Source organism: Girardinichthys multiradiatus, chromosome 13 (genome assembly GCF_021462225.1).
Source record: "Girardinichthys multiradiatus isolate DD_20200921_A chromosome 13, DD_fGirMul_XY1, whole genome shotgun sequence".
In the NCBI taxonomy this organism is placed as follows: domain Eukaryota; kingdom Metazoa; phylum Chordata; class Actinopteri; order Cyprinodontiformes; family Goodeidae; genus Girardinichthys; species Girardinichthys multiradiatus.
Window position 1 is genome coordinate 6556210 of NC_061806.1, and position 144179 is coordinate 6700388.

Below are 144179 nucleotides of genomic sequence, written 5' to 3' on the forward strand. Positions count from 1 at the left end.
TCAGGCTCTCCATGAAAACATGGACGCTCCTGGATGTTGTTTTCCAGATGAGCTTCAATTTATCCCGTGCTGATGGGCAGTACAAATCTAGAAGACAGCGTTCGACTTCCCTAAGATAATCATTAATGTTTGATTCTGCATTATTAGGGTCGAAACGCTCTATGTCTTTGGCCAGAGACTCAAGCTGGCGGGTGTGCAATCCACTCTCAGGGACTGGTGCCGGGAGAAATTTCCTGGAACGCCCAGTTGGTTGAGCTGGTCCGGTTTCCAGCGTGAAAAGCAAATGGTGCGCCGTCTCATACTCTGTTATATAGTTGGCGGTGGCCTCAGGGCTGCGACGCTCCCATCTTATCAGCCACGGTACCTGCTGGGATTTGTAGAAACAGGCTATCCTGCGGTACAAAATGGCTGATGACGTTGGAAAGGCATAGTGGCGTCCAGCAATGTGCAAATGGTCCAATATTCAGCAAACAAGTGGTCCAACAATATCATGATGGATATTTTTTATAATTGCAAGAGACTTAAGCCGAGGAAATCTAAAGACTGTCCTCCCAACATTTGGTCTAGAATGTTTTCACTGCACTATAATTTAATTAGAATTTTCTCACATTACATTTTTTAAATGCACTTAATCTTCTTTGAGTGAGTGTAATATGCTGAATGAGTTTGTTTGATTTATTATTGTTATTATTAATATTACCTAGGTTGGATGATTGAAGACTCATCTCAAGCTGCAAACGTTTTACCCACTAAGGGAGCATGGATCTGGGAAACCTCTGAACATGTAGATAGATGTAAGGGACTCTGAAGAGGACAGGCCACAGCCACTCCTCTCATTTTACAAACAGCAACAGGAATGGGCCCATGTCCACTACATTGTACCCCTGGAAGCTAAAATTATAAAACTGAATGTTGTGACAATTGCTTGTAAAATTACTGTCACAGAAGGGAAAATGTTTCAATATTTTGTTTTGTTATTTCTTTATTTCAGGTGGTGCTGTTGTTTGATTTATTATTGTTATTATTAATATTACCTAGGTTGGATGATTGAAGACCCATCTCAAGCTGCAAACGTTTTACCCACTAAGGGAGCATGGATCTGGGAAACCTCTGAACATGTAGATAGATGTAAGGGACTCTGAAGAGGACAGGCAACAGCCACTCCTCTCATTTTACAAACAGCAACAGGAATGGGCCCATGTCCACTACATTGTACCCCTGGAAGCTAAAATTATAAAACTGAATGTTGTGACAATTGCTTGTAAAATTACTGTCACAGAAGGGAAAATGTTTAAATGTTTTGTTTTGTTATTTCTTTATTTCAGGTGGTGCTGCTGTTGGTGATGGAGTCATGCGATATTTTATGACAACAATAATAGCCAAACTCCAGTTTGGGTTTAGTCTAGATCTAAATAAGCCTGTTGCCGCCTTAAATGTTATCTGACTAAACATGTGTATCTAAGAGTGTAATTAACTAACTTTAATCTCTGCTTTGTTGGTACTTTCAGGAGGAAAAGGGAAGTCTCTGCTTTTTGAGGATGAACCTGACCACCTTGTTCCAGCAGCATCAGAGGTATTTGTTTAGAGCAACCTCTTCTAGATCTCAGGGAGGATGTTAGTTCACTCCTTTTTACACGAAGGACCTCTAACCGCAGGATTAGTCATGAAATTATTTATGCACTGCTCAATGGGGACCCTGAAATGGCAACAGTGTCATCAAAATGTTTTGCAACAATTAATGTGAAAAGTTGTTGTGGGAAAACTAATAACTTGTACTATCCTGATTGTAGGTTGAACTTGAAGAACTCACTCGAGCACAGCAGGACACTGTCTCAGAACTTTCCCTGTCTTGGGATCTCCCAGCAGTCACAAAAATAAATAAGAAATGGCCCTGTTGCTTTGTCAGAAACTCCAGAAGACTCAGGTGGAGGCCTCAACAATCTCCTGGATCAAACACTACCTGACAAACAGACCACAGTTTGTGAGAATGAAGGGTTGTGAGTCTAACCAGGTAGTCAGCAGCACAGGAGCACCACAGGGGACTGTACTCTCACCATTCCTTTTCACTCTGTACACCTCAGACTTCCAGTACAAGACAGATTCTTGTCATCTGCAGAAATACTCGGATGATTCTGCAGTCGTGGGGTGGATCAGAGATGGACAAGAAGCTGAGTACAGGAAGGTGGTGGACCGCTTTGTGGCATGGTGTGGAAACAATCATCTCATTTTGAACGTGACTAAAACAATGAGATGATTGTAGATTTTAAGAGAAACAGGAATAAGTCAAAAACTATTTCTATCATGGGAGAAGAAGTGGAGGTGGTGGAGGAGTATAAATACCTCGGTGTTCATCTGGACAACAGACTAGAGTGGAGATGCAACTGTGAAGCCATCTACAAGAAGGGACAGAGCAGACTGTACTTCTTGAGGAAGCTTAGGCCCTTTGGTGTTTGCAGCAAGATGCTGCATATCTTCTATAAGTCTGTTGTGGAGAGTGTGATCTCTTCTATCATCATCTGCTAGGGAAGCAGCATCAGAGACAGGGACTTAAAAAATCTCAACAAGCTGATAAAAAAGGCTGGCTCTGTTCTGGGGACTCCTCTGGAACTTCTGGAAATCATTGTGGAAAGAAGGATTCTTCATAAAATGAAGAACATTATGGAGAACCCTGAGCATCCTCTTCATGAGAATGTCCTACAACAACAGAGTGTCTTCAGTCAGAGGCTTCTTCAGATCTGCTGTAAGACGGAGCGCTACAGGAGATCCTTCCTGCCCACAGCCATCAGCATCTACAACGGCTCTTTGAGGAAACCTTCATAATATGAGCTATAACAACATTTAATTTCCCTTTGGGATTAATAAAGTATTTTTGAATTGAATTGAATTGAATTGAATAAGAAGCTTCTAGTCCATGCGGTAAGTTCCTGCTGGTTACAAGTAACTGAAGAAAGACATGTACTTGTTGAGATTCCTAAATAGACAGTGTTGTGTACCCTGGTCTATCCAAAAACGTTTTCTCAATTTAACACTAGTGAATGAGAAGTTCCAAGCTTTTAAACTGTTTAGGGCATGCCATGCATGCACATCTAGTCACATTAAGATTAGACTACCCCAACAATTGGGAGTCATTATTGTTAGTCTGGATTTGTTGGATTTACCTGGATGACAGAATCTTCACCAGCATGTACCCTGATGGTTTGTTTTAAAACTGGCAGATAGAAACAGTCACATTTTAGTGGTTGACGGAATTGTTATAAAACTTGAAATGCAGGAAGAATGTATTTTGGACTTGTTAACCTAACTGATATCTTAATTTTCATTAAACACCCCTTGACCTCTTAATCCAAAATGACTTTCTATCACTAAAAATCTAAAAGAAAGTAATAATTATATTATTAGTGTACTCATCATCATCCTTAATTAGTTTTGGGTTAAAAAAAATATAAATTTTTTTCCATTTAAAAAAAAATTACTATTTAGTGAGGGTTATTTTTTTGGACAAATCTGTCCAAAAGTTTTGTTTTCTTTACTAAAGTAAAACTTTTTCATTCAAGATACTGCTAATGTGGTGAACTATTTTATATCAAGATAATTTACTTTTATTGCCAAGAAAGTATCACATATGTGCAGAACGTTACTCTGAATCCAGTTAACTAAGAATACATCTAACAATAAGGACATGTAAGCATCATAAACCAAGCAGGCAATATAAGAGTGAACAATAACTAATGCAGAATAATAATCAACACACTTTATTCCCAAACATGTCTGCATCCCAGATGCTAGATTCCCCCTCACCTCCTGACCTTTAAAGATCAGCACACATTGGGAAGCATGCAGGCCACTCTCATCTATATCTTTCCAGCTGTTTCTATAGCATTTGAAGCCCTATAAATGTATCATGTTCAGCTTGTTTTTTTTTATAGCTAGTGTGATTAAATGTCATCACACTACATGGCAGCAACATCCTTAACTGGAGATGTTGAGAATTTGTGCTTCAATTCTGCCTTTGTCTTATGGCGATGCACAAGAAAGTTGTAGTTTTATGAGCAGTACTTGTGTGCTGGTTTGTGTTCTTTTTAGTCTGTTCTGACTCTTTTTGTAATTTTGTTTGCTAGGTCTAAAGATGACCTGAAGGCAATAGGAGTAAATGTTTTTTCTTCAGCGCCTATGGAAAAAATTTATAAGAGCAACTCCTCTTAATATCACACACAGTGTTAAATAAAGTGTTTTAGGTGTACTGCAGTGTCAGTAGATGTACACCAGATTATATTTTAACATTTTCCTTTTGTGTAGTGTTCAAATTTGGTGGAATCTGGACTAAGGAGGTTTAGGCTTCAATATTTTTCAGATCTGTTTTTAAGGTCATTGCAAGAACCATGCGACAAATAACAGCTGAGCAAGGGACTGAAAGATGCAATGGTGTGGCCCCTCCTGACATCTAAGTCTGATGTTGCCCCTCTTCTTTTTCCCAAGTTGTCTGAAATTCTGTTTACACCACAGGTAAGTTATTTGCACATTACATAAAGTAATCATCTTAATTTTTTATCATGCCATAAATACATACAGTATACTGTATTTATGGCTCTGCATCTACAGTGCTGTGGAAAGTATTCAGTCTCTTGGTTTTGTTTTCATTGCTTTAAAAACAATCATGGTCCATGTAAATTGGTTTTGTTTACAATGAAATATGAAAAAAACATTGTGTCAATGTTATATTAAATTTGTACAGAGTAATACCATTTGAATAAAAATATTTAATGAAAAATAAGTGCTTGCATGCTCTGTAGACATTTGATTTGACCTTGACATTGAAGAGATTTATTTGTGGAGGAAAAAGGCCAATTTATAATGACCATCGATTTATGACACTAAAAGCATAATCCAACCAAAGGGGTAAATTATTTTAATAGAAAAAGATAGCTTTTTTCTTAATAACCAAGTTTGTAAGATCGTACAAAATGTAAACAGAATTTTGTTCTTTCAGATGCTTCTTGGCAAAGTCACATGTCCAGTTATGGACACTGATGCTGACGAGGACTATGATGCTAAGTCAATGTGCCGCGTCACAGGTTTTCCCAGAACATTCATTGGTACAGGTGTGTCGTGTTCAAATTGAATAATCCATCATTAATAAATTAATCTACACTATAAAGTTGATATTGAAATAAAAACTGGATATTTGTTTGCCTAACCTTTTGGCCTTTTCATTTTGTCACGGTTTAGCTTCATCAGATACTCAGGATCAACTGCTGAGATTCTGGGATGGCTGGGATGTGCTTCCTTCAGAACTCAAGGCGGAGATTTCTGGGGGGATTTTTCCTACATCAGCAACGTGCTTTGAGATACTGGCTCCCAGCTTGTATAAAAACAATGGTGACTTTAAGGAATCACTTACTTCTGCCACACAAAGTTCACACTTTGGTTTTGTTGACGTTTTCAGTGGCAGATGCATTTGATATGTCCAAGAGGGCATGCTAATTTGGAGATCAGTTGTGTAAACCTGTTTTAATTAAAAAAAAAAATTTAAACACATTTCAACCCTTGGAGGCATATATCAGTTGGACAAAGTTGTTTATTAAAAAGCTCTACTTAACAAAATTGCTTAGTTGTTCTTCAGGTGTCATTTAATGAACATTCTCTTATTTTCAATAAAAAAGCAAAGTATACTTTGCTTTAGGTGTACTTTTTCACCTTCAATCTAAACAAAAAGTCTATTTTGAATATTAATCCCCCCTCCTTCAACTGCCACGTTAACGTGGTGGAGGGGTTTAAGTGCTTCAATGATCCTAGAGACTATGTTGTCTGGTGCTTAAATGCCCCTGGTAGGGTCTCCCATGGCAAACAGCCGGGCTCCCACCCTGGAGCCAGGCCTGGGGTCGGGACTCGTTGGCGAGCGCCTGGTTGCCGGGTTGCTCCTTGTGGGACGAGAGACGCAAGGCCATCCCCCAGTGGGCCCACCACCTGCAGGGGGAAACATGAGGAACCGGTGCAAAGAGGATCGGGCACCGGTCGAAGGTAGGGACCTATACGGCTTACTGTCCGGGTGTTTAGGTTGGCTCTAGGTACGTGGAATGTCACCTCTCTGGGGGGAAGGAGCCTGAGCTTATGCAAGAGGTCAAGAGATAGCGACTAGAAATAGTCAGGCTCACTTCCATGCACAGTGTGGGCTATGGAACCCAGCTCCTCCAAGTCTGAGGCCATGGTTGTCGACTGGAAAAGGGTGGCTTGTCCTCTTCAGGTTGGAGGGGAGTTCCTGCCTCAAGTGGAGGAGTTCAAGTATCTTGGGGTCTTGTTCACGAGTGAGGGGAAAATGGAGTAGGAGATCAACAGACGGGTCGGTGCGGCTGCCGCAGTAATCGGGAAGCTGTGCTGGACCGTTGTGGTGAAGAGAGAGCTGAGCCAAAATGCGAAACTCTCGATTTACAGTTCAGTCTACGTTCCTACCCTCACCTATGGCCATGAACTTTGGGTCATGAACGAAAGAACGAGATCCCGGATACAAGCGGCTGAAATGAGCTTCCTCCGTAGGGTGGTCAGCCACTCCCTTAGAGATAGGGTGAGGAGATCGGCCATCCAGGAGGAGCTCGGAATAGAGGAGCCAGTTGAGGTGGCTCGAGGATCTATGCCGGATGCCTCCTGGACGCCTTCTTCGGGAGATGTTCCAGGCACATCCCACCTGAGGGAGGCCCAGGACACGGCCCAGGACATGCTGGAGGGACTATGTCTCTCGTCTGGCCTGGGAATGCCTTGGGCTCCCCCTGGAAAAGCTGGGGGAGGTGTCTGGGGAAAGGGATGTCTGAGTGTCTCTACTGAGTCTGCTGCTCCTGCGTCCCGGTCCCGGATGAAGTTCGAAAATCAAAAAAGGTATATTGACCATGTGATTGTAATCAATTTTAAACTTAAACTTTCTTTTTAAAAGTAGTGACGTGTCTGAAATCTAAAGGGTTTATTTGGTCTCATTTTTACTTTGTCTAGCAGTGATAAACAATCATCAATTTGTCATTACATTACATGATGCCTACACTGCGATAGTTGCTTATCTGCACTATCACAAGCACATAAGCACATCTGTTAGTTTTACTGACTTTGGATCTGAATACCTCGAGCATTTAAAATACATCTTCTTTCATCTTGTATCCTGTATTGGGATGATAACTTTAAATTTCCAGCGCAGTTGTGCTTGTCTAGCTCATCATCAACCATGTTGCTAAGCAACTTGGTTACTCTATAAGAAAAAAAAACAAAAATCATAATGTTTAGTCAGTAGAAAACATCAGACTATTTTTCTTCAGCAGACACATTAGCTTACCCTGCATTTAATCATACAGCTTTTGACCAAATATGCAACTAATTTACATGCAAAATACTCCAACAGCACAAAATTACAGGCCCCCAATTGGCCTAAAGTCAGGTTCACGACTGATATGCGAACATTTTACACACTGGATTTCTGACATATGTATTTCTCATTGTAAGAAAATTTGTACCGTAAGAGCAATCTGGAAAAGTGCCATGCAATGGTGGATATTAACAAACATTTGTCATCACTCTGTTGAAGTGATCTATACACGGCCACCAAATTAATATATTTTATTATGAAACATATAGCTCATAATTCCTGCACCTTTCTGCCTATTGACCAATAGTAGAGGAGCTGACCCAAGAAGGGAAGCCCACCTACTATGCACAATGAGGCAGAAATGCATACAGTAAAGTAAAAATACGAGAAAGAAAAATGTAAAAAGAACACATGGAAATAAAAAGACTTGTGGGAAAATACGAGGTAAAAAAAAATAAAGGAGAAAATTAAAGACATAAATGCATCAAGTACATGGTAAAACATGAAAAAAATAATGTTAAAAACAGTAAAATTAATATTATCGTCGTCGTCGTCTTCCGCTTTATCCGGGACCTGGTCGCGGGGGCAGCAGACTCAACAGAGACGCCCAGACGTCCCTCTCTCCAGACACCTCCTCCAGTTCCTCCGGGTGGAGCCCAAGGCGTTCCCAGGCCAGCCGAGAGACATAATCCCTCCAGCGTGTCCTGGGCCGTCCCCTGGGCCTCCTCCCGGTGGGACGTGCCTGGAACACCTCCCAAGGAAGGCGTCCAGGAGGCATCCGGTATAGATGCCCGAGCCACCTCAACTGGCTCCTCTCGATGTGGAGGAGCAGCGGCTCTACTCCGAGCCCCTCCCGGATGGCCGAGCTCCTCACCCTATCTCTAAGGGAGTGCCCGGCCACCCTACGGAGGAAGCTCATTTCAGCCGCTTGTATCCGGGATCTCGTTCTTTCGGTCATGACCCAAAGTTCATGGCTATAAGTGAGGGTAGGAACGTAGACTGACCAGTAAATTGAGAGCTTTGCTTTTCGGCTCAGCTCTTTCTTCACCACAACGGACCGGCACAGCGCCCCCATTACTGTGGCAGCCGCACCGATCCGTCTGTCGATCTCCCGCACCATTCTTCCCTCACTCGTGAACAGAATTAATATTATGTGCTTGAATAAATATTTTGTTGGAACTAACCTGAAAAAATAAACATGAATCTCAATTAAATTACAAAACACGAGGTAAAGCTCTCATTCTTTTTAAAATATATTTCAGCCTTTATTTTTTATTCTGTCAGTTTCGGTCTTCCAGAGTATGGAAGCAAATCGTTACCTTATTTCAAATGAAAAAGCATTTTCAGAAATGCTTTTTCATTTTAAGAATGTGGCTGCATTGTTTGACTCATAAATGAAATTAGTTATCAATAATCCTGTTTGCATTTTAATTTTCTTCTTCAAGACTGCTCATTCTTTAACTTAATTAAAATGAAAAAGACATTTGAGATTTATTTTTCAAAATGTTCCCCAGCAAATAGATACCAAAATTCAATTTGAAATGTAAAATTTGAAAATGAAAAAGCATTTCCAGAAATGCTTTTTCATTTTAAGAATGTGGCTGCGTTATTTGACCCATAAATAAAATTAGTAATCAACCATCCTATTTGCATTTGCATTTTCTTCTTCACGCCTGTACATTTTATGCCATAATCAAAAAGAAAACAAAGCAGACATTGCTTTTTCGTTTTCGTGGTCTGCCCGCAAAGTACTGCCCAGAACTCGAAAACGAAAAAGCATTCCGAGCTGCGGGCGCAGAAGAGTGACGTCAGCAGCCGCTCTTCCTCAGCTCCCTGCTGACTGAGCTACCCATCTTGTTTGGTGGGCACGTCTGCAGTGCATTACATTGCAAACGTGCCGAGAAATTTATTGAATTGCAGCAGGGCCGAGCTCAATTTGTGGCAGTGGCAGACAGAACTGGTAGTTCCGGTGGCAGGCTGTGGCGGAACTGCCACAGCCTGCCACCGAAGCTGCCACCGGAACTGCCACAGCTTGCCGCACGGTGGCACGGGATTCCGCGAGGATGCTAGAAGGTGCCAGACCGGCCGTAAAAGCTTGCCAATGCGGTTGCCGCTGTTTTTGTGGAAGCTGATGCTGATTATCGGCAAATGGGTTGTCATTATTGTCATAGCCTGTTACCTTTAAATAATGATTTCATTATTGATTATTATTTAATAAACAGCTTTAGTCCCATAACATAAGGTGATTGTATTTACTTGACATGGAAAATAAATAGCACTATGTGTGACGTGTTGAAAGGATGACGAAGATTTATTGCACAAACAGCCGGTTTATTATAGAGCACGAGCGGCTATTCTTAATCGTCACTCACAGAAAAATATAAATAAATGCTTAAAAACACGCTGGATGTCCCAGGCCATGAGTATGCCACCGGAACTACCAGTTCTGCCTGTCACTGCCACAAATTGAGCTCGACCCTGCTGCAATTCAATCAATTTCTCGGCACGTTTGCAATGTAATGCAATGCAGACGTGCACACCGCCCCCTACCGAACAAGATGGGTAGCTCGGTCAGCAGGGAGCTGAGGAAGAGCGGCTGCTGACGTCACTCTTCTGTGCCCGCAGCTCGGAATGCTTTTTTGTTTTCGAGTTCTGGGCAGTATTTTGCGGGCAGACCACGAAAACGAAAAAGCAATGTCTGCTTTGTTTTCTTTTTGATTATGACATAAAATGTGCAGTCGTGAAGAAGAAAATACAAATGCAAATAGGATGATTGATTACTAATTTTATTTAGGGGTCAAATAACGCAGCCACATTCTTAAAATGAAAAAGCATTTCTGGAAATGATTTTTCATTTTCAAATTTTACATTTCAAATTGAATTTTGGTATCTATTTGCTGGGGCATATTTTGAAAAATAAATCTCAAAAGTATTTTTCTTTTTCATTTTAATTAAGTGAAAGAATGAGCAGTCTTGAAAAAGAAAATTAAAATGCAAATAGGATTATTGATAACTAATTTCATTTATGAGTCAAACAATGCAGCCACATTCTTAAAATGAAAAAGCATTTCTGAAAATGCTTTTTCATTTGAAATATGGTAACGATTTGCTTCCATACCAGAGTGCCAGATGTCTTTTATGTTAAGCGCAGGATGCAGAAGGCACGTGAGTTTTCTGCAGAGCACTGGGCTTCACAAAGCACTGCATTTACCTAACTAATGACGTTTCTTAAAAATCCATCTGCTGTGCTGTGACAGGAACGTTTGGCCTGCCTTGGATCTTTTGTCTTAGACTTTGGTGCGCAGAAACAGAGTAAACCCTGGCGTATGAAAATTTTAGGTTTTCGGTTTCAAACTGCTATCAAATAAATTTTGCTTCATCTAATACAGGAAACCCTCCAGTTCGTCTTTTTTTTTTTACAAATATGTTGCAGAAAGCTGCCAAATATCCAGATAGCCCACTTATCATCAAGATCACATTGTTTTTAAGCTCCAGTAAGGTAACACTGCTCTCTATACAGATATAGACAACAACAGTCCCACTAACCAATCAGATTTCTCTCATCTCCGCCGCGGAAGTTAATGACCAATTAAATATCAGTCTGTGTTGTCTGTGGCAAAGAACAGCCACTCATTTGTTGTCTAAATTTCAGGGTAACTGTCGGACCAATCAGCTTTCCAACTGTTTGCAACGAAGGGATGAGAGTCTATCGAGGCCCAATCGGCGGGTCAGTGCTGCCTGCCGGTGCCGGGGACTGACTGGTATTGAGAATCCGCTGCAGCGCGTCAGGGGGACCGGACCGTGAACCCGGAGACGGTACACACTGAGGCGAAACGAGACACAGGTGAGTCCGAGGACTTACGCAAGGCCTGGCTTTGGGCAGAGATGTTTTAAGAATCTCCGCGGTGGAATTTGGGTTGCAGTAGGACGGCTAATTAGTTGCTGTGTCGGTTTCCTGCCGGTGGATATGCTATCAGACAATAGAGCGCTCTATTTATCGATGCAGGCTGACATGTTGGCAACCAGCTCCGCCGCCTCGAACTGTTCATTTACCCATTTACCTTTTAAAGGTATTGCGTCTCAGCAAAATGGATATTATTGTTTTGGTGGCCTATGTGTTGTGTGTTTGTTTTTCCTATATCCGTTTTGTCAACAGATATTTGATAACGTTGTGATGGAATTGTTTTTCGGAAAACCTCCAAATCCTTTTCATTGTTAAATCCAGAGTCTCAAGGGGTTAACCGAAGGCTGGAGAAAGAGCTGTTCTTATCCAAAAAGCCTACTTAACACTGCTGTTTTAAAGAGCACAGCAATGAAGCGAGATGTTTTACATGGTTCAGCAGCACTGCAGGGAGAGGCGGTTTTAAACGCGTCAGAAGGAGGCCCCGAGTGCTGATGGCCCTCGGCAATTAGGAAGAAAAAATTCGAAATGCATCAGCCATTTACGTGGAGACTCTACTAGCTCCATATGCACCTAAATGGCTGCCTGGCGCCTGACGGCATTACCAGCATTATACAGTTAGGACAAAGCACTACTGAGGCCGAGCGACCGAGAGCATCCTGATCGGCGGATTAAGAGAAGTAAGATGACTTTTGAAGTGGAATCCATTTTTGATGTTTGTGTTATTATTCAGCTATTCAAAGTGGCTTATTTAGTGTCTAATAGAACTGGTGTTTCCCTGCTGCTGCGCTGCTCTACAGCTTTTATGTGTGTCAAAAGCAATAGGACTCTTGGTTTGAATGACTGATTCTGTGATACAACCCATTGTTGATATACAGCCTATAAAGGTTATCATTTTGACCAAACTATAGACTTACACTTGTCTAGTAGATATATTGCATTTTGCATGTATACCGTATTTTAATGAAATACATCTGATATAGCCCAAACCTTCTGAATGTTACGTTTCACTATGAAACTTGCACATTACCATCGTTTTTAGCAGTGTGGACAATGATGCTGCTCTTTGATTTTAATTCTGTAACCTTTTTTGAACAGTATACTCATGTAACTAACACCTGTCATCAAATTGTACAAGTAATCACAAACCCTACTGCTGTGCTGACCCTGGTGTACAGGTAACCCCCCCCCCCCCTTCAGTAATGATGCCTCTGTATGGATGAACTAGTGCTTTCTGTGGAAGAACGTGAATAAAACATGCTAAAAATCTTATCAAACATTCAAACATCCTCAATTTTCTTCATGTTATAATTTTAACCCATTATATTTTCAGTAGTTTTCTCAACATCTTTATTCACCTTCATGAGGAGACATTTTTAAAATAAAGAGAAGTGATGTGTTTGCACACAAATTTTCACCATTTCATGCAGGTTTCTGAACAATTTTTACGTTTGTAAAAGACGCACAGAAACTGACCAACATCCTTAGTCATGGACAGATGTTAACTGTTAAATATTTTGACCAATCGTAAAAACACCTTCATATTATATTAGATTGAATTAAATTAACTGTTACTGCCACATACTCTGCTTTTGAGGTTGTCCAAATGTAAGGATTATGAAGTTCTTTTGATAAATTATTTTACAAAAATTACAAAACTTCTTAATTGTGCTCTGTTACTTGTGGTTATGTAAATCTTTAAAATACCTGCTTTAAACTTCTATCCTCAGGGTCTCTAAAAATCTGTTGAATGACCGACTTTAAAGGGAAAGTGTCAGTTCTCGAAACTACAACAACTGAAAATTGGGATTCTTTTTTTTTAACTAACTCCACAAAAGTGGTTTGATTGAAATGCTATGTCTTGCCAAAATCTGCAACCAACAAAGACGTGTTGCGGCAGTGGCGCAGGAGTAAAAACATGTGACTCGTGTATTGAGGCTTCAGTCGTCAACAAAGACATGAACCTTGAATTTGGATGTCTGCAGTTGGAGCAGAATAGGAACTTAAACGGGTTGATGTTGAAGGCTTAGCTATTGTTTTGCGAAGCTGATGAACTATTAGTGTTTAATATTGACATAAAATACAGACACAACTCAACTCACGCAAAGTTTCCGTGCCAAAAAGCATGTTAAACATTATTGTAAGATTATTGGAAGATGTTTTTATTCATTTGCTTGAGTGTTGTGTTAACATTTTTAACAAAGGTTTTACCAATGATTTTTTTTACCCTCAGAAGAATCAATTATTTTTAAAATGATGATGATGCCTGGTCTCAATGTGATGCTTACATTTCTTTATGGCACCGAGCTGCAGACTTTATACCACACTTAGGCTGAAGGTATCAAAATAAATGCCTTTCATATTGAACTCTTTCCTCATGTTATTTTTCATGATCAACAAAGTTATACTAAAATGTGACTTGGTTACCTTGTTATGTTCAATTGAATGTGTCAATTTTAAATGAATGATTGGTGGTATTGGATTTTACTCTGTCACATTCAATCTGGAAAATAAATCTTGAATTGCAAAAGCTGAAGGTGGATATGAGCTACTTTAATTTCTTTAAAAAAATATTTCCATTTTGGATACATGTAGTTTCGGTTAATGACAACCTCCAAGATAGCAAATTGAGTGTAATCTGATTAAGGTACAATGCCTGGTTCTTGAAAATGGATTGGGATATGTCTAATATAAACAGTCATTATGCACAAACAACTTGTGTAATTTTGTATGTATTTTACTGCCATCCTATCACATCGATAGATTATTTAAATATACACATGCTATCTGAATCCTTCCCAATTTATTTCTAGAAGCCCCCAGTTTATGCCTGCAATGAAGCCTGGGCCTTTCCAGTCAGGTTCTTGCACCCTGAAAGATAATCAGTTTTACTCATAAAACATTTTACTCCATACATTTGGGCGACAGTGGCTCAGCTGTAACCGGTGGGTTGCCGGTTCAAAACCCCGCTCCATCCATTTCAGACATTTCCTCGGGCAAGACACTTCACCCACCTTGCCTGCTGAAGGTGGTCAGAGGGCCGGGTGGCGTCGATTGTATGGCAGTTTTGTCACTCTGCCCCGGGGCAGCTGGGGCTACAATGCAGCTTACCACTGTCAGTATGTGATTGTGTGTATGAATGGGTGGGTGGATGACTGATTGTAGTGTAAAGCACTTTGGAGTCCTCGGATTTGATAAAGCACTGTATAAGTGAAGGCCATTTACCATTTGTCAATAGCCTATACAAAGCAAACCAAGAACTACTTGAATGACATCAGCGACTCAAACCTGACGGGGAAAAAAACACATTTGTCGGCTCGAACCCGTTTAGTTCTACAATATGTGTATAACGGCGCCGTCTAGCTGCTGCACTAATGATGTGAATATTCCACTCATAATTCTATTAGGAAGACCCGCCACACACACTGTGTGAAGTACATATATGCATGTGTATATATATGTATGTACAAGGGTTGGACAATGAAACTGAAACACCTGGTTTTAGACCACAATAATTTATTAGTATGGTGTAGGGCCTCCTTTTGCAGCCAGTACAGCTTCAATTTGTCTTGGGAATGACATATACAGGTCCTTCTCAAAATATTAGCATATTGTGATAAAGTTCATTATTTTCCATAATGCCATGATGAAAATTTAACATTCATATATTTTAGATTCATTGCACACTAACTGAAATATTTCAGGTCTTTTATTGTCTTAATACGGATGATTTTGGCATACAGCTCATGAAAACCCAAAATTCCTATCTCACAAAATTAGCATATCATTAAAAGGGTCTCTAAACGAGCTATGGACCTAATCATCTGAATCAACGAGTTAACTCTAAACACCTGCAAAAGATTCCTGAGGCCTTTAAAACTCCCAGCCTGGTTCATCACTCAAAACCCCAATCATGGGTAAGACTGCCGACCTGACTGCTGTCCAGAAGGCCAATATTGACACCCTCAAGCAAGAGGATAAGACACAGAAAGAAATTTCTGAACGAATAGGCTGTTCCCAGAATGCTGTATCAAGGCACCTCAGTGGGAAGTCTGTGAGAAGGAAAAAGTGTGGCAGAAAGATTCCAGACCTTGGGGGACCTGCGGAAGCAGTGGACTGAGTCTGGAGTAGAAACATCCAGAGCCACCGTGCACAGGCGTGTGCAGGAAATGGGCTACAGGTGCCGCATTCCCCAGGTCAAGCCACTTTTGAACCAGAAACAGCGGCAGAAGCGCCTGACCTGGGCTACAGAGAAGCAGCAATGGACTGTTGCTCAGTGGTCCAAAGTACTTTTTTCGGATGAAAGCAAATTCTGCATGTCATTCGGAAATCAAGGTGCCAGAGTCTGGAGGAAGACTGAGGAGAAGGAAATGCCAAAATGCCAGAAGTCCAGTGTCAAGTACCCACAGTCAGTGATGGTCTGGGGTGCTGTGTCAGCTGCTGGTGTTGGTCCACTGTGTTTTATCAAGGGCAGGGTCAATGCAGTTAGCTATCAGGAGATTTTGGAGCACTTCATGCTTCCATCTGCTGAAAAGCTTTATGGAGATGAAGATTTCATTTTTCAGCACGACCTGGCACCTGCTCACAGTGCCAAAACCACTGGTAAATGGTTTACTGACCATGGTATCACTGTGCTCAATTGGTCTGCCAACTCTCCTGACCTGAACCCCTTAGAGAATCTGTGGGATATTGTGAAGAGAACGTTGAGAGACTCAAGACCCAACACTGGATGAGCTAAAGGCCGCTATCGAAGCATCCAGGGCCTCTATAAGACCTCAGCAGTGCCACAGGCTGATTGCCTCCATGCCACGCCGCATTGAAGCAGTCATTTCTGCAAAAGGATTCCCAACCAAGTATTGAGTGCATAACTGTACATGATTATTTGAAGGTTGACGTTTTTTGTATTAAAAACACTTTTCTTTTATTGGTCGGATGAAATATGCTAATTTTGAGAGATAAGAATTTTGGGTTTTCATGAGCTGTATGCCAAAATCATCCGTATTAAGACAATAAAAGACCTGAAATATATCAGTTAGTGTGCAATGAATCTAAAATATATGAATGTTAAATTTTCATCATGACATTATGGAAAATAATTAACTTTATCACAATATGCTAATATTTTGAGAAGGACCTGTACAAGTCCTGCACATTGGTCATAGGGATTTTAAGCCATTCTTCTTGCAGGATAGTGGCCAGGTCACTACGTGATACTGGTAGAGGAAAACGTTTTCTGACTCGCTCCTCCAAAACACCCCAAAGTGGCTCAATAATATTTAGATCTGGTGACTGTGCAGGCCATGGGAGATGTTCAACTTCACTTTCATGTTCATCAAACCAATCTTTCACCAGTCTTGCTGTGTGTATTGGTGGATTGTCATCCTGATACACGGCACTGCTTTCAGGATACAATATTTGAATCATTGGATGCACATGGTCCTCAAGAATGGTTCGGTAGACCTTGGCAGTGACGCGCCCATCTAGCACAAGTATTGGGCCAAGGGAATGCCATATATGGCAGCCAAACCATCACTGATCCACCCCCATGCTTCACTCTGGGCATGCAACAGTCTGGATGGTACGCTTCTTTGAGGCTTCTCCACACCGGGATAACAGTAAAGGTGGACTCATCAGACACCAATACATGTTTCACCTTGTCCACAGCCCAAGATTTACACTCCTTGCACTATTGAAACCGAAGTTTGGCATTGGCATGAGTGACCAAAGGTTTGGCTATAGCAGCCCGGGCGTGTATATTGACCCTGTGGAGCTCCCAATGGACAGTTCTGGTGGAAACAGGAGAGTTGAGGTGCACCTTTAATTCTGCCGTGATTTGGGCAGCTGTGGTTTTATGTTTTTTGGATACAATCCGGGTTAGCACCCGAACATCCCTTTCAGACAGCTTCCTCTTGCGTCCACAGTTAATTCTGTTGGATGTGGTTCGTCCTTCTTGGTGGTATGCTGACATTATCCTGGATACCGTGGCTCTTGATACATCACAAAGACTTGCTGTCTTGGTCACGGATGCGCCAGCAAGACGTGCACCAACAATTTGTCCTCTATTGAACTCTGGTATGTCACCCATAATGTTGTGTGCATTTCAATATTTTGAGCAAAACTGTGCTCTTACCCTGCTAATTGAACCTTCACACTCTGCTCTTACTGGTGCAATGTGCAATCAATGAAGACGGGCTACCAGGCTGGTCCCATTTAGCCATGAAACCTCCCACACTAAAATGACAGGTGTTTCAGTTTCATTGTCCAACCCCTGTATATATGTATATTCTTTGAAATTTCCATTTATTTCTTTTGGGCTCTGTATTACACAGTTCAATTCAATTCAGTTTTATTTATATAGCGCCAATTCACAACACATGTTGTCTCAAGGCACTTCCCAACATTCAGGTACATACATTCCAATTAATCCTAACCATTGAACAGTGCAGTCGGAGTTACCTTTTTATTCAAATTGGATAAAAAGATTTTCTATCTAAGGAAACCCAGCAGATTGCATCCAGTCAGTGACTTGCAGCATTCCCTCCTCCCAGATGAGCATGTAGAGACAGTGGACAGTCACTGGCGTTTACTTTGCAGCAATCCCTCATACTGAGCATGCATGTAGCGACAACGGAGAGGAAAAACTCCCTTTTAACAGGAAGAAACCTCCAGCAGAACCAGGCTCAGTGTTAGCGGCCATCTGCCACGGCCGACTGGGGGTTTGAAAGAACAGAGCAGAGACACAAAAAGAACACAGAAGCGCTGATCCAGGAGTACTTTCTATGGGAAGGAAAAGTAAATGTTGATGGATGTAGCTCCTTTAGTCGTTTCACCTAGAAAAAAAGAACAGATAAACTGAGCCAGTTTTCAAGGTTAGAGTCTGAAAGAGAGCACATAGTTTGTTACAGTTAAGCTCGGTCAATCGCAATGTCTAGGAGAGAGAAATGGTTAAACACAGACATATTCATTTTTTATTTAGGTAAATACACTGCTCAAAAAATAAAGGGAACACTCAAATAACACATGCTAGATCTGAATGAATGAAATATTCTCATTGAATACTTGCGAACTGAACTCTTCTGTACAAAGTTGAATGTGCTGACAACAAAATCACACAAAAATCATCAATGGAAATCAAATTTATTAACCAATGGAGGCCTGGATTTGGAGTCACACTCACAATTAAATGGAAAAACACACTACAGGCTGATCCAACTTTGATGTAATGTCCTTAAAACAAGTCAAAATGAGGCTCAGTATTGTGTGTGGCCTCCACGTGCCTGTATGACCTCCCTACAACACCTGGGCATGCTCCTGATGAGACAGCATATGGTCTCCTGAGGGATCTCCTCCCAGACCTGGACTAAAGCATCTGCCAACTCCTGGACAGTCTGTGGTGCAACGTGACGTTGGTGGATGGAGCGAGACATGATGTCCCAGATGTGCTCAATCGTATTCAGGTCTTGGGAACAGGCGGGCCAGTCCATAACTAAAATGTCTTCATCTTGCAGGAACTGCTGACACACTCCAGCCACATGAGGTCTAGCATTGTCCTGCATTAGGAACTTGTGAACAAGACCCCGAGATACTTAAACTCCTACACTTGAGGCAGGAACTCCCCTCCAACCGGAAGAGGACAAGCCACCCTTTTCCAGTCGAGTACCATGGCCTCGGACTTGGAGGAGCTGATCTTCATCCCAGCCGCTTCACACTCTGCTGCGAACCGCCACAGCGCATGCTGTAGGTCTTGGCTAGAGGGGGCAAGCAGGACCACGTCATCTGCAAAAAGAAGAGACGAAATCCACTGGTCCCCAAACCAGACACCCTCCGGCCCATGGCTGCGTCTAGAACTCCTGTCCATAAAAGTTATGAACAGGACAACAACACGAGAAGGCTGAGCTGGGGGGCAACAAGCAAACCCACCCCAGCTCGCTGGGCCACTCCAGAGTAGAAAAGAATCCAACCCCTCTCGAGATGGGTTCCAGAGCCCACGCTGTGCGAGGAGGTGAGCCCGACTATTTCTAGTCTATATCTCTCGACCTCCCGCACAAGTTCAGGCTGCCCCCCTCAGCGATGTGACATTCCATGTCCTTGGAGCCAGCCTAAGCATCGGGAGATCTGGCTGTTGAGGTCTCCACCTTCGTCCGCTGCCCGATCCTCTTTGCACGGGTCCCTCATGTTTCCCCCTGCAGGTGGTTGAACCGCTGGGGGATGACATCGCGTCTCTTGTTCGGGCTTGGCCCGGCCAGGTCCCGCGAGGAGCAACCCGGCCACCAGGAGCTCTCCGACGAGTTCCGACCACAGGCCTGGCTCCAGGGTGGGACCTCGGCTCTGCCATACCTTGCGACGTCACATACCTTGATTGTGTGGTCCTCATGAAGGTGTCTTGAACCGCTTTTTGTCTTACCCGTCACCCAGAGCCTGTTTGCTATGGGAGTCCCTATCAGGGGCATTTAAGCCCCAGACAACATAGCCTCTAGGATCATTGGAGCACTCAAACCCCTCCACCACATTAAGGTGGCGGTTCAAGGAGGGGTAGTTTACTAATATTAGTTTACTAATATGAAGCGACCTAATGGATCAGTAATGACCTGGATTTTGAAGGGAATATCTTTGTTTACAAATATATAAATTCCTCGCGCTTTTGAGCTAAAGGGTGAAAAAAGCACTTGGCCTACCCACCCTCTCTTCAATCTCTTATGCTCCTGCATGGTGAGATGAATTTCCTGGATAAATGGAATATCTGTTTTAATCTTTTTTAAATATGTCAGTACACTCATTTAAAACGGGGTAACATTAAAGCTAACAAATTTCACCACCCTATTCATGTAGAAAACTGAACGTTAAGCATAGCCCTGCTCTGCGGTTTTTCATTATCAAATTTAAGAAAAATGCCTCTCTTGAAAACCAAAAGGTGACAAAAAGGAAAACAGAAACAAGATCGCCCCCTTCCCTCAAATGCCGATTCTCTGAATATTCGGCATTCATGAAATTGACCAGCAGGGGTCTCCGTCTAACACTCTCTGACAGTAACTTGTGCCCCTTTTCCACAGGCTCGTTTTAGCCGACACGGCTCTGCACCACTCAGTTTTGTTCTACTCGGTACAGTAACTGTTGTGTTTCCACTGACCAGCCAACGGCTGAAGCAATGGTGGCTAAAGCCCTGCCTCCAGCCATGAGTGTAGTGCGCTGTGCTGCTATTAATGTTAATGTGTTACATTGTCACATTAAAGTAATCTGCGTGAAATGATAAAAAATTACTAGAAAATAAAAACATAAATAAACTAAATACTAATGTTTGACTGTGTGTATTAATATATATGAAAGAATGTCTTATGTTTTTTATGTCTAAAATGATCCATTAAGATAATTATCTGGACCACAGCCCAGCCAGAACAAAATAAGGCTCAGGGGTTCTGATGTGATGGGGTGGGGGAGGAGAATCAGTCAGGAGAGATGGTGCTGTCACGGACTGGTAAAGCTCCAAAGTTTGCCTGAAGAAATTACAATTTTGGGCTTTATGAGGAAGTTTTTGTCATCAATGGCAATAACAAGGACAAGGACTTTAAAGAGCAAAACCGCATGAAGTTAGTTTTAGGTTGGATATTACATATTTTTGCTCTGCAGATTCACCCTGCTCGTCCTCCCGTTTGGTCCGATCCAGGCAGTCTGATTACGGGCAGTTGCTCTCTGCCTGCTCCCTCCTCCTGCAGACACTGGTTCGCTTTAGGACTGTCAATAAATGTCCGAACCAAACACATTGTTTCTTTTGTGTGTTTTGGAGGAAATGTGTGTGCCTCTACGCATCTGATTTTATGTGTAATCACGTGATTTAGGATGTTATTAAATACATTGCATTGCCTGCGTGTAATTCAGAAAGTTGATTTCTCCTTTTTCTTTTCTGTCAGCCTTTAGGCATGGTTTATGATCTGTAAATGATAAAATTACATGTATGACCTGCTCTGGCCACTGTGGTCCTTAATAATGTAGTTGCTCTTGAGTTTTATTAACTTTTCCCTGCACTATCTCAATGAAAACCTTATTATTTCTCCTCCTATTAATTCTTGATCAACACAATGTAAGAACAAAGTAACCCCCTTATTAGTAAGAACCAACTTGGTGGACATTTTTCCCCTATTTTTTTTTGTTCTTCCTTCCTACTTTTTTATAGTATAACTTCAGAGACTATGTTTTATATCTTCCCTAAGTGCAAGTAACAAAAAAATAAAACAAAGCATGGATGGTCTTTACAGTCACATATCACGCCCTTCACTTGTCTAGAAGGAATAGGGATCTTTACACAGCTTGCAGAGGACCTTCACATACACAGGAGAGAGTCAGGATTCACAAACTCCAAGATAATCCTTGCTTGTTGAGAAAAGAGGAGGGATCCTCCGGTGTTTTGAAGAGTTTCCTCTCTCCATTGGATAGGACAACTCTCAGGGTAGCTGGATAAAGAAGACTAAACTGTAGTTTTTTTGCATGCAGCTCCTTCTTGACGGGATGATATTCACTCCTGCGCTTCATTAGGCTGGCGCTCAGATATGGGAAGAACATCACGGATTTTCCATTGAGGGTAATAGGCTCACCCTTTTCCCTGGATATCATAGCGGCTGTACGAAGAATTTTATCCCGATCTTGGTACTTCAACGAGCAAATATGAATGGGTCTGGGGTGCTTCCCTGCTGTTGGGTTAAATGTGGGGGACAGATCCGCTCGCTCAATCACAGGGGGAATGGGAAAATGCTCCTGCCTTGTGCTGTCACATCCAGCGTTTCTATTTCTTTTGCAGAAAAGTGATCAACAATTGATCTTTGAGTCTTGTTGCAGAGGTCCACAATGCAGCTTTTGTGGGAGGTTAAAGTCTGAATAGAAGTGACTTATAAATTAAAACCAAGTTTTCATTTAGAGGTCCAGTGTAGCTGGCCTTCTGGCCTGGAGGGATCACGTGACCCCCGTTTTGATATTTTTGATCAGTGTTTGCATAACTGTAGCTCTCTACTTATGGCATTATTTCCAGTGTACCTGTAGTGTTTTAAGCATCATGGGAAATGTAAGATTGGCATGCATATATTTTTAGTATGAACATAAACACAGACACATTAAAATATAAAATGTATTTTTTATAGAATTAATGTCCACGAAGTCAAACTTTAAATGGCAAAAACTCTGAATATTGTAGTATTCTACCTTGCTTTCTCAGCAGCCTGATGGACATATCTCACAATGGGATATGCCCTCTCTATGTATTCCTCAGCATTTACCATTAAGCTTATTACGCCAGTCCTGGATGTTTGATTATGTCTGCATCACACACCCTTTAAGCATCATTCAAGATGAGCGTCTTTTCTCATTTAGCATGACAAGAAGCTTTATCTAGGATTCTTACAGTATTAAAGTATGCAAATTGATTTTGATCATTTTTGCTATTCTGGATAAGTGTTGGGGAGGATAAATCAAGTATGTAAAAGTGTTTGTTACAATTTTATTTACATTAACTTAAATATAAAAATATGATTTTCTGCAAAATAAATGTTTTTTCATGTTTTTAAATTGTCATTTATCTTTTGTCAAATCAATATTTGTTCTTTTCCTAATTTTCTTTTTTTTATACCACTATTCCACCTTGACCAAAAATGAACAATTGCCAAATTTTAGGTTTCGTAGTTGAATCGTAATAGGTTCCCGAATTGGTTCTTCCAGTTCTTGAGTCATCTGAAATTCGTGGCAAACGTTTTGAGCTATTCAAATATTCAGTGCCAAACTCCTGAATCCAAAAAATATCAGCCAATTCTTGACAAATTCCTAGTATGTTCTTAGGTATCGTAACTGATTCCTAATACAGGTCCTTCTCAAAATATTAGCATATTGTGATAAAGTTCATTATTTTCTATAATGTAATGATGAAAATTTAACATTCACATATTTTAGATTCATTGCACACTAACTGAAATATTTCAGGTCTTTTATTGTCTTAATACAGATGATTTTGGCATACAGCTCATGAAAACCCAAAATTCCTATCTCACAAAATTAGCATATCATTAAAAGGGTCTCTAAACGAGCTATGAACCTAATCATCTGAATCAACGAGTTAACTCTAAACACCTGCAAAAAATTCCTGAGGCCTTTAAAACTCCCAGCCTGGTTCATCACTCAAAACCCCAATTATGGGTAAGACTGCCGACCTGACTGCTGTCCAGAAGGCCACTATTGACACCCTCAAGCAAGAGGGTAAGACACAGAAAGAAATTTCTGAACAAATAGGCTGTTCCCAGAGTGCTGTATCAAGGCACCTCAGTGGGAAGTCTGTGGGAAGGAAAAAGTGTGGCAGAAAACGCTGCACAACGAGAAGAGGTGGCCGGACCCTGAGGAAGATTGTGGAAAAGGGCCGATTCCAGACCTTTGGGGACCTGCGGAAGCAGTGGACTGAGTCTGGAGTAGAAACATCCAGAGCCACCGTGCACAGGCGTGTGCAGGAAATGGGCTACAGGTGCCGCGTTCCCCAGACCTGGGCTACAGAGAAGCAGCACTGGACTGTTGCTCAGTGGTCCAAAGTACTTTTTTCGGATGAAAGCAAATTCTGCATGTCATTCGGAAATCAAGGTGCCAGAGTCTGGAGGAAGACTGAGGAGAAGGAAATGCCAAAATGCCAGAAGTCCAGTGTCAAGTACCCACAGTCAGTGATGGTCTGGGGTACCATGTCAGCTGCTGGTGTTGGTCCACTGTGTTTTATCAAGAGCAGGGTCAATGCAGCTAGCTATCAGGAGATTTTGGAGCACTTCATGCTTCCATATGCTGAAAAGCTTTATGGAGATGAAGATTTCATTTTTCAGCACGACCTGGCACCTGCTCACAGTGCCAAAACCACTGGTAAATGGTTTACTGACCATGGTATCACTGTGCTCAATTGGCCTGCCAACTCTCCTGACCTGAACCCCATAGAGAATCTGTGGGATATTGTGAAGAGAACGTTGAGAGACTCAAGACCCAACACTCTGGATGAGCTAAAGGCCGCTATTGAAGCATCCTGGGCCTTCATAAGACCTCAGCAGTGCCACAGGCTGATTGCCTCCATGCCACGCCGCATTGAAGCAGTCATTTCTTCCAAAGGATTCCCGACCAAGTATTGAGTGCATAACTGTACATGATTATTTGAAGGTTGACGTTTTTTGTATAAAAAACACTTTTCTTTTATTGGTCGGATGAAATATGCTAATTTTGTGAGATAGGAATTTTGGGTTTTCATGAGCTGTATGCCACAATCATCCGTATTAAGACAATAAAAGACCTGAAATATTTCAGTTAGTGTGCAATGAATCTAAAATATATGAATGTTAAATTTTCATCATTACATTATGGAAAATAATTAACTTTATCACAATATGCTAATATTTTGAGAAGGACCTGTAGAGTAGTAGGCATCCCTATGTGTTAACACAATCAGAGATGCATTTTCTTGAGCAGCCAGGACCATTGTACCCCCCAAACTGCCCAAATCTCTCTTTTGCCCTAGGAAAAGTATGAAAAAAAAAAGAAATAAGTAAAATCTTTAAGAAAAAATTTAAAAGTCCAAAAAGATGAAAAAAAAAAAAAAAAATATATATATATATATATAATAAGAAATATATGCAAATTAAAAGCTAGCTTACTTATTACATTTTATGTCCAAAAACAAGCACTTTAGGTTTGGCATTTTATTGGCTTAATCTAAAGCTTTTTAAGTTTTTAAATATCAACAGTCATCATTCAAATAACATTCGCTCCTGCTAGTCCCTCATCACTTTTTATTATAGCTTGATGGAAGTTCCCACGAATTGTCAAAAATAGTAACAAAAAATAGTAACAAATTCAAATTAAATTGTGCCTGATGCATTCAGCATATTGTTAACTGATTTCTAACGTTCATGCAGTAGATAATTATAAATCATACTGAATTCTTGACAATATTTGTGCAAATAAAGCCAAATCTCACAATTTATCTTTATCTATTTTACCTGTGATGTACCTGAATCGTAGGGCGTCACAAATTGGACCAGATAATTAGCAAAATTAGAAGAATACTTATGAATCCTAAATATTAGCAGTTCTTGGCGATTCGTATTATTTGTGGTCTGTGTGTAATAGTGGCCTTACTGCAATTGTTCTGAAGTTAGTGTTTTCAGCGAGCAGCTAGTGCTGCCATGAGCCCCTCCCACTTCCCAATCCCTGATGTGTGGTCAGTCTCACATTAGCCTTGTCATGCAACAAACCCCGCCTGCAGTTAGAGCAGAGAGGAGAACCACACCAATCACACATGCACAAAACTACAACTAATTCCTCCCTGCATTACAAAGCAGGATGTAAATACAATTACTATATAGTTTTATTTAGTTATATTGCAACAAAATGTATTTATGTAGTGTGAATTCAGGCAAAGCATTAGTTATTTCATAAAGTTCATTTATAGTAGTTCTGAACATAGTGTTTTGTACTAAATTTTGTCTTGCCAATGTTAATATTCCTTCTCTTCTACAGCCTGGATCGTAATTACTTGACCCAATATGCAAATTAGGTGATTACATCATTTAGCAACTTGTAGCGATTTAAAAAAAAAAAAAAAGACATTTTATGTTTTTTTTGTTTTTTTCAGGACCGCCAATAGCAAATTTTTCTTACTGAGTAGTTTGCAACAGTGCCTCCTATTCAAAGCACACACATAAAAACTACCAAGACGGTTCCAGGATGTTGATTTTCAGGGAATAAACTGCAGCAACATATAGTGCCTCTAGTTAATTAAAATTAAAATTCAGAAATACTTTATTAATCCCAAAGGGAAATTAAATATAAGTAAAATATATATTAATAAAAAAAAAATATATATATATTAATCAGTAAAAGGGATACAAATGTGCTCAATAAACAGAAAAGGCTTTTGAATGATTTTGCGTTGTAGTGCTGGCTCCTTAAAGGGTAGATTATGGCAACAAAGTAATGACTTAAATGCTTCTGAGGTGTACAGGGTGGTACATCTTATAGTTATCTATCTGAACAAATACAACTTAATGACATGTCCTGGTGTTATTTTCTTTACAAGCAAAACTAGTGTCATTACATTTTAGTGAGGGAAAAAAAAGTTGAGTTAAAATTGTTTATAATTTTATACTTGATGTTTGGTGATTGTTGATGTACCGGCTGCAGTCCTTAACTTCAGCCAGCAGATCACCTGGAGAGAAGTGATTACGAGGCGATGTGGGAGGAGATTACTTGAGTGCTTTTGTCTGCAAATAAATGTCAAAGACAACCTTTGGGTGACATCGGAGTTTATGAAGTCATCGACTGGTGTCAATGTAAATTTGCACAAATAAAATATAAAACTTTGGAGATCACAAAGCCTACAATTTATCATGCTGCCAGTTTATTGACTTTATTCTAACTTGTTAGTAATATTTTATGTCAGGACCTTAAAAAAATTGTCTATATCAGTCACATGGTCGAAGGGTGCGTCCACTGTCTAACCTGTGGATCCGAGTGGGATGTCCAGGGTAATTTAACCTGTTAAGCTCTGATGGGTTTTAGAGCCATTTCTGCCTGAAATTACATACCTTAAATAAATCAAGTATAGCTCCACAGTGATGAGATCTAAATGGAAAGGTTTGGTACCTGTGTAAAGCTAAAACATAAAAGAATATTTTCCAAGTGGAACCACTATTATAACTGTTACTATGTCTTATTTAGTTTCTGATTAAACACAAAAAATATTTTTTTGCCTCGCTAAAAACAATTCTAAATATACATTGCAAAACATCATGAAAATCCTTTTTGAAATCCTAGGGGATGGTTCAGGTTGTATTCATCAATATCTTAACTATAACAAAAACAAATTTGGAATAAATCATTTGAAGCATATTTGTTCCATATTTTGCTCCACAATGTGCCAGGTGGTGCTGGGATTTTGGCAAATGTGCCAAAACTGTGCTGAATGTGTTTATCATCTCATAAAATAGAATCTGGTCAAATAAAAGTGCTGATTTCCATTATAGGAGTCCTTCTGCTTTTGACATAGCCATTGGTCAAGACATTTACCCTGTATATCATCAAAATGTACAATTGTGCACAGCATAAAATCAATATAATGAAAGGAAATCGAACTAAATTGTATCCTGGTATCTTCAACTGGAGGAATTTTATTTAAAAAAAAGAATTGGCAGTAAATAACATTGTAAACAAATGTGCAAAAACAATTATCAATAAAAACATTGTAAACAAATGTGTAAGAACAATTAGCAATAAAAACTATATAAACAAACTTGATGACCACAGGAATTTCTTGTCAGCTCAAATTGTCCTTTGTGCATTCGAATTGGTATTATTGATTATGGTCCAGATGGTGTTGGCACTAAAAAACAGCCTCAAAAGGGTCAGTGGTGACCATGATTTTGTGGTGTAAAGTCTAGGTCCTGGAGGATGCCTCCGGGTAAATGTAGGAGCTTGTGCCTCAAGATCACCTGGAGAGTGCCACTTGTCCTCGTGGTCATTACCAGGTGTAGAGGTAGCCTGACTCGCCCGCCTGAAGAGTGGTTTACCTCTCTTTGTTGGCTTAGATAAGTTGCTCCTTTTTTGTGGGACAGATGCTACCTTGTGTTTCATGGGCCTTAAGGCACCAGATAGCTGACAAGCAGGTGGCTCATATTCTTCATCTTCTTTGTCTTCTGCACCATTGTCACTGCAGAAACAGAAAGATACACTGCCTTGCGAAAGTACTCGGCCCCCTTGAACTGGTCAACCTCTTGCCACATTTCAGGCTTCAAACATAAAGATATAAAATTCAAATTTTTTGTGAAGAATCAACAAATAGGACACAATCGTGAAGTGGAAAGAAATTTATTGGATGTGTCAAACTTTTTTAACAAATAAAAAACTGAAAAGTGGGGTGTGCAATATTATTCGGCCCCTTTACTTTCAGTGCAGCAGACTCACTCCAGAAGTTCAGTGAGAATCTCTGAAAGATCCAATGTTGTCCCAAATGACTGATGACGATAAATAGAATCCACCTGTGTGTAATCAAGTCTCCGTATAAATGCACCGGCTCTGTGATAGTCTCAGGGTTCTGTTCAAATCGCAGAGAGCATCATGAAGACCAAGGAACACACCAGGCAGGTCCGAGATACTGTTGTGGAGAAGTTTAAAGCCAGATTTGGATACAAAAAGATTTCCCAAGCTTTAAACATCCAAAGGAGCACTGTGCAAGCAATCATATTGAAATGGAAGGAGTATCAGACCACTGCAAATCTACCAAGACCCGGCCATCCCTCTAAACTTTCATCTTGAACAAGGAGAAGACTGATCAGAGATGCAGCCAAGAGGCCCATGATCACTCTGGATGAACTGCAGAGATCTACAGCTGAGGTGGGAGAGTCTGTCCATAGGACAACAATCAGTCGTACACTGCACAAATCTGGCCTTTATGGAAGAGTGGCAAGAAGAAAGCCATTTCTCAAAGATATCCATAAAAAGTCTCGTTTAAAGTTTGCCACAAGCTACCTAGGAGGCACACCAAACATGTGGAAGAAGGTGCTCTGGTCAGAAGAAACCAAAACCGAACTGTTTGGCCACAATGCAAAACAATATGTTTGGCGTAAAAGCAACACAGCTCATCACCCTGAACACACCATCCCCACTGTCAAACATGGTGGTGGCAGCATCATGGATTGGGCCTGCTAATCGTCAGCAGGGACAGGGAAGATGGTCAAAATTGATGGGAAGATGGATGGGGCCAAATACAGGACCATTCTGGAAGAAAACCTGTTGGAGTCTGCAAGAGACCTGAGACTGGGATGGAGCTTTATCCTCCAACAAGACAATGATCCAAAACATAAAGCCAAATCTACAATGGAATGGTTCACAAATGAACGTATCCAGGTGTTGGAATGGCCAAGTCAAAGTCCAGACCTGAATCCAATCGAGAATCTGTGGAAAGAGCTGAAGACTGCTGTTCACGAACGCTCTCCATCCAACCTCACTGAGCTCGAGCTGTTTTGCAAGGAAGAATGGGCAGGAATTTCAGTGTCTCGATGTGCAAAACTGATAGACATACCCCAAGCGACTCGCAGCTGTAATTGCAGCAAAGGGTGGCGCTACAAAGTATTAACGCAAGGGGGCTGAATAATATTGCAAGCCCCACTTTTCAGTTTTTTATTTGTTAAAAAAGTTTGACACATCCAATACATTTCATTCCACTTCACGATTGTGTCCTACTTGTTGATTCGTCACAAAAATTTTGAATTTTATATTTCTATGTTTGAAGCCTGAAATGTGGTAAGAGGTTGACCAGTTCAAGGGGGCCAAGTACTTTCGCAAGGCACTGTATATGCTGAAGACTAAATTTATTTAAATGACTTGCTAAAAAGGAAGTTGAAACTGACTTATAATAAGCTTAGAAATACAATGGTTTGCAGAATAGACTTCTCACCTTGAATAAGAAGATATAGCCTAAAACAAGGTAGTGGAAGACTGGGTCCTTTCTGTGCCAGATGGTCCTGCCTCTTCCTGGCTGTAAAAATACAGATAATAAATTATTTCCTAATGTACACTAAAAAGAATAAAATAACATGCAAAAGCAATGATGAATGGGGTCCCGAAGAAGCAGTTCATCCTCGTCCACTTCATAATCCACGCTGCTGTCCAAAGAACCTTCTAATTGCAGGTCACTGTCGTACAAACTTTTTTCCAAGACTTCGAAAGTGCTCATTTTACTCTTCTGCGCCATTACAATGCTCAAAATTCGCGGAAAAAACAAACAACAAGCAAGGTGTGTGCGTAGTAGTGCATAAAACGAGCTGTGCATAAAGTGAATGTTACTACCACTTTTATAACCTTGGATACGCCAGTCAAATTCCTTCTTTGTTTGTACAAATTTGGCAGTAAAGCTGATTCTGATTCAAACAACTATATTTCTATTTAAATAATCATTGAATGCAGTGGTTCTCAACTGGTCAGGGTTTGGAACCCGCCATCACTCCATTCTGACGAGCCGTCCTCCAAGTCAAGGAAATGTTTTCATGTATTATACATGAAATATAAAAAGTTGTTCTACAGCAACAGTGTTTCCTTTTTTACCTAAATTACGTAGTTTTAACTGATAATAGTTTCATTAAATCTATAACCAACTTTGCACTTCATAAAAAATGTTTCTTTAGTAGGCGTTTTTATCCACAAACTGAAAAAATATAGGGTTCAATTCAGACGTTTTTCTCTGATTATGTATTAGAAGGCAAAACAAAAAACACTCTAAAAAATGTTAGGGAGCTATAAGTTCAGCCATGGATTTATTACTAACATAAACCTTAATTTGCAGGAATTAATGGAAGACACATTTTTGCTCCTGGTTGAGTCCAGAGATATATTAGACTGACTCAATCAAGAGGTCACGTTCAATGTCAAATCTGTTTTTGTGTCTTCACCTGAACCAAAGCTGAGAAGCCACATTCAGAGGGTTAGTGCTGAATGGTCTGAGCTCAATTGGCAAGGGACGGGTACTAGCTCATCACAGTACAGCAACTGAACTGAGAAAGCTCCACCAGCTGACTTTGTTGCTTACCAACATGACAATTTTTAAAATTATAACTGTGTTTCATCATTCTCAATTACCATTTACAAAGAAACCTTTTATGTATTGTTCTGTGTTATGTAATATGTAGTATTCTTGGCACTTTTTTGCGCAAAGGCCGACATGTTTTGTTTTAAAGTTTCTAAAACTTGGAAGGTATTAGTTATTGATAGATGGGCCCAGTCCTAAATTTAAAAAATACAACTGCTGAAAAGGGAAGAGCTTTTAGGAGTCAGTTGAATTGTAGTTATTACACACTTATCAAACAATCTCAATAAAACCCTGTGGAGCAGGATAACAGATGTGAGTTTTTCAGGAGTTTGGATTGTGTGAAGGGCCCTATGCTTGTATGTTAGCATTAGGCCCTCAGGCAAGTATTTTGCTTTTTGTTTCCAGATGCACAATCGCTACTCTACCCTAAAACACTGTCCTCCTCTCCTATCAATGCCCTCCACCTTAACATGCACACCCCCAGCCCTCAGGCAACAACAAAACGGGAATTGATTAGTGCTATTGCTAAAAATAGATGACTGGTTGTCATAGCAACATTCACAATGATCAGTTGTCTAATGTAATAAAAAGCAACAAAGCATTTTGTGGAATGTATGTGCTGCCTTATTAACTGTCAGTCTGCAGACAGAAGGTAAATTTGTGTTTAACTATCCCAGCTGTCCTTCCGCAAAGTCAGCTTAGCAATTAGCCAACAACAAAACCTAATGTAACAACTCTTTGAGCTCCATTTTGATTGACTGCAAATTAAAGGGGCAATGAGCTGAGGGGTAGCTTTGAAATATCTTGCAAAACTCAGGGAATCTTCCAGTTTTTCTTATATGCACGAACTGCAATATTAATCTCCTTGAGAGCACCAATGCTGATGAAAAATGTAAATCTTAAAATAATATGCAAAGGAGGATTGATAGGTTAACCCATCATAAAGTTCTTCCATTCTATACTGGATTTAAGGTCGGAGAGTTTTGGGTTTTACCCCAAGGCTGTGTTTTTATTTTATTTTATTTTTTTTATTTGTTTAGGCTGTCTGATGTGTTTCTGAACTGTTTAAATGTAGATGTAGATCGATGGATGAATAAATGAATGGCCGGGCCCATATTTCCTCTGACTGCAGCCTGTTTAAGCTGTCTACATATTTGACAGAACATTCATAAGGAAAACAAGAATACCCTAAAATGTTCTTTATTCATCTTCTACCTGTTGTATTTCATTTCAATATAATTTTAATATCTGTCTTTTTTCTTTATTTAAATTTCTCTCCATCTTTCTTATTTATCCATCTTTCTCTCTCTCTCCATTACATGTTTATATTGGTTTGTCCCTTTCCATCTTGCAATCTTTATCTATTGTCTTTCTCTATCTTTCTCTGTCTTGTTGGATAATGGTGGGGGAAACGTTGCCATGGGAAATTCAATTCAAAAGCACCTTATTTAAACCCAAACAGACATTAAATGTTGTCATAACTCAATCTATCCAGCTTTCTTTTGAGAGATTATAGGAGATGGCTGAGGGCACAATGGCTCTTCTGCAGTGGTCTGTATAACAGCAGAAGAGGTTGAACGCTCCATAACAGATGTATAAAGCTTTCTCGAGAAGGACAGTCTACTCTTCTTCAAAAGTTTTACTGTTGGGTCTCCAGTCCAATCTTTTATTTTTTCCGCATTCGAAATGATTGTTCCCACCGCCATGTCACAAAGCAGTCCACCAGTTTTTCTGTACTCTGCTTCTTATCCATTTAGGCTACACCTGACAACTGCAGTGTCATTAGAGTATTTCTGCAGATGACAGGTCATTGACTTGTATTGAAGGTACGATGTGTACAGAGTGAAAAGGAATGGTGAGAGTACAGTCCCCTGTGGTGCTCCTGTGCTGTTCACTACCTGGTCAAACACACAACACTCTGGTTTGTGTGTCATGTAATCATTGATCAAGGGAATTGTTGAGGCATCCAATGGAGGATTAGTTCTCAAAAAATATACCAAGTTGCCTATTTGGGATTACTTTGGCTTTAAACCGGATGACAGAGGTAAACCACGGGATTTAACTAAAGCAGTTTGCTGCTTGTGCAAATGTATAATACCAGCAAAGACCTCGAATACAACGTACTTGCATGAGCATTTACCTGTTCACCATCCAGCTGAGTATGCTATGCTGTCACATGCGTACTCACGACTGGCTGCTCAGAGCAGTGTGTCACATATAAAACAGTTTGACTCTCCACCAAGCAGTTTATTGTTTGACACCACGTACATGGTCGTAGTCTGGCGGATGTCCGCTTTAAGTCCGCTTAGCCTCCACGGACTCAAGTAGGATACACAAATCTCGTGAAAAGGACGCATTTGTCAGCCGCATTTGGAGGAGCCTTCGAAGTTGGGTAGCCTTTGTTGCCTCACTGTGATGTAATCGGCCTACAAATCCGACCTTTATAGATTGGAGCCCCTGAATTTGGATACAGCAATAGTAAACTAGAAAAAATTGCATTTCCTGCATAAATGCAGAGTGAATGCTGAAAGCTGTATGCTTTAGGTGAAAGCTGGCAGAAAAGAGCTGAAGTTGAATGCAGAAAATTTGCTCAAATGTAATGAATTGGCAGAAAACAGAAATGCTTAACTCCTCTGCTGAAACGTGGCAGAAAGAAGCTAAAATTTACAGTAGAATGTTGACTAGAATTCAATGAAATGGCAGACAAGAGAAGAGTTAGCAGGAATAAACTTAGGTTGACATCAGAAAATCAGCTGAAATATGATAAATTAGCAGAAATAGCAGAAACATTAGCAAAGAAAAACGGAATTTGGAATGAGGGGAAAAAAGCAATTTTTCTAAACAGATTAAGTCATGTTTTAGACTGCCTATTGGTAGCGGATCTGTTCTTCTTTGTGTGCTCGTGAACTTTTGCAGCCATAACTGGTTCTGGATGACGGCTTCATAGCAGACAGCTGTTCTTCCCTCTTCCTGGTACTGCGTACTGGCGCAGAATCTGTTGGTGGTATGCAGTACCGGACTGTATCGGCTCACTTTCACCCCTACCCGTCACCCAGAGCCTGTTTGCCATGGGAAACCCTACTAGGGGCATTTAAGCCCCAGACAACATAGCCTCTAGGATCATTCGAGCACTCAAACCCCTGAACCACGTTAAAGGTGGCGGTTCAAGGAGGGGAACAGTGTGTCTGAATGATCCAGGAGTCCTGGAGTTTTTAATTGTTTGCTAATTGAATTTGGTTTTAGTGGTATGTGGTTTTTAAGATGTCAATAGTAACTTTATCAAGTTTTACCACAGTCATCAAGAAAACTGGTTTATGTCTCATACATACGGTATATTAGAACTAATTCCTTGCAAATATTATTTAAAAAACTTTTATTTTAAAAAGGTAAACTGCAATTACATCTTGCATTTGGATGTCAACCAAAGTCAATAAATGTTATATAAATAATTTTGTCTCTAACGGAGAACATAATGGCATCTCTTTCACCGTGCATTTTATTTGCACATAAATCTTTGCACGTGAAGTTACCTGAAGCTTTCCGGTGAAATATGGTGAAGAATGTGTAACCTTGTGCTGTTTTGAAGAAAATGTAAGATTTTTTTTTAAAGCAGAAGAGAAGTGAAATAAAACTCGGTCCTCTTTGTAAAATCACTGAGTAGGAGGGAAAGTTGGAAAAGCCGGAGACCTGGTGGAAAAGAGGAAATTGAGTTGCATCAGCCATGACATTCCTACACAATTTGTTTTTGTTTTTAACTACATATTTCCAAATTTATTTATGTCAGCTGTATGTTTGTCTATGTGTTGGACCTTATCACCAAAGCAAATTCCTTGTACATGTAAAACAATACTTGGCAATAAAGTTTTTTCTGATACTGATCATAGATGAAAAGAGCAGCACACTTTCGTGCGCCATTGCAAATTGCCACATTATCAATCTGTGTTGCAAATCACACTAACATGACTGTGGATTTACATCATCATTGTGGGTTTAAGAAGGCCAATACTTCCAGGAGGACATTTTAGCAGCCGCCATTTGATGACAGCTCATTGCATTAAGAACATGGAGTTTGCGTGTGTGGGTATGTTGGGGGTTGGGAGGAAGGAATTAAGAGCTGGTATTATATCAGGAGATCACTGCCTGCTTTGCCTCTTTTCTAGCCTGTGAATGTCACTGATATTTATCTTCATACATCTTACTTTAACAATCACAGCTAAAGGACCAACCTTTACTCACCAACTGTTAAACTTGAAAAAGTTGACATTATCCATAAGGACGTCAGTTATTCTCCACACACTGGCACAACTCCCTATCAATTAGTATGGAGCTAAGTAAAAGCCCCATCTGGCATGATAAACGGCACCTCACTCACTTAAAAATGCATGCATGTGCGTGTGCACGCACACACACGCACATGAAACATGAAAGCACAGACATTTGGAAAGGTGGCTGTAGATGTTAAAAAATCCTTAACCCTGTATGTATAGGGTATGTCTCGTTTTTTTTCTGTCCTCGACATCCTATTATCTCCTATTACCATCTAGACATCTCTACACCTGATTGGCTGGTAAAATATAAATAAATGACACACTAAGCTTTGACTGCATTTAAGGACCCCTGAGAATAAGCATGTGTTTATTTTTACAGTAAGAAAGGAGTAGGAGAAAAAATGAAGGTTTGAAGAATTGGGGGAGGGTAGAGAAGCAGAGCAGGTTTCTTTGTGGAAGTGTACAGCTGGAGCAGAAAGGATGGTTAAAAACATCCTTTCCTCTTTTGGAATGCTGTGCCAAATGAGACCTGTAAAACTATAGCAGTCTTTATATAATGTAAAGACTGGTGGCAATCTGGATGGCCGGGAGGAGGGGAAGCCAAACAGGGCGCAGGCTTTTTGGGGTGCATGGGTAATGACTCACTGTACAAGGCTAACCAGGATTGGCTCATTATCACCACCCAGAGAAGAGCTCTCTGGCTCAATAAAGGTAAAGAGGTATAGAATTGGCAAGAGCTGTGTTTTTTCATTTCAGACCAAGCTTTCTCTACAGTGTCTGATGTTTCTTTAGAAGAAGGGACATTGGGAAAAATGTGAAAAAATCACAAATATAAAGCCCAGTTGTCTCTAATTTGGGACAAAACAAATTGGCAAAATTGTATTAATGCCTTTTGTTTGATAAAATAAAAGTAAAAAAGTAAAAGGAAAGAATTAAGGATTAAAAACTGAAAAACATAGCAGAGGACATATTTGCAGAAACATTTTTTTTTTTTGCCAATTACAAGCATGTTCCAAAAAATATATACAAATTTTCAGAGACTGTACATTATATTTTGTTTTATTTGATTTATTTGAGGTATATATATTTTTTTACATATTTGTAATATTGGCTTGGTCATACCTGTGGTGTCTGCATCGCTTTTAAGGCTGGTGGTAAATAGTGTGCTGCTAACAACACCCTCTCTGATGAAGCAATGGTGAACGTACGCACACATTTTTATTTGCATGTTCTGTTATTCTATTTATTTAATTTTCACTTTACACTGTCAACTAAGCTGGTCCTGATTAAAATTTTTGTATCACAGTTTATTTATGGCAGTTTTTTGTGTTGTCTCAAAATGAGTAACTGCCAGAAAAAAGCATCTAGGTGTTTAAAAATTCCATGCATTGCCTTGTGGTAGTGTTGTTAGGAACACAATATCACCAGATTGTGTGGGAGAAAAAGAATACTGATGCATATCAAAGTTTAGTAGTATTTACTGTTTGACTTCGCTTTTCAATGACTATTTGGACATTTAAAACTTTATGCACATCCTTAGTTCCTATTGTTTAGAGCAGATTGTTTTTATATACAGGTACATTTCAAAGAAATTTGAATATTGTGTAAAAGAGCATTATTTTCTGCCAGCCATTTCAGATATTGATACGGTTATTTAATGGAGATTAATTCCACATAGAGTAAATTATTTCAAGCTTTTCTTTGTAATTTTGGTGATTATTGCTACCCCAAAATTTCATTAGGTAAAAGAAAACCCAAATTCAGTGTCTCCAGAAAATTAGAATATTACATTAGACCAATCAAAAAATTGTTTTAAGCACAAATGTCAGGCTTCTGAAAAGTATGTCAAATTCTATGCGCTCAATACTTGGTAGGCCTCTTCTTGCATGAATTAGTGTATCAATGCACCATGGCACAGAGGCAAACTGTGGCACGGCGTAGGTGTAATGGAAGCCCAGATTGCTTTGGTAGTTGGCTTCAGGTAATCTGCCTTGTTGGATCTGGTGTCTCTCATTTTCCTCTTGACAACAGCCCATAGATTTTCTATTGGGTTCAGGTCAGGGAGTTTGCTGCTCAATCAAGAACAGGAACACTATGGCCATTGAACCAGTGTTTGGTACCTTTGGCAGTGTGGACAGGTGCCAAGTCCTGCTGGTAAATACAATCAGCTTTTCCATACAGCTTATCAGGAGAGGAAAGCATGGAGGGCTCTAGAATTTTCTAGTTAGATGGCTGCATTGACTGTGGCCTTCGAAAACATTGTGGATCAACACCAGCAGATGACATAACCACAAACCAGCACTGACTGTGGAAAGTTCACACTAGACTTCAAGCAACGTGGATTCCGTGCCTCTCCACTCATCCTCCGGACTCTGGGACCTTAATTTCTAAACGAAATGCAGAATTTACTTTCATTTGAAAACAGGACTTTGGACATCTGAGCTACTGTCTAGTTTCTTTTCTCCTTAGCCCAGCTAAGAGGCTTTTGATGTTGTCTGTGGTTCAGGAGTGGCTTAACATGAGGAATGCGAGATTTTTAGCCCATGTCTAGTATTTGTTTGTTTGGTAGCTCTTAATGCATCGACTCCAGTTTCAGTCCACTCCTTGTGAAGCTCCCCCAAATTCTTGAATGGATTTTGCTTGACAAACCTCACAAGGATGGGGTTTTCCCTGTTGCTGGGGCACCTTTTCCAACCACCATTCTTCCTTCCACTAAATTTTCTGCTATTTTGCTTGGATACAGAACTATGTGAACACCCAGCTTCTTCAGCAAGTATCTTTTGTGGCTTCCCCTTCTTGTTAAGGATGTCAATGACTGTCTTCTGAACATCTGTCAAGTCAGCAGTCCTTCTCCATGTGTTGTGTAGCCTATGACCCAGAGTGAGAGACCGTTTAAAGGCTCAGGAAACCTCTGCAGGTGTTTTGAGTTAATTAGCTGATTAGGGTGTGACACCATGAGTATCCAGTAAAACATTTTCTCACAGTATTTAAATTTCACTGAATTTTGGGTTTTCAATATCTGTAAGCCACAATCATCAAAATTACAAGAAACAAAGGCTTCGAATATATCACTCTTATGTATAATGATTTTATATAATGAGTTTCACTCTCTGAGATGACTGACAAAAAATAAATTGCAGATGTCCCTGTTTCTTTTTTTGTATCTTATACCAATTTACTTTGTCTCCACATTTTTACACTTGAACAAAATCAGTTTATTCAGGAGGACACCCCCTTTTTGTTCGAACTAGACGTGCACAATACAACAAATTGCAGTTGCCATCACAATATGGGTGCATGCAATATCATATTCGCAAAGGACTGTTTGGATGCAATATGTGGTGGACTATTATAGTTCAAGTGTCAGCCATTCAAAGCTGATGTTTATTTTTAGTGGCTAAAATGCTGAAGTTCACGGAGTGTGTGGGATATTGTGAAATATGATCACAATAAAATATTTTTGTGATACAACGCAGCTCCAGTTAAACTCAAAATTGTTGACTTTAAGAGCAACAAAGGTACATTTTGGATTTACCCCTCAAAGTGGAGTTCTGGAAAGCTACAGATTTCACAGATTTGCTAGTTCATGCCATTAATTCACCCCCATGTTTGCAACCAAGTCTATGCTGACTGGAGGTACTATTAGTTTGTCCAATTTGATTCTGTTAATGTTTTTATTTTTTCCCACTCAGGATGGAGCGGATGTCTGATGATACACTGAGGCTCAACCTGTTAAAGCGAGGCCTGGAGTCATCTAGTGAGAGGGAAGAGGCTCTGTCAAAACGCCTGAAGATGGAGGGTCATGAGGCCATGGAGCGCCTGAAGATGCTGGCACTTCTTAAACGCAAAGACTTAGCTGATTTAGCTGCCCTAGAAGTCCCAGGTACGCTAGGAGATGGGAAAGGCCCTGGTGCCAGCTCCATCCACCACCAAAGTCTAATGGGTGCTGCATATGAGGAGAAGCTGAATGGAAGTGTAAGACTTGGCAGCCACAGTGTTCATGTTGGTCAAAGTAAGACTGGGAAGGAAAACATCATGGATGAGCCGGTGGATATGAGTGCTGGAAGAAGATGGTGAGTGAACTGAGAGACTATGGAAAATAAAGTAATATGGCATTCTAAATAAAGGTTGACTATTTTTATTTATCAAGTTGTGTGTGTTAAATAGTATTTTGTTCTGTTACTCATCAATGGCACAAATTTATAATGTTTTGTGGAAGCAGTCCTGTGTTTCACAGGTGGTGGTGTGGGAAAGTGGTGGATAGGGTTGTCTTTAGTTATGTGTATTTATATTTTTTATGTTTTTGGAGAAACGTGTGTTTTCTTGTTCCTCTTTTATGTTGGAAACCAATAGAAAAATGCTAAACAAAATTTTAAATGTGGTTAGTTAAGGACTATAAAATTAAGATGATCACTCTGTTCTGTCTAACTTTGTATCAATACAGTGAAGGTTTAAGATTGAATTAAAAAAAATAGCCATTGATGAGAATGATATCTTGGTATATCCCAATCAGTGGTAGACTATGTCAATATCAGTTTGCATGTAGCTGAGATTAAGCAACTAGCTCAAAATGGGCCAACTAAGGAGCTGTTCTGTTAATGGAGATGGCATGAACCAGCCTTCAGAACCCTCATGCACCAATAAACCTTTCCTTTGATCTTGTTGCTGGTTTCCCACTTGGATGACCTAAAAATCCAGAAAGAGTAGGAACTGCTTGAATTCTTTGACCCAGACAAGTAGCAAGCACAATGTGACTCTCCCCATTTGACTGCCTAACTACTGCTCTGCATGTGCTTTTCTGCTTTTACCCAATCAGTTTTAAGAACAATGTTCATTTTTTGCCTGAAATGTTTCTCTCAGCTTAGTTCCATAGTTTCATTGTAACATGATTATTATTTCATCACAATCACATTTCAGCTGTTGTTTTATCTTCAGTGAAAAAATACAGCTGCTTGGTTTAACTCATACCTACCTCAATTTTCTTCAAATGTTCTAAAAGATGACAGAACCTTTTCTTTTTTTGATCTTCTTTGTAGTGAGGTTGATCGTGACAGACAAACTCCTTCTCCAGATGTCATCATACTGTCAGACAATGAGGCGTCCAGTCCCAGAACAACACCTCGCCCCGAAGAGCACATGCACCAGGCCAACTTGGAAATGTTCAAGGTTCATTTAGAAACAGCTTCCACTTCTTTGCACAGCTTGATTCTATTTTACCTCTGCTAAGATGTGGATGTCATAATTTGCTTTATTTAACGTACCTTAGAAGATCCATTCTAACAAACAGTGATAGTTGGGGGGAGTGGTGGCCTAGTGGTTAGAGAGCAGGGCTTTTGCGTCCTGGAGAGGCGACAAATACTCTGGTTCGAATACCACAGCCTGCCGCTCTGGCTCCCTGACAAAGACCCTTAGCCCCTGAATGCTCCCAGGGCACTGCACTATGGCAGCCCACTGGTCCCTAAGGGATGGGTCAAATTCAGAGAACAATTTCTCCAATGTGAGATCAATAAAGTCTAATTTATTTAGGAAATGCAAAGTTTGCAAAAATGTATTTATTCTAGTAAGTGACTAAAGGAGACAGGAATTTATAAACTCTGGCAACCTGGTGGAGCACTAAAGTTAATGCAGTGGCCGTGCCCTCTTGGTGTAATGTTTTGCCTTTTGCTTGCACAAGCATTGGGGAAGCAGTGTGCTGTCAAGAAAGAGCCAAATGGCAAAGTGGAGAGAGGTCTATTAAATTAACTTAACTAAGTGCACAACTTACTTGATGATACCTTCCTTGCTTTTCCAAACAGCACCAAACATTGGCTTATTCATTATATTATACTTACTACCAAGTCATTTAAACAAACTCCAGCAACCAACCGTATTGTATATGATTTTTTTTTTACCTCTAGAGGTTTCAGTATTCAGTATTGTTAAATTAAAATTTACAGGATCCATGGTAAAATGTATTATAATAAAGGGGTTTCCTTAAAACGCAAAATTTAATGAGGGCTTGCTACTGTAAGTCAGGGCTAATGGTTGCCTGACAAGATGTTTTGTTATTCTTTTGTATTTACAGTCTGCATTATTTTGACTGAGCTGATCATGCTTTCCTGTTGAGGCAATTATATGGAAGTAAAAGAGCCTCATTAGAATCAGACATTTTTTAGACATTGAATTTATAACGCTGACTTTTTATCCTGTGCAATTATGTATGTGTTTTTTTTCTGGACTTAAAATTTGCCAGCAAAAATTTCACCTGCAAGTATTCGCCTGCAAAAATTCACCTGCAAATGTGTTGACCTTGTGGTGACTCATGCCAAAGCAATCAGCACTAGATCGAGTCAAGCGGCTGTTAATGCATCCTAACATTGGATTCCAATTGCCAAAGACAATTCAAGAAGAAGAGCGGATTTTAGCCAATGAAATTACGCTCATTTGATCACTTGACTCACCAGTTCGCTTCTGCAGAGGCTCTTCTTTTGACCCAGAAGGAAGCGACGAAGCTGAACTTGGCTTCCAGTTGTAGCTTCCAATTTGGGAAAACCTCCAGTTTTAACCTCTTAAATTTTATAAAAGGACAATACTTAAAATTGGCACAGCCACAGTTACCAGACTCCATATCAGTCCATGTGTTTGACACCTCGGGATTCACCCATTGATATACAGGTCCTTCTCAAAATATTAGCATATTGTGATAAAGTTCATTATTTTCCATAATGTAATGATGAAAATTTAACATTCATATATTTTAGATTCATTGCACACTAACTGAAATATTTCAGGTCTTTTATTGTCTTAATACGGATGATTGTGGCATACAGCTCATGAAAACCCAAAATTCCTATCTCACAAAATTAGCATATTTCATCCGACCAATAAAAGAAAAGTGTTTTTAATACAAAAAACATCAACCTTCAAATAATCATGTACAGTTATGCACTCAATACTTGGTCGGGAATCCTTTTGCAGAAATGACTGCTTCAATGCGGCGTGGCATGGAGGCAATCAGCCTGTGGCACTGCTGAGGTCTTATGGAGGCCCAGGATGCTTCGATAGCGGCCTTTAGCTCATCCAGAGTGTTGGGTCTTGAGTCTCTCAACGTTCTCTTCACAATATCCCACAGATTCTCTATGGGGTTCAAGTCAGGAGAGTTGGCAGGCCAATTGAGCACAGTGATACCATGGTCAGTAAACCATTTACCAGTGGTTTTGGCACTGTGAGCAGGTGCCAGGTCGTGCTGAAAAATGAAATCTTCATCTCCATAAAGCTTTTCAGCAGATGGAAGCATGAAGTGCTCCAAAATCTCCTGATAGCTAGCTGCATTGACCCTGCCCTTGATAAAACACAGTGGACCAACACCAGCAGCTGACACGGCACCCCAGACCATCACTGACTGTGGGTACTTGACACTGGACTTCTGGCATTTTGGCATTTCCTTCTCCCCAGTCTTCCTCCAGACTCTGGCACCTTGATTTCCGAATGACATGCAGAATTTGCTTTCATCCGAAAAAAGTACTTTGGACCACTGAGCAACAGTCTAGTGCTGCCTCTCTGTAGCCCAGGTCAGGCGCTTCTGCCGCTGTTTCTGGTTCAAAAGTGGCTTGACCTGGGGAATGCGGCACCTGTAGCCCATTTCCTGCACACGCCTGTGCACGGTGGCTCTGGATGTTTCTACTCCAGACTCAGTCCACTGCTTCCGCAGGTCCCCCAAGGTCTGGAATCGGCCCTTCTCCACAATCTTCCTCATGGTCTGGTCACCTCTTCTCGTTGTGCAGCGTTTTCTGCCACACTTTTTCCTTCCCACAGACTTCCCACTGAGGTGCCTTGATACAGCACTCTGGGAACAGCCTATTCGTTCAGAAATTTCTTTCTGTGTCTTACCTTCTTGCTTGAGGGTGTCAATAGTGGCCTTCTGGACAGCAGTCAGGTCGGCAGTCTTACCCATGATTGGGGTTTTGAGTGATGAACCAGGCTGGGAGTTTTAAAGGCCTCAGGAATCTTTTGCAGGTGTTTAGAGTTAACTCGTTGATTCAGATGATTAGGTTCATAGCTCGTTTAGAGACCCTTTTAATGATATGCTAATTTTGTGAGATAGGAATTGTGGGTTTTCATGAGCTGTATGCCACAATCATCCGTATTAAGACAATAAAAGACCTGAAATATTTCCCTTAGTGTGCAATGAATCTAAAATATATGAATGTTAAATTTTCATCATTACATTATAGAAAATAATGAACTTTATCACAATATGCTAATATTTTGAGAAGGACCTGTACATAAGTCATTTGTGCAGGACAACAATGCAGATGGTTATAGGGGATAGCCAGACTTCCCTGGTCTTTACTCCTTTTCTCCTGGTAATTTCTTATTTTCATTTTTACTTTCTTTTCCTGCCAAATATAATATGTTAACATTTTGTTCAGCTTTAAAAACCAACTATTAGGAACAGAATTTGGCAATGTCTGTAACAGATACATTAGCCTAGGCAATATATTTATTTGGAGAACACTTATCCTTCCTAACTAGGAAATGGGTAAGCCCTTCCACCTATCTAAGTCCTCCTTAATAAGCGTCACTATTTAATTTAAACAACGTTTTAAGACAGGACCACTTTTATCCTAAGATAAGTTAATTCTTTACGTGACCAGTGAAAAGGGAATCCTATTGGAGGCAATGATCCTGTCCGAGCCCCTGTTGGCATTGTTTCTGTCTTAGATAAATTTATTTCAAAGCCTGAAATATGTCCAGAGTTCTTCAAATGGTCAAACAAATGAGAAATTGATCAGTTGCATTCAAGTACAGCAAGACATTGTCCGTATATAAACAAAATTTTATGCTCTTCTCCCTCACTAACAAATCCTTTAATGTGTGGAAAGTTTTGATGAGTTCTGCCAAAATTTGGTAGCCAATGCAAACAGAAGCGGGCTCAGTGGACACCCTGACAAGTTACTCGTTCTGGGGGAAATATGTCAGAAAAATGTGAGTTAGTGACAACAGCTGTTTTAGGGGAGCAGTACAACAATTTCACCCAGACTACAAATGTATTGCCTAATTGAAATGTATCTGTCGTATAAAAAAAGCATGGCCATTCTGGGGCGGCTGTGGCTCAGATGGTAGGAGTTTGTCCTGTAACCGGTGGGTTGCCACTTCAAACCCCCGCTCTGTCTGTCTCAATCGTTGTGTCCTTCGCTCAACTTGCCTGCTAATGGTGGTCAGAGGGCTCGGTGGCACTTGTTTCACTTCTGTCAGTGTGCCCCAGGGCAGCTGTGGCTACATGGTAGCTTACCACGGTCAGTGTGTGAATGTGTGCATGAATGGGTGAATGACAGTTTGCAGTGTAAAGCGCCTTGGGGTCTACTGCCAAAAAAACGAAGAAAAATAAAGACCACTAGTGCTGCAAAAAAGCCCCAACTGCTTTTGTTTTATTTGAATTCGCCTTAGTGGGGTTAGATTTGTGAGTTGACTGGCTTCTCTAGATCTTCTTTTCGGTTTCATCAAAAGCTCTTTCTTTCTATGAGACATATATGAACCAGTGAATCCTTCAATATAGGCCATAGCAGCCTCCCACAAAGACTCTAGGTTTGTTTCACTATTATCAGTCTTCATTCATTCATTCATTCATCTTCTATACCGCTTATTCCATAGTGGGTCACAGGGGAGTTGGTGCCTATTACCAGCAGTCTACAGGCGAGAGGCAGGCCATCGCAGGGCAACACAGAGACATACAGGACAAACAACCATGCACATACTCATTCACACCTAAGGGCAATTTTAAAGAGACCAATTAACCTAACAGTCATGTTTTTGGACTGTGGGAGGAAGCCGGAGTACCCGGTGAGAACCCACGCGTGCACAGGGAGAACATGCACACTCCATGCAGAAAACCCCCAGATGGGAATTTCACTTCTGTTAATACCTAAATAGACCAGGCATGGTCACTTATATAGTACTTGTACTTACCTGCTCAAGAGGTGCAAGGAAAAAGTAGTCAGTTTGAGAATAGGAGTTATGTGGAATAAAATAGAATGTCAGGTCTTTTTCTCAGGAGTTTAGTGTCCTAGACATCCACCAGGTTAATTTCATCCAGAATTGTGGTCAACATACCCCCCGAGTTAGACTGTACACTGGAAGGTCCATGTGATTTATCCAAGTTAGTGTCAGTGTCAGTTAAAATCCCCTCCCAGCTGAGTTAAACCACTTTTGTATTCTGCAAGTTCCAATCCAAAGCTAGTCCAAAATGAGGACCCCGAGGGACTAGGTGTTTAGGCCTTCATCATGGCTATCTGTGTGCCATAAACAGTGCCTTGCAGTATAATGTATCTGCCTCAGTGTCTTTTTTTGCACATGCCCAGTATTAATGGGACGGATCTATGTATCAGGATGGCGGGAGGAAAATGAGGAATACTGTGCCATCCCTACCCAATCCCTCTTTAATTTCACATGTTCTTTATCTACTAGACAGACAGACAGATCAATAATAGTTTATTTAAAAGCTAAAAATTAAGCTAAAAAGGCCTGTTTACACAGTAGCTGTGGTAAACAGTTCAGCACAGTGCAAATAAAAGTGAAAATGAGCAGGAAATAAGTAAAACAATACATATGGAATACAGATGATGTGCAAATGGATGTAAACAATACTAATAAGGTGCACATGCCAATGCGTCATTTAAACTTCCAGGTGTGTTGTATACAAGAAAGCTACATGTGCTTAATGTTTTTTTTTTGCGTTTTTATAGGATGATTGATGCCCTTCACGTTAAATGTGCAAACGTTTATAGGTCTGGCACCAGACATCCACATGATTTATGTAATTTGGTCAATCCTTTTTATCTGAGACATATGGTCGCTGCCCAAACATCTCCGTGCCAGTGATGAGGCACAAAATACAACAAAACTGAAAAACACCAAAACAAAAAAAAAACCTTCCTGCTGTAACTTTAGCTCCTCTAGATGACTCATGTGAATGTGAGGCCTCCAAACTCTCCACTACTTTCTAAAGGTTCGTTTTAATAACACCATTAGGGAAAGAAAAACAGAACTCCCCAAACCATTCGGTAACATATTACATCTTAACAGAGATAGCAACCTCTCAATGTGCTACTAGAGTAATAGTTAAACAACCTCAAAATTGTTTAACCAGACAGAACTACCTGTAGAGTCTTTACACATCCTTCTGCATTTCCTCCATGTACCTTTGTGCCTATGCCGGGGACTTTATAAGACGTGTCTCGTGCTTATGGTTAATCCATAACAATAATGGGAAAATCATTCTGTAAAAGACCCCAAGTGTCTTCTTCACCTCTTCACCCCCGTGGTATTTTTTTCTCCAGTGCTGATGAGAAATGCTTAAACTGTATGTGACTCCCAGACACCGAGATCTCTCCCAAATTGGTAGCTCTCCACATGATCAGCTATCCAAGTAGTTATGAAGACAATTGCAGATTGCTCTGATCTCTGTGTCAAATTGAGGTTGAGCCAGGTTGCGATGGCATCTATCCACTTTGATCTGGTCATCCTTCACTTTCAAATTCTGGGAGCCATGTCTTGAAGAAGTCTTTGGTGTTGTCTACTTATGAGCGCCCTGGTAGATTGCTAATCTTTGTTGTTGCATCATGACCGGTTCTCCTGATCTTCTAACCGGGTAATGGCTTCCCCCAGTTGGGTTTCCACCCGTTCTAGCCTAGCTGATAACTTAGTTGTAAGGTCCTCTATGTTCTGTCTAACATATAGAGGTGACTTATTTAGCAATCTGATCTAGTTTAGCATCCGTATTAGTGCTGTTTCACAAAGACTTTATTTTTTGTCTCTAGGTTGTTGATGCTTTCCACCATCTTGTCCATGCTATGGGTCTATATCTCCAGCTGTGAGTTTGGAGAATTGAGACGCAGAACTTATTTTTTTGCAGGCTTCACCGCCCAAATATCCTGCAAAGACATTACATTTTTGATTTTCTACATCTTCAAGAAGGGCATTGTCATTCACCGCTGCAAAGCTGTGTTTACCTGATGAAGCTGAGACAGCAGTGAGACACCAGAGCAAATTTGCGTCCCTACGTCATATTCCTCTAGAACCTCACTGAAAAACTGCCAGTTAAAATAACATGGTGTTAGATGTAATTTAAAATGTGTTGTATTATTTATTAACAAATATTGAATCAGTTACTGTATACCTGATCCATATTTCTTGTTCCTGTTCATAAGTAATTATTCCAAAATAATACAACACATTCTCTGTTTCTTCGTGTTAAAACCGCTAGTCATGTAATCCCCAAAAATAACTCACTTTATACAGCCTTTGTTCATAATACAAGTACACCTCAAAAAATAAGAATATCATAAAACAAGTTGAATATTTTTTTCCCTTATTTCAGTAAGTGAAACTCTTGTAATAAATAGATTCATTACATATAGAGTGAAGTATTTCAAGTGTTTTTGTAATTTCAAATTTAGTATTTACACATAATGTAAACCCAGAATTCTGTCTCAGAAAATTAGAACATTTTGAAAAAAATAAATATCGGAAAGTCATGGGGTCTTGCCCTTTTCAGCTAAATGACTGAATACACTTGCAAAGGTTTCCTGAGCCTTTCAATGGTCTCTGTCTGGGTCAGTAGGCTACACAACATTATACTTCCGGCGGCACACGAGCAGGCAGCCTGTTTCAGCAGCTCCCACTCAGTCCTGATTTCTTTGTGTTTTGTGTTTCTGTCCCTGTTTTTTTCCATCTTGTTTGTACAAAAATAGAGCTGACCGTTTTATGGAAAACTTTGTTTTTATTTAGTTTTTTTTCCGCAGGAGTGGCCACACTCCCTTTGTTTATACCAGAGACCCACTGTTAGCTCTCGGTAGCTACACTGTGCCACCGATCGACTTGGCAATCCGCACAGGTTGAGAAGGAAGAGACGCAGGACCTGGTATCTGCTTTGCAACCGGAAGAGAAGGTATAGACCAATCATCCTGTCTATCATCATGGGAAATGTGAGATCCCTTCCCAACAAACTGGATGATTTGACTGCCCTTATCCAGTATCAACAGGCAGGCACAATGGAGGCATACAGCTCATCACTTCTCCCTCCCCTGGTGTGTTCAGATCACAACCTAGTTAATCTCCAGCCAGTTTATAAATTCCTTGTATACAGAAAACCAGCTGGTGACACGCACAGCAAAGAGATGGTCTGTATTGACTGAAGAAGCATGGAGGAACTGTTTCAGCTCCATTGTGTAGGAAGAGTTCTGTGCCCCTCTTGGGGAAGATATAGACAGCCTCACAGATCGCCATGGAGAGTGAAATTATCCTAATACTACAGCGGTTTTAAATAATGTTTGATTTATGTTTATCAAAGTGTGTAAGATGTGAGATAACATGCTTTGTAGTTCTTATCCCTCCACTTACCTGTTGATGATCATCTTGCAATAAATGCAAATTACTACTACTGTTTAGATTGTATGTTGTCTTAAATATCACTGGTTAAAAGGATTTAAACATTTTTAAATCAGAAGTCATGTCAAAATGTAATGAAGGTAATTACCGAATAGACTAGGACCATTTAAAAATTCGGGGTTTTTGTTAAATTCATGAAGTATTTGCAGCACTCTTAAATCACCAGAGTATTATACTCAAATACACACATTTTTGACATAGTCAAATGAAAAAGAAATACTAGTGTCATTTGTTTTAATAACTTGATGAAACTATAACTATAAAGAACACTTAATACTTTAATAAAGTCTTGCAGTCACATTCTTTACATGACAGAGATAACAGCCCTCCCTCTTCCTATTTTATAATACAGATTTCCACCATAAAGTTTTATATTACATCAACTGTCTAGTTACATATAGTAGGAAACAAAACTAACACAATTGCCTATTTTGGTTAGAAAGGTTATACCTCTAACAGCAGAAAAAGTTTAGACTGCAGCTCATGTGAGATCAGAATCAACTCGCACCCCTCACAATCCTGCCTATCCTCCATACTGAGGCAATGAGGAGTGTCGTTGAACTTGTGTCAGAGGGTGTTTGCTGCGATGCATCTTTTAATGTAGAAGCTTCTCCTGTTAAACTCTGGAACCTTTTTTCCTGCAAAATTTAAGCACAAAGACAATTGTTTTAACTGTGTATAAACAATATAAGGGAAATATAGTATATATAACCTAAAATGAGATTGTTGTATTTGTATTTGTATTTGAATTTCTAGGCGCAGCCAAGGTGTTGAGCGGATCTGTTTTGGTGGCCTTAGGATTCCGTCTCTGCTTTTTGCAGATGATGTGGTCCTTTTGGCTTCATCAGCTTGTGATCTACAGCTCTCACTGGAGCAGCTGTGTGTGAAGCAGCCAGGATGAAAATCAGTGCCTCCAAATCCGAGGCCATGGTCTTGAGCTGGAAAAGGGTAGAGTGCCTTCTTCGGGTCGTCTGGAGTCCTGTTCATGGATGAGGGAAAAATGGAGCGGGAGATTGATAGACTAATTGGTGCTGCGTCAGCAGTGATGCGGGCGCCGTGCCAGTCTGTCGTGGTAAAGAGAGAGCTGAGTCAAAAAGCGAAGCTCTCAATTTACTGGTCGATCTACTTTCCTACCCTCATCTATGGTCATGGGCTTTGGGTTGTGACCGAAAGAACGAGATCACGGATGCAAGCGGCTGAAATGAGTTTCCTCCGCAGGATGTCTGGTCTCTCACTTAGAGATATGGTGAGAAGCTCGGTCATCCGGGAGGGACTCAGAGTAGAGCCGTTGCTTCTCCACATCGAGAGGAGCCAGTTGAGTTAGCTCTGGCATCTGGTTAGGATGGCTCCTGGACGCCTAGCTGGTGAGGTGTTCCGGACACGTCCCACCGTGAGGAGGCCCAGAGGAAGACCCAGGACATACTGGAGGGACTTTGTTCTGTACAAAGTTGAATGTGCTGACAACAAAATCACACAAATATCATCAATGGAAATCAAATTTATTAACCAATGGAGGCCTGGATTTGGAGTCGCACACAAAATCAAAGTGGAAAAACACACTACAGTCTGATCCAACTTTGATGTAATGTCCTTAAAACAAGTCAAAATGAGGCTCAGTATTGAGTGTGGCCTCCACGTGCCTGTATGACGTTTGTACAATGCCTGGCCATGCTCCTGATGAGATGGCGGATGTTCTCCTGAGGGATCTCCTCCCAGACCTGGACTAAAGCATCCGCCAACTCCTGGATTGTCTGTGGTGCAACGTGACGTTGGTGGATGGAGAGAGACATGATGTCCCAGATGCTGTTCCAGATGTGCTTCATCGGATTCAGGTCTGGGGAACGGGCGGGCCAGTCCATAACTTCAGTGTCTTCATCTTGCAGGAACTGCTGACACACTCCAGCCACATGAGGTCTTGCAATGTCCTGCATTAGAAGGAACCCAGGGCCAACCGCACCAGCATATGGTCTCACAAGGGGTCTGAGGATCTCATCCCGGTACCTAATGGGAGTCAGGCTACCTTTGGCGAGCACATGGAGGGCCATGCGGCCCTCCAAAGAAATGCCACCCCACACCATTACTGACCGACTGCCAACCGGTCATGCTGAAGGATGTTGCAGGCAGCAGATCACTCTCCACGGTGTCTCCAGACTCTGTCATGTCTGTCATATGTGCTCAGTGTGAACCTGCTTTCATCTGTGAAGAGCACAGGGCGCCAGTGGCGAATTTGCCAATCCTGGTGTTTTCTAGCAAATGCTAAGCGTCCTGCACGGTTTTGGGATGTGAGCACAACCCCCATTTGTGGACGTTGGGCCCTCATACCATCCTCATGGAGTCGGTTTCTAACCGTTTGTGCAGACACATGCACATTTGTGGCCTGCTGGAGGTCATTTTGAAGGGCTCTGACAGTGCTCCTCCTGTTCCTCCTTGCACAAAGGCGGAGGTAGCGGTCCTGCTGCTGGGTTGTTGCCCTCCTACGGCTTCCTCCACGGCTCCCGGTGTACTGGCTTGTCTCCTGGTAGCGCCTCCAGGCTCTGGACACTATGCTGACAGACACAGCAAACGTTCTTGCCACAGCTCGCATTGATGTGCCATCCTGGATGAGCTGCACTACCTGAGCCACTTGTGTGGGTTGTAGAGTCCGTCTCATGCTGCCACGAGTGTGAAAGCACCACCAACATTCAAAAGTGACCAAAACATCAGCCAGAAAGCATAGGTACTGAGAAAGTGGTTTGTGGTCCCCACCTGCAGAACCACTCCTTTATTGAGTGTGTCTTGCTAATCGCCAAAGATTTCCCCCTGTTGTCTATTCCATTTGCACAACAGCATGTGAAATTGTCAATCAGTGTTGCTTCCTAAGTGGACAGTTTGATTTTACAGAAGTTTGATTTACTTGGAGTTATATTGTGTAATTTAAGTGTTCCCTTTATTTTTTTGAGCAGTGTATAATAACCCATAGTAACCCATTTTGTAAAGTTACTTCCATATCAAGTACACGAAAATGATAGGCCATTCGACCCTATCAAAGGCCTTTTCTGCGTGTAACGCTGTATTTTGTTCTCAGACCAAATAACATGCAATAACCGTCTTACATTATGGCATCCTTGCCTTGCATGTAGAAGTCCAAGATGGTGCCAGTGTGTTTGGCGGGCCGTCGGCCTTTCACCGTTATGTTTGTGTTTCTTTTGTTTTCATGTTTTGTATTGTGCATTAAGTTTCTGCTAATATATGATCGCCAATCTCTCCTGGATATTCAATTTCATGTTAAAAGTGTAGGCATGGTTGACTATGGTGGGCATAAAACTTTGCCCCCACATTTATTAAGACTTCCACTCGCTTTTTCTGGCCACCGGCTTTGCCCTCTCAGCGAAAATGCCACTGTCACCATGGTAAGCTTGGTGGGCGGCTGGTGAAACTTAAAATTCGCCTGGCACGATCCACTTCCATTTCCCTGGTAAGGAATGGATTACTGTTTTCCTCTGTGCCACGTTGTCTTCTGGATCCCATCGATCCCTGCTTGATGTTTGTCTCCGGCATGGATGCGCGCCCTCGGTCACGCTCCCCTTGCTTCTCTGGGCTCCGTCAGCGCGGAGCTAACCTGCGGAGTTTGAGGACGCTACCTTGGGTCCCTCGGTCTGCCAAACCACAGGCCGTGGCTCCCGCCAGGTTCGGCCTGGTGAATGCCAGATCTCGGGGAAACAAAACTTTCATCACTTCCTGCGGCCTGGATTTCCTCTGCATAATGGAGACCTGGATTGAGGATGGTGATTCCAGTGTGTTTTTGGAACTTCTACCACCTGGGCGTTCCTATTTAAGCTCCCCTCAGAAATCCAGAGGAGAAACGGCAGTTGTTTACAAGAAGCATTTTAAATGTGAGCCACGCACTGCACCACTTTCACCGTCAAGTTTTGAAGTGACTTTATTTGAGCTAGACGTTCTGATCCAGTGCTGTGTGCCATTGTCTACCGTCCTCTGAAATATAACAAGGACTTTTTAAGTGATTTCTCTGATTTCTTGTCAGGAATAATGATCGATTATGATCGTGTCCTTATACTTGGGGATTTTAATATTCATGTATGTTGTCCTGGGAGGCTGTTGTTGAAGGACTTTTTAGCCTCATTGACTCTTTTAACCTGGTGCAGTGGGTGATGGCCCCACACACAAACATGGACACACATTAGACCTTGTCCTCTCTCATGGTCTGCCTGTGACTGACCTTGAAAATATGAAAATATTATCTCTGATCACATGCCTGTTTTATTTAATGTTGCTCTATTTTGTGCCACAGTTAAACCTTGGGCTCCTGCTTGTCACTGTCGAGTTTTTTAACCCTTTTACTGCTAGTCAGTTTTCTGCTGCTTTTGAGCAGTTCCGGGTTCCCTTTGACGTGGATACAGAGCATTTATGTTCCTGGTTGGACATGAACTGCAAGGTTATTCTTGATACTGTGGCCCCTATGAAAATCACACAGCCTAAGGCTAAAGCTGAGCCATTATTAATGATAAAACCCATGCTGTCAGACGAGAATGCCGGAGAGCTGAACGGAGATGGAAAAAAGATAATTTGCAGGTTTCATTCCAGATCCTCAAAAACTGCTGGCATCATTATCAGAACACAGTTAAAGACACTAAAAGGAAATATCTGTCCAACATTATTGTGTCCAATCAAAATAGCTCTCGTGTGTTGTTTAAATTGATTGACTCTGTTCTTAATGTCCCACAACCTGTCTGCCTGGAAGCATCTTCTGAAACATGTAATGATTTTATGTAGTTTTTCATGGATAAGGTTGCGGCAAGAGCCCTCATTTCTCCTCCTGTTTGTGACCCTTCCTGTTTGATCCGCTGTCCACCTGTGTTTGATCAATTTCAACCAGTGAATCTGCCCTTTTTAAAGGATATTGTTGAACATATAAAACCATCCAGTTCTCCTTGTGATCCTTGTGCTTCCCCCCAGTTCTTTAAGGAGGTTTTTCCTAGCATTGGACAGGTCATTCTTGCTATTGTAAACAGCAGGTTGATGTCAGGTGTTGTCCTTGTAAGTTTTAAGCATGCTGTGGTACAGCCTCTATTGAAGAAGCCTGGCCTTGATAAAACTCTTTAAGCTAATTTTAGGCCTATCTCTAAATTGCCTTTTATCTCAAAGGTTTTAGAGAAAATTGTTCTTTCTCAGGTCATGCCCTTTTTAGATGAACACAACATTATGGAGGTTTTTCAGTCAGGCTTTAAAACTCAGCATAGCACAGAGTCTGCTTTGGTGAGAGTTTTTAATGACATTCAGGGCAAATGACTGGTGAATATTTCTTGTTCTGCTTGACCTAACCACTGCTTTTGATACAGTGGACCACAATATTTTACTATCTCGTTTACAAACCCAACTTGGTTTTACTGGTACCGCAAAAAAAATGGTTTAGGTATTATTTGTCAGACAAAGCCATGTCTGTAAATTTAGCTGGTTCTGAATTTTTCACTGCTCCTCTATGTTATGGGGTTCCACAGGGCTCAATCCTCGGTCCCCTGCTTTTTTCTCTTTTATTTGCATCCTTTGGGTTCAATATTCAGAAAGCATTGAATCTCCTTTCATTGTTATGCTGATGACATTCAAATATAAATGTCATTAAAAAAAGGGGCCCCATCGATTAAGGCCCTACTTCTATGTCTTGAAGACATTAAAGCCCAGATGGCTTTAAATTTCCTAAACTTTAATGACAAGAAAACAGAAGTGATGGTGTTTTGTCCCAGCAGCCCCTTTGAAACATTGCTTATTGATCTTGGGTTTTATAATGGACAGTGATCTTAAGTAAAAATGCCAGGATGGCGCAGTGGTCAAGTCCTGCTTCTATCATCTTAGGCAGCTGGCAAAGATAAAGAAATTTCTTTTAAGACAAGATTTTGAAACAGTAATTCACGCCTTCATTACAACTTGGCTCGATTACTGTAACACTTCTTACTTTGGAGTTAGCCAGTCTTCCCTCAGGCATCTCCAGTTGGTCCAGAACGCTGCTGCTCGGCTTTTAACCGGTGTCGGGAGGAGGGAGCACATTACCCTTAACCTGGCTTCTCTCCACTGGCTGCCTGTGCATTTTAGGGTTCATTTTAAGATTATTTTATTTGTTTTTAAATGTTTACATGGTCTTGCCTCATTTTACCTCTATGAGCTGCTTCACCCATATTCTCCCGCTCGTTGCCTCAGGTCAGCTGATCAGCTGCTCCTGGAGGTACCGAGGTCTGAACTAAAGCTAAGAGGAGACAGAGCTTTTATGTAATGTTTTGCCGTTACATATTAGAAGTGCCCCTTTATTGTCTACTTTCAAACTCATCTTAAGACTCACTTTTATTCTTTGGCTTTTAACACATGTTGAGACTTTTGCCGTGGTGTTTTACTCTTTTGTTGTCTTTTTCATATTTTGCATGTTTATTTTGATTTTTGTATGTACAGCACTTTTTCGCAGCTACTGTTGTTTTAAAGTGCTTTATAAATAAAGTAGTAGTAGTAAATCAATGGGAATGCCATCTGGCCCCAGTTGCTTGCCCAAGTTAATTTCATCAACAGCCTGTGCCATTTCCTGATTATTAAGTCCAGTGTTCAAATTAACTATTAACTTGCCTGGAATAACTGGAATATTCATCCCATTCAAAAATCGATCCACATCATCACAGTCTAGATTTTCTTGGGCATCAAATAATTTGTGGTAGTAATCTTCAAATGCTTTATCACTATCTCTTGGATCTTTTGTCCTGTGTTATAATAGAAGTAATTGTCGTTGCTTCAAGCAGTTTAATTTGCCAAGCTAATAATTTTCCGGTTTTATCCCCTTGTTCATAAAATGATTGTTTTAATCTTAAAAGACTGTATGCAGCACCAACACTAGATTGTTTATCATATTCAGCTCTTAAAATCAGCAGTTCTTTTTACAAATCTGTATCATTAGTTTGATAACCTTTCATGAATGTTCTTTATTTTATTTTTCAATTCCAAGCTATCCCTCTTGACGCTCTTAGATTTGTTGCTCCTATAGCTAATAATATGCCCACCAAAGAAACACTTGAAAAGCTTCCTATCTTACACATGCTGATGTTTGATTAGTATTTATTTAAAGAAACAATTCAATCTGTTGGCCAATATACTTGACAAAATCTTCATCCTGCAACCATTTATGTTGGAATTGCAGCCTAGATGGGTCGCAGGTTATTTTTTTTCTCTCCTATAAAGAAGACATCACGATGCATGGTCAGAGATTATTATGCTATTTCTCAAACCTCCAGTTGGTTGTGGCAGATGGCCGCTCACACTGAGCCTGGTTCTGCTGGAGGTTTCTTTCTGTTAAAAGGGAGTTTTTCCTCTCCACTGTCGCTACATGCATGCTCAGTATGAGGGATTGCTGCAAAGTCAACGCCAGTGACTGTCCACTGTCGCTACTTGCTCATCCAGGAGGAGTGACTGCTACAAGTCAATGACTCGATGCAATCTGCTGGGTTTCCTTAGATAGAAAAACCTTTTATCCAATTTGAAAAAATAACAGAATCTGACTGCACTGTTCAATGATTTGGATTGATTGGAATGTATGAATCTGACTTTTGTGAAGTGCCTTGAGATGACGTGTTGTGAATTGGCGCTATATAAATAAACATGCCTGTTAGGTTAATTGGTAACTCTAAAATTGCCCTTAGGTGTTTGAATGAGTGTGTGTATGGTTGTATGTGTGTTGCCCTGCGATGGACTGGCGACCTGTCCAGGGTGTACCCCGCCTCTCGCCCATAGACTGCTGGAGATAGGCACCAGCTCCCCCGTGACCCACTATGGAATAAGCGGTAGAAATTGACTGACTGACTGAATTGAAACTGAAATAAATCTCTGTATAGTCATTCTACAGCTATTGTGTGTCTGGTCCATTCCCCGTGGATTTATCCATATTTGGATTAAGGGTACAATTAAAATCCCCAACTATGGTGTATCGCCCGGCAATGTTGAAAACAAATGGAATAAGTCTTGAAAAATCCTCGATGTTAGGGGATTTATGTCTATGTTAGGGCCATAAACATTAATCAAATATATATCCACTAATAATAAGGACCCCATAACTACTAGATACCTGCCCTTCTTATCTTTGATAAAAATGTTTACATGAAATGGAACAGATTCATAAAATAAGAGTCATCACTCCTCTTGCTCGAGATAAGGTGCAAGGTAAGGTGCTCGAGATTAGGTAAATACACTGCCCCGCTACCTCCTTCTAACCCTCCTCCAATCTGCCTCCATAAGGTGCATCTCCTGCAGAAACAATATTTTGGAGGCCATATCTTTTAATTTATTGAAGACTTGTTTGACCTTGTTAAAGTGCTGTAGATCCCTGCAGTTCCATGTAACAAATTTAAGGTTTAATGCTTGCGACTTTTAAACAACACAACACTCTGAAATCTAAAAAAAAAAAATGTTTGCCTCGTAATTTAAGGATTTCTTCATGGAGAAGCTTAACAAACCCACATAGTAGAACGTGTTACTGTCTAACTAACTGGGTTATAGCTGAATTCTTTTTTCATCACTCATTCAATCCCATGAACTTGAACTACCCCCCATAACCCATCCTTGTGGGTCTCCCTCCCACAACTGTTTGTCTCCTGTGTCATGTGACCGCTTTCTAACCACTTTTCTCTTTCCAACTCAGAAACAGTTATTACCGATGCTGAACATTTTAAATAGCAATATTTTATCTACCCGTCCTTACTAGTTTCCCCACCATCTGCACTCATGATCGTGCACCCCAGCACGTAACTGTTACACTAGTCAGTCAGTCAGTCATTTTCTACCGTCTCTTCCATAATGGGTCGCAGGGAAGCTGGTGCCTATCTCCAGCAGTCCATGGGCGGGAGGCGGGGTACACCCTGGACAGGTCGCCAGTCCATCGCAGGAGAACTGTAACACTATGCCTTTGTCAAACCACAATACACACAGATAACTTGACTTCTCCAGGCCATTTCAGTGTTAACCATTACAAAACAAAAGCATGTGCCTTTAAGATATAATGATGATACCTGAAATTTACAGGTTACTCAATGAAGAAGAGTAATTTCAGTCCAATGTTCCATCCTTGTTTGCTTTTTTTCTGGATTTTCTTTATAAACTCTGCTGCTGATGTTTTAAAAGAGTGAGTCTTGTCCTCGTAAGTTACGAGAAGCTTGGCCTGGTGATCCACCCCATGTCGCAATCCAAGTTTCAGCTCGAATCTGGTCAAACTGCTTCCATAGATGGGTAGAACCGTATTTGCTGATTCTGGTACAGAATGTCATTGTTAGCCAGTGTTGCTGTGAAAAAAACCTGTTTATCCTTGTAGTTGAGGAATCTCATTATTAAAGTGCAGGGTTGTGCGTTACTGTCTAACTAACTGGGTTATATCTGAATTCTTTTTTCATCACTCATATGTTCATCTGAAACATGGTTAGATCTTGCCAAACTATTTCAGCCATGTGTTATTACAAAACTATTGTTGAATTTAATTCATTTTTATTTATATGGTGCCAATTTACAACACGTTGACTCAAGACACTTTACACAGTCAATTCAATTGAATCATACAGATTTCAAGTCAGGTTCATACATTCCAATTAATCCTAACTATCAAACAGTGCAGTCGGATTCGGTTTATTATTCAAATTGGTTAAAACGTTTTTCTATCTAAGGAAACTCAGCAGATTGCATCCAATCAGTGACTTGCAGCATTTACTCCTCCTGGATGACCATGTAGAGACAGCGGACAGTCGCTTGCATTGACTTTGCAGCAATCCCTCATACTGAGCATGAATGTAGCGACAGTGGAGAGGAAAACTTCCTTTTAACAGGAAGAAACCTCCAGCAGAACCAGGCTCAGTGTGAGCGGCCATCTGCCATGACAGTCTGGGAGTTTGAGATAACAGAACAGACACAAAAAAAAAAACCAACACAGAAGCACTGATCCAGTAGTACTTTCTATAGAAAAGAAAAGTGAAACATTACTGGTTATAGCTCCTTTAGTAGCTTCATCTAGGAGAGAAAGACAGCTAAGTACATGAGCTCTTAGCCAGTTTTTGTTTAGAGTATGAAAGAGAGCACATAGAGTTAGTCACAGTAGAGGGTTTAGCCAGTAACTATGTCTAGGAGAGATGGGGTTAAACACTGAAAGACGGGGCCAATTGTATTATCTGTATAAGGTAAGCATTAGGTTGTTGAAGGCAGTTTTAGTTTGAAATCTGTATGGCCGTAAACCAGCCAACTGTATAATGTTGGTCACTAACTGTGTGTGTTCTTCTAGGGAAAAACAGGAGAGGAGCGACAGCAGATGATCAAAGCTCTGAGGGAAGAGCTGCGTCTGGAAGAAGCTCGTCTTGTCTTGCTCAAGAAGCTCAGGCAGAGCCAGATGCAGAAGGAGAACGTGGTGCAAAAGGTTACTGCTACTGCTTCTTGTTTACAACTATGGGACCATTGCTTTATAGAACAGCAAACACATTTTTTTTTTTGTGGCACTAGTGGCCTTTATTTTTCCCAGATTTTTAATGACACTAGTTAGACAGGAAACAGGAGTGGAGAAAGAGGGGAAGACATGCTGCAAACGCGATGGGGTCAGGACTCGTACCCGTTTCTGAAGTCTGAGCGAACTCCTATAGATTTTGACAGTACTTATACTTTATCAGTATGCTCGTAAGGCATTGGGGATCAAAAGTTATCAAAAGCTTTTTGCTAAATCAAAGTATGTGTGTGTAGCCAAGCCTCAAAATCTGACTTCTCGCCATTAAACAAGAAATTCTTATAGCTTCGACAAGGAAAGTCGCAGAGACACGATACCCTCTGAGATTGAGCCGCATCTGGCCCCAAACAATGTTCAATTGTCAAATGCTGACATCATTGAAGCCCCGCTCACTGGGAACAGGAAGTGTAATGTTTTACTTAGGGCGCTCCATATTTGATCCCCTTCGCCTAATGCTGCTTGCAGCTTTAATTATGTTTGCAATGATGTTACAAAAAATACTCCCCAGCCATCTTGGTCTTGGAAGACAAACAAGCATAACCATTGCGACACATGCAGTAATATCAGAGACAGCAAGTATCAAAAAGTAGTTAATAATTAACAGGTGTGCAGGTTTTTAATCATTTGAAATGTAATCTATGGAAAATACCCATACCAGATGCCAAATAGCAATTGTAGTCTGTATTACAAACCTTTGGAATGCTTTTTACCGTGCTAGTGTTTGGTTTCTGGAGTGGTTACAACTGTCTTGGCACAGTTTATCTGGATCCTGAAGCGATACACTTGCAATGTGAATTCATGCAGGGCCAGGGTACCAAAAGCAGGAAGAGAAGATTTAACGTAAGAGTAGCACATTTGAGTAGAACAGGAAGAACAAAGAGAATCTGAAGAGGAAAGTTTAAAAATATCTTGTGGGGCTACATGAAGTAGTAAGGAGGTGCAGATGCACAACTACATTTGAACGTTAGATTAGCAACAGAAACCTGACTGACTTTCTTCTTCATAGTTTCTTCTTCTCGACCAGTGCAATACGGCCCCAAAACAATCCGTTGCAAATGCATGGCTTTATTTTGTCTGGTCTAAAAAAAATCTTGTGAAAGCAATCTGAGCCAACTGAAGGTGTTAATTTTCTCAATTTTAACCAATCACTAGACCCGACCAGCAGTTTGAATTTGCCCTTATGATCGCTTAGGCTGAAATTTTTATACAGTAGATTAAAAAAAAAAAAAAAAAAAAAGTAAAATGGGACTGGTTTTGACCAAACCTCAGGCTTGTAAGAAATTAGCTGTGAGAAGTACAGGTGCATCTCAATACATTGTAAAAAAAAAAAATTAATTATACCTTACACAGAGTGACATGGTTAAGTCAAATTATGCATATACCTAGAGGATGTATATTTATGTAATTTTACCATGTGTTTCTTCTGAATGAAAGTATTAACGTTTTGGAGTGGTTCAGTCAGAGTCCTAATTTGAATATGATAGAGAACCTATGGATGGAACAAAAGGTTAGGGTCATAGAAAACATGCCTTCCAAACTCAAAGACTTGGAGCTCATCACCAAAGGAAAATTGTTGAAATGCCAGTAGAAACATGCAAAAAGCTGGTCAGTAAATATAAGGGTTTGAATGATATATATGCCATATTGTCATAACCAGGAGACTCTAGTGCAGGCACAATCACGGAGACAGGATAAAGTTTAACCAGAATATTGGCTGATTCAGGATTCAGCACAATGGGGAGGAGATGACTGTTAGTAATGGAGTAGGTGAATTAGATCGTTGCAGAGAAAACTAAATTCTTACTTGGAAGTGGATGTGAATGTTCCGGGAAGAGGTGAGCAAGCCACGGAGACTAAGGTTGGCAGGCCGCTGTACTGTGTGAGTGGGCTCCTCCAGAAGGTGAGTTGCGTTGTAGGGTGGACAGGCAGAACTTGGAGCACGAGCAGCAATTCTGCTGGTTGATCTGGGAAATCCAGGAAGTCATATAGCTGAAGTAAATTCATTTAAGTATTCACCAACCATGCAGGAGGCAGAACCATGACGGGTAATCCAGGACTGGATCTCACTGACAGCAACCTTAGAAGCAGAAATACAGCCAGGTTAAGAACCAGAATGTTCTGAGCACAGGTAGGTATAGAGCAGAGTCTGTTGGTCTTATTGCCACTGTAGGTGAGAAAACAATCTGACTCCTCCTCCAAGGGTCTAGCTGCTAACTAGCAACTAAATAACAGCAACTAACCTGTGCTCAACTCTGTGGCCTGACAATAATGTCAAAAGAGTTATGCGCTTATTATTGAGAAGGGTGTAAGGAATTCCCAACATTTTTTAAAATAAAATGTAAATAGAAACTTCTTTACATTGTTGTCTTCTAAGAGATGCCTGTGTAATGTTATATCAAAAACGTCTTCAGTAAAAGTTGTAAATCCAAATTTTAACAGTATATTTTAAGCATTTATTTTTGTTAAGTTTGATGATTATGACCCCAGAAAAAGGTGGTATTATAGAAATGTTTCAACTTACACAATGATGGGGAAGACTGTTTTCCAGCAGTTATCGACACCCCCACAAGGTGAGCAGGAACCAAAGGGTCATTGCTAAAGAATCTGGCTATTAAGTGTTATATCCAGTCATATTCAAGGTTTAGGGCTACATTATTGATACCCGTAGGTAGATTTGTTTTGCAGTGGTTCAAAACATTTATACAAAAATCTTAACCCAACCGGAACCGTTGAACTAAATATAATAGTGCTCAAAGTGCTCCAGGCTTCAGAAATGAAATCAAAGTAGGACACAGAAGAGTAGACCCTTAAAATAGGATAAGAAACAAAATATTGATAAAATCAGTAGGTAAAAACCATAAAACCAAAACAATGTAAACTTCCAAAAATGTGTTAAGTCCATTAAAATCCATTGAGAGTGGCAGTATCATTTTAGATTGTTTGATTCAGTAACATAGTTGGAGCAAAGCTGTTTTTAAAACATCTGGTCCTACATTTTGGGACAAAGACCCTTCTTCTAGAAGGAAGTAGCTGAAACTTCCTGTGAAGATGATGAAAGTCATCATTTAAAACAGAAAACACTATCTGCTAAATCGGTGGGGCTCTCCAATCAGTATACACCCCAGGCTATACTGTGTGGGTGAGGTAGCACCGGGGGGTGCTATTTGCTATGGTCTCTATAAAGTGGAATTGCAATGCTTTGTTCTGAATTCCTTATAATTTTCCCTCCACAGGCCCCTCTTTTACCCCTGTTCTGAGATGCGTCTGAGAGCAACTCGTGTTAGTGCAGTCTCTTTAAATGCTATTAAGGCACTTCACACCCCACAACCCTCCAGGTCAAAGAGCACTGCATTGGCAGAATCTCAAACGTGTGCTGAAAAGATATGGCTCTCTTTGCCCTACAGAGAGGTGTTCAGATCATTTATTCGGTCAAAGATATCTGAAAGAGATGCCAACATTGCAACCCAGCTCATGTCCAGTTTATGTCCTCAACCTCCTTCACCACTGGAGAAATTATTTCAGCAAAGAATAGGAGGACTTCCTCATGCAAATCCTACAAGCAGTTGAGGACCTTGCCCGGGGACAGCAATCTGACCTAAGCTTGCAGCAACAACTGTTGGAAGGGAACGTCCATCTCATTGCAGAGGATGGAGAAGAGACGAGCATTGATTTAATTAGGTTTACAATATTTACTGCCTCCTCCAGCACAGCTTGCAGCTGTTTTGGCATCATCTTGGTTGTGGTGATGGATGATGAAGTGTTTCCAAATAGCAACAGGGGCAAAGCTTGCAATGACAAGCCCTAGTGCTCTAGTGTGAGTTGGCAGAGGATGAAAAAACAAAAACCCCTCCTGCACACTAATATATATGAGACCCCAGGCCTTTGCACAACTAGCTGACATGCCAAGGCGGTCATTCAGGCTTTTGATTCAGGTGGGTAGAGGACATCACTCTGTGGCTTTGCCATGTGTTTAGGTAGCTCAGGTTAATTTTAATACCCACTCTCAGCTTGTCTGCATTCTTGGCTTTGGGTGTTTCTCATTTTACACTTGGTAGCTTATAGTTTTTTTGTGGTGTTTGACTCGCCACTTTGTTGGCCAAGTCCTGTAGAAAATGCTAAAAAGTATCTTCATAAAGCTTGTTAGCAGAGGGAAGCATGAAGTGCTTTACATTTTATTGGTAGATGGCTGTGCTGATTTTGGAATTGATAAAACACAGTGGACCAACATCAGCAGATGTTATACCAAATAATCACCGATTGTGGCAACTTCACACTAGACCTCAAGCAACATAGATTTTGTGCCTCTCCACTTTTCCTCCAGTCTCAAGGAACTCTAAATTCCAAATGAAATGCAAAATCTACCTGTTGCTTTTGCACATTTTCTAAAACTGTTCTTCCTTCCACATGACTTTCTATTATTATGATTGGATACAACACTAAAGAATTGCCCGATTCTTTAGCAGTGACCTTTTGGTTGCTGCTCTTCTTGTGGGGTGTATAGATGACAGCTGGACAGCACCCTTTCCCATCATTGTGTTGGTCACAACATTTTTGTTTGTCTAATAGTAATCATCAAACTTAACAAAAATGAATGCTTCAGATATATGTTGAAGGTTTATATTTACAATCTTTATTCAAAAGGTTATTACTTCTATTAAATTAGACAGATATCTTTAAAAAGACAACTATGTACAGGAGTTATTATTTACATCTTATTTTGAAAAAAGTTTGGAATTCCTTACACCTTTTTCATTAATCAGGGGAAAAATGTTTGACACTACAGCAATCAAATCCTTCTTAACATTACTGATCAGCTTTTTGTATATTTCTACTGGCATTTCGATGATATTTCTTTAGTGATGAGTACTAAATCTTTGAGTTTGGAAGTCCTTTGTACCAATATACAAATATTTAGCTCACTCCACAGACTCACTAATAGTGAGTAAATCTGAGTGAATGTGGCTCGAGTGTAAAGAGCTTTGAGTGGTCAGTATGACTAGAAAGGCGCTATATAAGTTCAGTCCATTTACTGTTAATCAGGACTGACTGGATTACTTCAAAATGTTATTCCATTCAGAAGAAACATGTTGATAAAACTTGATGATTATATTTAATCTGCCATGTATATGCATATATTTGGACTTAGTCATGATTATATTTAATCTGCCATGTATATGCATATATTTGGACTTAGTCATGATTATATTTAATCTGCCATGTATATGCATATACAGGTCCTTCTCAAAATATTAGCATATTGTGATAAAGTTCATCATTTTCCATAATGTCATGATGAAAATTTAACATTCATATATTTTAGATTCATTACACACTAACGGAAATATTTCAGGTCTTTTATTGTCTTAATACGGATGATTTTGGCATACAGCTCATGAAAACCCAAAATTCCTATCTCACAAAATTAGCATATCATTAAAAGGGTCTCTAAACGAGCTATGAACCTAATCATCTGAATCAACGAGTTAACTCTAAACACCTGCAAAAGATTCCTGAGGCCTTTAAAACTCCCAGCCTGGTTCATCACTCAAAACCCCAATCATGGGTAAGACTACCGACCTGACTGCTGTCCAGATGGCCACTATTGACACCCTCGAGCAAAAGGGTAAGACACAGAAAGAAATTTCTGAAAGAATAGGCTGTTCCCAAAGTGCTGTATCAAGGCACCTCAGTGGGAAGTCTGTGGGAAGGAAAAAGTGTGGCAGAAAACGCTGCACAACGAGAAGAGGTGACCGGACCCTGAGGAAGATTGTGGAGTAGCGCCGATTCCAGACCTTGGGGGACCTGTGGATTCAGTGGACTGAGTCTGGAGTAGAAACATCCAGAGCCACCGTGCACAGGCGTGTGCAGGAAATGGGCTACAGGTGCCGCATTCCCCGGGTCAAGCCACTTTTGAACCAGAAACAGCGGCAGAAGCGCCTGACCTGGGCTACAGAGAAGCAGCACTGGACTGTTGCTCAGTGGTCCAAAGTACTTTTTTCGGATGAAAGCATGTCATTCGGAAATCAAGGTGCCAGAGTCTGGAGGAAGACTGGGGAGAAGGAAATGCCAGAAGTCCATTGTCAAGTACCCACAGTCAGTGATGGTCTGGGGTGCCGTGTCAGCTGCTGGTGTTGGTCCACTGTGTTTTATCAAGGGCAGGGTCAATGCAGCTAGCTATCAGGAGATTTTGGAGCACTTCATGCTTCCATCTGCTGAAAAGCTTTATGGAGATGAAGGTTTCATTTTTCAGCACGACCTGGCACCTGCTCACAGTGCCAAAACCACTGGTAAATGGTTTACTGACCATGGTATCACTGTGCTCAATTGGCCTGCCAACTCTCCTGACCTGAACCCCATAGAGAATTTGTGGGATATTGTGAAGAGAACGTTGAGAGACTCAAGACCCAACACTCTGGATGAGCTAAAGGCCGCTATCGAAGCATCCTGGGCCTCCATAAGACCTCAGCAGTGCCACAGGTTGATTGCCTCCATGCCACGCCGCATTGAAGCAGTCATTTCTACAAAAGGATTCCCGACCAAGTATTGAGTGCATAACTGTACATGATTATTTGAAGGTTGACGTTTTTTGTATTAAAAACACTTTTCTTTTATTGGTCGGATGAAATATGCTAATTTTGTGAGATAGGAATTTTGGGTTTTCATGAGCTGTATGCCAAAATCATCCGTATTGAGACAATAAAAGACCTGAAATATTTCAGTTAGTGTGCAATGAATCTAAAATATATGAATGTTAAATTTTCATCATGACATTATGGAAAATAATGAACTTTATCACAATATGCTAATATTTTGAGAAGGACCTGTATTCGGACTTAGTCATGTCACACTCTGTAATTTATAATAGGGGTTATGGATTTGAATTATTGTAATACATTTTTGATGATATTCCAATTTATTGAGACGCACCTGTACTTATCACAGTCAAGAATTCTTTACAAGCCTGAGGTTTGGTGATTAAACGGTCCTATTACATTTTTGAAAGAGCAGAAGATTTGTTATTGCTTGTATGTACCTGTCTGTTTTCAACCAAAATGACCACAGTTTTTTTGCTGCATTATTTCACATTTAATCTCATTTTAAAATCCCAACAAAGCATCCAGGCTGTAAAACACTGACAGGCTTTGCCTTAACGTTAGGGCTTTTAGTTAACCAAACACTGACATTGCTCCCTTCACTCTTAGAAATAAATCTTAATTGTTGTGTGGGATGAAACCTTGACAGTATTTGGATCATTACAATATGCTTCTTTTAACTTGTAGTAATAAGCCCTTTAAAAGTAAAACGTATAAAGTGAATCTCCTCTGTTAAAGTACCTCACTTACTACAACTTCAAAGTGGCTTGCTGCCTGTTTGCAGGTTCCAGTGGTCCAGAGCTCTGCATCTTCTGTTCAACCTCCTCCTATACACAGCTCTACAGGTATTGGGAAGCTGCCTGTGAGGCCAGGCTTGCACAACACTGAGCCTCAGAATCTCCGAACTGCACAGGTATTTCAGTGTCTTTATTTATATAACAGACAAAATGTAAGAAAATTATTCCCAGTTTTAAGGATTTGGGGTGAAACACATACAGAATATCTGTCTGCCTATTTAGATACACATATATTTACGGTCGTGAAAATGTCAACGCCCTGACCCAATTCCCTTCAGTCTTCTGAAAATCTCAATGTAAGCTAAATAAAATAAAAAATAAAGAACTACTTACAATGAGGCAACCATCTGCTGGAAACTTCTGGAACTTTTAACAGGTATCAAATATTCTTAAAATATGTCTAGATGTTAGTTTTGTAGGGATTCTATGGACATCCCTGGTTGTAAATGAACCTAGCTGCTTACTGTGCTGCTATCTTCTGTCCGTTTTTTGTACAGATTATTGTGTGTGGGCAGTGCATGAAGGCTGTAGCCAGCTGACAGCCTTGCCTGTGCCTGGGACACAATAGTCTTAAATGGGTCCCCACCAAGGTTATAATAGATTTGTATTATTCATTGTAGTTTAGTTTTATTTTGTTGTGACTTTTTTTTTTTTTACTTATTCAGTTTCAGTTTTTCTTTTAATTATGCTTAATTTTAGTTGTGTTTTTATGGGTTTTAGTACTAGATTTAGTTTAGTCATACTTAGTTAAATTTTAGGTGCAGGGTTTGAAATACAATAACAGTGGAGGTGCTCCTCCGCTCTCAGGAATCTCAGTTCTTTTAAATTTGACAAGCAAGTGTCCACAGTTGTCAAGACCTGTTTTTATCAGTTACGTCAAATTGCCAAAGCCAAATCTTGCATTCCTTCTAAAAACCTCAAAACTCTTGTCCATGTCTTCAATACAGCTAGATTAGGCTACTGCAATTCCTTATACTTTGGACTTGAGAAATTACCTCTCCATCGTTTACAGGTAGTCCAGAATGCTGCTGCACGGCTGTTAACAAGTACCAGAAGGAATGACCACATCACTCCAGTTTTAGCAGATTTACACTGGCTTTAGTCACGTTTAAAATTTTAAATGGCTTGGCACCCAATTATTTAACTGTTCTTCTTAACTTTTATAATCCAAAAAGAGCACTGAGATCTTCTAGCCAGATGCCCTTAGTTTAGCCGAAGGCCAAATGAAGGCGCATAGTGGATTGGGGTTTTGCTGTGGCAGCTCCCAGTCTCTGGAATAAACTGCCCTTTGAGATTCAGAACGCTGAGTCTGTACAGTCTTTTAAATGCCTCCTGAAAACTCACTTTCTTACACCGGCTTTTAACTCAAGTTAAGTTTGAGTCCATCAGAACAGTTGAGATGTTTCTATATTTTAGTCCTAATTCCATTTTATTGTATATGTCTGATTTTTGTTTTTTTGTCTGTCTTCTGTAGTTATATCATTGGTATTTACCTTTATGTGAAGCACTTTGGTCAACATTAAGTGTTGCTGTTAAATGTGCTATATAAATAAAATTGATATTGACATTTAAAAAGGTCAGAGTATTGTATTTATGAAATTATGTATATATGTATTTGTTAATAAGGAATCAACACAAGATACCATTTTCAAAAAATATATTCAATTACTGTTGAACAACCAACCGTCCACAAAAACGTAACAGTCCACAAGATTGCAGCCTTAAGTGCTAAACGTGTGTAAAACTGCAGCTGCTGAAAATAGTCCATGTGGACACATGTGAACACCATAATATTAGCTAAAGTAATATTACGTAATATAATGTAGATTTAATCTCAATCACATAGTTGTGTGGAGATCCAAGTCACAATAAATATATTTACCAACACATACTTCCCCCTTGTGTTATTCCTGTGTATTAACTGGCCAGCAGCACTCCATTAGGGTTGTTTCCCTACTGGTGCTACCAGGGTGTGATGTGACATCTTTCAGGCCAGCTACTCAGAGAGGCTAGCTTGTCAAGGTACTCACAACTTCTCCCCTAAAAAGTAGTCCTTATATTTTACCACTTGTTTCTACTACAGGGCACTTGCTTTTATCTCTCTTGTGGTCATACTCGAAATCCCATATAGGACACTGGCGATTTCTCCCAACCTTCGATGTTGTCATTTTGCGGGCTAGGGAGCAAAAATGTAATTTATAAAGTGCTGCCTGGAAATATGGGGTGCTGTACGGTGTCCATTTCACAGCGGTTCGTAAAGCTTGTAAATAAATTGATAAACATAAAAACAAAAGGTATTATATCTGTTAATTTAGTATATTTTAGTTTTATAAATGTACAATACAGTTACAGTTATAGTTTTTCCCCTTTTAATTACACTTTTTTATTTATTTCAGTTATCAAAAATATTTTCTTAATTTCAGTTTTTGTTTTTTCATTTGTTTTTGTTAACAATTAATAACCCTGGTCCCCACCCACAGCATTCGGCAAATTCTATAAAATGTTTGTTTATGGTTGATACAAAATTGAGTCTCTTCCCTTTCCTCCCCACTCCAGGAGTATTGAATCGGGGGCGCTTTATTAGGGGCCATCCGGTCTCTGTACAAGCAGAGCAGGAGTTTGGTCCGCATTGCTGGCACTAAGTCGGACCTGTTCCTGGTGCATGTTGGACTCTGGCAGGGCTGCCCTTTGTCACCGGTCCTGTTCATAACTTTTATGGACAGGATTTCTAGGCGTTAGTGGAGCGCAGCCAAGGGCCGGAGGGGGTCTGATTTGGTGACCAGTGGATTTCGTCTCTTCTTTTTGCAGATGACGTGGTCCTGCTGGTCCCCTCTAGCCAAGACCTACAGCATGCGCTGGGGCGGTTCGCAGCCGAATATGAAGCGGCTGGGATGAAGATCAGCTCCTCCAAGTCCGAGGCCATGGTTCTCGACTGGAAAAGGGTGGCTTGTCCTCTTCAGGTTGGAGGAGAGTTCCTGCCTCAAGTGGAGGAGTTTAAGTATCTTGGGGTCTTGTTCAGGAGTGAGGGAAGAATGGAGCGGGAGATCGACAGACGGATCGGTGCGGCTGCCACAGTAATGGGGGCGCTGTGCCGGTCCGTTGTGGTGAAGAGAAAGCTGAGCCGAAAAGCAAAGCTCTCAATTTACCGGTCGGTCTACGTCCCTACCCTCACCTATGGCCATAAACTTTGGGTCATGACCGAAAGAACGAGATCCCGTATACAAGCGGCTGAAATGAGCTTCCTCCGTAGGGTGGCCGGCCACTTTCTTAGAGATAGGGTGAGGAGCTCGACCATCTGGGAGGGGCTCGGAGTAGAGTCGCTGCTCCTCCACATCAAGAGGAGTCACTTGAGGTGGGCTGTTGCATCTATATTGGATGCCTCCTGGACGCCTCCCGCTGTGTCCCACCAGGAGGAGGCCCAGGGGACGGCCCAGGACACGCTGGAGGGACTATGTCTCTCGGCTGGCCTGGAAACGCCAAGAGGTGTCTGGGGAGAGGGACGTCTGGGTCTCTGCTGAGTGTGCTGCCCCCGCGCCCCGGTCCCGGATAAAGCAGAAGACGACGAGTACGAGTACAATGCATTTTGTTATAAGGTGCAATTATTGGCTTGACCTGGGGAATGCGGCACCTGTAGCCCATTTCCTGCACACGCCTGTGCACGGTGGCTCTGGATGTTTCTACTCCAGACTCAGTCCACTGCTTCCGCAGGTCCCCCGAGGTCTGGAATCGGCCCTTCTCCACAATCTTCCTCAGGGTCCGGTCACCTCTTCTCGTTGTGCAGCGTTTTCTGCCACACTTTTTCCTTCCCACAGACTTCCCACTGAGGTGCCTTGATACAGCACTCTGGCAACAGCCTATTCGTTCAGAAATGTCTTTCTGTGTCTTACCCTCTTGCTTGAGGGTGTCAATAGTGGCCTTCAGGTCGGCTGTCTTACCCATGATTGGGGTTTTGAGTGATGAACCAGGCTGGGAGTTTTAAAGGCCTCAGGAATCTTTTGCAGGTGTTTAGAGTTAACTCGTTGATTCAGATGATTAGGTTCATAGCTCGTTTAGAGACCCTTTTAATGATATGCTAATTTTGTGAGATAGGAATTTTGGGTTTTCATGAGCTGTATGCCAAAATCATCCGTATTAAGACAATAAAAGACCTGAAATATTTCCCTTAGTGTGCAATGAATCTAAAATATATGAATGTTAAATTTTCATCATGACATTATGGAAAATAATGAACTTTATCACAATATGCTAATATTTTGAGAAGGACCTGTATAGTCCCACCCCTTCTACCAAATAAAGAAAATCAGTTAAGTTCAGACACAAATGGCTTTCACAGCATCCTTGCATTTGTTATTGGAATACAAAGTTTGCAACAAATGAACAGATCAGACAATGTAGACAAGCAAAAAGTTGACGAAAAGAAACTAAAAGATGACCTTAACTTTTTATGCAAGTCACACAGTGTGTAAAGTTCTTGAGTAAAGAAAGTGGACCTTTACCAATGATGCTTATCCTCTTCAAACTGATAAAGCAGCATTTAAATTCTTTAGGGAGAACATTTAGATAACTTAGACCGAAACGTTGCCCAGACCAAAGAGCAGTTCATAATCCGATGTGTACTATTTATGAAACTCAAGCAGTTTCAAAAATCAGAGTCTGAAAGTCGGAAACCTCTTGTAATGGTATCCAGTTTTCAGGTTACCCGTGCTTCTGTTTTGTGTATTTCTCATTGCTGCATATCCATTCTGTGCCTATTAGATTAAAATTGTGTGTGTGTGTGTTTATTTTGTTCTTTTTTTTTCAGGGTCATACAGTCATTCGTTCAGCCAATACCAACCTGCCTCCGATGCTGATATCCCAGCGAGTGATAGCCCCTAATCCATCCCAACTGCAGGGCCAGAGGGTCTCCTCCAAACCTGGGATGCCCCGATCCAGCTCATCCAGCATTGCCAATGCTGTAAACTATCAGCAGGTGTGAATTTTTCCTGGCCTCATTTATTCATGTTTTTGCTCTTTTTTGTTTTGCAAGACGCTTTTTTTTTTTTCATAAAAGCTAAGAAAGTGAAAAGATCAGTGGTTGGAAAAAAAGTTGTCAACAGTAGCCTATTGTACACATTTTTAATATGTTTGACCATTTTTATATTTTTGGACCAAAGTAACTTTATAAAACTGTCCAAAATGGATAGTGAGAGGTCCTCTCATAGCATCACACAAAGATGCACTTAACTGGTGTTACACAAGTCAGGCTGTTGTAGCAGAAATTCTTAATATTTTCTTTTTGTCTGTACTTTGATGACAAAAGTCTTTGAGAGCGAAACGGAAATTCCAACGACATCGTAAATAAGCAGTTTCAGTTCTACTGACTTCGCCAGGGGTTCATTTAACCTCCGGCAAAAAAAATTGGAATCTTTATTACTGGATGACTTAATTGGTTTACTTTTTAGTAAAATCAACCAATCCGTTATGACAGAAAACTGTTTGTATTCACATCTGAAGGTTCAGGCTTTGTTGAAACATGCAGGAAAAAACAATACTGATTTTACTGTAATCCGGGATATTTGCATCTTCAACTCCCAGTCTAGGCCATTTATTGCATGTCTTCGCCTTTTCTATTTACCATTCTTTCTTCTCTAGAGTACTTGTCCAAAAGCCACTAGTGCTAAAAAAGGAAAACTTGAGTGGTTCCATAAAACGTTTCTCTGCTTCATTTGAAAAAAGATGAGCCATTAATTATGACAATGTAATTCCTGTATTCTAATATTTTACAAAGTACTAAGTACATTTTACAAAATCAGAATGTTTAGCTGTTAAGTAAAAGGGCTGAGTGTCATACTACTGTAAAACAATTGTTTAAACAACATACAGTACAGACCAAAGGTTTGGACACACCTTCTCATTCAAAGAGTTGTCTTTATTTTCATGACTATGAATATTGTAGCTTCACACCGAAGGCATCAAAACTATGAATTAACACATGTGGAATTATATACTGAACAAAAAAGTGTGAAACAACTGAAAATATGTCTTATATTCTAGGTTCTTCAAAGTAGCCACCTTTTGCTTTGATTACTGCTCCGCACACTCTTGGCATTCTATTGATGAGCTTCAAGAGGTGGTCACCTGAAATGGTTTTCCAACAGTCTTGAAGGAGTTCCCAGAGATGCTTAGCTATTGTTGGCCCTTTGCCTTCACTCTGCAGTCCAGCTCACCCCAAACCATCTCAATTGGGTTCAGGTCCGGTGACTGTGGAGGCCAGGTCATCTAGCGCAGCAACCCATCACTCTCCTTCTTGGTCAAATAGCCCTTATACAGCCTGGAGGTGTGTTTGGGGTCATTGTCCTGTTGAAAAATAAATGATGGTCCAACTAAACGTAAACCGGATGGAATAGCATGCCGCTGCAAGATGCTGTGGTAGACATGCTGGTTCAGTATGCCTTCAATTTTGAATAAATCCCCAACAGTGTCACCAACAAAGCACCCCCACACCATCACACCTCCTCCTCCATGCTTCACGGTGGGAACCAGGCATGTAGAGTCCATCCGTTCACCTCTTCTGTGCCGCACAAAGACACGGTGGTTGGAACCAAAGATCTCAAACTTGGACTCATCAGACCAAAGCACAGATTTCCACTGGTCTAATGTCCATTTCTTGTGTTCTTTAGCCCAAACAAGTCTCTTCTACTTGTTGCCTGTCCTCAGCAGTGGTTTCCTAGCAGCTATTTTACCATGAAGGCCTGATTCACACAGTCTCCTCTTAACAGTTATTCTAGAGATGTGTCTGCTGCTAGAACTCTGTGTGGCATTGACCTGTTCTCTTATCTGAGCTGCTGTTAACCTGCAATTTCTGAGGCTGGTGACTCGGATGAACTTATCGTCCGCAGCAGAGGTGACTTTTGGACTTCCTTTCCTGGGGCGGTCCTCATGTGAGCCAGTTTCTTTATAGCGCTTGATGGTTTTTGCGACTGCACTTGGGGACACTTTCAAAGTTTTCCCAATTGTTCGGACTGACTGACCTTCATTTCTTAAAGTAATGATGGCCACTCGTTTTTCTTTACTTATCTGCTTTTTTCTTGCCATAATACGAATTCTAACAGTCTATTCAGTAGGACTATCAGCTGTGTACTGTATCCACCTCCTGCACAACACAACTGATGGTCCCAACCCCATTTATAGGGCTTGAAATCCCACTTATTAAACCTGACAGGGCACACTTGTGAAGTGAAAACCATTTCAGGTGACTACCTCTTGAAGCTCATCAATAGAATGCCAAGAGTGTGTGGAGCAGTAATCAAAGCAAAAGGTGGCTACTTTGAAGAACCTAGAATATAAGACATATTTTCAGTTGTTTCACACTTTTTTGTTCAGTATATAATTCCACATGTGTTAATTTATAGTTTTGATGCCTTCAGTGTGAAGCTACAATATTCATAGTCATGAAAATAAAAGAAACTCTTTGAATGAGAAGGTGTGTACAAACTTTTGGTCTGTACTGTATTTGCTTAGGTTGCTTAGGTAGGAATTTTTGGTCCAACATCCCTGTGTATACAAGTGCTGGGTGTACCAGTGGAAGCTTTTAGAAAGCTCATATTATTTTGCATCTTAAATTGCAAAGTCTGTACATGAAGCACAATGGTGTAAAATTTAAACAAATACTACTAATGATTTTTACATCCCCGTGGCTGCCTTTCAACAATTTGTCTGCAAAATGTTTGTTTTTGGATGAGCTCAGGTTGTCTGTCTTACAGGCCAGCCAGCAGGTGGCAGCTTCCCAGCGCTCCAGCTCCAGTGCCATGTACATGAACCTGGCCCACATGCAAGCAGCAGCAGCAGTCGGGTCCAGTGGTGTGGCGGGGGGTCTCGCTGGAGCTTCAGCTGTCAGCCCTTCCACTATGTCTGGTTCAGCCAGTGGAGCAGTTAGCTCCATGGCTGACCAGGCCAGCAGCCAGGCAGCAGCTAAGCTGGCTCTACGGAAGCAGCTGGAAAAAACCTTGCTGGAGATCCCTCCACCCAAGCCCCCAGCCCCACTGCTCCACTTTCTGCCCTCGGCTGCTAACAGTGAGTTCATCTACATGGTGGGCTTGGAAGAAGTGGTGCAAAGTGTGCTGGACAGTCAGGGTAAGGACTTCAAAAAACATGTTTGCCTTTACATCTTTGTTTGTTTTGTTTTTTTCGTTTTACGAGTCTGGACTTAAAACTTTGGGGATTAACCTGCTTGGCATAACTAATAGCTTGTTTCAAGCAAGGCACCAACGTCTACACTAAGTATTCATATACGAGGATCTGCGTTGAGTCTACCTGTTCTAAGGAGAAAAATGAGAAATACGTTAGTGGAGATTGTCTTTTCAGAAAAATAGAAGAAAGTATGATCGAATTTAAAGTCTGTTGGACATCTTGTGTGTATGTTACTTTGGTTGTGTTAAAGAAACGTTTTTTGTGCAGGTAAATTCAGAGGTTCTTTGGCCCGAATGGAGCCCTTTTTCTGTGCCCAGTGCAGAACAGACTTCACACCCCACTGGAAGCAAGAGAAGAGTGGCAGAATCCTCTGTGAGCAGTGCATGACATCCAATCAGAAGAAGGCTCTGAAGGCAGAGCATACCAACAGACTGAAGAATGCTTTTGTAAAGGCTCTTCAGCAGGAGCAGGTTAGCATTGTTATAATCATAGGCGGGTCACCAGTCTCAAGGTGGACCATGGTTAATAAAAGCTCTGCTTTTATATTATGAAAATATTCTTTCATAATGCTTCTACAATTTAAAGTAATTTTGACAACATATTGACAAAGTTTCAATGAGAACAAAGTTCACTCATTTCAGCACATATGGTCTCTCCCATTTCTGTTAACAAAAATGATGGCAGTTGTTGTGCATCAATACTGATTATTATGGTAATGCTTGGTAATGAAGTTGTCAAGCTAAAATTCTAAAGCAGTATGAGCCAATAATCTATCTAATTTGCCAGTTAATGTTAGTTGTGAATGTATTACTCCATATAGATATGACACTTTCATACAATGTAAAGTTGTCAGTGTACAACTTGTACATAGGGATGGGTAAAAGAGTACTGATTCACGTAAAATAAATTGATACCATGTTTCAGTACCTTAACACATCATTGTGACACTGAGGGAGTGAAAGAGTGGGTGATTTTCCATGCCGGACACGAACACAGCATTGCACTACAAGAGTGTAATGACGTCAGGAGCCGCTGGTAACATCAACAAAGCATGGCTGATAGAAAGCGCTCGAAAGTACGGCTATGATGTTACAATACAAACAGCTTGATGTTGTGTTATCATCATCAGTCAGTCATTTTCTACCGCTTTTTCCATAGTGGGTCACGGGGGAGCTGGTGCCTATCTCCAGGAGTCTACGGGCGAGAGGCAGGGTGCACCCTGGACAGGTCGCCAATCTACACAGAGACATACAGGACAAACAAACACACACGCACTCATTCACACCTAAGGAAGATTTATAGAGACCAATTTACCTAACAGTCATGTTTTTGGACTCTGGGAGGAAGCCAGAGTACCCAGTGAGAACCCACGCATGCACAGAGAGAACATGCAAACTCCATGCAGAAACACCCCCAGCCGGGAGTCGAACCCAGGACCTTCTTGCAAGGCAACAGTGCTACCAACTGTGCCACCGTGCAGCTCATGGTTTATTTCATTCATTAAAGTGTATATATAGAGAAATAAATGTTACATTGAAAAATTTTGAGATTATTAAACGAATTACTATTTATTACACACACAAAAGTACCGAAAACTGGTACCGTTGAGTACTGACACCGATTCCCATATACCGGGCATCGGTACCGTATCGGTTCAAATGTGAAAGGTACCCATCACTACTTGTATAACAGTGTAAATTTGATGTCCCCTCAAAATAACTCAAACAGACCTTAATGTGTAAAGCGTTGATAACAAAAGTGAATACATCCCTAAGTGAAAATGTCCACGTTGAGCTCAAAGTGTCAATATTTTGTGTGACCACAATTACTTTCAAGCACTTCCTTTACTTCCTTTTGTTTTTAAAATGTGTTGGGTAAAAATACCATAGTTTCATGGTATTTTTGTATGGAGTGTCTCATAAGGTGAAAATGTCATGTCTGCCCACACTGATGCATGTTTCAGATTTCCAATAAAAATTATTTGAAAATTTTTAGATTACTTTTGAGGTTTGAGGACAGAACTAAAATCTTAATCTTGGTCATGGTGTGCTTTAAAATCCCAGCTGTACAAGAATTGTGGTGAGGCTTAATCTCTAAGCAGATGTTTTGCACTGTGAGTAAAGAACTGTAAATGTGTGTGTCTGTCAGGAGATTGAACAGAGGCTGCAGCAGCAGGCAGCCCTCTCTCCCGGTTCTGCCGCTACTGGCTCCAATGTCTCCAAGACTGACACGATGATTCGACAACATGCACTGCGCCAGGTACACTGTATAACCATTCATAATAGGTGTACAGATTTACAGATACGTACAGGACGTTTTTATTGGGTGAAAATTTTAATTAGTAGATTTGCAGTATTTTCTTCATGCCAAGTTAAATGTTCTTCATTAGTGTGGGATATATGGAGTGTACTTGACAAATTATTCAGTGCAAATTTAGAAGAGATACAAGCACAACTGTGCAAAGACAGAGCAGGACAAAAAATTTGGATTTGCGTATAACCAAAAGCCAATGCAGTGCCATTGCTATGGCTGGATTGCATTACAACTGCATTTAAATAATTCTAGTTTGACCAACTTAGCAAAAGAGACATTCAAGCTCAAACAGTTCCTTCAGGCAGCTAGGATTTTGCTTTTTACATCAACTTTGGAAAACAATTTGTTTTTTGTTTCCTCATTGTTAATAAATCCTGTTTCGCAAGCTTTTGTGCTTTAACCTCCTTAACTAAAATTAAAACTAAGCTGCAGTAAATAATAATTTCCAAGTAAGTTTCTTGAAAGAAAAATACAGATTTTAAAGTTCTTCCTCCATGGGCTTGTAAGATATCTTTATGAAATGTTATAATACAGTAAACATAATGTTTAGAATGGTAGTTTTTGACCGTATTGCACCTAATAAAGTATTAGCGAGGATGCCAATTTGATGCTGGTTAGTCTTGTTAGAGGTTAATTTTATTAATGAACATGCTAACTCTGGTAGCTTGTTAGAAATGCATGTCTAAAAGCAGTGGTACTTTAAAAACAGTCATTGGTAGAAGGGTAGCGCTACTTCAGTTGACAATCCATGATATCTGTGATTTTCACTACTGAAAATGTACCTAGCAGACGACTAACGCATAAGATTAATGCTCCTCTTTTGGATATCATACAAAGTTGACCGACGATGCATGGCAACAGGTAGTCGAATGGGAACAAAACAGAAGACTGTAGAAGTCCCTCGACTTTCTCTTGAATTTAATATGATGGAAATATGTGCCTTGAAACTGGAAACCAGAAACCATCTGTTCCCTAGTTACTTTACACAGCCTTATTTATTCTCACTCAAACCAAAAGTCATATCAGGGGGTCCCAGCACTTTTTCTGCTGGTTCTGTTTTGGCAGACTGCAATGCTCAGGATCAAACCTCCTACTTTCTCATTAGAGGATAACCACTCTGCTGGGAACTTTACTTTAATAGTTATATTTCAGTTTCCATAATCTAAGGAAATACTAGGGTGTGGTCATTGTTAAAATTTCTTTTTTTGCCATTTGCTTTCTCCTTGAAGATGAGGGATTTATCGTTGTAGAAGAATGTTGAATGTAGTATTGCCAACAGGAATTATTTGAACAATAATCAAATTAAGTTTCATATGTAGTTGAGGCAGAAATTTCATTAAACCTCCAGCTGTTTTGTTGACAGGAAGTTTTATAACTGACTAAAATCCGTAAAGTTAATGTATGTGATGTGACATTAAAGGTAATGTTAGCTATGATTATCATTTTTTTCTCCAGGCCCAGCAGCCTCAGGCTTCTCTACAGCGAGGTCTGTCCAACTCTGCAAGAGGTGTCCTTTCCAACTTTGCTCAAGCCTCCCAGCTGTCTGTGGCTAGCAGCCTTATGGGAATGAGCAGTGCCAAGCACTGTGGCAGCAGTGGTGGTGGTAGTAGCAGTAACAGACTGCAGCATGACAGCCGCCGGCAAATGTACAACATCCCAGGTAAGGGCAGGCTGTTAGCAAATATTAATTTTCCTATGTTTCTTTTTTTTTATCTGGATACATGTTAGCAAGTTATGAGGAGCAAAATTGCTACTACTTTGCTTCAGTATTTATGAATTATGTACAATACATCTAAAATGTGAAGCATTTCAATATCTAATTTTATTTTTTATTTATATCCCTATTTAAATGTACCTGTACACTGACTGTAAGTATAGGAACTGCTTCCCGTGTGGTTCTGTGTACCGAACTTTTGTGGTCTTTATGTGTCCAATTTATTCCTGCAGGGTTAAATATTGCCTACCTGAATCCCGCTGCAGTTGGAGCCCATAAGACCTCCAGCTTAGCAGACCGTCAGAGAGAGTACCTGTTGGACATGATCCCACCTCGGTCCATATCACAGTCCATCACTGGACAAAAATGAGCCCCTCTAATATCTTATGTGTGTCAGAGGCCAGCCTCGTTTGATAACTTCCCCCATTCTGAGGCGGTCCCAGATCAGCTGATATTTCCACCCCACCGATCCATCGCATGCAGTGCCTGTCCGTGTGCCTACCTTAGACCAACCCATGAGAACCTACCAAGCTGAACAAAAACACAAGCTGTCAGTGCATCTCAGTTCTTATTATAGCAGAAATCCCCTTCTTCTATAATTCCCTTTTATAATCACTGGTGGTAGCGCCTATACTTGCAACTGCCATTTAAGCTCAAGTTAGTGTAATTCATTGTTAGAATTTGTTTAAGTGTTTGTGTCATGTTTCTGTTTCTCCATTGTCTACCTTTCCAGTCATTGTCAAGTTAGTGTGATCATTAGATTTTTTTTCTCTTGCAAAGAGACTATTGATAAGAACAGAAGATCAACAGGGTTAACTCTGGTTGCTATGCAACAAAACATTTAATTACTTTAAAATGTGTAAACCTGGTTAGTTTTCTAACTTGTATTTAAAGAAAGTAAAAAATTGTTAGGAACAAAAACCGGTAATATTAGACTGTGCTTGCTCTTGAAAGACTATGCTGTTCAAAGAATTGCAAATTCGAGACCAAAGTGCTCACCATGGATCATCTCAGTGACCTGCTTCAAGAGCATCATCAAAGAGTCATCACAATTCACACCCAAAGCCGATTTCAGCCTGAAGTTAAGAAAAACAACTTGAAATTTTGAGTAGGTCCCTGACTAACATCAAAACCCATCAACTGAAATTAACTGGCAAACGGTGAAATTATGTACAAAAGAGAACTCAACTTCGGATGTTTTTACCACCATTCTTCAGTAAGGGATTTCCTTTCCTTCATTTGAGATGTCAGTCTCTGCTGTTACAGATCTGTTGCTTACAAGTGGTGTAGGACATGCTGTTATCAGCTGCATCAGAAAAAGCAGGCTGTGGGCTGATGGAGCAGAAGACAGAGGTGCCTAGTGTTCAGGTGTCCTCATTGTTTCCCACCCGCCAGCAGCCCCTTCCACCCAGTCATTCTTCATACGGTTGCCCCCTCAATATTCACATAGTAAACTCTTTTATCCCCAACAATTCCTTTTGGCTTCTTTGAGAGTGTACAAAACATAGAACCCCAGTCTGGAGCCAGATCACAGATTATGTACCTGAAATCTCTAAATCTGAGTTCTGGTTCCAGTATGTGTTTTTGCTTTTTTGTTCTGCTTTCCCATTCTTTTTAGTTACTTTTTTTTTGCGGCGTCTCCGAATGATTTGGTGGCCTACCTGAGAGGTATCAGCTGCTGGAGACGATAATAATAAAAAACATTATCTGTTCAAAAATCTATAGATTGTGTAAAGATACATAGCTTCAGAAAATAAAGGGTGTGGATGTTTTGCAGGAGAGACACGGATCAATCGTTGTGTGCACGCTGTGCTCACAAGTTGCCTCACTCCAGAGGAGCACTTTTCATGTTTCCAAATGGAAATTTTGTTTGTTTTTTGGTAAAGAGGAAATGAATGTTGGAATTGAAAGTAACCATGGTCTGGGTACTGATTGACCGTTGAACAATGAGTCAGTCGAGATGTTCTCGTCATTACAGGATACATTGATGTGGACTGAATTGCATATGCATTTTTCAATGCTGATTTGTTTAAATGTGTATATATATATATATATATATATATATATATATGTATATATATATATGTGTGTGTGTCAGTGTGTCTATGTATATATATATTTATATATATCTATATATAGATATATATATATATTATACACACACACACATAGTGACCAGGACATGGACTCTGCAGGCACGGGTTGACCTTTTTGATTTTCAAATTCTTGTCTGTGCAAAGATCTCCAACATGGAGGTGCAGTCTTGTGTTTTCTGTGACAGATGGTCTTGTTGTAAGGAAACCTTTACAGTGAAGGCTTTTGCATGGTTTCAGTTGGGACTGTGTCGATTCCAGGTCCCGATGGTTCCTGCACTACCAGTCTTGACTACAATTTCTTATCTGGAATTTATGGCTTTTTTTTTAACCTGAGCTATGACTTGTACATTTTTTTTTTTATAAAACTCTTTGCACAGTATTTTCTTTAAAGTGTCCATGTTTTGTTAATTCTAATTGTGGTTATATTTGCACACTTTGTTTGCAGGGTCTTTAGCCCCACATTTTAAATGAGAATCTGTAATGTGCCCGTGTAGTTGCCGCATGTTCCGTATTCACACTTTAGGAACTTTCAGAGGACTTTAGAAACTCTCAGAGATAATGAAAATGTTTGTTGCACAGGACTTCGCAGTGAAGTGGACACTGAAATCTGCCTGTTAGACTGTCCAGGCCACCTGACTGAAACTGTCGTAACCATTGTGCTTAGTCAGTTTGCAGTTACTCAGGTATTTCGAGCAGTGTTCACTCAGTGTGCAGTATTATTGATGGATATGGTTACCCCTTGACACAGAGACGTGCGTATAAGGTCATTTTGAGTTGGAGGTTCGTGCAGTTCACACTGAGTACTTTGAGTTGACAAACACACTTCCTAAGCCTTATTTTAACATTCTATAATCTTCAGTCATCTTGGAAATCTGACCTTAATGAAAGCAAAAACACTTGAAATGTGTTTAAAGGCTTACTCATATTAAAACTCTTATCCATCTCAGCATCAAGATAGGCACACATAAGCTATTAAAGTATACAACTGTGATACATGAGAGCAAGCTGTCTTTCACTTTCTGGACAAAATCAGTGTTTCTAACCCGCTGTTTCTGTTTCTCAGTTATTCCTTTGTATATTTATTTCCATAATATCTGCTTGCCCAGTTTATAATAATATATTAAGTTCCATTACAATATTTTGATGTTGGTCTTCCATACCTCCTTTTGTCTTCACTTTATGCAAACAGCCACCTTCATTTCGTCTGACATGTTTTCCAGATCTTTTCATGTGCATTTCTGTAGGGCCACTTAACAAAAATCCTCTCAGGGTGCTCTACACAGAGTCGGTGTAGTTCAGTACAATGCACCTTTACAGTTCAATAAATACAGTCAGTTAAAATTCAGTTTACAGAATTATCCCAGTTCAGTCTAGTTTATTTATATGCCACTAGCTCGCAATAAATTTCATGTCCAGGCAGACAAAAGGGAGAATTCATATCCAAATTTGTCTAAATTCAGTTCAAATCAATGCAGTTTATTCCAATCCAATTGCATAGTAAGGTTCAATTTCAGTTACTATACACATCCATATTGATTTGAAACTAATCCATTTGATCATAAAATGTCATTTGGCATAAAAAAGATTTCAGTAAGTCCAAGTCGATGACGTCTAGTCATTGACTTTGCAGCAGTTCCTCCTGAGCCACAGTAAAAATGAACAGTTCCAATTTTACCAAAAGAAACTAGAACTCAGTTTGAATGTCCACCTGGTCCAACTGGCCAGGAGTTTAAGCCCCAGTCCAGGAGTACTTTCAAGGGAAACAAAGATTTTAATGGTAGCAATCGCTCCATTAATGACTGTTTTAAGCATGCAATTGTTTATACACAGTCACTGCTCCAGGTGTATATTCTGTGGAGAGATAAAAACTGGTAGATTGAAGCCAAACTTTCAAACCATTCTAAAGTAAGGGTAAGTACCCAGGGGCCTAAGCCTGAGCCACTCTTAACTATAAGCTTTATCATAAAGAAGGCTATAGGCCTAGTTTTAAAAGTAAATTAGGTGTCTGCCTTGTGGACAAAAACAAGGGCAGACTGATAAATGAACCTTTATTCTTTAGGGGAAGTACTCTGTTGTATGGAACAATTAGAACTTTAATAATAGAGCTCCATTGTTGAGAGTTTTATGTGTAAGAAGAAGAACAATTTTAAATTATGTTCTTCATTTAACAAGGAGCAGGTGAAGTGAAACTAAAATTGGAGATATGTTTTCTTTTTTACTTTTGCTGCAGCGTTTTGGATGAGCTGAAGACGTTTACCTTTTTTTGGCCTTCCTAATAATAGAGAATTGTAGTAGTTCAGCCATGGCCTAGTTTTTCTGGACCACTGTGGTGATTTCAAATTTTGGCAATTTTGTACATGAGTATCATTAACATGCAATATTTGACATGTATCCCATGCTGTCTGATAATTTTACCAACTTGTAGCATATTTGTAGTAAAGAGAAATGACCCAAACACCAAAGCCTGTTTTATTTCACAACAAACCTTTTCGCGCAAAGATGTTATTTCGTTAACACAAACTGGATTCTGTCAGACAAGTGTAATCCAGACCAGCCAGATACTGTTCTCCTGTTTCCCACAGCATGTTTAAGATGCTGTAAACATTGTTTTTTTTTGTTACCAAATTAAAGCCCTTTTTTAATTAGTCTAATCAGAATCCCAGCCAATTGTAATTGTATTTAAAGAGACAATGATGTTTTTTTATTGGAGTTTGATTGAGAAGTGGAAAAGTGAATGGAAAAGTGGGCCCCTGACGAGATGTCTCCATTTACAAAAACATAAGCACTGTTCATGCAAACAGCATTTTAGAAATCTTCCCACCACTGTCACTCTGGCACTACAAAGTGATGGCCATAGAAGGTATATTTACACAGAAGAATGCATCCAATTTTAGGTACTGCCTTAGGCCTCTTACACATAGAAGGTAGTGGGTGCAGTGAATTGCTGTAAAACCCATTATTGTGTATATGTTGCTTGATGCTAGGGGACTGTGCCGAGCTGTTAAACAATGTTTAACTTTGACACATCTCTCTTGTGAGAACATATAATTTTGGCTCCTCAAATCATAGATAACATGGTGATATATTCACAAAGACAAAAGATGGAAGAGTAGCTACCAGTGTCTCAGTATCTGGAGCTTTTGCCACAAGATTAAAAACATTGTGATCTAAACAAACGGCAGTGCTTCGGATGGACATATTCAACAATTTAGAAGTGAAATGTGTATTTAAAAAACTATTTTACAAAAAATTATTTGCTAATACAATCTGCTTTCCTTGCAATCAATTTATTCTGGTATCAGTGAACACAATGCTTCTGGAAATGATGATACTTTTGCCAACGACTGATGTCCTTTTTAAAATATTGGGGTCCTTTGTTTCCCTTGCTCAGTGCTCTTCTATCTTGCATCTGGCTCTAACTCTAAATCAAGCACAGCTTATGGCACTTCCTATTTGAAAGCATCCTCGCTCTTACATCAGATAGTTGACCTGGCTGGGTATGCCTGTTTTCAGAATGTGATTTAAAGTGGGATTCTTTTCCAAAGGTAAGATCATCACAATCCATGGCCCCTCATTAGAACAAGTCAAGCAAATCTAGACTATCTCCTTAATGCTTCCAAAGCTGTAGAGTTAAAACTGATTGAAGTAAGCCTAACACTTGGTAAACAAGTGAATGAAGTACCACTTCTGCTTGACTCTTTTAATGCTGTTATGTTCATTGCTGTTTTCTTTCATACAATACAGTAATGTCCTATTTACCAAAACATCTGTCCAATTATACCAGGCTCCACCAGCTCTCATGAAGGTTCTAATTGGAACATCAACCATATCTCAGATATAGAAGGTTATGTTTAGTTTTTTTTTTTTTTTTTTTGGTTACTATTTGTAATGTGGCCATTTGTTGCAGCTCTTTGTATCACAGCAGCTGCACTATACACATTGCTTGGGTATGCTTGATATATTTTTCAGGCAGACCTTCACATGAATTCTGGTTGTGTTGTAGTAATTCAGTCCTGCCAGTGCCTGCACCACATTTATGCTGAAATGAAGAATTAGGACTATCTCTTTTTTAAATTACCACTTTTCACTTTTAAGTTCTCCTTGACTTAATTTTTATTAAATATATTTTTTTCCAGTTGGAGGAACAGTTTAAACTGTATGTAGCAATGTTGTTTCCCAAATCTTCGCTATCTGGGGCATTCTTTGACTACACGATACGATGTGACACAGTTTGTGTTTTAGTTCTGCCGCCAAATGTAAAGTTGAATTTGGGGAAGAAAAAAAACCTGTCTGTTATACCTTTCTGCAGATGCATCCATGTACTTTTATATTTGGGCGAATTTTTTTCAGCTACAAGGTTTTTAGATTTCTGAAATCATTTTTATTCTGATGTCTTGACTAAGTTCAGTTTTCTGTTTATTGCGGTTAAAAAAACGTAAATGTATTGACTTGAAATAAATCACACAATATTTGCTAGGTTTGAAGTAATAACTTACTGTACAGAAGCATTTTCCTCCCTTGTACTGAAAAATAAATTAAATGGGTGTACATTGTGTAGAAAAGCAAACAAAAAGCCATGAATATTGTGAAGCTTGTCATTTTGTTTTGTGATCACTGTGTATTATTGTGTAACAAATGTGCAAAATGTTAGGGATTCCCCTTTACCCCACCCATGTGGTCTTGCTAGATGCACCTGCTTGATTTTTGGATTTTAGGAATTTTGGACTTAAGTTTGCAGTGAAGTGTTTACTGATTCAGGTGAACAACATTTGAATTCTAAGACTGAGCTTTTGAAGCATTATAACTTGATGTGTAAAATAAGGCTGGAATGGAAGTTTTTATTTCAATTACAATTCTTGTTTGAACATGTTGTAAAGGAGCATTTATTATACCTGTTAAAAAGCTTATAATACCATGAGGTCTCTACATTAGTGAAACTCCAGCCTGCTCAAACAAGAGGTTTTCATGCTAAACGATTGTGACCTGAGAGGAGCTCATCCTGAATCATGGATCACTTTTTCTGCCAATACCAGCAAACAACAGTAGTGGTCCTGCACTCTTTGACTTTCATCTTTTGGTTGTTGTTGCTTATGCTGGAAAAATTTACACTGCAGAATCTAGTTCATCAAATATTTTATTTGCATTGTGGTGATAATGTTGAAACAGATATTGAAATCAACCAGAGACTAACTGAAGACATTTTTTGTTTTGCTTACATCAATCCTGACCTTTTGCACATACTTGATATTTAACTATCTTCAAAGGTAAACGAAAATAATGCTGTTTGAATACTGCCAGTTGATTGACAATTATGCATTGATTGAAAAAATAAGCTAATTTTGGAGGAAATAACTTTGTAATATTTATCTCTTGCAAGCTATGTTTAATAAAGGTTGAAACAATTTGCTTCAAAGTTTAATGTCGTTACATGTGTGGTGAGTAAGTTTCATATCTACTTCTGTTTTTTTTTTTTAAGAAACAGCTCTATATTCTTCTGTGACCTGCAAACCAATCATATCAACCACCAGAGCTACCAAGTATTTTAACTAAGATGACACACTGACAATGGGTCCACTCAAACCAGCTTGCGTCAGCATGCCTGCACATTAAACATCCAAGGTACGGTTTTATTTTCAACACAGTGCGAGGTGTATTGAAGTGAGTGGGCAAATATTGAAACACTGCACTTGCATGAGTCAATATTAAGCACTCTGTTCTGATTCTGCTCTTTAAAGGGTTTTATTGTATGCAACAATGAATTTGTATGTCATTGGCAGGTTAAAGGTTCAAAGTAAGACTGACTAGATGAAAATGCTTTGGATTGCATGTCAGAATCAGTCCAAAATTTCTTGCCTAGCATAGTGTTTACTAAAGCCAAAATTTCCACTTGAAACTCTCGTCTTTGTGTTAGTCCCATTGTTTACCATTAGTGTGGCCACTTGCTGACGACTGTCTTTACAACCACTAGGATATTGGGTGACCTGTGCAGAAACACTTCATTGTTTTTAGGAAAGTATCATAAACACTTTGTATTTTGGCCAATTGCTGCCATGGAATTTCATACTTTTATGTCTTAGGTTATAATGTGCACGTGACAGCTCCTGAGGAGACATGATGTTAGGAAGTAGGGGTGTGGAGGTTACAAACTCCTCAGATTATGACTACTTTGTGGGCTGGATCAGACAGAGCTTTGGATATAATGTATAACCTAACCCTACTTAAGATTTATCCACAACTGTATCCCGGATCTGTCTGCTATGTCCCATGGTCTGTTTCCACTAAAGGTTAAAGCCTCCACATGTTTCAAACTTTTCCTAAAAATAGATAATTTTAAATGACATTTTCAAAGCACGACAGGAAGTCTTCATTAAACCTTTGCCGCCAAACAGAAAGTGTCCGCAGCTTCTATCGGGAAGGTCGGATTTCGTCTAAACTTTAAACGCTTCTTGCCAGAGCGGAACTCAGCATTACAGAAGGTGATGTGAAGGCTTGCTAACATTATGACCTGGTGGCAATGTCGGGGGTTGAGCGGCAGGCTTGCAGAGGGGTTTTTGCAAGTGTCCCACGGTCGCTGTATAGGCTGAGCGGCGCGAAGCTGTGAGGGTCACCGAATGCCACTTGAAGCTTTAATCTGTATTGTACTTATAATATTGGACTGTATGTAAATTGATTTGAAATAATTTGTACTGAAATATTGAGTATTTTGTGTCATAAAGCGTCTTGAGAGTTTGTTGTGACTGGTCGCTATTTTAATTAACTGAATTGATCTGTATAATGAGGGAAGCCCTTTCCCTCATTATACAGATCAATTCACGTGCTCGTGCAGCGACCAGCAGTGGATTGATCATTTTAATTACTGTTTATCCATTTATTTATTGTTTACTTATTAGGCTCATCAGCATTTTATATGCTTTTAATTGACAATCTTTTGTTTTGAACCCCCATTGTTTGCAGCTGTTGCATTCACTTGGGCATTGGGCCATAAATAAAGATCTGAATCTGAATTACAGTACTGTGTAAAGGTATTTCCCCTGTTACAGATTTCTCCAGCTTTTTTTTTACTTTGATGTTTCAGTTAGTAAAAAAATTTTATATCAGACAAAGAAAAACTGAGTAAATACACAATTCTGTTTCAAATGACAATTTATTAAGACAAAAAAACTGCAAAACAGTATGAGCCAATTAAAAAAGTAACTAATTATAAACTAACGGTGATTATACATGCTTTTTTCTTCCAGTTTCACTAGCCAAAACTCATGCCTGATTACTCCAAGACCTGTACACCATGAAATGACTAGAATAGAACCTGTATGACAACATGAAGTAGGCTAATAGTTTACAGGTATTTCCTAGTAAAATCTTGGATTAAATCAGATTGAGATGCTCTGGGATTACTTTAAACAAGTGATTCATGCTGGAAAACCCTAATTCTGAAAAAAGAGTTAGCCAAAATTCTTCCAAAGTGATGTTAACTTATTGCCAGACATCCCAAATGTTTGATAGCAGTTGTTGCTGCCAAGGGTGGCACAACCAGGTATTACGTTTAGGTGGCAATTGCTTTTTCACACAGAACTGGTTTTAGTTGCTTTTTTTCATAAAATCATTTTTGAAAAGTTGAAAATGTTTTTTTGGATCTACTCAGATGGTCTTTGTCTAATATGTTTTAAATTTTGTTGCATCTTGATCTAATGTGACAAAAACAGAAGAAAATAAGTGGGCAAACACATCTTCGTATAATTAGAAGTCATAGACACAAGCAAAAACAAAATACAAATTTAAGGGGGAAAAAAACACTAAGAAACCAAAGTAAGTACTCGTTGGGAAATTTTCTCTCCTTTATACATTCAAGGTACTCTGTAAGGAATCTGCCAGCTGTTTCAAAGTTTCTCTAAGAGGTACTGAATTTACTGGGACTTTTTAATTATGTGTAAAGTTGAAAAAATAATTATTGTGATTAATTACAATTTAAAGAGGTACTAAAATCATACAATCATTTATAATGTATGTTTATTGATTACTGAAAATTTGTTTTAATTCAGAACATACTCTTGTCACCCTCATGCAGGGAATGCACAGATAAATAATAAATTGTCCCCACTTTGGGGTGCCTGTTAAACCTTTTCTACCTTCTACAAAGTTCTTGCAATGTGCTTCTTATGTACCTATTCAAATACACATCCAATCAATGATTCTATCATTGCTTTTCACTTTATGTATGGAACATGGATAAAACACCAATAAAACTTTCAAGGGGAACTGTTTGGTTAACTGTTTTCCACGAGGAGCCTTCACACTATGCCAGGACTATTAAACCAACAGTTTGGCCCAATAACAAATTTAAGGGAATCTACTTGATAAACTAGCTCAGATGTCCATTTTGTGAGAGACATAATAAAAATCTGTCACTAGTAATGTAATCTTACCACGTGAAAAGACTGTACTAAATGTTTGACTGTGGAAAACACAGCAAAACATAGATTGCTATTAACTTTCCAAAACTTACTAAATACAAAACAAATCACACACATTCTGTACTTATCAGCTTATCTGATAAGTGATCACCAGTTCACCAATTAAACCAATTTAGAAATAGATTTATTAAATACTTGTTTTCAATCAGACCAAAAATCCAAGAATCAGAATTAAACTCAGCCCTGTTGTATCAACACGTTCATGCCCATACTACATATTTATGCAGCAATTGGGCATACAATTATGCTCATCTGCCTAATATTGTGTCACCCCTTTTATACTTCCAAAACACTCCTGACCTTTTGATGCATGGTCTCTGCTAGATCTAACTTCTTGTTTGCATCAAGATGTCAACAAGGAGTTCTGCAAATTGGGTTGGGGCCATCATTGATTGGAGTTTGGAGCCTACTCTCCACTGCTCCTTCAGTTGACCATTTTTGGTAAACAATTACCACCATGGAACACTGCACAAGAGCTGCAGTTTTGAATATACTACAACCCACCATCGCAATCACATCACAATTTGGCCCTTGTCAAACTCAAACAGATCCCTACACTGCCCATTTTTCTTGCTTTTAATATCAAGTTGGAGGACAAAATGATTATTTTCTGCCTAATATGTCCCGCCCACAAACAACTGCCCACATAAGGAGAAAAGGTGTTAAGTTATGTTTATGTTATGTTAAGTTTGATCTATGTATATTTACTGTAACTCAACAGTGATTGATGACTGGATAAATCAATCCTAATGTACAGGTCCTTCTCAAAATATTAGCATATTGTGATAAAGTTCATTATTTTCCATAATGTCATGATGAAAATTTAACATTCATATATTTTAGATTTATTGCACACTAACTGAAATATTTCAGGTCTTTCATTGTCTTAATACAGATGATTTTGGCATACAGCTCATGAAAACCCAAAATTCCTATCTCACAAAATTAGCATATCATTAAAAGGGTCTCTAAACGAGCTATGAACCTAATCATCTGAATCAACGAGTTAACTCTAAACACCTGCAAAAGATTCCTGAGGCCTTTAAAACTCCCAGCCTGGTTCATCACTCAAAACCCCAATCATGGGTAAGACTGCCGACCTGACTGCTGTCCAGAAGGCCACTATTGACACCCTCAAGCAAGAGGGTAAGACACAGAAAGAAATTTCTGAACAAATAGGCTGTTCCCAGAGTGCTGTATCAAGGCACCTCAGTGGGAAGTCTGTGGGAAGGAAAAAGTGTGGCAGAAAACGCTGCACAACGAGAAGAGTATAATGAACTTTATCACAATATGCTAATATTTTGAGAAGGACCTGTATATATGTACCAGCTTTGTGTTTGTTTTTCATTCTTGGGGTGTGAAGCAGCACAGAAGCCAAGCTCTCGTCATAGACTGGCTCAGAGATAAACGCTTCACTTATCTGCTGCTCTCAGTCATTAGAGAACGTCAACAGCAGAGTCAGCAAATCATCAAACCATCTCTCAAACCTTTTAACAGGAACAGTACAGTACAAGCTTTCTGGAGCTGGTATTTCTGCATAGTACTATCAACTAAGCTCTAATACTTTATAAATATTTTTTAAGGGGGTGTCACGTAGTCGGGCTTAACACGGCTACCTGTTCAGATCTATTTAAATGTAGAATTAAAAGAAAAGGGATAGGGCTCAATTACTTAATCTAGCAAAAAATATATACTGTAGTTTGTGAGGAACATGGTTTGACACAGGTGAGTGCAATGTGCAAACTGAAAAAGAGATGTGACAAAAAATAGAAATCATAATAAAAGGTAATGGGTAACATGAAAATGGGAGCAAAGAACCATAGAACAACAGATGGATAAAGTCTAAGGTCAAAACACAAAAAATACAAATTATACCAATGGGAAGACCCATTATGGTTGTGACCCATTGGATAATGTCTTGAAATCATCTTTAGTGAAATAAGGGATCTTGAGACCATTAGGTGCTCTAAATTGGAAAACTAAACATAGCAACCCTTGAATTTCATGCAGGTGAATGGTAGGACAGTGCCCATTGAATGAAATCATAACCATAATCTATTCTTCAGAGCAGGGGTTATTGGGGTCTACTGCCCAGTGAGCATTAGCTTTGATTTTAATTGTGAAGCTAGACCTCATTTAGATATAAGTTCATTATGACTTAGACCTATACAATTTGTCTAGAAAGCATAAACCGAAGCTCAAAGACAGCCTTATTTGATTTAGTGTTCTAAACTAATTTAATAAGATTTTCAGTTGTGATATTGCAGCAATAAACCTTCTGAAAATATTAATATAATTATTATTGTTTTATAATTGTGGGAACAAAATTGAGAGAGCATTGATAAATATGATGAAATATACTTGTACATATTTACAAAACAAATTTGAATCTAAACTGTTGTTAAACAATCAAGCAGTAGAGGACGTGCCTGGACGGCAAAATACTTTTGGGATTTCTTCAGAGATGAAGTTCAGTTTGTTCCATAAAAAAAAATGTTGTGCAACAGGAATCTTAATTTCCAACAAGAACTACTACACACGTTCCTCTGTTACTGAACTGTTTGAAATACCCAACATTAAGTGTTTGAAATATCCTGACACAACAGCTCCGTTGGTAAAGTACTAGATCAGCACCTGGCAGATTCTGAGTTGAAGGCTATATTTAGACTTTTAATAAACATCTAAAACCAACTGTACACATTGAAAAGGTTTTCACTTTAATACCAAATATCAACCACATTTAGACAAGGTACCATTGTCACTGATTGACAGTTCTGCCAAATAAAGAACAATGAGCTGTAGGAAGCGACCACTAATGTTATTTTAATGACAAGCAAACTGATGAAAACAAGAGAAATAAATGTAGCTACAGTTCCAGTGAGAAGTTTTTACACTCATGTCATAGGCATAGATGTACTAATAATTTGGGGATTTTACATAGTTACAGTATACTCCTATTGTAAAATTACTCTTTAGCTTACAACTGCAATGACTTTTAAAAACAAATGCACAATTTTGAATTTGTATCTATTCCACACATAAATATGACACTGAAACATGTAGATACATCCCACAGTAATTATTGGTCAAACATCCCTTGTCAAGTTGCAGCATGCTTCTACCAAAACTACTTTTGATGTGGATTTTGGGTCACTGTCTTGTTGAAACAACTGAATTAAATCAGGGCTTATGATCTACAGTGGAAAATACATTCCATATTAAGCCAGAATATCCCAATAACCATGCATACATGTATTTATTTTTAATGTATTTTATGCCGTGAGATCAAAACAAGCCCAATTCCCGGTGTTGGGCATCTTTTGTCCTTTTATAGTATGTACAGTTTCAACTTTGCCAACAATGGCCCAACTTGGTCGTCTTTATTTAGTCGCCCACCTGAAACCAAAGTGTCATTACCACCATGTTTGTGGTTTATTGTGTCTACTACAGGTCCTTCTCAAAATATTAGCATATTGTGATGAAGTTCATTATTTTCCATAATGTCAGGATGAAAATTTTTACATTCATATATTTTAGATTCATTGCACACTAACTGAAATGTTTCAGGTCTTTTATTGTCTTAATACGGATGATTTTGGCATACTGCTCATGAAAACCCAAAATTCCTATCTCACAAAATTAGCATATCATAAAAAGGGTCTCTAAACGAGCTATGAACCTAATCATCTGAATCAACAAGTTAACTCTAAACACCTGCAAAAGATTCCTGAGGCCTTTAAAACTCCCAGCCTGGTTCATCACTCAAAACCCCAATCATGGGTAAGACTGCCGACCTGACTGCTGTCCAGAAGGCCACTATTGACACCCTCAAGCAAGAGGGTAAGACACAGAAAGAAATTTCTGAACGAATAGGCTGTTCCCAGAGCGCTGTATCAAGGCACCTCAGTGGGAAGACTGTGGGAAGGAAAAAGTGTGGCAGAAAACGCTGCACAACGAGAAGAGGTGACCGGACCCTGAGGAAGATTGTGGAGAAGGGCCGATTCCAGACCTTGGGGGACCTGCGGAAGCAGTGGACTGAGTCTGGAGTAGAAACATCCAGAGCCACCGTGCACAGGCGTGTGCAGGAAATGGGCTACAGGTGCCGCATTCCCCAGGTCAAGCCACTTTTGAATCAGAAACAGCGGCAGAAGCGCCTGACCTGGGCTACAGAGAAGCAGCATTGGACTGTTGCTCAGTGGTCCAAAGTACTTTTTTCGGATGAAAGCAAATTTTGCATGTCATTCAGAAATCAAGGTGCCAGAGTCTGGAGGAAGACTGGGGAGAAGGAAATGCCAAAATGCCAGAAGTCCAGTGTCAAGTACCCACAGTCAGTGATGGTCTGGGGTGCCGTGTCAGCTGCTGGTGTTGGTCCACTGTGTTTTATCAAGGGCAGGGTCAATGCAGCTAGCTATCAGGAGATTTTGGAGCACTTCATGCTTCCATCTGCTGAAAAGCTTCATGGAGATGAAGATTTCATTTTTCAGCACGACCTGGCACCTGCTCACAGTGCCAAAACCACTGGTAAATGGTTTACTGACCATGGTATCACTGTGCTCAATTGGCCTGCCAACTCTCCTGACCTGAACCCCATAGAGAATCTGTGGGATATTGTGAAGAGAACGTTGAGAGACTCAAGACCCAACACTCTGGATGAGCTAAAGGCCGCTATCGAAGCATCCTGGGCCTCCATAAGACCTCAGCAGTGCCACAGGCTGATTGCCTCCATGCCACGCCGCATTGAAGCAGTCATTTCTGCAAAAGGATTCCCGACCAAGTATTGAGTGCATAACTGTACATGATTATTTGAAGGTTGACGTTTTTTGTATTAAAAACACTTTTCTTTTATTGGTCGGACGAAATATGCTAGTTTTGTGAGATAGGAATTTTGGGTTTTCATGAGCTGTATGCCTAAATCATCCGTATTGAGACAATAAAAGACCTGAAATATTTCAGTTAGTGTGCAATGAATCTAAAATATATGAATGTTAAAGTTTCATCATGACATTATGGAAAATAATGAACTTTATCACAATATGCTAATATTTTGAGAAGGACCTGTATAGGTAGACTACTAAATGTGTCCAAGGGATAATTCTAAGACCTTGGCAATAGCTTGAGAAAATAATGAAAAGATTATCTCGTAAAAATAAGTCTAATAGATTCGGCCCTTATTGAATTCACAGGCTGAACGGTGGCGCAGTTGGTAGCACTGTTGCCTTGCAGCAAGAAGGTCCTGGATTCAATTCCCAGCTGGGGGTCTTTCTGCATGGAGTTTGCATGTTCTCCCCGTGCATGTGTGGGTTCTCACCAGGTACTCCAGCTTCCTCCCAAAGACATGCCTGTTAGGTTCATTGGTCACTCTAAATTGCCCTTAGGTGTGTGAATGAGTGTGTGCATGGTTGTTTGTGTGTTGCCCTGTGATGGACTGGCGACCTGTCCAGGGTGTGCCCTGCCTCCTGCCCAAAGACTGCTGGAGATAGGCACCAGCTCCCCTGTGACCCACTATGAAATAAGCGGTAGAAAATGACTGACTGAATTCACTGAGGCAGATGTTTTTCAAAGAAATTAACCTTTTGGGATATTCAAGAACAACCCAGAAGAAACACTTTTGCCAGGAAGAGTGGTCAGATATCCAGATGGTATTATGACAGAAGCTTGTTAATGATTCAAAATATCTGGTCCATATGCCTCTTGCTAAGAAATATTTATCTTTGGTTAAATAAGACAAACTGACAGAATAATGTTTAATGTCTCATTAAGGTCAAATAAAATTGGATACATTCCAATTTAGACAGTTTTACAGAAGCACACTTACTGGCAAAAACAAAACAAAAAACTGCTTCTGGATAAATGCATCAGACCATTGGACAACTATGCTGTAAGTGCAGCTTAGAATGAACACAAAAGCAAAAATTAAGCCTTAGGATAAGTTATTCTCCCTTCGTCCCTATAATTACTATTAATCAGCAAGCTGTTTTTCTTTTGGTAACCATGCTTAGCATAGGAGACACTAATGATTTTTACTCTATCAAAAGAATACACGTAAAATGCCTGAATATAAGTTCAGCTAAATTACAAAATTGAGTACGTTTTCGGTGTTTGAGACGGTCATGTTTTTGGAGAAGAGCAATTCAGTTTGGAAAAACATGCATGAGTTCATGTTTCTCCATCACATCTGGTTAACTTGAACATGTGTCATTGTCAGCAACTTTAGTTTACATTTGAGGATTGAGTTTTAATATATTTATTATGTATTACTGCCACGTTCAAGTTTGAGGCAAAATGCCATACTTTCTTCCTCTCAGCTTTAAGTCCACAGACATGACAGTCATAATAAATTATGGCTGCCCAAAGTGTTTAGCTTGCTCATTAGTAAATATGTATTCATTTATTGACTCCCATCAGGTTAGATATCACATTCCACAGCAGAAGGCTCTTCAAGGGAGAAAGTTAAACAAAAGCTTTCACAGTTGATAAAGAAAGAGCAGAGATTCTGTCTTATTTTAAACATTTATTTTAAAAAATGACCCATAGGGTTCCATACAAAAATAACTTATGTACAGACAAGTTATTGCAAATATACACACAAAGAACCCATTTCGGGCTCTGAAAGCTCAGAAATCAAAGACTGAGCATAAAGCAGATGATTATGTGAAATTCTATCTTAGAATAACTCAAAGTTACATACAAAGCTTGAGTTCCATTAAGGTGCTTCACAAGAAAGAAATCTAAACATGTTCGCTGATTTGACTTTTGGCACTTGCACTGTCAAATAAAAGTTAAATGTAGATTTTTTTTTAACAAAGTGGAATCTTCCCCTGGAAATATATTTGCTTTTCATATCAAAACCAACAAGCATCAAACACAAGTAGTCAACAGAAGTTGCACAAGACAGAAACAGCGACTTAAATAGAAGGAATAAATGATAGTTCTATGCACTAGTATACATGAAAATAAGACTGCTGTTTAAGGTTATTTTACACCTGATAAAGATTTGTTCCCAACAAATTCTTTACAGTACTGCAACCCTAACAAAACATGGTGACACCCCCTGTAATTTTTCTTAAAAATTCAGGATTACATTGGAATGACTATGATTCATAATGAAAAGAAAACATGTTATAGCAGGCTGGGATCTTACACATTTGATGTTTGATCCCCAAAGTCTAAAAAAGGGAAACCTTGTTCTAAAATGTAGCATACCACAAAATTTCTGGCCTCAGGTGTCTGGCCCAACAGGTTCCAGAAAGAAGACTTTGGATCAGCATACATGATGAAGCACAGTGATGGACAAAAATCTTTGTTTTTTTGTAAGGTGCTTTACACCACCCCATTTCATTTGGCGTGGGCACCTCAACTACTTTTTAAGTACCTGTAAATTGTCTGTAAGAGCTTAAATACATCTCCAGGATTCTCACCGATAGGCTTCAGCAGACAGGCAGCATGCGTGAATTCCCCTTATACTCCTCCTCTGTCTGGAAAAATGAGGAAGTACAGTTTAGATTTGTTGTAACTATCTAACCTCAACAAAGTGTGATGACATCACTAACCAAACCAAGTTGTCTGAGATGCCTACTTCAGTGTTTGCTGGAGGTGATGGGAATTGGAAGCTCGGTGCATTCATGAAGATGGGACTGTCATCACAGTCAACGTCGTCCAGCAGGGGGGTGAGGGGCTGATCCAGACCACAGTCTTTGGTGATGTCACAGTAACTTGGAGGCTTAGAGGGCATCCTGAGGGACACCCAGCTCTGAGACATGCTGCTGACTGAACCCTCTTGGCTACTAACACTGTTGCTACGGCTACCAAGGCCAGCAGTCCCAATAACCAGAGGTAGCTCCAGAATTAGCTTCTCACTACCAGGGATGTGGACATAAATCTGCCAAGAAACATTAGGACTGCATGTATTATTGAAGTTCTCCTCAGAAAACACTTGAGCAGCATTTAGACTGATGTAGCGGACTTACCATGAGTGCATATTCCACACGAATGATGTTGCAGCCGAGCATGGACGGTTTGATCTTTGGCACCCTGATAGTCTTTCCCTGCCAGGCGTCGCACATGCCTGAGATAATGTGATTTCCACGCACCGAAGACAGCTTCTGCCGAAAGACTTTGCTGCGGCCATTGGCCTGGTAGGTATGTTTGGCGATAATGGCGGCCTTGGGTACCACAATGCGGGAGCAAGTGTTCTCAAACTTTGCATTGATAAAAATGTCTTCACCTTCACAGAATCCACGTCGGTCAATTTTTGCATTCAGTGACACTTGGCCATCAGGGATGAACATGCAGGTGACCTTCTTCTCCTTTGCGCCACCTGTGGGAGACTGACAACACACAGTAAATTACAAATCGGCTCTACTGGTGACTTGATATCCAACTAATTCTCAAGATTAGAAGTTGTGGATCTAGATTCTAGTACAAAACAATTCAGGTGACTGCAGGGGTGAAAGTAGTTTTAAATTGTGGCTGGTACTTAGGGGCGGAGCCGGAGGGGAGGCACTGGGGGTATATATTATATATATACACACACAGCTCAAAAAATAAAGGGAACACTCAAATAACACATCCTAGATCTGAATGAATGAAATATTATCATTTAATACTTTGTTCTGTACAAAGTTAAATGTACTGACAACAAAATCACACAAAATCATCAATGGAAATCAAATTTATTAACCAATGGAGGCCTGGATTTGAAGTCACACACAAAATTAAATGGAAAAACACACTACATGCTGATCCAACTTTGATGTAATGCCCTTAAAACAAGTCAAAATGAGGCTCAGTATTGTGTGTGGCCTCCACGTGCCCGTATGACCTCCGTACAACGCCTGGGCATGCTCCTGATGAGATGGCAGATGATCTCCTGAGGGATCTCCTCCCAGACCTGGACTAAAGCATCCGCCAACTCCTGGACAGTGTGTGGTGCAACGTGACGTTGGTGGATGGAGCGAGACATGATGTCCTAGATGTGCTCAATCGGATTCAGGTCTGGGGAACGGGCGGGCCAGTCCATAGCTTCAATGTCTTCACCTTGCAGGAACTGCTGACACACCAATCCTGGTGTTCTCTGGCAAATGCCAAGCGTCCTGAACGGTGTTGGGCTGTGAGCACAACCCCCATTTGTGGACCTTGGGCCCTCATACCATCCTCATGGAGTCGGTTTCTAACCGTTTGTGCAGACACATGCACATTTGTGGCCTGCTGGAGGTCATTTTGCAGGGCTCTGGCAGGGCTCCTCCTTGCACAAAGGCAGAGGTAGCGGTCCTGCTGCAGGGTTATTGCCCTCCTACACGTCTCCTGGTGTACTGGCCTGTCTCCTGGTAGCACCTCCAGGCTCTGGACACTATGCTGACAGACACAGCAAACCTTCTTGCCACAGCTCACATTGATGTGCCATCCTGGATGAACTGCACTACCTGAGCCACTTGTGTGGGTTGTAGAGTCCGTCATGATACCACGAGTGTGAAAGCATCACCAACATTCAAAAGTGACCAAAACATCAGCCAGAAAGCATAGGTACTGAGAAGTGGTCTGTGGTCCCCACCTGCAGAACCACTCCTTTATTGAGTGTGTCTTGCTAATCTCCAAAGATTTCCTCCTGTTGTCCATTCCATTTGCACAACAGCATGTGAAATTGATTGTGGCGCAGTTGGTAGCGCTGTTGCCTTGCAGCAAGAAGGTCCTGGGTTAAATTCCCATCCAGGGGTCTTTCTGCAAGGAGTTTGCATGTTCTCCCCGTGCATGTGTGGGTTCTCACCGGGTACTCCGGCTTCCTCCCACAGTCCAAAGACATGCCTGTTAGGTTAATTGGTCTCTCTAAATTGCCCTTAGGTGTATGAATGAGTGTGTGCATGGTTGTCTGTGTGTTGCCCTGTGATGGACTGGCGACCTGTCCAGGATGTACCCTGCCTCTCGCCCATAGACTGCTGGATATAGGCACCAGCTTCCCCGTGACCCACTATGGTATAAGTGGTAGAAAATGACTGACTGACTCTATATATATATATATATATATACAGAGGTGGATGCTGGTCTTTCAAGGAGGGGAAGCTCAATTTCAAGATTGCTGATTTGCTCTTTTCGCTGTCAATCAAAAAGGGATTCAGCCTCAGACAGATCATCCAATCATCATGCTGATGATGGGTCCGATGGGTGGGAAAAACCCCAGCATTTTTGCTTCACAGTTGAACTCACTGTTTAAAGCACTGTGAAGCTGAGGGAATGAGTGAGAGGAAAGCAGACAGACATTAAACGTAGCGGTGCTCGTTTTAAAGGCTGGCCGTTCACAAAAGCCTCAAGCTCCGAGGGGAGAGAAGCAAAGCAAGAGCATTGAGGCTCCATCATAGCAGAATAGTTCAGAAACAATCTGGAATGAGGGGGAAATAGCTATATTTATAAACTGATTAAGTCGTGTTTTAGATTGCTTTGTGAGTGTCAACTTACCAGCAGGTCTGGTGTGTTGACATCCAGAGGTTCCTCCACCTCAAAGCACTTCTTGCACTCCAGGGTAGGCTGCTGTGGCCTCTCCAACAGGGCCTTTACATAATAGTGGACATAACCAAACTTCCCCTTGTATGAAGACACCAACTGCCTGTATACAGAAAAATGAGAACCAAAGGTAGGCCCCATAAAGAGATTCAGTGGAGTCATACATGGTTAATTTTAAATAAATGTCAAATTCAGACTCTTACCCTTGCTGAGGAAGGTCAAATTCAAACGTGTACTCATATCTGTTTCCAGGCCTTAAGACAACTGATCCATCAGAGTCTGTAATGTGAAATTTAAAAGTGATTTTAATAACTCTGCGTTGACCTTTTGCTTTAATACAAGCTACATTAACATGATTTTGGTCGTTTATCCCTCATTGGCAGAGACAGGCATGTGCAACAGGTCAACTTTGGAACCCTGTCTTTCAACAGTAAACAGCAGAGAAAAACAACAGGCTACACTAAAACGTAGATAATTTTATTGTATTATTGCTCCAATGTAATGCGCCACATGAAAATTTTATTTACTGTGTAAAATAAAAACTTGACATAAAAAAGTTAAGTTCGAACCTGTGGGCTGCTCGCTCAACTGCAGGACCTCTTCATAGCGTAGGTACTCGGCTTCCTGGCGACACCGCTGCTTGCCTTTAGCATACTCCACCTTTGCGCAACCAAGTGCCTGTAACTTCATGGCAGACACTCGAGTCACCTCGCTCACCTCTACTTCTATCCGGCCGCACAACTTGTCCCCGCCGCAGTAAAATGACTTGTTTGAATCCATTAGAGTGATTTGGAAGGTTTTCAACTTCTTTGCCATTGCCACCATGGCTAAGATGTGACCCTTGTAATAGACGGTGCTGTAAAAGTGTACTTGTTTTAAATTGTTTAAAAGCCACAACACCGTGAGCAGAACCCCTCACTTCCCTTTACAATAAACAAAGAGAGCGCAGAGCTTTTATATGACGCACCCGAGCTGAGCATGTGTAGCCACGATGGACGAGATGGCTCACGCGTGCACACTGTTCCTATTGGTTGAAAATCTTTGTTTGTCTCAGCTGTAGCCAATCAACACACGAAACCGACGCGTGGACAGTGCATGTCTATGAGAAAAGAGAGCATGCTCAGCAGATGAACAGGGATATTAGAGGCAGACTATGAAAGTACATTTGTAGTAAACACCTTGGAATCTGGGAAACCTTGAGACAAATTCCCCATTTTCAAATTAGAGTTCATTGAACTTGTTTGTGCACTCCCTTTTTAGGCTTGTTCTTTAGAATGGGACCTTTCCTTACTTAATAAAAACAATCTTTAGGTACCCACAGAGTCAGGCATACTGTGTACCGAGATGATTGCACAGTCTGTTTATGTGTTTGAGATTTCATAGTTGAGCGTACTAATTTCCTACATTTCTCATGACAAATTCCAACATTTTCCACACTTTCTGCCATGGCGTCATTGGAAGAGAAGGAAGAGCTAATTTGCCTCATAGCTTTGGAAAAACAAAAGAAAAGAATGTGACATACAAGGTCATTAAACCATTCTACGGATGAAGAAGGAGTATACCTGTCAGTGTAGTGCAGAGAGTGGCAGTAACACCACTGGTTGCTCAGAGCAGTGTGTCACATATTAAACAGTTCGATTGGTCGACTTTTTCCCACCACATAGTTTATTTTGTAAAACTGTGCTTTGTGCTGCTTGCCCGGTGGACTTCTGCTTTAAGTCTACACCGTGTCCACCCCCGGTAAGCGCAGACATCCACAAACTCAAATATGCCCAACTCTGGCGGAACAAGCAAAGATTTGGTTAAAATAACAGTGCAATAACTGATAATATAGCTATATGGCAATTGGTGAAAGAAATATGCTTACGTCACCTGCATGCTTACTTTATTTTGATGTAATTATCACATTTTATTTGTACTATACCCAGTGTATATTAAATGTGTTATTTTGAAACGACTATGTTAAGTGCTCTTTTATAAATGATTAAACCTAACTTTAACATGCTTGCAATATATTTTAATATTTTAATCATTTTAAAGTACTTAGTTGTGATAAAATGGAACAACTTTGAGTTTATTTACTGTAAATTGAAATATACTTAATATTCACTTAAAATCTACACTCACCGGCCACTTTATTAGGTACACCTGTCCAACTGCTTGTTAACAAAAATTTCTAATCAGCCAATCACATGGCAGCAACTCAATGCATTTAGGCATGTAGACATGGTCAAGATGATCTGCTGCAGTTCAAACCGAGCATCAGAATGGGGAAGAAAGGTGATTTAAGTGACTTTGAACGTGGCATGGTTGCTGGTGCCAGACGGGCTGGTCTGAGTATTTCAGAAACTGCTGATCTACTGGGATTTTAACGGACTACCATCTCTAGGGTTTACAGAGAATGGTATGAAAAAGAGAAAATATCCAGTGAGCGGCGAACCTTGAGGCAAATGGGCTACAGCAGCAGAAGACCACACCAGGTGCCACTCCTGTCAGCTAAGAGCAGAAAACAGAGGCTACAATTCGCACAGGCTCACCAAAATTGGACGATAGAAGATTGGAAAAATATTGCCTGGTCTGATGAGTCTCGATTTCTGCTGCGACATTCGGATGGTAGGGTCAGAATTTGGTGTCAACAACATGAAAGCATGGATCCATCCTGCCTTTTATCAACGGTTCAGGCTGGTGGTGGTGGTGTAATGGTGTGGGGGATCTTTTCTTGGCACACTTTGGGCACCTTAGTACCAATTGAGCATCGTGTCAATGCCACAGCCTACCTGAGTATTGTTGCTGACCATGTCCATCCCTTTATGACCACAGTGTACCCATCTTATGATTATTTCTGGTTACTTCCAGCAGGATAACGCGCCATGTCATAAAGCACGAATCATCTCAGACTGGTTTCTTGAACATGACAATGAGTTAACTGGATTCAAATGGCCTCCACAGTCACCAGATCTCAATCCAATAGAGCACCTTTAGGATGTGGTGGAACGGGAGATTTGCATCATGGATGTGCAGCCGACAAATCTGCAGCATCTGTGTGATGCTATCATGTCAATATGGACCAAACTCTCTGAGGATTGTTTCCAGTACCTTGTTGAATCTATGCCACGAAGGATTAAGGCAGTTCTGAAGGCAACAGGGGGTCCAACCCCGTACTAGCAAGGTGTACCTATTAAAGTGGACGGTGAGTGTATTTTGTGCTATACTTGAAGAACAGTTTCAATATATTTTATCCTTTTCCTATTTCCTAAATACCTTTATTAGTATATCAAATTATTAGAAATGTACTGTTAGTATACTCAAAAAAAAACAAACACTGATACTCCAATGCTTTGTTAAACTATTCAGTACGAGTCATCAGCATATTAATAACTTACAAATGCTGTTTTACCCTGATAAAAATCTTTCACACATTCAGGCAACTTAACTTTAATCTTCTGAACATTACAAAAAATGTCTGTACATTAAAAGGTACAGCTGCATGTATGAATCTTTACACATTCAAATTGAACCGAATTTGTGAAATTATTTGACATGGCCAGTATTATTGAAGTACACTATAAATAACTTAAGAAGGCCATTTTTAAAGTTTCTGCATAAAAAACAAGTCACATGCAGAAATTCTATTTCTTTCCAAAATTAGATTAAGCAAACAGAATCAAGACATTTAAACAAAAACATTTCACAATTTTTATCTTCAAGGGATGAGTCAGTTTTCTTTGAGTAGGCCTTGTTGTTGTATTTTCTGCAAATGAGGGCTCGAACTTTAGACACTGTGTTGTTTGGAAACTGCTTTATCACAGTGTCTGTGGAAGATAAAAATATATCTTGTTAATATAAAAGCATAATTTACCGCTTACCAAAAACTACCCTTGTCTGAATAGTTTATTGAAACACAATATGACATGTCTGCTACGTTCACACTGCAGGCCATTTGTAAAATGGTTTTAGGTTTGTTTGTTTGTTTGTCACACTTAATGCAGTCCTACTTTATACAATACATCTACATGACATTTCAACCTGAAAAGACTCACAATAAGAAACAAGATGGCGGTTAGAGAAGTGTATTGATAAAAGTTAATATCTTTGGCGCTTGGACCCTGGAGAAAAACATGAATGCTGAGAATGACAGGAGCTTGAATTAACGTCTTAGGCTTAGAATTAGATAAGTCTTCCCCCCTTGGGATCCGATACTGGTGGTGGAGTCAAGGCCTAAGAAGGAAACTGTTGGAATTATGATTATTGATTAATTAATATTTATCAATAATTATAATTAAAAATCATAATTTGAGAAAATTAATTTGTTAACCAAAAATCCTCAATTATGAATCGAAACCTGAGATGTCTTCTGGTGTTGTAATTGCGGCTCAACGTCTCTGATAAATACAACCGTTAAATACTCAGTAATAATTGATAACTATTACCAGAGATGTCACTGTTTAATCGACCGTTTCTGCCAAAAAGTGTGGAAGTTTTAACCTTATTTTGACTGACAAATCACTCTTGCACAAAATAAACACAAACGACTTCTCTTTATCTACGTAAATATTTATTAAATCACAGCCTGATACAATCCGCTCTTCCGATTTAATAATCTTCACCTACTCAAACATGCAAAGTTCTACACAAAAAGGGGGTAAAATATCTAACTAAACAAAATAAAGCAAAACAGCAGTATTGGATCAAACCAGCAGTTATGGCAAAAATGATAACATGACAAAGGGATGTGGTGGTGAGCGGAGGTTGCAAGCGTAGCCCAAACTGTAAGTCTGTTATACTAAGTCATAAAACATCCCCCAACTCTGGGCGGGGTGAGCACGCAAAGAGTTATAAAACTTTTGGCGGCAAGCTAGTAAGCAGTAAAGTTGAAGACAAAGAAAATGGTGAATTTCCCCATGAGGTTATTATAACAGTTCAGTTCCACAGCGCACCTTCGCTTGCTCTCAGGTGTTAAACAACCCCGCAAAACACACACAAAGATGGGTAGCACAGCGGCTTCAAGACATCCGACACAGCACATCAAAGTTTCAATAAAAGGTTGCATGCACATATAATTCAGAACACATTAGATTAAATGGCAAATCTAATCGCACAAAAATTTTCTCTACCCTGCCCAGACTATTTCTAAGAGAGAAATAAAATTAAAGGATGGGTTTTACTTTGTTGAAGTCTTCCTTCTGAACAGAGGAAGAGAGGAGGAAGGGGAAAGTTGGAAGTTAATGTGCGTCCACAGTTAACTTCGGGAAGAGCGGTCAATCTTCGTCCTTTGGCCTCCTTGGCGAAAAGGAAAAATATGATCTGACCGTCAGCAGTCGACTAGAACCAAGCAAGGAGGGAAAGTTGCGTCTCCTTGAAACTCCGTGGTTTTGGTTACGTGTTAAACTCACGTCTTCGTTCGGCAAAGTGAAATTTCTGGCCTTCTCATTCCAGAAACCTCTTTTATGAATTTTTCGTTGGCCAACGAAGGAGAATAAATGAAATCCACTTGGGACTCTTCTCCAGAAGTGATGCACTTTAGTTGCTGGTCCGGTCCCCAGCTGAAAAGTGCTTCTTTCAAACGTTTGCCTTCCTATATTGCCTCCTGTGACGTCAGGCATGGGACGGCCTCGTCACATCAGCTGCAGTGGCCACTGGGTTTTGTAGGACAGACTATCCTGTGGTACAAAATTGCCGATGATGTTGGAAAGGCATAGTGGTGTCCAACAATGTGCAAATGGTTCAATATTCAACAAACAAGTGGTCCAACATAAGGGAGCCGGGAGGAGTATGGAAGGGAGATGGTGGAGGTGGGCCGGAGGAGGGTCGAAGCTCAGCTGAAGAGTGGGCAATCCATGACTGGAGGTCCTTAAAAGCGGAGCCTCGGAGGATGATTGATTGAAGACACATGTGGATCTGAGGCTGATTGGATAGAGGAGAGACGCACAGTGGAGTCATAGGATGGCCGGGGGTTGGAGGTGAGTCTTTCAGTTTGAATGTTCGTCAAACTCCATTTCACATTACCACAGAAGTTAATTTTGTGCATTTGATTAAATAGAAAACTAGCCAATTACTTATACATAACATGTTTTAATCACAAGAATATTTAATTATTTTAGTCAGACTGCCTTGACATGGGTGAGAGCAAAAGTAGTGATCATGTGCTGGAGCTAGGAATGTAACAGTACATGTATTAATACCGGACCGTTTCTGTTCCAAAATAGTCAAATGAATACAGTCTATAAATCTTTCACGTAAATTGGGCTAGGCTTGATAAGACAAAAGCATTGTGCCGACATCGCTCAGTAATGTTCGCATATGTTTCTGGCAATACTTGAAACTTGCTAACTCACTTGTCACTCCCTCAAGTTTCACCTTTACTGTAATAACACCAACATAAGTGCAGCAGAAATCAACAATGGCTGGTGTTATGGATTTTCTTATCACAGTGGGAGAGAAATCAGCTCATTAACAATAGAAAGACTGGACTTTGTCTTTATAAATTTATTCAAAGGCATTACAGCGTTTGAAGACCCTGTCACTGAGCTTAGTCTGTGAAGCAGAGCCCAGAACAAGAGTTTACAGACAGTATTTAAACAGTATATGGGTGTTACCTCAACTTAAAAGAGTTTTAGAATTATGATCCCCAGACCCTCCCCGGGTCAGAGGTAACAAGGTTATTTATGAGGGCCCCCATCTACCATCCCTTGAGGCATACACTTCAGGGAGTGTCAACCATAAACCTCCTAATAACAAATTTACAGACCAACTCCTCTAGAGTAACAAAACAAAGAGGTCAGAGAGGAGAGAGGTAAATGGAACTTCAGAGTATTACAAATAATTTTCCACAACACTCCTTTCTTCTGATTACAAGATAATCACATAACTAAAAGAAAATTCTACAAAACCATCACCAAGATTATAATCAAAGTAAAACAAACAATATATATATATATACAACACTTTAAAATAAAATAAAAATAAAAGAATTACTCCAATCTTTATTAACCAGGATGTCCAACCACCAGTAATGAACCGGGACCAAGGATTCCAAGAGGAACCCATATTTTCATTGTGTTGAGTCATCAGCAACTCCTGTAATTCATCATGGATACTTGTCATGTTATCAGACACATCAGGAATAAAATTGGAACATTGTTCCCCAATTAAATGACAAACACCACCCCTGTCAGCTAACAGGTAATCCAAAGCCATCCTATTTTGCAAACTCATAATTCTTATATCCTGCTGCTCTTTGGTCAGAACAGTGAAACCTTCCTCAGATAAAACAGTAATATTTTCTAACTAAACTAACAACTCATTAATCATATGGGCTGCATTAGCAACACCATAACTAGGAATAAGTGTACCCAAAATCCCTTTCCAATATGGAATCCTAGCTCTCTTTTGCTGTTTGAGCAATGTCTTCTTCTCTAAAAATGGAGTGATTGAATCTTAAGTAATGACTGTAGGTAGTAAATGAGCTAAATTAGCAGGCAAATACAGATATGAACTATTTCCACACATCCAAACCATGTTCTTAGGACACGAGTACCCATCTCTACTAGGAAAAGTAACAAGAACCCTGGTTAATTTACCTGCCTGGCCATTCAATTTACTTCCATTCGGTAAGGCTGTAAGATTAAGAGTTAACACAAAGACTCTGGGACCGAAGATCCTGGAATGGTATAAGGATCAGTTCTGATAGGACATGCCTCAAATTTATGTTTGTTGGTTAAAGCACACATTAAATTAGTCTTACTACAAAATCTACTAACATTTCTGCTTTGCCTTACGGTATAATTCCTCACCCAAGGAAAAATAACTTCCACCAGCCGGTTATCTGGAAAGAAAGTAGCTTGAGTATAAGCAGTATAAATTGGAACAGGTACCAAAAATGGTTGATCATTAATAGCATGTGGAATCAAACAACAAACATAGCAAACATACAGGTCCTTCTCAAAATATTAGCATATTGTGATAAAGTTCATTATTTTCCATAATGTCATGATGAAAATTTAACATTTATATATTTTAGATTCATTGCACACTAACTGAAATATTTCAGGTCTTTTATTGTCTTAATACGGATGATTTTGGCATACAGCTCATGAAAACCCAAAATTCCTATCTCACAAAATTAGCATATCATTAAAAGGGTCTCTAAACGAGCTATGAACCTAATCATCTGAATCAACGAGTTAACTCTAAACACCTGCAAAAGATTCCTGAGGCCTTTAAAACTCCCAGCCTGGTTCATCACTCAAAACCCCAATCATGGGTAAGACAGCCGACCTGACTGCTGTCCAGAAGGCCACTATTGACACACTCAAGCAAGAGGGTAAGACACAGAAAGACATTTCTGAACGAATAGGCTGTTCCCAGAGTGCTGTATCAAGGCACCTCAGTGGGAAGTCTGTGGGAAGGAAAAAGTGTGGCAGAAAACGCTGCACAATGAGAAGAGGTGACCGGACCCTGAGGAAGATTGTGGAGAAGGGCCGATTCCAGACCTTGGGGGACCTGCGGAAGCAGTGGACTGAGTCTGGAGTAGAAACATCCAGAGCCACTGTGCACAGGCGTGTGCAGGAAATGGGCTACAGGTGCCGCATTCCCCAGGTCAAGCCACTTTTGAACCAGAAACAGCGGCAGAAGTGCCTGACCTGGGCTACAGAGAAGCAGCACTGGACTGTTGCTCAGTGGTCCAAAGTACTTTTTTCGTATGAAAGCAAATTCTGCATGTCATTCGGAAATCAAGGTGCCAGAGTCTGGAGGAAGACTGGGGAGAAGGAAATGCCAAAATGCCAGAAGTCCAGTGTCAAGTACCCACAGTCAGTGATGGTCTGGGGGGCCGTGTCAGCTGCTGGTGTTGGTCCACTGTGTTTTATCAAGGGCAGGGTCAATGCAGCTAGCTATCAGGAGATTTTGGAGCACTTCAGGCTTCCATCTGCTGAAAAGCTTTATGGAGATGAAGATTTCATTTTTCAGCACGACCTGGCACCTGCTCACAGTGCCAAAACCACTGGTAAATGGTTTACTGACCATGGTATCACTGTGCTCAATTGGCCTGCCAACTCTCCTGACCTGAACCCCATAGAGAATCTGTGGGATATTGTGAAGAGAACGTTGAGAGACTCAAGACCCAACACTCTGGATGAGCTAAAGGCCGCTATCGAAGCATCCTGGGCCTCCATAAGACCTCAGCAGTGCCACAGGCTAATTGCCTCCATGCCACGCCGCATTGAAGCAGTCATTTCTGCAAAAGGATTCCCGACCAAGTATTGAGTGCATAACTGTACATGATTATTTGAAGGTTGACGTTTTTTGTATTAAAAACACTTTTCTTTTATTGGTCGGATGAAATATGCTAATTTTGTGAGATAGGAATTTTGGGTTTTCATGTGCTGTATGCCAAAATCATCCGTATTAAGACAATAAAAGACCTGAAATATTTCATTTAGTGTGCAATGAATCTAAAATAAATGAATGTTAAATTTTCATCATGACATTATGGAAAATAATGAACTTTATCACAATATGCTAATATTTTGAGAAGGACCTGTAGCACAGTTTGATGCATCAGTTGCCAACGGACAGCATGATCATGGTAGTCAGAGATGTGATGAATCTCTCTTCGAATCAGCTGAGTATTATTGGCGTAATTACTAAGATTAGTCACAAATTGTCTTTGCCGTACCTTTTCCCAAATAAACACAGGAGTAATAAAAAACTTGCAATACCAATCATCAGCATCAGAACAGACCATCTTCCATATATCTGCATCATGACCTTGAAGTGGAATGTCCTTTCTTCTGGTACTGAAAGCAAACAGTTTTTTTTCCTTTTCACAGGAAACAAATCATAAACAAAATTTAAAACTCTTGCTGCCTCTCCTGAGTGGCTTCTGCACTTCAAGCTGCCCTGTTACCAGTATGGTACAGGTGGGCGGTCGTTGGAAGCCCCTCTAGGCAGGGGGTTCAGAACCAGGATGCTGCTCAGGTGATGTTCCCGTGACCACCTTGCAGTGCAGCATAGACCCAGGTAACATGCTCTGCTACCTTGACAGTGGTGTAGGATGTGATGTGGGTCATTCCAGCATCTGGACTTCAACTGTGTTCTCCTGGAACCATGGAGTGGAGTTTGGAAGTGTCTGTTTCCAGTAATGCAGCCTTCATAGTCTGTGAAACTTGAAAAAGCACAGTGGACAAGTTTTGACAGTAAAACAACATCCTCTCTTCACACAAAGATGTGGAAGGCAGAGATCTTAGAAATATCCCCATGTCCAAATTAGGAGACCTGTCAAACAGCACTTCAAAAGTCTCAATTGTAAGTGAAAACAATAAGCAGAGCCTTCACAACATTTGACAAATTTTTAATTTCAAAGTCCCATTCTCAAGCCTAGGTGCTTAATTACATGAACTTCATCAAAACATCCAGCAAAATCAAAGAGAATTAATCTTCTGACTCCACCTAGTATACTAGCAGTGACCATCAGCTAAATATTCTGAATATAAAAATGTGACATATGATGTTTGAGGAAGGCCTGATTACAAGTCATTATTTCCATAGTTTCAGAATACCCAAAGAAAATTTCAAAAATGGTCTAATCGGTGGAGATGTAAAATTTCACAAAAGAATCAACACCATACTTTCAGACAGGTTTTCAGAATGTGGTCTTAAGGAGCTATGCACCATGTTGGGATTATGAATCTGAGAATATTATTTAATATTTAATATTAATAATTAAATATTTTATCAAATAATATTTCGGTCTGTTAAGGGTTGTCCTGTGAATACCAGCCCAGTAAGGCGATGGTATTAGGACAAAATAGAAAGATGTGAGCCAAGCTCTGACATTATTGAACAGCAAAAACTCTGCACACACATGGAATGAATTCACACAATTTCTTAAAATACAAGAATTTATTAACAAAAACAAATCAACTCAAGTCAAACATATTTCAATCAACAAACTCTTTACTATGTTAACACAATCCAACTAACTACCCAGCAGAATTAAAGAATAACGAAGACTAATGGGCTATGTACAATATAAACAAGTTAAAGATGGTTGAAACCATGACGAAAAGAGTGATGCAACATAACCATGCAATGTTTATGTTTGAGAACCAAGGATTATCTTGAAGAATCTGGAAATGAAGTTAAGTTAGTCTTGGAACCAAGTTAGGCAATAATCAGCAAACGTTTAGACAACCATTCACAATGCAAGATCAGATAAAATATTATTTTAATAAAATATTGTTTTAAATAATGATCTGCAGAATAAAACCAACCTTCTGGATGACTAATTCTCAATGGTGTCTAATTAGCTGCCTTTATTAAAATAATATTTAAAGAAATATCATTAAGGGAGTATTTTGGAAAAATGGGACTTAATGGTGTTTACTTAGTTATCAAATTTAGTAAAATTATGTTTAGGGACTATTATTCACTAGCTTGAAAACTAACAACCTTTCTGTTAAATACTCTTTAGTAGCAAGCACGTGTTCTCACCGGTTAGCCATTGAGCTAACAAAGAAGCTGCTAGCTTAGCACCAGAATCAAACACATACCTTTAAAATACCAGGGTTAATAAAAGGGTTAAAATGCATAAACGCGGACGGTGCGTTATGATCAATCTTCTGTTTAAAATCACCCTTTAATAAAGTGTGTCTTAACTTTAAAAACACACAAAGAACACAACCTGAGCACGTGTGCTGCAGATAGTCTGCTAGCACCAATAGAAATGAATCAATCAACTCAACCTTTCTTTTCCTGATGCTGAAACTAGTGAGTTTGAAGAGGCTTTGAAGACGGAGGCTCATCCATGCACCTGATGGAGATGTTTCTTCTGGTAACAACGAGTGGTTTCTTTAAGGGAATACGACTTAATCTTCAGTTTTCTTCCTTTAAGTGGCAGGCACTGATGCTCCAGACTTTGATGGTTAAACAGGATCCTTGTTGTTATTTGTCTCCGAAGACAGTAGTTTCCAGAGGCTGAAGAGTTGAAGGAAACCCGGGGACATAAATGAAGTTGATTCAGGACTTCCAGAAGCCTGAAACTTAGAGCAATCAGCTGTTCACCGATCAAGTTCACTTCTGTTGTCTGGATAAAAAGGCTTTAGATGAAATCAGATTCTTAATTTTGAGGCACAGTCCTTTCTGGGCACACGGGTTGATCCTCTTTTTAATGCAGTCGATCAGTTGGGCTGTGTCTCTGTTCCTTTTCCATCCAAGCTTATTTTCTCCGTCCGAACTTGTTCGCTGGTCTTCTGCGAGGAAACAACCCCGTTTCTGCTCTCAGCAATTGTTTTTATAGCGCTTGATGCTTGCACCAGTCAGGCCCTTATTAGGCTTCTTAGTTATTGCGCAACCTATTCAGCTCAGCTTCTTGATTATTGCTCAATACTTTAGTCATGGTCACTGTGACCTACTGATTCTGTTTCTCAGCCTTGGAGATGCCAATAATAGCCACGCTGGTCTGTAGTCGCATCCTCCCGTCGCTGTCAGCATGCAGCTGGCTCTCGTCACTCCTAGTCATCCTACAGTTCTTTCCCTAATCTGCTCAGTTTTAAACTTTACACAGTATTACACATTCCATTCTTCAGCTTTCAGCATTTACTTTAAAACAGTTGCAAAACCATCACTTCATTCTTTTTATTCATGCTTTACAAATGATTAATGTTATATTTCTTTCATAAATAGCTGATTGAGAATGTCAAACCTTAATGTTTTTCCTCTAATTCTCAGTTCTTAACCACATTTCAATCATACATCTTTTAACTTGTTAATCAAAGGCTACTAATTTTATTCAATACATGTGAAAGAATGTAAAATCATCATACATCATTTCTTTGGATATACTTGTTTGTATTTTTGCAAAAGATAAGACAGATAACATGTGGCAAATAATACGTGGCCTCTCCAGTCTCTCAGCTCCAGAATATGAGAACATGCTTGTTTCACTCCCCACTGCTTCAACTGTGTGTTTTAATAATTATTGCATGGATTACACATAAGGATATAAGGATATTTATTGTAATTTTTATGGAGTTAACTGTGAGCAGTGTGGAGATAATAACATACAGCTGTCTCCGTGTGATTTATTATAATGTCTTGTGAATTATTTCAGCTTAGGTGAATAAACGAACACGCAGAAGACCCCTTGGTGGGGTGCTTCAACAGCAGTTACTAAATGTTGCATGGATTACATGGAAAGATCTCACCTTATTTTGACAGTGGGCGGAGTCAGGCAGAACTAACCTATCATGGGCAGCCTATGGGTGGACCCCACAGTTTCTTCATTCCAACCCATCTTAGTGTACCTTAAACTGCAAAACTGTTAACATGCACCTACCTCAGAAACAAGCTGCTTCTTAACTCTACTGAAAACTCAAGATTTTAATCAATCTGGGATTTTGAAACATTATTCTAAACATGGATTATTGTCATGCAACATATAAACAAACATTTATTCCATCAAAAACAAAACATCAAAGACAGACAAATGGCCAAATTTGAAGCTTCAAGAATTCAAAGACATTTTTAACAATCTCTTTTCAAAATATGTTTTCTCAGCCATATCTCTCAATGCTGTAATTGACCAATTTTGTTATGACAATCTTAAGGATCCTGTTTTAAGATGAGTGCACATACAGGTCCTTCTCAAAATATTAGCATATTGTGATAAAGTTCATTATTTTCCATAATGTAATGATGAAAATTTAACATTCATATATTTTAGATTCATTGCACACTAACTGAAATATTTCAGGTCTTTTATTGTCTTAATACGGATGATTTTGGCATACAGCTTATGAAAACCCAAAATTCCTATCTCACAAAATTAGCATATTTCATCCGACCAATAAAAGAAAAGTGTTTTTAATACAAAAAACGTCAACCTTCAAATAATCATGTACAGTTACAGTACAATACTTGGTCGGGAATCCTTTGGCGGAAATGACTGCTTCAATGCGGCGTGGCATGGAGGCAATCAGCCTGTGGCACTGCTGAGGTCTTATGGAGGCCCAGGATGCTTCGATAGCGGCCTTTAGCTCATCCAGAGTGTTGGGTCTTGAGTCTCTCAATGTTCTCTTCACAATATCCCACAGATTCTCTATGGGGTTCAGGTCAGGAGAGTTGGCAGGCCAATTGAGCACAGTGATACCATGGTCAGTAAACCATTTACCAGTGGTTTTGGCACTGTGAGCAGGTGCCAGGTCATGCTGAAAAATGAAATCTTCATCTCCATAAAGCTTTTCAGCAGATGGAAGCATGAAGTGCTCCAAAATCTCCTGATAGCTAGCTCCATTGACCCTGCCCTTGATAAAACACAGTGGACCAACAACAGCAGCTGACACGGCACCCCATACCATCACTGACTGTGGGTTCTTGACACTGGACTTCTGGCATTTTGGCATTTCCTTCTCCCCAGTCTTCCTCCAGACTCTGGCACCTTGATTTCCGAATGACATGCAGAATTTGCTTTCATCCGAAAAAAGTACTTTGGACCACTGAGCAACAATCCATTGCTGCTTCTCTGTAGCCCAGGTCAGGCGCTTCTGCCGCTGTTTCTGGTTCAAAAGTGGCTTGACCTGGGGAATGCGGCACCTGTAGCCCATTTCCTGCACACGCCTGTGCACGGTGGCTCTGGATGTTTCTACTCCAGACTCAGTCCACTGCTTCCGCAGGTCCCCCAAGGTCTGGAATCTTTCTGCCACACTTTTTCCTTCCCACAGTCTTCCCACTGAGGTGCCTTGATACAGCACTCTGGGAACAACCTATTTGTTCAGAAATTTCTTTCTGTGTCTTACCCTCTTGCTTGAGGGTGTCAATAGTGGCCTTCTGGACAGCAGTCAGGTCGGCAGTCTTACCCATGATTGGGGTTTTGAGTGATGAACCAGGCTGGGAGTTTTAAAGGCCTCAGGAATCTTTTGCAGGTGTTTAGAGTTAACTCGTTGATTCAGATGATTAGGTTCATAGCTCGTTTAGAGACCCTTTTAATGATATGCTAATGTTGTGAGATAGGAATTTTGGGTTTTCATGAGCTGTATGCCAAAATCATCTGTATTAAGACAATAAAAGACCTGAAATATTTCAGTTAGTGTGCAATGAATCTAAAATATATGAATGTTAAATTTTCATCATTACATTATGGAAAATGATGAACTTTATCACAATATGCTAAGATTTTGAGAAGGACCTGTAGTCCAAAGAGATCTCAAACTATTTAGAAGCACAGCAACAGTTTTCTCTTACATGATATCTTAGAAAACAACAAGTGTTTTAATATTTCTGTACAACACAGAACTGTCTAGGTGTTCTTTCCTTCCCCAGAGGAAAAAACAACTAAAAAGAACCTGCAGAACCAAGCCTTTCATAGTTTTTTTTCAGGACCTGATATAAGGTACAGTGTAAATAAACACGCTGCATGAATCAGAAGAGGGAAGGAAAAAAACTAATATAACCGCTTCCCAGCAGCTACTGTGAAAAACAATGAATTTGTACCTTCCATAAGCGTAAGTTAGCACTTGCGGACAAAACTGCACCCTACTGTAAGTACTGTGTCAGTTACTGTACAAGGACCATCTGCAATAAAACTAAGCCTGTTTCACTGAGGTCTCTACCCATTAGATTTACGGAATACAAACTCTGACAACAGAAAATAATGCCTGAAGGAGAAGCCCATCAGGTGTTACGCATGTGATGGATTTTAAAAATGCTCCTTCATTAGATCTGTCCTGAGGCTGACATAGAAACACATGGTTACTGCTAAGTTTTGGTGGTGAAAATCGAGTGAAGAAATTGAGTCGTCGAGAGGACTGGCAGCTGTGCGCATCCATGTGGAGAGAATTATAGGACTTGTAAGGAATAAGTACTCTTATTCTTGTAAGGAATAAGTACTCTATTTTGCAAAGAACCATACCCATATCACTTTGTTATTCAGCCTCAGATGGACTCACGCCACTAGACCAAATGGTGAAAGTGCGTTGTGCCCTCTGTAATCTTTGCCCTCCTGTTGTTCCACCAGAGTGATGACATGCAGAATTAAACATCCCAACCCACAAAGTATTTCATTTTGAAATAAATCTGACTTTTGTTGATCAAACAATATACTTGTTTCATTATTACAATATTTAATGTTTTAAAGGTTTACTACTGAAGAGAAACATGAGAAACATGTCACCATTTTTCAATTGTGATTTTAATAACGCACAAAATTAAGACAGGATTAAAAACAAGACAAGAAAATCATCACACGTCCTCATCTTCCTCTCCTCACAATGTAGATTTTATTTGCAGTAGTTCTACTTGAAATGAAATAGACACTGAAAGAAGAAATGGAAAGAGGATAGTAAGGAGGAGAGGAAGGAAGGGAAGGAGAGAGGCAGGAAGAGAGGTTGAATATTCTAATTCCAATTATCTTGTTACAATACATCAAAATAATAGAATTGGAATTAGAATATCCCTCCTCTCCCACTGCCCCTCTTCTTCCCTTCCTTCCTCTCCTCTTCCCTCCTCATCTATGCTTGTCCCTCTCCTCAGTGTAGATTTTATTTCAAGCATATCGTCAGAATAAGAACAATAGGGAATAAAGAAGGCAGGTTAAACACAACTTTAAAAGATCACAAGACAATCGCAGTACCTTAATAATAAGGTCTTTCGACTTAGTTGGAAAATAACCCGAAGTGGGATTACTGGAATGACACCATGTTTATAAGTGGAAAACTCTGGCATCACAACAAAAGGAAACAAAACCTTAGGCTAAATATTATTGAATATTTTTTTGTTATGTTATCTTTGTACAATGTCTGTTGCATAACAGTGTAGTTCCTCAGTTTGGCTTTATCTTCCTGCATTCATAACATTTCCACACTTTTGGAACCCTTGTCATCTGCAAGCAAGACCTGTGAAAGTGTCCTCGCTTGCATAGTTTTGATGCACAGATGACTACATCCTCTGGAGCTCCCTGTGGTTCACCACAGTAGCATCCTGAATGTGGCTGTTTCTCTGAGATTGGGGAGACCACTGTGCGTGGTACCGTGTAATACTTTCCCAAAAGTTCTGGCAGAAGTCTAGTTTTGATGAACTGCACTACTCTGCTGTACGTCTCACTGAAGAACACGTCATCAAACTGAATGCGTTGTATAAACGTTTCAGTGGGACTCCACACAACAAAGTCACAATACTGTACACCTGCAATACGCATGTGGGCTTGAACTTGTGACATGTATTTGTGATTTGCCTTCAGTGTCATAACATTGTCCTTTTCCACTAGATAGAAGTTTGTGTCAGTGTTACAGCTGTTGGCAAGAGAGCTATTTTTGAGGGTAAAGGGACATTTTATTTCAAGCACACCTTTACCATGGCAGACACATGTAATGATCCCATCTGGCGATGCACCAATCCACGGCAAAGATGTGTTGATGATGAGGCCTGCTGTTGTCACCTGCAAATCTGTGTGATGATCTTGCAACGCTTTGATGTAACGTATCCTTGCTACTGGCTCATTTAGATTTCCCCATCTAGAAAAATTATGTTACACATGAATTAGACTGATTCCTACTTACAACAATCACAACCTAGAGTATACTACTTCACATCTAAAACCTGTGCATTAGCAGTTATGCAAACATGATCTAATTATGCATTGTATACATTATCTAACTGTGTAATTACCTGACTTTTCGACAGAGCAGAAATGAAATAGTGGAAGTGTTAGGACTGGGAACTTATCTTGAGCTTGCATCACTTAAGTCTTTGAAGTGTAATGATAATAACTTTGTTACTCTGCAATATCCCTTAAACATTAAATAAAAACCAACCCTGGGTAGACCTGGTTGGTTATGTAGCCTTTCCAAATGCACTTCTGTCTTTACCTCACTGCCTCAGTAGAAACCTGACAGGATCGAGGGTAACAAATCCTTTTAATCAAGGATATGGCACTGTCCGTCCTGCCTGCCTCATGGAAGACCGATGCTGTGACTCTTCCTGCTCTTTGCTCAAACCACACCTTGCTGGCTGACTGTTCTCTAGTTGCCTTTTCTACTGAAAATGACTGCAAGATGTTTTGAACACTGAAGATTAGTTAAATGCAGTTTTTAATGTTGATACATCTGTTTATATTAGTGTTAAGCCAGGGGTCTGCAACCTTTACGTTCCAAATTTGCCCTCGGCCCAGCTAAATAACACTCGTTTAGAGCCACAAATGTTACATGACCTTTTAAGTAAAAAGTAGTTTTTTAAAAAGGTCTTCAGGAAAAAAAAAACATTAGTTGGTTCTTTTTTATTTTTAGCCAATGTTATCAAGACCCACTGTGGAAGATCCAAAGAGCCACTTGTGGCTTTGGAGCCTTAGGTTGCGGACCCTTGTGTTAAGCAAAGTACAAATAGTATACTTAATACCAGTACTTACCCAATATGCATTTACCAGAAGCTTTTACCAAAAGTGTAGTAATCTTATTGAATATACCAATAATATAAAAAATAAGGAAGTGCTTTACAAATTTAGTGAAGAATTAGACAGCCAATGTACATACCTCTTTTTCCGTTAGCTGAAGATCATCAAAGACCTTTTCACTCTCTACCAGTAGTGATGATAAATCTGCTTGTAATCTTGCATTCGAGAAGAGACTTGTCAGAGGTTGTGGCAAGTTCAGTTGGACAGTCTTTGGTATGTATTTGTCAGAGTGACCCGCGATGATAGACAAAATAGCCGTTCCGTTGGGATTTCCTTCATGGACATCACACTCATGCAGCTGTTGGAAGAACCTCATGTATTCATCTATGTTTCAGTGGATGATTTAAATGATCCTAGCTTACCCCTTTGCAATGCTAACAGTGTTAGCCGCTGTTTACATCAAGCATAAAGATCAGTAGAACACGACTTACCTTTGCTTTACACAAGGATATTTTCTTGTTCTTCTGATACCATATTTTCGGGTCAATGACCCAGCCAGCCATGAAATATCGATAGGCATCCGTGCTTTTAAAAGCTTTCAGACTTTCCCCGGTGTATGAAGACAGGTTGTGTATCAGATATATGTATAAGTCGTGGAAGGAAAAATCTGGAAGCCTGTCAGTTGATGAAAGGCGTTGAAAACAGTCTCCAGGAACTTTGTATGGATCGCATCCAATAACAGCGATTTCGTGGGGATTTAAATGAGAACAATCCATTCTGGTCTGAGATAAAGCGCCACGGAGCTTAGCGTTCGGTACTCAACATGGTGGTAGCAAGGTAGCGTGCGTGATGACATCATCCTCCTGAAACGCATCTATAGGGTCTGAATTGTTATGCTCAAGTTATGTTTAATAATGTGTGAAATAAAATGTATTGTGTGGCTTGGTGGCCTGGCTGGCAGGCCTTCTGTGTGTGTTTAACTTAGATATAATTTACCTGGCTAACAGTCAGGCTTCTGTGTGTGTTTGACTTAGATATATCAGTCAGTCCAACTGACATTTGATAAGAATGTATGTTTTTCTACCCAGCAACAATGAAGATACTTCAGACAGGCCAACTGACACTTGATAGAATGTATGTTTTGTTTTGCATGTACATGCCTGGCTTTTCAATAAAAACTGCTGAAGCTGGGGAGAAAGGCAGAAGCGTTTGTGGTGAGCAGCAACGGGGCTGCAGCGTTTCTCCTGGCCGGCCAGAATAACTTGACTGCGCAGTCTTTTTATTTTCTTTTATTATTTAGTTTTACTAAAACAGTATAGCAGGACTTAGCTTTACCAAAACAAACGAGCCCGCAGGAGTTCTAGGTAACAAACTCCAACATGTTACACTTTTATATTTATACAGCTGTTCATTCAAAAAGGAGCCTGCCGGTTTAAAATTTTTCTTAAGAAAAAATTAGAGAGCTATCGAAACTCAAGACTCCCTCTCGGTGGTGGCTTTCGTGCTCTTTACGAGAGCAAACAGGAACCATCAAAACCTAAATCGAGGATGCGCATCTATCTCTGCGTGTTTTACTCACAAGGAAGTAAGCAGCTTTAAGGCTTTTAAGAAGCCCAAGGAGCAATCGAAACCTAATACTTCCCCCTTGGCGGCGCTTTCGAATTCCGTTAAGCGGAACTCAGGACCCGTTCAAACCTTAGCCAAGTATTAGCGTGCCTCATTCAGGGAGGTAGCTTTTATATTGTGTGCGAGGGAAACCGATCTTCCCTTTGTTGGAGTTGTTCTTCTAAACTCCTGCACGTTCGTTTATTTGGTCAAAGCATCTTAATTCTGTACGAGAAACTAGACTTGAATCTCTAAGAAAGAAAAACACGGACTAAGTAATAAAGTTGTTCTCCCGGCCGGGGAGAGAGGTGCTGCATCTACGTAGTCAGGAACACATCTGTTTTTCTCTCCCCTGCACCGTTCTTTTATTGAACACACACATACTACAGGAAATATACATTTTACATTTGTTGTGCAGCCCTTCTCAGTTTCTCACACATTCTTTTGCTAAAGTATACATTTTACATTTGTTGTGCAGCCCTTCTCAGTTTTCTCACACATTCTTTTGCTGAAGGTCAGTTTCTCACACATCTTCAGGAATCTTCAGGGAGAGGAGTACCATGCCTCCCTAATACACTGCCGGCTTCTCACAATACAGACAGAAAACACCTGCAAGCTTTAACCTTGAATAATAAACACTCATTGTGTGACCACACTAGAAGCTACTGTTTAAGGATTTTTCTAACTCTCAAAAGCATAACTAAAAACTCCTAATAATAATCAATCTATAAGCAGCAAATCCCAAATATATCTTAGCTTTAGCTACTAATGATAAGGCATTTATATTTCCACAATTCCCCCTTTTGAAGTCTGTTAAGACTTCACTAAAAGAATACACAAAGTAAACGTCTATACCAGAAGCCTAAGCACAGCGGACTTGAATCAAATTCTCAACACCCCTTCAGGCTCCTCGTCGTCATCAGGGATAGCCAACAAAGGCATCATATGAGGGGGTGTGGTTGCCTTGCCTTCAATAGTTGCAGTAATAAAGCGCACAATCAAAGATCTAATACATGGTACACAACAACATCCACACGTCACCATAATAGCCACAAATACTGCTATGGAAATAAACAAAGACATGATTAAACCTGACCAATGTCCAAACATACCAGTCATCCAATCCTCAAATGGGTTATCAATACCTGAATGTTCATGCATGGTTGCGGATAGCGTTTTGAGGCCTGCTAAGGTTTTCGACACCGATCCGTCTGGTGCTGTATTGTTTGGAATAAACGTGCAACACATATCACCAAACATTGCACATACGCCCCCCTTTTCTGCTAGAAGCATATCCAGCGCCATTCTATTTTGTACTGTCATAAGGGAAGTAGGTCCTGTTTGATCAGCGAGTCCCTCAGCTGCATCTCGAGTTAAGTTCGCGAGGCGTAGGATATTGTAATGAATATAATTGATGCGGTCGACATTCTTGTTAGGGGTCACAGGGAAAAGGGCAGCAATGATTGGTATATTCTCAAATCCTGCAGAAATTTGGTCAGCCAATTTATATTCATTTGGTACTCCCCTAAGGACACCTATAGCATCTATATAGGTGCGGGAGCCCTGACTTAAATCAAATCCAGCAGTGATTCGTTTCATAATATGCCATCGCCTTCTGCGGGTGAGAGCTGTTTGTTGGGCATGTTTAGTGGGTAGACGTTTAAGGTCCTTACCCAAAAGAATAAGGGGAGCCTGTAATCTCACCATTGCACACACCCCTATGGTATTCTTAGGTATGTTGGTAAGTAATCTATGTCCACCACAGTAATAATAGAGTCCAGATCTGGCCCAAGGACCAATAACGTTACCCGGTGTAGAAATATTACACCAATCTGATGGGATTTGCCCCACATTCACTTTGGGGGTGGATGATGTGAAGTTAAAGCAAGTATACGTGCCATTGGCTTTAGTAGGTGTGAACGGTCCTGTTTTAGTATTGTTAGGAATGGGAGGGAAAATGCTGGCCAAAGTTGTACAGTTAGCAGGAGACGCCTCGTTGGTCAGTTGAATCATGCAATTGTAACCCCAATTGTCCTCTGGGTACAGGGGAGCAGGGTCAGTAGTTAAATGTGGTCTTGTAGCCGCGCATGCCACACAATCTGATTTACTTTGTTCTTTGGCAGTCTGAGCTATCCATTGGAGCCAGAGGTTATCTTCAGTATATCCCGTGGCCATCTGGATAATTTCTATGGGTTTTAAGGTGTTGTAGTCTATCTTTATCCTCCCCTTGTCTGACTCTGCCTGATTGGAGTGGTTTCCGAAATTTATCTTGATGATGCCTTCCGGATTCTGTGTGTTCCATCCTCGTCGAAGACCAAACATGAAATGGGTGTTGTGTGTTCCTAGGGGGTTGTGTGTCAAGGCTTTAAGGGTTAAAAGGAATGGCTGTTGCCCGTTTGAGGCGGTATTCGGTAAACTACCGCGTATCAGGGATATGTTTAACGCTTCAAGTTTAGGTGTCGGGTCAGGGTTAAAAATATTGGTATTCCATGGTGTGCTGTAATATATAGTATTTCCCCACCCCCTACAGCACAAAGGGGTGGGTGTGTCTGCACTTGTGGACTCACAGTGTGTGGAGAGTTCAACATTAGCGCATAGGTAATAGTGGAGCCTCGTCAACCATGTGCTGCCTGAGATTTGGTAAGAGCTACAATTGATAACGTCGCAGAGATCAAATTGGAAAGTCGTGGTCGCACTGAGAGTGTAATTTAATTCTATTCCCCCAAACGCCTGGAGGCATTTATCTGGACCCTGGGGTTTGGATTGTCTTTTATTGATCCTGGGATGACTGGAGCATGTCTGGAAAGGAAGTTCACACAATAATCCTAGAATCAATGTAACAGTGAAAAATGATACAGCACCTATACCTCCCATGACCCAACCCTTAAAGGGCCTGGGTCCTAACTTTTGATCTCCCATTCTTTTCAAAGGTACCTGTAAAGGAAGATAAGGATCAACAATATGGTGAAACACAAAAATAATTCTTTTTTTTTTTTTTTTTTAAGTTCAAAATGTTCAGTTCAGTTCTTTGGTGGGAGAGCAGCTACAACCACCAGTGAAAGAGAGGAAACTGTGTTGGTAAGCCTCTTAACACAGCATCTCTGAACCAATCCCTCTGTGAGCCCTCATTGGCTGGATTAGTACCGGTTTGTGTTTGCCACATGGATTTACACTGGTCCAAATATTCTCTTGGATTGGTATTTGGATTCCATTCAAATTTAGGGATAGTGCGCCCCCTGGTTACAGGGTATAACTCCCTCAATGCGTCCCCTATGTCTTGGGCATGGAGAGAGAAATGAGCTGTGTCTGGGAAGAGAAGGGAGCGAGCATTTGCTTCAACCTCTCTACAGCTGTGTGGTTTCATGCAACGTGCTGCAATTGCGCGGTAGTCCCCTAGAGCAAAAGTGGTTCCTGCAGTTAAAGAATCCAATGTTTGCAACCAAATAGATGCACCCTCTGTAATAGGGGGTAATTTGTCGCACAGAGTGGTGAGATCTCCTAAGGAGAAAGTTTGTATTTTCTTTGACCTCTGTTCAAGAAGCGGTAAATTGTACGTATGTCCTGGCTCCCTAGATGCCACCTCACGCAAAAGATACCTGTTAAGTATGGGCCCACTATGCACGGATGAGGACCCCACACCTTCCTCATTTTCTTCCGCTAGACTAGTGGGCTCATTGACTGGGGGGGCTGGATCCGCCGGGGTGGAAGCATTGACGGTCCGTGGAACGAAAGTAGGAGTAGGCAAGGGTTGGGGGCCTGGGTACCACTGGCCGTTAAGGGCCATGACTACTGAGCCCTGTGTTGGCTGTGGGGTTTATGGAGTGTGTTGAGGAGTGGGTTGGGTGGGAGTTTGGTTAAGCTCGCAGTAATTGGTATGCGGCTGTGGGGGTAGAGATGAGTCAAGAGGACCTGCAGAGTCAACAATCTGTTGGAGACGTTCTCTCATCTGACGCACGTTCCAATTGTCAAGAGGTAACCCTCTGTATGTGTCAAGAGAGGGTTCTTCATCTGTGGATGATTTAGAGGTACAATCAGATGAAGAGAAAGGATTTCCGGGAGATATATGACCGGACGACACAGTAGAGAAAGATGCTGTGGGGGGGTGGTTGCGGTGGGGGGAACTGAAGCTCCGCCTGCTGGAGAGTTTTGTTCAGGCAAACCAGTAATCCTCAGTCTGCCCCCAGAAATGTCCAATGTGGGGTAAAGCCCCAACGGAGGGGGAGAAGGAGATTCCTTAGTGGCGGATTTTGGAGGAGGAAGACCATATGGTGGTGGTTTATCTCCAGTGTGTTTGTTGGTGGGTGTTGTGTGGGGTTTGTCAAACATAGCATGTTTACCTCCCTGCCATATCAGCACCATTTGCAACCAGAACGTCTCATTCTTTGCCACTTTATCTTTTGTTTCTTTAAACTTCCCTTTAAACCGTCCACTATTTTTGCATTTTTCCTCAGCCAACTCTCTTTCTTTCTTAGTCTTCTTCATATTCAGCCAAAACCACCTTCCCACGTTTTTTCTGCTTTTTTCATCAGTTCCATCTTTTTTGACCTCCTCCTGTATTTTCTGATTCATCTTCTTAATCAACTTTTTTGCCTGTTTTTCTTCCTGCGTCTGCTGCACCAACTGCCTCACCACATACACCTGTTCCTTAAATGTTTTCCACACTGGTGCCTCTTCACCCCAACCTGAGTCATCTGTGTCCCGGTCAAATTCACCGTCCATCCTGCTAGCCTGTATAAATTCGTCACCAAAAGTATTAGGCACCCTAAAAAGTATTAGCACTCTGAAAAGTATTCGCACTCAAAAAAGTATTAGCACTCAAAAAAGTATTAGCACTCTGAAAAGTATTCGCACTCAAAAAAGTATTAGCACCCAAAAAAGTATTAGCACTCTGAAAAGTTGTCGTCGTCGTCGTCTTACGCTTTATCCGGGACCGGGTCGCGGGGGCAGCAGACTCAACAGAGACGCCCAGACGTCCCTCTCTCCAGACACCTCCTCCAGTTCCTCCAGGGGGAGCCCAAGGCGTTCCCAGGCCAGCCGAGAGACATAGTCCCTCCAGCGTGTCCTGGGCCGTCCCCTGGGCCTCCTCCCGGTGGGACGTGCCTGGAACACCTCCCGAGGAAGGCGTCCAGGAGGCATCCGGTATAGATGCCCGAGCCACCTCAACTGGCTCCTCTCGATGTGGAGGAGCAGCGGCTCTACTCCGAGCCCCTCCCGGATGGCCGAACTCCTCACCCTATCTCTAAGGGAGTGCCCGGCCACCCTACGGAGGAAGCTCATTTCAGCCGCTTGTATCCGGGATCTCGTTCTTTCGGTCATGACCCAAAGTTCATGGCCATAAGTGAGGGTAGGAACGTAGACCGACCAGTAAATTGAGAGCTTTGCTTTTCGGCTCAGCTCTCTCTTCACCACAACGGACCGGCACAGCGCCCCCATTACTGTGGCAGCCGCACCGATCCGTCTGTCGATCTCCCGCTCCATTCTTCCGTCACTCGTGAACAAGACCCCGAGATACTTAAACTCCTCCACTTGAGGCAGGAACTCCCCTCCAACCTGAAGAGGACAAGCCACCCTTTTCCGGTCGAGTACCATGGCCTCGCACTCAAAAAAGTATTAGCACCCTGAAAAGTATTCACACCTTTCTTCACTACACTCTGTTCATTCACTGGTCAACTGAGGCCGTCCAGAAAATATGGCACGCTGTGTCCCTGGTATCTGGACTATTTTGAGAGTGACATACACACGTTTCAAGACACCTCAATTTTCCCCCAAACCAAGCAGCTTATCAGCACTCTGTCATTGTTGACACCAGTTAGGTTTCCATACAGGAATGCTGCATTCATTCACCTGCAATGAGAGTCTGGCGAACCGCTGCGCCTCTCTCCAGTCACACCGTATTTTTCACACACTCCTCCTAACAAGTCTGTCTCACAGATTATCCCTTCTGTGAACAGCTCATCGATTTTATGTGTTTGTGTATTATGTACTTTTCTCTGGAGTCCACTAGATGTCCTCCAAGTCTAACTATTCTTGCTGAATTATCCTATTCCAGCTCATAGTTTTCTCATGCTGGTCTTGTTACAAATGTCATTTATAACTCACAGTCATGCACTCACTGTTACTGGTCTTACAGATTCATACAAACTGTTCACAGTAACGTATAGCTTCACGGGACTTCAGACTATGTGTTTTATGAATTACCACATCTGTAATCTGGTTTTATTGAGACAGAACTCGAATAAAACACAGCATTCAAACCTTTGTGTTTTTGCCCGGTCTTAGCTTTCTGACTCCAGAATACAATGAACAACCTTCTTTCAAACCTCAAGAAAACTGTTTACACTTCGGAGGTCCCCACCCTCCGGGACTTCAACCCAGCAAAATCATGAATTCTTGTCAGAAAACATGTGGAGTTGCCAAACTCAGGAAACACACGGGCCTCGGACCCTTATTCAGAGGGACTCTAACCCTCAAACTCAGGAAACACACTTCTCACTTTACTTTACTTGACCTCTTTTATATTATCCTAACACACTGGTCTACACATTTTAAATTTAGCAGAACATTTCACTTACTCAGACATCTGACACCAAGAATTTAGGACCGTCCTTGGGTCAGGGGTAACAACGTTATTTATGAGCAGACCCATCTGCTCCTGGTTCTTACAGCTTCCTCCTCTAATACAGATGTTCTGAAGAAAGAGAGGTAACCTAAAGGTCATACACTTTGGAACACCTTAGAGCACTTAATACAAGAATTTACATTACAACTCCTTTCTTCTGGTACTGAAAACAAATTATAACAATGGCGGAAATGAACACATTTCAAATTTGTACCATAATGATAGATATCAAGCAATAAACATGAAAGTTAGATAAAAGCATCTGAGATTTCCTTCTCAGAGTCAGTTTCGCTGTCAAAGTGGGAGAAAGGAATTTGGCTGACCCTTGCTGTCCAGGCAAAGGAGCCTAGTAGCCACCAAATGTTAAGAAATTAAGGAGACTAAGCATCATGGCGCATGTTTGACTGTCTCTCTGTTGCAGACATCGCCAGTCCATCATCCAGAGAAAGGTTATGTGCAAATGTGTAGAGGTCTTCCCTGTATGTTTCCTATGTGTCTCTCACTGTGGCGTGTGTGTAGTGAGGCAAATGACCTTATGATTTCTAACTTTCAGGCAATGCGATGGCCTTAAGTAGATTCTGAAATAACGTTGCACTGCCCAAGAGATTATTGTGCCCTTGTAAGAACAGTGTTCTTCCACCACCTCTTTAATCACTTGCCAGTGATCAGCTTACAGTTCTTTGTCTTGTGGTGGTCCGCTGTCCTCACACCTTTCAGGCCGTGGATGATCCAGTTGGAAGATGACTTGTGTCCTGGAAGCCAGATGAAGCTGGGGAAGCTGGAGCTTTCCTGCAGCTTTCCTGGGTGTCTAGTAGGATCTGATATGAGCCTTTCCAGCGCCTGTGGCTTCCAGTGTTTTCTCCTAGACTCTCTGAGCAGAATCCAGTCGCCAGGGATAAAGGACTGGAGGGTGGAAGTGACTGTTTCTGGTAATACAGCCTTCACCGTCTGTGAAACTTGAGAAAAGACAGTGGACAGGTTTTGACAGTAAAACAACATCCTATCTTCCCACAAAGATGTGGAAGAAAATTGATCTTGGCAATAACTCCATGTTACTTTATTCTGACATTCCCCCCTTCTGGTGCAGGGTCCAACCCCTGCGACAATCCAGCAAAATGTTTAAACAAGAATAGTCTAGTAACCAAGATCACATTACATAGAACCAAATAAATTAATTCTGACATAACTATGTATCTCTATGAATTTAACGAAAACAACATAAATAAAATCCAGATGTTTTTAACTGCAACTCAGTTCCAGTAACAACAAAACACAAACTTCAGTCGTTATACAGTTCATCAATATCTCACTTAGAAATTAGTCACATATCATCCTGATTTGCCTTGTATGCAGATAAGTATTAGATTAATGGAAATCCAATGTAATATTGATGCATACACTCTACAAATTTAATCTAATAAATAATTCCTGTCAAGTATGAAATCATAACTCTGATTCTTTATCAAAAATATATTCCTTACTTTTGGCATATCTTGAACTGTCAGTTAGCTTAATGGCATCAGGGAAAACTTTCAACCTAATAAATCACCAATGATTCTGTATGCAAAACTAATTCTTCAAACTAGTTTAAACTATTTCATTAACCTTTAATAGTAAAACACATAAATCTAAATGTCATGCTACATCCTTAATTATTATACAAAAAAACATGTTTTTAAGGCAACAATCACTACAAGCATTTTGATTCTATTGTCTCTTAAACAGTGTTAAAACTCAGGAAGGAAGGTGCTGAGCATTTCCATGAAAACAAAGGCGTGAACCAACCTGGTAGGTGGGCGGAGTCAGGCAGAACTAACCTCTGATTGGCAGCTTCTGGGCGGACCCACAGTTTCTTCATTCCAACCCATCTTAGTGTACCTTAAACTGCAAAACTGTTAACATGCACCTACTTCAGAAACAAGCTGCTTCTTAACTCTCTTGAAAACTCAAAGTTTAATCAATCTGGGATTTAGAAACATTATTCTAAACATGGATTATTGTGTCATGCAACATATAAACAAACATTCATTCCAACAAACAAAGACAAAACATCAAAGACAGACAAATGGCCAAATTTGAAGCTTCAAGAATTCGAAGACATTTTTAACAATCTCTTTTCAGAATATGTTTTCTCAGCCATATCTTTTAATGCTGTAATTGATCAATTTTGCTATGACAATCTTCAGGATCCTCTTTAAGATGAGTGCACATAGTCCAAAGAGATCTCAAACTATTTAGAAGCACATCAACAGTTTTCTCTTAAATGAATCCAAATTCACTGATGCTGAAACCTTTTGCCAATTCTTTGTACTGTAACTCTGTAATAATAACTACAATCCTGAGAGTTATTGTTATAATTGTCTTTTTGTTTGGCTCAATTTGATCGCAGCTGCATTCAAGAATTTCTCTGCTCAGGTTAAATGCAAAGAAGTATTTTAAGCCGGCGTTGACATTTTTATGGTCTACCCAAACAAAACAAAAACTGCAGTGTTTGACTTAATCAGAAATTAAGATAAGAAGCTTGACTCCAAACTGGACTTTTTTCCACATAGTGTGTCAAAGGGAAGACATAATTTTCCTTAATTTGGATATTTAAATTTTGAGAGTTGGGGAGAAAATTATAACTAGAACCCCTCTTTAATAATCCAAATGCTGATAAATGTTCCAATATTTTATCTCTTAGTAATCTGAAATTACCTTGTGTACCTATGTATTCCTAGTTATTCTTTGAATCTTTAAACCCTAAGAAATCAAACAATGAGACTGGAGTTTGAGCCGACCATCCTCTTTAGTATTGAGAGAGCTTTTATTTCTTTTCTTTTCCTAAAATGAACAATGATGTTAACTTTCTGCAGATTGAAGAGAGGATTGGCTAAATATTCCCAGACCTGTTAGTATATTATTTCTGCTTGGACAATAATCAGATTTAGAAATCACTAGTTCACAGCTCCTAATTTACCTCAGATCATATTTGCTCCTAACCCAGTTCATAAGAAGCTTCAGACAACATTATGCTAAAAAGCCAAAAACAAAACAAACATACAGATCTGTTTTAAAATAAAGAAAAAGCATGCTTTAAAAAAAACTTGTCACTGTAGTGGAAAATAACTCCACGGTTCTGAAGACCTTTTCTATGCAGAGTCTTTTAGGGAACATGAGATTAGTTTAATTTTTGTGTGGTACCACTGTCCAATCAGATTATTTCTTACCTTCAAAAATAACCCAATTTTTCCCATTCTCATTTTAAAGATTTGTTTTACCAAGGAAAATGAGTTTAACAAAACCAATTACTCTCAAAAGGTTTAAAAGTTTTAGCTGGTGATATCTTAGAAAACAACAAGTGTTTTAATATTTCTGTGCAGCACAGAACTTATTAGGTTTCCTTTCCTTCCCCAAAGGGAAAGAAACTGCAGAACCACGCCTTTCATAGTTTTTGTCAGGATTTGATATAAGGTACAGTGTAAATCAACACGATGCATGAATCAGAAGAGGGAAGGAAATAATTAACATAACCTCTTCCCAGCCGCTGCTGTGAAAAACAATGAATTTGTACTTTCCATAAGCGTAAGTTAGCACTTGCACCAAACTGCACCAAACTGTAAGTACTGTGTCAGCGACTGTATGAAGACCATCAGCAGGATAACTAAGCCTGTTTTAATGAGGTCTCTACCCATTAGATTTATGGGATACAAACTCTGACAACAGAAAACAATGGCTGAAAGAGACCCATCAGGTGTTACGCATGCAATGGGTTTTAAAAATGCTCCTTCATGAGATCTGTCCTGAGAATAACAGAAACACATGGTTACTGCTGAGTTTTGGAGATGTAACTTCCTCTGCTTTTTAATAACTTTTAATAACTATAATAATTGAGCCTGAATATTCCACGACGAAAGCGAACTTGCTTCTCTAGAAGAATTAACTGGAAAGTATCAAATGAGCTAAGTTACCACCCTTTTGAAGATACTTTTCTAACCCTAAAATAATATTTTAACCCGTTATATCTGTCAACGTCAAGTAAGCGTGTCTCATTAGCAGCGGTTAATAAGCGTTCTTCGTTGCAGAAAATAGGAAAAGATTTATGCAAATGTGTGTGTGTTTGTACGTTACCCCCATCAGTTTCTAAATTGCTCCAGTCAGACTGTCATGGCACACAATCCTTTATCAGTCCAAAACAAAAACAACCCAGGCCCTTCCCGGGTCTGTTGGTGAGACAAAAAGAACTTTGCTCCGGCCTGTTTCTCTTCTGCCCGCATAAGATGTGCTTTCAATATAAATCCAGTGCTTCGCTCTTCTGGCTCTGCAGCAGCATGGATCGTTGTCCATCTCAGTGGGGCCAGACTACTTCTGAGTTTCGTTCTGGTGGAAACTCACACTGTGATTTACAGCAGGCAGGCAGACAGGCAGACCCTCTCTCTTTCAGGCCGTGCTGAAGAAGCGTCGAGTAGCCATGGGAAGGGCAGGTTTCTAAAGTCCAGACTCAAAAACGCAGATGTTGCACTCAAATCCCATACATGTGTGTATGTGTGTGTGCGAGAGAGGCAGATGAGAAGTTTAGTATAGGTTCAGATTTTGCACACAGAAATATTGTCAGTCAGTCAGTCATTTGTCCACCATAACACGCACTATACTCCTTTCTTTTCCGACTGACAATATTTAAGACAAACGAAACTTCCTGCAGGAAAGTTTTAACTCTTTAACACCTTAATTGATGCAGTCTGTGCTTTTTAATCTTTTTCTTATGTTTATTTTTCTCATCTCCATCCATCAACTGTTTTACTTGAAACTCTTTAAACTCGTACTCGTCGCCTTCCGCTTATCCGGGACCGGGTCGCGGGGGCAGCAGACTCAGCAGAGACGCCCAGACGTCCCTCTCCCCAGACACCTCCTCCAGTTCCTCCAGGGGGAGCCCAAGGCGTTCCCAGGCCAGCCGAGAGACATAGTCCCTCCAGCGTGTCCTGAGCCGTCCCCTGGGCCTCCTCCCGGTGGGACGTGCCTGGAACACCTCCCGAGGAAGGCGTCCAGGAGGCATCCGGTATAGATGCCCGAGCCACCTCAACTGGCTCTTCTCGATGTGGAGGAGCAGCGGCTCTACTCCGAGCTCCTCACCCTATCTCTAAGGGAGTGCCCGGCCACCCTACGGAGGAAGCTAATTTCAGCCGCTTGTATTCGGGATCTCGTTCTTTCGGTCATGACCCAAAGTTCATGGCCATAGGTGAGGGTAGGAACGTAGAATGACCGGTAAATTGAGAGCTTTGCTTTTCGGCTCAGCTCTCTCTTCACCACAACGGACCGGCACAGCGCCCCCATTACTGTGGCAGCCGCACCGATCCGTCTGTCGATCTCCAGCTCCATTCTTCCCTCAATCGTGAACAAAACCCCGAGATACTTAAACTCCTCCACTTGAGGAAACTATATAACTTATTTACACTCAAACTTCCACTCTGTGAAAAACCTAACTTATCTTCCCAAGTTAAAGCACATTTAACACAATCATCCCCACCTTTTCCTTTCATTTTTTAACCCTTCCACTCAGCGGGACTTTTTCAATCTCTCCTGTTCCAACCGCTATGATGCCAAGCCCGGTTTGACACCTAGGAATCAACTCTCCGTTGACTCCCTGGACTTCCTTTTACTTAATCTTATTATTACAGTTTCACCATTTAAGTATCTCAACTGTCTTCCCTCACCTGCCAGTTCAGGGTCTCGGGGTCCTATTCCTGGCCACTTTGAGGCGTCCCAGTCCCTCGGGGAGGCTCTTACTAACCCCAGCCTAAATACCCCAGTCCTCGTCAGGACTGAGTTTGGATTGCCAAATCCAGAACTTATTTACTTCAACACCGTCACCATTTAAGTATCTTCAGTGAAAAGTATGTTACAGCCTCAACATTCAAGTATCTCGGCTAAAATTTATCTTGTCTCAATCAACAAATATTTTTACGCAATATATCATTTCTTTACCGTAATACATTATTTCAACCAACAAATATTTTACCCAAAACTGATTGAGACTGTAAATTTAAGAGAAAACAGATATCTATTCCACAACACCACCTACACTATTAGCAGGCAAAAGGAGAATAAATATAGATCTCCTTACCTTTTATTTTGGGTCGACCCTGTGGTGTTGTACAACGACGTCCGCCTCGTAGTCAATTAATTATCCTTTAGTTAGTGCCAAATCCGGGTCACGGCACCAATTGTTGAGGTAGGAAAACTTTACTGGCCGTCGGTTAACTCTTACATTACTCCTCACCTCTCCCCGACTCTTTTTATTTGGCACCCAAAGGACAATCCTCAGTCAGAGATCAGTTGTACGTTTCCACAAGTTTATTAAAACCAATCTGAATTCAGAGAGGGGACATCATACTTACACTGGTACCTGGAAACGTCTGTGTGTTGTCCGTTTTGGAGGGGCCACAATACCTTTATATACCCTTTGCTGCTACGCAGCACACATATACAATCATCCTGTCTGTAGAAATCTCCCCAGCAACCATATCCTCATGTCCAAATAAGGAGTACTTCTGGTTCTTCTCTTATAACAAACTTATCCTGTCTGGCTCCAGCCTTGTCTCCTTCCCCAATTTATGACCTTGCCCTCTCTGTGCCCTGTTCTCCCCTGTCTTCTTCTCCCCCATCGGTGATTCCTTGTCCTTCACTAATTTATGACTTTGGACTCTATGCTTCACTCCCTAAGCTTGAACCCCTCTGCTCTATGTACACATGCCAGTTACATACATAGATGGCTTATATTACACACATAAATAGTTTATATTCTACAAGACTCTCAAAGGAACGACTCTCAACCAGTTTCTAACTTTTAGCTCTTTTTAATCTAAGTTAAGACAGAGGAATGATTACAGAGATCAGCGCTGAGGCACCCGTCTCGGACCGTCGCAGTCTGTTAGAGCATGACGAAGAGCCTCGATAGAAGGTCACATATAGTTTTTATATCTGGCACTCCAATGCAATGGATGTGCACTCCCTCAGTGATTATCAGTAGACTATGTGTCACCATTGTGGTGTCTATTTGTTAGATTGTGTAGTAGCGGATGTCCATACTTAATCTAAGTGTGGTGTAGGTTTCTAATCTTTAAACTCCAGGGTTAATTGTGGAGTACCACAGGGTTCAGTACTTGGGCAAATTCTCTTTACTATATATATGCTTCCAATAGGTCAAATTATCAGGCAGCATGGGATAAATTTTCACTGTTACGCTGATGATACTCAGCTTTACTTATCCATAAATCCTGATGAACCCAACCAGTTAGATAGACTACAAGCATGTCTTGAAGATATAAAAACTTGGATGACTTTAAATTTTTGCTTCTAAATTCAGACAAGACAGAAGTTGTCGTCTTTGGACCGGAGTCTTTAAAAAAGAAACTGCTTAGTCAATCACTTAACCTGTATGGCATTAAATTGACCTCCGGTAATAAAGTAAAAAACCTTGGTGTTACTTTTGACCAGGACATGTCATTTAAATCCCATATTAAACCGGTTTCTAGGATTTCCTTCTTTCGCCTCCGGAATATTGCCAAAATTAGAAATATCCTATCCAGGAGTGACGCTGAAAAACTAGTCCATGCATTTGTTACTTCAAGGCTGGACTATTGTAATTCTTTACTATCAGGATGTCCAAAAAATGCAGTTAAAAGCCTTCAGCTGATTCAAAATGCTGCAGCAAGAGTTCTGATGAAAATTAAAAAGAGAGATCATATTTCTCCTATTTTAGCTTCCCTTCATTGGCTCCCTGTTAAATCCAGAATAGAATTTAAAATTCTCCTCCATCATACATCAGAGATCTGATTGTTCCATATGTTCCTAACAGAGCACTTCGTTCTCAGACTGCAGGTTTACTGTTGGTTCCTAGAGTCTCTAGAAGTAGAATGGGAGGCAGATCCTTTAGTTATCAGGCTCCTCTCCTGTGGAACCAGCTCCCGGTTTTGGTCCGTGAGGCAGACACCCTGTCTACTTTTAAGGCTAGGCTTAAAACTTTCCTTTTTGATAAAGCTTATAGTTAGAGTGGCTTAGGTTATCAGGGAGGGAGCCTGATAACCTACCTCGCAATTACCTCACAATGGGGTAATTGTGAGGTAGGTCTACGTTCCTACCCTCACCTATGGCCATGAACTTTGGGTCATGACCGAAAGAACGAGATCCCGGATACAAGCGGCTGAAATGAGCTTCCTCCGTAGGCGTAGGGTGGCCGGGCACTCCCTTAGAGATAGGGCGAGGAACTCGGCCATCCGGGAGGGGCTCGGAGTAGAGCCGCTGCTCCTCCACATCGAGAGGAGCCAGTTGAGGTGGCTCGGGCATCTATACCGGATGCCTCCTGGACGCCTTCCTCGGGAGGTGTTCCAGGCACGTCCCACCGGGAGGAGGCCCAGGGGACGGCCCGGGACACGCTGGAGGGACTATGTCTCTCGGCTGGCCTGGGAACGCCTTGGGCTCCACCCGGAGGAGCTGGAGGAGGTGTCTGGGCAGAGGGATGTCTGGGCATCTCTGCTGAGTCTGCTGCCCCCGCAACCCGGCCCGATAAGCGGAAGACGACGAGTATGAGTACGTTTACAAATATATCCTGCAAGAAAAACTTGTTGATTTTCTTTTATTTTCATTAGCCAGCAAAATAGCATCCTTATCTGGTAATGTAACCCCCCTCCTCCTCCCAAAAACTTGGTAGCACCCAACCCGCTTTCTCCACCAAGTATTCACTATTTGCTGTACTTTTGTTCCAGTCACTGGTAAGAGTGGTAGTTTTCTCAAAAAAGCGCACAGACGATTTTTCACTGTTGGTTGACAACAACGCCTTGTAAAAAGAGCGAAAATCAAAATGAGGTAAATAGTGTATATATGTATTGTTAGGTTAGTTTTCTCTATGCCACTCGCACATGGCTGTACACATAGACACTGAATGGCGGTGCATGTAGACTAGCTCCGAAATACAGTATTACCCAGGTGCTTTGTTTGACCTGTAAACTGGACTGCTGGGGCTGAATCTCCAGATCTTTTCAGAACAGCCCCGAATCTCATGAAAGAGGACATTTAAAAAATATATATATTTATTGGCTTTTTAGTACTTAAACAGACTTCAACAACATTGTTCAACTCCCTTACCTACCCACCAATACAAAAACAGCACATTGTATAACAAAAGCTACACAGTCAAAGTAATATGAGATAAATTCACCACAGTTTGAAACCCATCATTCCAAAAGCACACAAAGAAACAAGGGCACACACAATACCAGGCATTAGTTCATTGATCATTTACAATCACATCACTGGAGGGATTTTAGTACAGAGTTCCATATTTTCTCAAACACGTTTACTCTGTCCTCGTTGCAATATCTCAGTCTTTCCAGATGTAACGTGTTTGCCAGTTCTCCCAGCCACAGATCAAATGTGGGTACAAAGTCCTTCTTCCACACTTTCAAAATCAACCTTTTAGCGATCACCATACCAAACAAAAGGGCAACTTTCTCGTATTTATTGGCTGAGGTCAAAACCTTAGGTGCTCCCAAAAGCTGTGGAAATTTTCTTCCAAAATATGTGAAGCTGCACACATGACCAAAAGGAGTGAAATAAGTTGCCCTTAGCAGCCTTACAACAATTACATATTGGTGACACGACCGGATAGAAAGTGCTTATTTTTTCTCTCAAATAGTGAAGTCTATGCATTATTTTGAATTGTATAAGATTGTGTCTGGCATTGACCGAACAATCATGTATATTTTTCAAACCTTCTTCCCACGTTTCATCAGATATCTGCTGCCACAACTCATCCTCCCATGCCCTCCTGATGTTAGTTGTGTCCACCGAAATATTGTTGAGAATCTTATAAAAGTATGACACCGCCCCCCGGTTAATCGGATCAAATTTCTTTATCATCTCCAGGGCTTTGTGTTTGGTAAAAGTTCCAAAATTTGATATGTTTTTACTAACATAGTCCCTTCTCTGTAGAAAACAAAAGAAACTTGACCGAGGAACATCATATACAGAGCACAGCTGAGCAAAAGATGCAAAGATACCATCAATATATAGATCCCCTATCGCATAGATACCTTTCATTCCCCACATCTGGAAAACGGCGTCGCTGAGACCCGGAACACAGGAATGGTTTTCACAAACGGGGGCGTCAAAGTAGACTGTCGGAGTTTTTATATAATTCTGTATCTGCTTCCAGATTCTTATAGTATTGCCAATAACAAAATTATTATTATAAAGTGTTTTTCTAATTTTAATAGGACTGTTAAGGAGGGCAATCAGGGATGTATTGTGACAATGCGGTCATTCTAAGGATAACCAGGCTGGACAAGCATTGTTGGATGAGTGCGGGCCCTTCTTCCGCCATGCCATAATGGATAAGTGAGCTGCCCAGTTATATAATTTGAAATCTGGCAAGGAGAATCCACCTTTTGTTTTTGGTTTACATAAGTGTTTTTTGGAGATTCTGACATTCTTATAGCCCCAAATAAAGGGGACAATAATGGAGTCTAACTGTTTGAAGTATGACATGCCTATAAAACATGGAACAGAATGGAATAAATGAAGAAACCGTGGCAATACCACCATTTTAATGGCGTTAATCCTACCAGCCATAGATAGAGGGAGAGTCTTCCAAACATCAATATTCGGCTTAAGTTGTAAGATTTTATTCTGCCAATTCAATTGTAGAAGCTTCTCTAGTCTCCTCGTTATCGTCACACCTAAATATGTGAAGGTGTTATGGGTTATCTTAAATGGCGCACACTGCAAAAATGTCAGATCGTCTCCCAATGTGAGGGGCATTGCTTCACTTTTATCCTAATTAATGGAGAAACCAGAGAAGCTGCCAAAGGTTTTGATCGTTTTCAAAAGGGGAGACAGTGACATCCGTGGGTCAGAGACATATAAAAATATGTCATTGGCATGAAGCGAAATGTGATGCTTATGACTAAACATCTCGATAGGCAATATTTGGGAGTTTTGCCTAATACACACGGCCAGGGGTTCAATAACAACTGCGAAGAGAAACGGAGAAAGCGGGCAACCCTGATGCATCCCCCGGTGAATACCAAAGGGACAGGAGATATTTTTGGTTAGTAATAACAGAAGCAGTTGGGTATGAGTAAATTATTTCAATCCATTTTATAAATAGAAGCCCAAACCAAATGTATTAAGAGCATACATCATATATGGCCATTCAACTTGGTCAAATGCACGCTGTGCGTCTAGTGAAATAACCATGGCAGAGAATTTAAGTGCACCCTTTCATCAAACATTTTGACAGGTGGGTGGGACTTCCGGTGAGGGCGGGACTTCCGGTGGGGGCCATGTGGGCGCCATGTGGTTGCCATGTGGGCAGGAGGTCACGTGGTCAAGCAGGGGGTGTGTCCAAGGGGGCGTAACCGTGGATGCTGATTGGTTGTCGTCATTAGGGGCGATACCTTAAATGAGTCAATTAAAACACAGGGGTGTGTTTAAGGGTGTTACGGGGAAGGCCTTAAATGAGCCAATTAAAACACACAGGGGTGTGTTTAAGGGTGTTATTAATAATCTGAATGTTTTTTCAGGCGTTAATACATCTAAAAAAAAAAAAAAAAAAAGACATGCATCCTTTTATATTTTAAAGGTATAATCAACTTAATGTTGACCTATCACATTAAATCCTAATAAAGGAACTGTGTAACCTGACAGAAATGTAAGTTAATTTTGCTTTACAGCAGGACCTATTTGTTGAATATATGAGCCAGTCTAAATCCGTTCAAAATAGAAAAGACCTAAAAAAGTAAATAAAAAAATTGTGCTTCACTACATTGATGGAACGAGAAAAACCTTCAGCTTCTGCGTCAACATACTGGAAAAGCAGCTGAAAGAGGTAAGACGAATATGAGATTAACAGAAAAAAAAAAGAACTTCAGTATACTGTTTCCAAGTTACAAATTGACTCTAGCAAGGATGTGTTTGTTTTTGAATCATGAGAGACTCCATTTTAGGAAAAAGGAATGATAATTTTAGTTACCTGTAGCTTTTCTAAAACATTTACTTTTTCATCTTAGAGTAAAAGGTTATTCAGGGGAGTTACAATTATACTATATCCAACTGTTAGGGGCGATGTCAGGAAGGGGCAGTTACGTCTGTTCATTAGATAACCATATCACCTTTGAACTCAAGAAGGGTTTTGGTCTTAAAAACATAGTCTTTGCAGTTGAGATAACACTGTCATGTTCTTGTATAAATACTGTGAGTAAAATGTTGTTCGGGGGCTGTTTCATTGGTTAACCTCAGTGTCAGGGTCTTCAAATGCTGAATGTCTTTGAACTATAACACTTGTTACATTGAAAATACCAGTACTGACAAGAAAAAATGTCGGTAAATATTTCAGGAAACCCGGAAATTGTGGCTTCTACTTCTGATAATTCACAAAAGCACAATGACATCTTTAAACGTAAGTAAGTAAGTAAGTAAGTATTCATTTTTAAGAAATCATTAAATGCATGTGAATGTTCTCTAATTTTGTTTATATATATTGTTTATATATATATATATAGTCAGTCAGTCAGTCATTTTCTACTGCTTATTCCATAGTGGGTCACGGGGGAGCTGGTGCCTATCTCCAGCAGTCTATGGGCGAGAGGCAGGGTACACCCTGGACAGGTCGCCAGTCCATCACAGGGCAACACACAAACAACCATGCACACACTCATTCATACACCTAAGGGCAATTTAGAGTGACCAATTAACCTAACAGGCATGTCTTTGGACTATATATATATATATATATTTGTTTCTTTGTCATAGAACCCACCGCTGATGACCTTGATGATTTCATCTTGACACAATCAGATTATGGTAAGTAAATGTTAAATGCAATAAAATATATATATATATATATATATATATATATATATATATATATATATATATATATATATATTATAGTTAACCCTTGACAATGTTTCAATTTATAGATTTGATGAGAGAGGTAAACCCGAATGATCAAGTTGGAGGGTTCAGTGGCTGGAATCGACAGTCAAAATTGAGAAGGCGAATTATTTCCAAACAAGAGAAACCCCCAACAACAACTGAACTTTCTTTTAACACAGAAATTAAAACTGATTCTTTGAATACCCCCCCGTCAATTATCATCATTTCCCCTGAAGACACACCGGATAAGTTACCAGCACCACCAGAAAGTAAGTAAGTCCTAAGAACTATCTATTTTTCTTTGAGAGTGAATGTATTTTAAACCTCAGATAAAAACTGTTTACAGATTTGACTGAGAGCTCTGTGGAAGACACAGTTGTCGAGCAGCAGCAGCAGCAGGGTAGAAAAAATAAATAAAAATTAAATAAAAACAATATATATGTATTTTAAGCATAGTTCAATAAAATGTCATATAAACCTGTTTACAGATACATCCAAAGATGCCACATTGAATCCGCCCACCAGAAGGTCGCTTTTCAAAGATTAAGACAGCTTTCAGCAGAGAGGCACCGTTTCAGTTCAACAAGAAGTGAAATCTGGAGGTTTTACCGCAAAGAATCGGAGTAAGATAAAAAAAAAAAAAAACTTGTGTATTTTAAAAACTATTTTTCGTTTTATTTATGAACGCTGTGCTGCGCAGCGTAAGATAACTTTTATTGTCTTCTGTTTTTACAGAATATTTAACCCCGGCCAAAAGACAGCGACTCTCTGCGCTACAAAGCAGAGCAACGCTAGTGAGTGGATTAATGAACGGTACGTTTTAATTCATACATACATACTGAATTAATTTGAATTCCTTTGTTTTTTTTCCAGCTTTAATGTGATTATTTCAATATATATATATATATATTTATTTATCTATTTATTTATTTTTTGTTCATTCTCCTTACAGAGGTAACGTTGATGGTAGGACAGATTGGCCACAGAAACGGACAGCGCAGGAAGACAGTCTCTACAGCCTCACGGAATCTTCGTAATAAGGCCTCATCGTTAACGCTTCTGGCAGCATGTCAGATTCTGTTAAAGAAGCATTTTGGTGACATCAAGGTGATTTTAAACTGAACTGATCACTGTGTTTTTTTTTTTTTTTCTGTAGGTTAGTTTTATTTTATTTTGTTTCTTATGTTCATAGAAATGGATAACCGAATCAGACTTGCCCTGGATGAAATAAGAAATTTAGTTAATGAACTTAACGAAATTCCCGTTAATGCAGAAGTAGCAGATAACATCGTTTTAAATGCATCTCCTGCTAACAGTGAAAATGTAATAAATGAACATCAGCACGGTGACGTTTTAAACGTAATCAATCAGGCTCTTTACGATTTAAATAGCGCATTTTGTCCACTCAGTATTGAGCAAAATGATCCACCTGACAGTCATCAGAATCCTTCTACGTCACCTGCCGCAGATCGGCACGGGGGTCATTTCAATACGGACGTAGCAGTTAGTTCTGATCAAATAATCAGACTTGCCCTGGATGAAATAAGAAATTTAGTTAATTAACTTAACGAAATTCCCGTTAATGCAGAAGTAGCAGATAACATCGTTTTAAATGCATCTCCTGCTAACAGTGAAAATGTAATAAATGAACATCAGCACGGTGACGTTTTAAACGTAATCAATCAGGCTCTTTACGATTTAAATAGCGCACCATCTCCACACAGCATTGAGGAAAATGATTCACCTGACAGTCATCAGAATCCTTCTACGTCACATGCCGCAGATCAGCACGGGGGTCATTTCAATACGGACGTAGCAGTTAGTTCTGATCAAATAGGACAAAACCCTCCAGCTGTGGTTGAACGTGAACATTTTAATAACCATGAAATAAGGAGACCTTTTACCATACCGCCGCCCTGTCCAAGTAACGTTCCAGATTTAGCAGCATTCTATACAGACATCATGCGTATTATAATTGAATTAGCCCACGCTGCGAGATCGTTAACCAGACGTAACGACGTTGTGCAGCTGGAATTAGTGGGTGAAAATCTCAATCGTCACATCACATTTACTGTTACTGATGATGGAAATATGATCCTGCCTGCTTTCGAAAACTTCCTCGACGATTTAGTACAATCGAATGCAAATATACCTGTAGATAATAACATGGAATTTGTTCTTCAGGTTGTTAATGACCCAGCAGGAGGTTCTAAGCGTAAAGCTGCAGGAACGTTAGACTGTGAACTGTTTAATAAGAAAATGCGTCATTTGTATATTATAAACAATTCCGGTAATCAGTTATGTTTTGCAATCAGCCTCGCACACGTCTCTGATCCTGAGCTCACGGATCACCGTGCTGTAGAACTGGGGAGGAGATGGCAGCATCAGGCAGGCCTCGACGAGCAAACAGCAGTTACTTTTAGTGATATTGGTAAATTTGAAACCATTCTGAAGAGAAAAATTGTAGTGTTTCACAGAACCACGGGCTCTACTGCTCTGTGTAAATTTGAGACCAGTTTCCCTGATCGTTCAAACCCTCTGTTTTTGCTGTTATTTCAAGGTCATTACTATGGGATAAAAAATCTCAAAGGTTTTATGGGGTGCAGATATATTTGTAATTACTGTTACACCAGCTATGATAATGCAAATACACACCATTGTGAAGGTTATTGTCCAGTGTGTCGAACATATACATGTATGCAAGAGATTAGCAATCCTGTAAGCTGTGCAGGCTGTCAAAGAATCTGTCGTAATTCCTCATGTTTCAGTAGACACAGGGAACCGCGCATCAGAAATAGTGCTGAAAGGCCTATGAGTGACTGTGAGTTGGTAAAACTGTGTAAAGTATGCAAACGGATATACGTTATTCCAATCAGTAAACCAAATAAACCACACGTGTGTAATGTAAAATGCAGTATTTGCGGTGAAAATGTACCCCCCAGCCTAGACATTACATGCGATGATCATAAGTGTTACATTCTGCCTTGCAGTGCAATTAATCAGCTTGATGATAAACTGATTTTTTATGATTTCGAATGCCTCGTCAATGAGAGCGGCATGCATACCCCCTTTCTGGTCTGTGCTAAAACGTTGAAAGGTGATGAATGGTACGCTTATGGACTGAATTGCACCCAAAAATTTCTCCTGCATTTCAGGAGGCCGAAGTACAAAGGTTACACCTTAATAGCGCACAATGCGCGGGGGTACGATGGTTACCTGATTCTCACAGCAATGCTGCAGTTAGGGATTAAACCTCATATCGTCATGGTAAGGAGTAAACTTCTCTGTTTAACCGACCCTGATTACAGGTTAAAATACATTGATAGCCTGTCCTTCATGTGCATGAAGCTTAGTGCCATGCCGAAAGCGTTAGGCTTTACCGATCAAAGCAAGGGTTTTTTTCCCCACCTATTTTCCTCTGAACAACATCTCCAGTATGTGGGGGCTTTTCCTCCTACATCCTGCTATGCTGTAGAACGCATGAGTCTTCAAGAACAACAGGTGTTTAACAGCTGGTACAGAGAAGCGAGCAAAGAGGTCTTTGACTTTAAGAAAGAAGCTATTCGTTATTGTAAAAATGACGTTGAAATTCTTTTTCAAGGATGCTTAAAATTCAGAGACGAGTTCTTTAAGGAGACAAGAGTGGATCCGTTTAAAAGTATCACAATAGCATCAGCCTGCATGAAGGTTTTTGTAACCAATTTCCTTCCTCCTCAAACCTTAGCCATTCCATCACCTCTGGACTACAGACGTAGCAGTAAAACGTTCTCTAGCGCGTCCATTCAATGGCTCGGCTGGATTGCAGACAGCAGAGCCATATTTATCGAGCATGCATTAAATAGGGGTGAAAAGAAAATCGGGCCATATTCAGTGGATGGGTATGCAGAGATTAACGGTGTCAAAGTTGCGTTTGAATTTTATGGCTGTTTTTTCCACGGCTGTAAAAAGTGTTACATGCCTCATGACAAGTGTCCGTTGAGAGGGGTTGCATTTGAACAGTTTTACGCAGCCACTGTTGAGAGAAGCAAGGTGTTACAAACTGTGTACGGCCTTCGTCTCGAAGTCATATGGGAGCATGAGTGGATTGAAATGAAAAAATCAGACCCAGGGGTGATCAGCTTTCCCCCGGGATGCGCTGTATGGTGGACGCACCTGTCCTATGAAGTTGAGGTACACAGCGGAACCGAATGAAACTGTACACTATGTGGATTACACATCTCTGTACCCTTATGTAAACGCCAACTGTGTTTTTCCCCTCGGACACCCCACCATCATTTACAAAGATTTTGATGACCCCAGCAGCTACTTCGGTATAATCAAAGCTGTGGTCTACCCACCACGTAACCTGTTGTTCCCTGTTTTACCTTACAGAACATCCCAAGGTAAACTTGTGTTCACTCTCTGCCGCACATGCGCTGAATTAAATTACCAGTCAGGTCCTTGCACGCATAATGATCAAGACAGAGCTCTGACGGGAGTTTGGGCGAGTGTAGAACTCTGTAAAGCGTTGGAGTGTAGTTATCGTCTTGCTAAAATCACAGAGGTGTGGCATTTTGAAAAGAGAAGTGATACAATTTTTAAAGGTTACATTCATTGCTTTTTAAAGGGTAAGCAGGAGGCTTCAGGCTATCCGTCGGAAGCAGTGGATCAGGAGAGTAAGTCAAAGTATATAAGCGACTACAAACTGCATCAGGGCATCCAATTAGATCCTGAGAAAATCGAGATGAATCCTGCCAAAAGGCAGGTTGCAAAATTGTGTTTAAACAGTTTTTGGGGGAAATTTGCACAAAGAAGTGATCTGTCTCAGACCACAGTCATCACTAACCCTGAAGACTTTTTCAGCTTCATGTTCTCGAGTAAATACAGGGTTAACTATTTTCATTTTTTCAACCCTGAAATGTGTGTAGTGCAGTGGAACTACAGCAAACGTGTCATATATCCACCAAGTAAGACAAATAATGTGCAGCATTCACCACCGCTTATGCACGTTTAACACTTCTCAGC

At 40.4% G+C, this 144179-nt stretch overlaps 2 protein-coding genes across 3 annotated transcripts; one reads left to right on the top strand and one right to left on the bottom strand.

The window, feature by feature from the left end:
• Positions 1-11033: 11033 nt before the first annotated feature.
• Positions 11034-86105, top strand: gatad2b (GATA zinc finger domain containing 2B). The gene is made up of 11 exons (XM_047383320.1): positions 11034-11186; positions 38780-39160; positions 40124-40253; positions 58798-58929; positions 66388-66516; positions 71202-71369; positions 74143-74512; positions 74837-75039; positions 76718-76828; positions 78338-78542; positions 78830-86105. The coding sequence occupies exons 2-11, from the start codon at positions 38781-38783 to the stop codon at positions 78964-78966; spliced, it is 1965 nt and encodes a 654-aa protein (XP_047239276.1). The 5' UTR covers positions 11034-11186; position 38780; the 3' UTR covers positions 78967-86105.
• A 9556-nt stretch (positions 86106-95661) lies between these two features.
• Positions 95662-100633, bottom strand: txnipa (thioredoxin interacting protein a). Of its 2 annotated transcripts, none has more exons than XM_047382786.1 (6): positions 100227-100633; positions 99861-99936; positions 99613-99760; positions 97131-97490; positions 96714-97042; positions 95662-96638 (listed from the first exon to the last, which is right to left on the bottom strand). In XM_047382786.1, coding segments are annotated over exons 1-6 (1170 nt in total). In that variant the 5' UTR covers positions 100483-100633; the 3' UTR covers positions 95662-96637. The 2 variants fall into 2 exon arrangements, with proteins under 2 accessions (XP_047238742.1, XP_047238741.1); XM_047382785.1 differs by having other exon boundaries at positions 96740-97042; positions 100227-100631.
• Positions 100634-144179: the final 43546 nt, after the last annotated feature.

What these genes read in the sequence shown, in the direction of transcription:
- gatad2b (XM_047383320.1), top strand. Translation starts at nt 38,781, where the DNA reads ATGGAGCGGATGTCTGATGATACACTGAGGCTCAACCTGTTAAAGCGA. An exon ending in ATGAGTGCTGGAAGAAGATG is followed by an intron (nt 39,161 to 40,123) that starts GTGAGTGAACTG and finishes TCTTCTTTGTAG; the next exon opens with TGAGGTTGATCGTGACAGAC. An exon ending in CCAACTTGGAAATGTTCAAG is followed by an intron (nt 40,254 to 58,797) that starts GTTCATTTAGAA and finishes GTGTTCTTCTAG; the next exon opens with GGAAAAACAGGAGAGGAGCG.
- txnipa (XM_047382785.1), bottom strand. Translation starts at nt 100,482, where the DNA reads ATGGTGGCAATGGCAAAGAAGTTGAAAACCTTCCAAATCACTCTAATG. An exon ending in TTTGACCTTCCTCAGCAAGG is followed by an intron (nt 99,761 to 99,860) that starts GTAAGAGTCTGA and finishes TTCTGTATACAG; the next exon opens with GCAGTTGGTGTCTTCATACA. An exon ending in TCAACACACCAGACCTGCTG is followed by an intron (nt 97,491 to 99,612) that starts GTAAGTTGACAC and finishes GTGTGTTGTCAG; the next exon opens with TCTCCCACAGGTGGCGCAAA.